A 144,179-nucleotide genomic window follows, 5' to 3' on the forward strand; every position below is an offset into this window, starting at 1 on the left:
TGTTTCATTTTGTGTGTGGCAAAAGGGGGGGGGTTTAGGGGTGGACAATTGGGATGCTGTTCTCTGTTGTATGGGGGGAGAGGTTTGACGTTTCTCCCTGACTGACTTTCATGTTCTATTTTTGTTTCGTGGCTATCTGGAGAAGACAAATTTCAGAGTTGTATATGGATACATGCTTCCATAATAAATGAACTGTTGAACATCATAACATGAACCATGTTGATTAAATTTTGCCCAAGACTCAAGATACTGGCACCCTCCTCCGACAGCATGGGGGCAAGAGATCAAACACAAGCACCTCCCTTTGGGAACAGTGAGCAAGAGTGAGATAGAGACTGGTCAAACGCAGGCAGCCAGCACTGAATGCCCATTTGCCTTCCACTCGTCCTCATTGATTTCAATCTTGCTTGACACTTCAATCTGTGAGATCGGTGAGAAATGGTGAGAAATGAGAAATCAGCACCCCATCTCCAGGCCACACACTACTCAAAGCCTCACCGAAGTCCCTTGGAAACAGCAAAATACCTGATTGGTCAATCAGCCCGAAAACATACTATAAATCTCAGGTTCCAAAGATAGCAGAATCATATTTGAAAGAAGTAGTTTTGTGAACTGTATGAAGGATGTCGCCTTTGGTTGCGTTGTTTGCAGGTGCCATCTTCTTTAAACCTCGTGTTACCCCTGACACCACGAGCTCAGAGAGCCACAGAATAGAAACAGGCCCTTTAGACAACGGTTTCTGTATCAGGCTCAGGTTAACACTGACATACATCAGGAAATGTTATAGGGCACCACAGTGGCATAGTGGTTAGTATGACGCTATTACAGCTCGGTGTAGAAACATAGAAAACCTACAGCACAATACAGGCCCTTCGGCCCACAAAGCTGTGCGGAACATGTCCTTACCTTAGAAATTACATAGGGTTACCCATAGCCCTCTATTTTTCTAAGCTCCATGTACCAATCCAGGAGTCTTTTAAAAGACCCTATCGTGTGTCAGAGGTCAGAGTTCAATTCCGGCATCCTCTGTAAGGAGTTTGTACATACTCTCCATGAGCGCATGGGTTTCCTCCCACAGACGTACCGGTTAGTAAGCTCATTGGTATATTGTCCTGTGATTAGGTGGGTTGCTGGGTGGTGTGGATTGTTGGCCAGAAGGGCCTGCTCTCCACTGTATCTCTAAATGAATAAATGTGTTGTTTTGTTGCAACAGTACAATGGGAGACAACAAATAACTATGTTATGAGCTTGACCCGCCACACTTATCCTATTGTCATCAGTACTCCCAGATGCAATCATTCACTATTACACAGACTGCATTTTAGTGGCCAATTAGGTTCCCAAGCCTTGGAGAAAACCTACACGATCACAGGGAAATCGTGCAAACTCCACTCAGACAACTGAGCTCAGGATTGAACCTGGTCTGCGCACTGTTACGTAACTGGCAACAATGAATATCAATCGAGGTAGGTTATATAAAAACAACCAAACATTTATTAAACACGGATAAACAATAAGGTAAAAAAAAAACAAATGAAAACTTTAACCAGAAGTTAACCGATATGCAGCCGTTCAACACCCCGTCACTCGGCACTGGTTTTTAAAGCGTTAAATGCGAAAACAGTTCTTAAAGCGATAAAGTCAAATATAGTTCTTAAAACGATAACTTCGAAAGTCCAACAGATTTACATGTTCAATTGGGAGAGACTTGCCTGGAGAAGTATTTCTTCACAGATGCAACTTTCGTGCTGGTTCTGTCCACAGGATTCACGATGCCAAAAAATAAACAGTTTAAAACAACTGACCTTAACTTCTTTTACAGAGAGAGCAAACCGTTGCATGAACTCCTTGCTCTTTTTGGCAAGAGTGATCTCTGATGCAGGTAGTTACTCCTCCAATGAAGCCTCAATAAGGTCGATCCTTTATTAAACTGTCAAACGATGCCGACTCCTCTCGATCCTTCGGTCCTGTACTTCAATAAGTTCTTCACTCTCCCTTCTACTGTTGGAATTGGGTAAATCAACACATCTAGCCAAAAACTTCCAGTCCAATAATATGGTATCTTGCAATAGAATGCAAAACAGTTAAATGAAACTGCGTCACAAAAAGAAACACGCAACAGAAATGGAGATACAGCATGTTCTACCTGGAAATCTACAAACTAAAAAACCTACTGCGTCATCTGGGTCGACCCTTATATAGTGATGGTGCATGTCATCACATGACCTCACATCGGCAGGAAAATCACATCAGGTGACCTCCAAGAGACCATTACATCATTCTCGAAAAAAAACCAGATCTCCTTGAGCATGTAACAGCACTATACTACCTCGAGTCTTATATGGTACTGATCTAGTGATACAAGAAAATAAGGCCATTTGGCCCATTGACTCTGCTCTGCCATTTCCCCATATCCTTTCATGCCCTGACCAACCAAAAATCTATCAACCTCCACCTTAAATATACAAACGTTTGTACATAAAGACTTGGCCTGCACAGTGACCCGTGGCAACGAATTCCACAGGTTCACCTCCCTCTGGCGAAAGAAATTCCTCCTCATCTCCGATCTGAATGGACGTCCCTCTGTTCTGAGGCTGTGTCCCTCTGGTCTTAGACTCCCCCACTATAGGAAACAATCTCTGCATCGCGGCATTTCAACATTCGATAGGCTTCTTAATGAATGCCTCAAGATCCAAACATGCATCACGTGTAGCAGCTCTCCTTTATCCACCCTGCTGGTTATAAAAATTAATAAATTTTTCAAGTTTATTTCCTTTCCATAAATCCTTCTGGCTCTGCTCAGTTGTAAATGCCACGCTGCTGCCTCCTTAATAATAGATGCCAGCACCAATAGGCAATTAGTTGAAAGCAAAAGCTGTATTACTTTTCTCTGAAGTCACTTTCACTCCTTGAGGTTTCACACAGTATTTATTATGGCAAATGACAGGCTTCTGACATTGCTTTCTTGAACAAACTGCAAGAGACAAGAGGCTGTTTGTCCTTTCCAATTACTGGAAGCACCAGTTCCACCCACTGCAAAAGATTAGGAATTTTCAAGCAGTCGATTTACACTTGGTGTTATATTTTTAAAAAACATTTTCTTGAGCTATAGTGTGGAGTAGGCCCTTCAATCATGTTGCCCCAGCACTCCACCACAAACCCCATTAACCCCAATCTAATCGTTGTCCAATTTTTACAACCACCTACCCAGTACGTCTTTGGACTATGGGGGTGGGGTGCGGGGGGGGGGAGAGACTGGAATTTCCGGGGAAAACCCACACATTCCATGAGGAGGACGTACAGAGGCTCTCTACAGGATGGCGCCGGAATTGAATCCCAAACTCCGAAATACCCTGAGCTTTAGGAGCATCTCGCTAACCACAGCGCTGTCTGGGCTCCAACGACCATGCATTTGTGGACACTTAAACAACATGTATAGCCTCTGGACATGCAATGTACAATAACAAGACTAAAATCAAAAATAAAATTCATGTACAGCAAATTTTGCTTTAGAGCATTATTGATCCACAACCTAGGCAGGTTAATTCCCATTTATATATCACAGATCTTTTCACTTCTGAAATTTAGATTCGAACTCTGCGGGGTTGGGTCTAAGCTCAGAGAGCTCAACAATAGCTTTTAACCTCGGCCTGGAAAGAGAGAACAGTACCACACCGGAACAGGTCTCTCAACCCATAATGTTGTGCCAAACCAATTAGCAATCAAACTGCTAACTAAATTAATCCCTTCTACCTACACAATTAACATATCCTTCCATTTTCCCCACAGTCATGTGCCTATATAAATGTCTCTTAAAAGTCCCCACTGTATCTGCATCTATCACTCCAGGCATCCACCACTCTTCGCGTAAAAAACTTGCCCCTCACCTCTCTAAAATGAACCCCTTTCATCTTAGATGTGTGCATCAAAAAAAAGATGTTGCCTGTCTACTCTGTCTATGCCTCTCATAATCTTATAAATCTCTATCAGATCGCCCCTCAGCTTCCATCGCTCCAGAGAAAACAACCTAAGTTTGTCCAGCCTTTTGTTTTTGTACATGTTGTCGAATCCAGGCAACATCAAGGTAGACCTCTTGGAAACATTACACAAGATATCTATTGCTATGCTGTAGGCATTTCATTTTAGCAGTTTTCTGCATGAGCAATATTGTCTGCTGGTAGAATGTTTCGGTTTCAGCTAAAGATAAGAAGCCCTGCTGTTCAACTTAGGAAGGTTGTGTCAGCCGATCAGGATGTTGGGATCTGGAGAAAGTTCTAGACAGAGCAGGGCAGAGAGAGATTAATGAGGGATAGTAGTCTGGTTTGGGTTTTTTTTTTGGCGGGAGCTACAGAGCCGAACAGGAGGGAAGATGGCTGAGAACGCTGTGGGACGGAGAGACTGTGGCAAGAAGTGCTTTGTGCAGATGAATGGCTGCAAGGAGGAAGGGCCAGTACTCCTGAGAGAGCCAGTTTGTTTGAGATGGACCTCGAGGGACGTTCGGGCTGTGGAGGGTGCTTTCACGCAGATTGTGGGTTCGGCGTCGAGAGTAACAGCTATACCCAACTTTGGAAGAGATGAGCTCCCATAGTCATGTGCACATTTAGACAGGTTTAACTGTAATGGGCCCTTTACTTCTTTTGATAACTGTTTGACAAAGCTGAAACTAGTAAATATACTTCCTTTATAATTTAGCGGTGTACAATGTTTTTTCTTGCTGACCAATAACTGTGTATGGGCAGTATTTACACAGCATTCGCTCAAATCGAGGCTCCTTTAATCGGAACATCACAATGTTCCCGTTTGGTTGAACCCCAAATCATACCGACCCTCGCCGTAAAATTGTTCATGAAAGGTGGCCTTCTCCCTGCTGAGTTACGTGGCTGTTAGCGGAGTTAGCTAACAAGCCAGTTCTGTATACACGCCTGCTGAGAGGGTCACACATAATAGGGAGGTATTCCATTGTTCAGACACGACTTTCTCATCATACCAAAAATAATTTCAGTCGAAAGCCTTAGCACTAAAAACACCTAACAGCTCTGTGGGTGCACCTACACCTCAGGGACAGCAGTGGTTCAAGAAGGCAGCTCATCACCACCTTCTCAAGGACAACTAGGGATGGGCAATAAATGCTTGCTTAGCTGGTGACGCCCACATCTCCTAAATTAATAAATAATAAAAAAAAATTCAAGAGTTGGTAGTAACACACACACAAATGCTGGTAGAACTCAGCAGCTCAGGCAGCACCTATGGAAATAAAATGAGTCAACGTTTTGGACCGAGACTCTTCATCAGGAAGGGGGAAGAAAGCAGAATAAGAAGGTGGGGTGAAGTGAAAGAGTACGAGCTGGAAGGTATTAGATGAGGCCAGGTGAGGGGAAAGGTAAGTGGATGGGAGGATGAAGTGAGAATCTGGGAGGTGATAGATGGAAGAGGTGAAGGGCTGAAGGAGGAATCTTCTTCAATTCATTTCACATTTCACAATACAGAGACAGAAGAAATGTGATACATGCATTTAAAAAAAGTAGATTAAATGTACTCGCATAGACTCACAGTCACAGCAGTGATAATATACTGATGATCTCCTAGGGAAGCAGTGCTACAATAGATAGGGCATTGATACTGTATTATGATGGACTGCAGCCATTATCTTACAGTAAGGCAGAAAATTCCATCCAAAAATCAGTTACCTATTCAATTACTTATTGGCAGTGTTGTAACTTTGCAAGTAGTGAAAACAACAGAATGCTACAGGGAATATGTACTATTTACACAGCTCCACACCATCAACTCTGGCTGATCACTGACAGTGCGTAAAACTATCCGGTAACTATGCTTACATACATTATGATCAGTTCAAAGCAACGCTGGCATTTTGCAAGAACCAGTGATACTGTAGTGTAGTGTAGAGATTAGCACAATGCTATTACAGTGTCAGTGACCTGGGTTCAATCCTTGCCACTGTCTTTACTAAAGAGTTTGTACGTTCTCCCGGTGACTGTGTGGGTTTCCTCTTGGTGCTCTGGTTTTCTCCCACAGTCCAAAGGCGTACAGGTTAGTAGGTTAACTAGTCACATCGGCGCAATTGGGCGGTACAGGCTTGTTGGGCTGGAAGGGCCTGTTACCCTGTTGTATCTCTAAATAAAACAAACTTTAAAAGTTACGATAACACTAAGATAACCCTCTATAGATTGTAGATTAAAACTTCTGGGTTCTTCTGTATAGACTAACACAAATGAAATGTTCAAAAGCGACAACCCCTGCAGATTCTTGAACACAGCTTTGACAGGAAACTAACGGGCATATTTCAATTGAATGACCTTCCACCCGAAATGTTAACTACTACTTTTTCCGTTAGAAAACAGAACAGTATAGCATGGTACAGGCCCTTTCACCCACCATGTTGCTTCATAAGATCTAGGAAGCCAGATGGCCTATTGAGTCTGCTCTGCTATTCCATCATTGTACAACCCATTACACTGCTGGCATTCAGGGCAGCAAGGAAGATCCTCCATCCCCATTGGCCATCATCTCTAATGTGTCCAGGGTCCTCATTTCTGCTCTTAAGGTATGGCACCAAGTTCCTCCGCATTTCATGGGTCCAGTGAAGTGCTATCTTGATGGAGTTGGCCTCTCTACTCTTCACGTGTCCAATCCATCTTCAACACTTCCTCATGAAGATCGTGGCCATGTCATTCCTTCATGGCTGATTTATCATCCCTCTCAACCCCATTCTACTGCCTTCTCCTCATAACCTTTGTCATCCTAATAAAGAACCTACAAACTTCCGCTTTAATAGAAGACCACAAGACATAGGTGCAGAATTAGGCTGTTCAGCCCAGAGTGTGTCTCTGCCATTTGTTATCCCTCTCAATGGCTGATTTGTTATCCCTCTCAACCCAGTTTTCCTGCCAACACAGCTGTGGAAGCCAAGTCATAGACCTAATGACTTGGCTTCCACAGCCATCTATGACAATGAATTTCACAGATTCATCCTCATCTCTGTTGCAGTTGACAGGGAGAAGATGAAGTCAGATGTATCAGTATTACAAAGGGAACTACAGACATGAGAGAGGAGCCGGCCAAAGTCAATTGGAAGGGGACACTAGCAGGGATGACAGCAAAACAGCATTGGGTGGAGTTTCTCAGGACAACTCAGAAGGCACAGCAGACATATATTGCAAAGATGAAGAAATATTCTGAAGGGAGAATGAGGCAACCATGGCTGACAAGGGAAGTCAAAGGTTGCATAAAGAGAAAAGAGAGGGCATATAATATAGCAAAAATTAATGGGAAGTATGAGGACTGGGAAGCTTTTAAAAACCAACAGAAGGCAACTAAAAAGCCATGAGGAGAGAAAAGATGAAATATGAAGGAAAGCTAGCTAACAAAATAAAAGACACCAACATTTTTTTTCCAGATACAAAAGGAGCAAAAGAAGACGCAAGAGTGGATATCAGACTGTTGGAAAACGACACTGGTGAGGTAGTAATCGGGGGACAAAGAAATGTCAAACAAACAAGTATTTTGCATCAGTCTTCACTAGCAGTGTGTCAGACATCCCAGAGTGTCAGGTGTCAGTGGGTGTAGTTGCTATTACCAAGGAGAAGGTGCTTAGGAAGCTGAAATGTCTGAAGGTAGATAAGTCACCTAGACCAGATGGACTACACCCGAGTTCTGAAGGAGGGGGCTGAAGATATTGCGGAGGCATCAGTGATGATCATTCAAGAATCACTAGATTCTGGAATGCTTCCAGAGGACTGGAAAATTGAAAATGTCACTCTACTCCTTAAGGAAGAGGGGCAGAAGAAAGGAAAAGAAGAAAGAAAGGAAAAGAAGAAAGAAAAGGAGGCCAGTTAGCCTGACTTCAGTGGTTGGGAAGATGTTGAGAGTCCATTATTAAGGATGTGGTTTCGGGATATTTGGAGACACATGATAAAATAGGCCAAAGTCAGCATGGTTTCCTTAAGTGTAATTCTTTGAGAAAATAACAGGCAGGATAGACAAAGGAGAGTCAGTGGATGTGATAACTTGGATTTTCAGAAGTTCTTTGACAAGGTGCCACACGAGGCTGTTTAACAAGAGCTCATGGTATTACAGGAAAAATACTAGAATGGATAGAAGATTGGCTGCCTGGTAGGACGCAGAGAGCGGGAATAAAGGAGGCCTTTTCTGATTAGCTGCTGGTTACTAGTGGTGTTCCACAGGGGTCAGCATTGGGACCACTTCTTTTTATGTTATATGCCGATGATTTGTATGATAGAATTGATGGCTTTGTGGCCAAGTTTGCAGACAACACGAAGATAGGTGGAGGGGCAGGTAGTGTTGAAGAAGCAGGACGTCTGCTGTATGACTTAAACAGATTGGGAGAATGGGCAAATAATTGGTAGTTGGTGGCAAGGAAGGTAAATACAATGTTATCATTCATTTTAACAGGGTGAGAGTACATAAGCAAGAATGTCATACTGAGACTTTAAGACATTGGTTAGACTGCATAGTCAGACTGTACGTGGAGTACTATCAGCAGCTTTGGGCCCCTTATCCAAGAAAATGTGTGCTGGTATTGGAGAAAGTTCAGAGCTGGTTCATGAGAATGATTCCAGGAATGAAAGGGTTCACATATGAGGAGTGTTTGATGATTCTGGTCTTGAAGTTGCTGGAGTTTAGAAGAATTTGGTGGGGGGAGGGGGTTTGATCATACTGAAACCCATCGATGGAGAGGACGTTTCCTATAGTGGGTGAGTCTAGGGCCACAGGGCACAGCCTCAGAACAGAGGAACATCCATTTATAACAGATACAAGGAGCAAACTCTATAGCCAACAGGTACTGAATTTGTGGAATTTATTGCCACAGAAGGCTGTGGAAGCCAAATCATTGACAGGTTTCTGATTAGTCAGGGTGTCAAACATTATAAGCAGAATGATATTAAGAGAGATAATAGATCTGCCATGATAGAATGGCCTATGTCTTATGGTCTACTCTAAGTTGACATCCTTCTATTCCGAGCTGTGCCCTCTGGTCCTAGACTCCCCCGCTATAGGAAACATCGTTTCCACTTCCACCCAAGCCTTTCAATATTCGATAAGTTTCAGTGAGATCCTCCACTTTCCGGCAAGTAGACTGAGACTGAAGTGCCAATCCTTTAACCTCCTTCAAGATGAGTCTAACCCTTCCTTCCCACAGAGCCTTCCATTTTTCTCTCATTCACATTGCCACAGCTTAATCCAGTTCCAACATTTTCTGTTTATATACGTTATAGGAGCCTGTACACATTAAATCATTTTCCTAGTGGGAAAACTTTTTGCATGCATCCATTAATATCAGTTTATTGTAAGGGATGTAATACAAGAGAAAACATCAACAGAATACAGGACAAAGTGCATGTACAACTGCAGATGCTGGAAATCTGGAGTCACAGAACACTGTTGGTACTCAGCAGGTCAGGCAGCATCTATGGAGGGAAATGAACAGCCAGTCTTCCAGGCTGAGGCCCGTCATCAGGATTGTTGAAAGATCCTATTGAAGGCTTTCAACCCAAAACGTTGACTGTTCATTTCCCTTCATAGATGCTGCTTAACCTGCAGTATAGCGTTGGTTAGAGACAGTGCAGTGCAGGTAGATAATAAATTGCAAGGCAATAATGAGGAAGATTGTGAGGGCAAGAGCCCATTGTATTGCACGGGAAACATTCAATAGTCTTATTGTCAGCAAGAAGTGTAGACAAGTCCATGAAAGGGAGGCTTGTTTCCATGAATATGTTGAGCTGTGTCCACAACTCTGCAGTTTCTGGCATTCAAGGGCAGAGCCGTTGCCGTATCAAAGCTGTGATGCATGCAGATCGGATGCCTTCTGTGGGACATGGATAAAATTGGTGAAGGTCAAAGGGGACATGTCAAATTCCTTTGTCCTCCCCAGGAAACGGCACCGACCAACTTTCTTGGCCATGGCATCTCTGTGACTGGACCAGGAGGTGACGTCCATTCTTAGGAACCTGATGCTTTCAACCCTTCCAACCTCAGCACCACTGATTGATTGGGACATCAGTGTGCAGACCAGTTGGGCTGACTGGCCTGTTCTGTACTATAAAGTCTGTGTAATTCTGCACTGGATATTGATACACCAACTCAATGAAAACATACTTCATATGCCAATCTAAAGCTGTATGGAGTCCTAACCAAGTCATGCAGACTGGGGCAACGCTTGTTTGTCATACTTAAGTTTATTTTACTATTTGTCACAGCACTTTTCGCCACTCCAGAGACCTGCACATTTCATTGCCATGCTGGATCACAATACTGCATACATGTTACCTAAAAAAAAAGGGTGGGGGCAGCACAGTAAAATAGCGGTTAGTACAACACTACTACTGCACCAGCGAGCTGGGTTCGATTCTTGCCGCTATCTGTAAATTTATATGTCCCCCCCCCCTCCATGGGTTTCTTCCAAGTGCTCCGGTTTCCTCCCACATTTCATACAAGTTAGTACAGCAACTGGTCACATGGATGTAACTGGGCACCGTGGGCTTGTTGGACCAGAAGGGCCTGTCACTGTGCTGTATCTCTAAATGGAAAACAGCCATTTAAATGAAAATAACTCTCCTCACAATAAGTCTTCACTATCACCTTAATAATGAATGCAAAGCTCTTTAAATGGAGATGTCCAAATGTGCCACTGGCCAACTCTCTAAACAAAAACACAACAGATAAATCCTGCGCATTAAAAATGCAACACAGAACAACTTCTTTTGAAGGACAAAGAACTACCTACGCCAGAAAACCTAGAGGGCAGGACAACTGAAAAATACAGCTTGTACAGCACGTTCAACCACAAGACATAGGAGCAAAATTAGGCCATTCAGCCCATCAAGTCTGTTCCATTATTCCATCACGGCTGTTTTATTATCCCTCAAAACCCCATTCTCCTGCCTACTTCCTGTAACATTTGACACTCTTGCTAATCAAGAACCCATCAACCTCCGCTTTAAATATACACAATGACTTTGCCTCCACAGTAGACTGCAGCAATGAATTCCACAGATTCACCACCCTCTGGCTAAAGAAATTCCTCCTCATCTACAACCAATCCGTCTCAATAAAATGAATTTTAGAACAGTCATATGTTTAATTATGTACATCTATTCAATCAGACAAAATAGTTGTTTCAGTTCCCTGCAAACCGACAGGATTATGTGACAACCAAGGTACTGGATGAACTCCGCAGGTCAGACGGGATCTGTTGAGGGAAATAGACGGTCAACAGTTTGGGGTGATTGTTTTCATCTGCCCAGCTGAGCTCCTTCAGCATCTTGTTTATAGCTCCAGATTCCAGCATCTGCAGTCTCTTGTTAAGATTATGCTATACATCAAGGGCAGGACTGATATACTGAGGCCCCAGGGCAAGGTATCAAGCTGGTATTAACTAGCTGTCTTGGCCATTTTGCTTCATTAGAAGTCCTTGACAACTAGCAGAACACAAGCAGGTACTTAGCATCTCAAGCTTTCACCCATTCAAGTAGAGCGTGACTTGTTCTCTAAAACTTTACCAGCCTTGGTCTTGAATACTCTTGCCTGTCATTTTTACATTATAACTGCTTCCTAAATATTAAAACAAATAATGTACCCTACACCACTACATTAATAAATACACCAAGCAGTTGTTTTGGCCTTCAAAAGTGCCAAACTCAACACTTAAGCTTTAAAAAGTAAACTGCTTTATATATTGCTGGTATTTTCATTCCTGACCAGCATCTTAATATCTTACACACAAAATGCTGGAGAAACTCAGCAAGTCAGGCAGCATCTCTGGAGAGGAATAAACAGTTGACGTTTTGGGCTGAGACAATCATGGCCTGAAATGTCTACTCTTTACTCCCCTCAATTCTAAGTGCATGACCTGCTGAGTTCCTTCAGCACTGTGTTTTGCTCTGGATTTCCAGCATCTGCAGAATCCCTTGTGATCTTAATATTTGCTATGCACCAAATTTGACACATTGAAAGTACTTGGACATCTTTACTAGCAGATTATCCAGGAAGCAGAAATATCTATAAACAATGCAACTGAGGCCAAATTCTGGCAGACTCGCTTAGATACAAGGGTAGTAACATCAAATCTATAAGGTGAACCCCAGGGTTCAATTCAAGTGTCGAATGGCTTCAAGCTTTAAACTTCTCTTTGTATTTGGCAAAAGGATACAAGCTACCTAATTATGACATAGAATAAAGTTTACATGAAGCCTTCCTTGATTGCAATCATGAAGAAGCCACACCAGTGGCTCTACTTCATGAGGAGTTGGAGAGATTTGACGTGTCAATAAAGACCAACAAATTTTTACAGATATTCTGACCTGTTGCATCAAAACCTGGCATGGAGGCTCCAAAGTATAGGATCCCAAGCGGCTGTACACTCAGCCATCATGGGTTCAACCCTTCCCACCACTGAGGACATCTTTAAGAGGCAGCATTTCGAGGTGGCAGCTTCCATCATTAAAGGCCTTCACCATCTGGGACATGCCCTCCGTGTTACTACCTTCAGGGAGGAAGTACAGGTGCCTGAAGACCCATTCAATGGTCTTTAAGAACCGCTTCCTCCCCTCTGCCATCAGATTTCTGAATAGCTCTTGAACACTACCTCGTTGTTCTAGTACACAAACTATTTATTTTACAATAGAGTAATTTTATGTCTTTTTCATTTTTGCATTATCTTGTAACTTGCTAATTTTCTTTAAAGTTTGTTTTGTTTCCTACAGTCACAAAACAACAAATTTCATGACATATGTCAGTGATAATAACACACAAAATGCTGGAGGAACCCAGCAGATCAAGCAGCAACTATGGAGAGAGGAACAATAGTCGTCATTTTGGGCAGAGACCCCTCATTAGGTTTCAGCTTGAAATGTTGATTTCAAATGTTGATAACCATCAATTAACATTGATGCTGCCCAACCTGCTGAGTTCCTCCAGCATTTTGTGTGTGTTGCTCTGATTTTCAGCACTTGCAGAATCTCTGGTGTTTATGTCAGTGATAACAAACGTGATTCTGACTTTATGAACAGATCTGCTGTGTTAATTCCTCACCCGGATCCAAGGCAAAGCTATTGGCTTTTTGGATGAGGGTGAGGTGAGCAAACAAATCCTTTGCATTCTAGACCACGCTTGAAGGATCTAGCTTGTACAAGGTCAAAGCAGATAAACCCCTCACCGTGTTCCCACTTTCAAGTGGGAATAATTAGTCTGCAACTAACTGGAACACTCTCCCAGTGTGGCACTGGACCGGAAATTCGATTATTTGCTCAGGTTTCTAGAGCGGCCCTGAAAACACAACTTTCTGATTCACTGAGCTACTGATAACACCAGAGAAAATAAAGCTGAATACAAACAGGAGAGCAGTGGGAAGATTGAGCACGAAAGAACAAATCAAACAGAAAACACATTTTTGATGCCACAGAAAACCTGCAGTGAGCATTATCAAATAGACGGCTGGACATCATTTTCATCACCGATTTCCATTCTGAAATAGTACTAAAGCAGTCAAATTTATGTTCTTTGTCAATGTTTATTAGAATGTAGAACTAGAATAATTTGTGCAAAAGTGGAAGGGGGACATTGGTGTGCGGTGGGGGGAGATAAATGGCTTTACTGTCCATCCTGTGATTAACTATACTAAGGTAAGAAGGCCTACTTACATAGACACATATTCAGTCTCGTCATCTAGCACAAGTTGACCAGAATTCAACAAGCTCTAGTTCTATAATCCACACAGCCAGCATTTCTACAGCAGTTCTAGAAATGCAGAATTCTGTAAGTGATCCCAAATTAAAATTGTCTTCCATTTTCGCAGGCCAAAAGAAAGTGTATTTAATTGATTATTTGAAGCACCCGGTTTCCACTGGCGCTCATTCTTCACGTCTATTCAGCATTCAGAAAGCTTGTGTAGCTGCATGTTTCCTAATATTCATTATCAGCCTCTTGCTGTACTCCTTATGGTCCACTGGCTTCACATCCATCATTGTCGCTTTGATGCGAGATTCATCCTGCAAATATGAACCAGAAACAATTAAAATCTATATCACAGACTTGCTCTCATTGCCTTATTATCATAGATCACTCCAGTTGTTCAACTTGCATTAAAATCTTCTTAACGCACATAAAAGATAACAAGTGGTGTTTTCTCTCACTCAATCTACTTCTAAATAATGGCTGCTGGTATGAAATGTTCCAGCAAGCTGCTACACTTTAATGAGGTGAACTAAATCACTGCTTACCTTAAAGTGTTATAATTTCAGCATTCTGACTTATTCCATTAAGGCTCTGTTGAATCCAGAAGATACTCACCCGTTAAAAAAAAACACTTGGATCCTTCAAACATTTCTTCCTTTAAGATCAAGTGCCATTAATGTCTTCTGGACAGAGTCTCCAGTGGGCATGGGGACCAAGTCCATCCCTTTACCAGCATTTGCTGTGTCGGCACTTTAACAATACTGTACATATATAATCGCTAAAAACGACATATGATAGGGATTGCGGAAAAAAGCCTAGAACTGAAAGACTATCAAATACCCTCTCTGCTTGACCGTCAACAGCCAATCCTAGTACTCGGCCAGGTGAAACACTTATCAGAAACTGATTCTGATGAAAGTGCTTCAAGTTGATAAACTTTTCTCTCCACATACACTGAGTATTTCAAACAACATTTATTTAGTTACAGTATTTAGTAACAAATTCTAAACCTTCCATAACATTAACAGCAGTTTCTCACTAAACATCAAGGATATTCTTGTCATTGTTTGGCCTGAAAGGCTGGTAAAACCTTGCACAGAGCTGTCCTATAGCCTGTATATGTCTATATAAACTTCCAGGGTACTTATGAATCAGCATACAAAACAAAAAATCAACTCATAACTATTATTGGACATAATGGCATGGGCGACCAGGAAGGGATTTTAAGGTCCGGCTTGAGGACTTTTGGCTCATAGCAATGATTTATTCAGTGGGACCCATCACAGTTAGAAGAGAAAAGGCCAGTCTGACAAGGTTTACCCTAATAATGATACCCTGGAGAAATATTTTAAAAATGTTTTTATTAGTCAAATCCCTAGAAATAACTATACAGCCTGCACTTGTCACTAAGTTCCTCTAAGCACACAAACTATGCAAAGAAATGCATATACAACAGGATAGAAGAGCAGTAATCTGATTTTCTGCAATCTAAATTTTTAGAACTTCTGATTGTTCACCAGGTGATCGTTTCCTGATCCACTCTCCTATCAGATTCTTTCTTCAACCTATTACCTTTTCCACCTATCACCTATCCCCACACACCTGGTCTCACCCATCATCTGCCAGATTGTACGTCTTATTCTCCCATCTTATTCTGGCATCATCCCCCTTCCTTTCCAGTCTTGATGAAGGATCTTGGCCCAAAACGTTGGCTCTTCATTCCTCTTCACCGATGCTGCCTGACCTGCTGACTTCCTAGAGCATTTTTGTGTATTACTCTGGATTTCCAGCATCTGCAGGATCTGTGTTTGCTTTCAATTCAGAGGCCTGCTTCTCAAGCTACCTTTCAACTGACCGGGGGCAGGCCGGGGGGGGGGGGGGAAAGCAGCACAGGTTTCAGTGCTCATTTCAACTTTGTTTTCATTGGAAAATATATGATATTGCATAACATTTAAAAATTTGGAATATTAATAACAGCCAGTGGTCTGGAAAATCTGCCAGACCAGTGGAGATTTCTAGAGCAGGAGTTCCTAACCATCTTGGCCATGAGCCTTACCATTATCTGAGGGGTCCGTGGAGCCCAGGTTGAGAACCTCTGTTCTATATCGATATATAGAATAGTACAGTACAGGCCCTTCGGCCCACAATGTTGTGCCAACCCTCAAACCCTGCCTCCCATATAACCCCCCCACCTTAAATTCCTCCATATACCTGTCTAGTAGTCTCTTAAACTTCGCAAGTGTATCTGCCTCCGCCACTGACTCAGGCAGTTCATTCCACGCACCAACCACTCTCTGAGTAAAAAACCTTCCTCTAATATCCCCCTTGAACTTCCCACCCCTTACCTTAAAGCCATGTCCTCTTGTATTGAGCAGTGGTGCCCTGGGGAAGAGGCGCTGCCTATCCACTCTATCTATTCCTCTTAATATCTTGTACACCTCTATCATGTCTCCTCTCATTCTCCTTCTCTCCAAAGAGTAAAGCCCAAGATCCCTTAATCTCTGATTATAATGCATACTCTCTAAACCAGGCAGCATCCTGGTAAATCTCCTCTGTACCCTTTCCAATCCACATCCTTCCCATAGTGAGGTGACCAGAACTGGACACATTACTCCAAGTGTGACCTAACCAGAGTTTTATAGAGCTGCATCATTACATCGCAACTCTTAAACTCTATCCCTTGACTTATGAAAGCTAACACCCCACAAGCTTTCTTAACTACCCTATCTACCTGTGAGGCAACTTCCAGGGATCTGTGGACATGTACCCCCAGATCCCTCTGCTCCTCCACACTACCAAGTATCCTGCCATTTACTTTGTACTCTGCCTTGGAGTTTGTCCTTCCAAAGTGTACCACCTCACACTTCTCCGGATTGAACTCCATCTGCCACTTCTCAGCCCACTTCTGCAACCTAACAATGTCTCTCTGCAATCTTTGACAATCCTCTACACTATTTACAACACCACCAACCTTTGTGTCATCTGCAAACTTGCCCACCCACCCTTCTACCCGACATCCAGGTCGTTAATAAAAATCACAAAATGTAGAGGTCCCAGAACCGATCCTTGTGGGACACCGCTAGTCACAATCCTCCAATCCGAATGTACTCCCTCCACCATGACCCTCTTGCCTTCTGCAGGCGAGCCAATTCTGAATCCATCTGGCCAAACTGCCTGGATCCCATGCCTTCTGACTTTCTGAATAAGCCTACCGTGTGGAACCTTGTCAAATGCCTTACTAAAATCTATATAGATCACATCCACTGCACTACCCTCATCTATATGTCTGGTCACTTCCTCAATGAACTCTATCAGGCTTGTTAGACACGATCTGCCCTTCACAAAGCCATGCTGACTGTCCCTGATCAGACCATGATTCTCTAAATGCCCATAGATCCTATCTCGAAGAATCTTTTCCAACAGCTTCCCCACCAGACACAAGGCTCACTGGTCTATAATTACCCAGACTAGCCCTACTACCTTTTTTGAACAAGGGGACAACATTCGCCTCCCTCCAATACTCCGGTACCATTCCCGTAGACAACGAGGACTAAAAGATCCTAGCCAGAGAATATTCCGTCAGTCCCCGGGGACTTATCCGTCCTAAAGTATTTTAACAACTCCAACACCTCCTCTCCCTTAATATCAACATGCCCCAGAACATCAACCTCACTCATATTGTCCTCACCATCATCAAGTTCCCTCTCATTGGTGAATACCGAAGAGAAGTATTCATCGAGGACCTTGCTCACTTCCACAGCCTCCAGGCACATCTTCCCACCTTTATCTCTAATTGGTCCTACCTTCACTCCTGTCATCCTTTTTTTTCTTCACATAATTGAAGAATGCCTTGGGGTTTTCCTTTATCCTACTCGCCAAGGCCTTCTCGTGCCCCCTTCTTGCTCTTCTCAAGCTCCTTTCTTGCTACCCTATATTCCTCAATAGACCCATTTGATCCTTGTTTCCTAAACCTCGTGTATGCTGCCTTCTTCCACCTGACTAGATTTTCCACCTCACTTGTCACCCATGGTTTCTTCACTCTACCATTCTTTATCTTCCTCACCAGGACAAATTTATCCCTAACATCCTGCAAGAGATCCCTAAACATCGACCACATGTCCATAGTACATTTCCCTGCAAAAACATCATCCCAATTCACACCTGCAAGTTCTAGCCTTATAGCCTCATAATTTGCCCTTCCCAAATTAAAAATTTTCCTGTCCTCTCTGATTGTATCCTTTTCAATGATAATGCTAAAGGCCAGGGAGCGGTGGTCACTGTCCCTCAGATGCTCACCCACTGAGAGATCTGTGACCTGACCCGGTTCGTTACCTAATACTAGATCTAGTATGGCATTCCCCCTAGTTAGCCTGTCAGCATACTGTGACAGGAATCCGTCCTGGACACACTTAACAAACTCTGCCCCGTCCAAACCCTTGGAACTAATCAGGTGCCAATCAATATTCGGGAAGTTAAAGTCACCCATGTTAACAACCCTGTTAGTTTTGCACCTTTCCAAAACCTGCCTCCCAGTCTGCTCCTTGGTATCTCTGCTGCTACCAGGGGGCCTATAGAGGGTAAACACACACCCAGTGGCCACCTTTAGGTACAGGAGTACAATTCAGTGTGGTTTCTGCTGCTGTAGCCCATCTACTTCAAGGTTGAGCACTGGTGCTTTTCTGCACACAACTGTCATAAAGTGTGGTTAGTTGAGTTACTGTCACCTTCCTGTCAGCTTGAACCAATTTGGCCATTCTCCTCTGCCCTCTCTCATTAACAAGGCACTTTCACTCAGCGAACTGCCACTCACTGTTTTTTGTTTAACGCGCCATTCTCTGTAAACTCTAGGAGACAGCTGTGTGAGAAAATCCCAGGTCAGCAATTTCTGAGATACTCAAACCACCCCGCCTGGCACCAACAATCATTGCACAAAGTCACTTAGATCACATTTCCTCCCCATTCTGATGTTTGGTCTGAACAACAACTGAACCCTTGACCAATGCATGCTTTTATGCATCGAGTTACTGCCACGCGAATGGCTGATTAGATATATGCACCAACAATGATATGCTTAGGTGTACCTAGTAAAGTGACCGCTGGGTATATGTTGATCAATGAAGCATACAGGGAATAAAAACAAATGATCAGAAAAGCTAGCAGAGGCAAAGAACTGGGTAAAAACAGAGTTGAGTTACATTGAGACCCCAGAAGGATTTGCAAGTAAAATAAAAGGATTCTGAAACTGATACATAAATGAATGAGTTGAAATGCAGGACTGCAAGTGAGTAAAGATGTGGACAACATTAGTATTCAGAATGAGTTGTGTTGTATGAAAGGGGAAACAGAGGGACTAGTTAGAATGGCATTACAGAAACAATCTTGGTTTTAAAGCATGGATTACAGTCAAGACTGCAGTGAGGCAAGTAGGGGAAAAGGAGCAAAGGAAAGGAAGAGGGATAGAGGCACAACAGGAAACTTTTTAAAGGATGTAAAAGGACATTGATTAAGCAGACCCAGATAGATAGCCAAACTCCGAATTAAACAACAAAGTCCCAAATTAACGGGCTTAGCCCAAGAGAGGCTTTTGGGATATGGGTGCACTTTAATTGGCACGTGTAGGAAGTGACAGAATAGTGAAAGGAAGGTTTTGATTTACCGACTGCATTTTGACAGCTGAGGGTCAGCCTTTGAATTAAAAGGTCGAAATTAAAGTGGACATCAAGATAAACATGGAGCCCATTTCATGCTAATTGGGCATTATGAACAGTGCATCCTGAAGCTGACAGCCTATGTTTGAAGAGAAGACACAGAATGGAAACTATTTCCTTCATCTATATCTATTGCATTAACACCATTCTAGATGGGATTAAGAAGTGCATAGCATATTGCAAGTTAACTTGATAGATTACCACTAATTTTCAAAATTTGCTTCAATTAGCTGTCTAAAGGAGGGGTTACAGGTTTTAATTTACTCAAGGGGGTGTTTTATAGTTAGCTCCCTGGAAACTTATTCTTACTTTGGCTGATTTAGTGTTAAGTGGAACGATGGGGTAGATTCGATGAGCTGAATGGCTTAAATTTGCCCCTTGTCTTACAGTCAAGTTGGTCAGATAGCATTCATGGATGTATTAAAACTGAAATGAATTGCCACTTTTTCCACAGTTAAGTTGGAGGAAGTTAGATTTTTAATTAGTTATTTAAAATTTTTTACTTATTTGCTTTTTTTGCAATAGTTTAATAAATATATGATAGTTAAAGCTGAAATTATAGTCTACTGTGGTGGTGGTGTCGTCTTTTAGATCACTTGGGGGCATCAAAACAGTAAGGCAAAATTACAGTGGAGGATTCTTTCCTTGACTGCTCACTGTACTATACGCAATCTGGGTATGCATTAATTTAAGAGGAGGAAAAAAAAACTGAATTCTACAACAGAATAAATCAAGAATAGAAGCCTGAATTTGATACAGAGACCAGTGATGGAAACCTGGAGGTGACAGACATATGGTGACAATGCAGGCAGGGGTGCAGAAAGCAGAGGAAGATAAAACAGGTCATTATCAGTACAAGCAAAAACAGAGGCTGGGAAAGGCAGGAGCACCCAGATGCACTGCAGAGAAGAGACACTGTATGAAAACTGAAAGATCAATGCAATTAACTGCACTTGGGGGGGGGGATAAAAGATGTGGAGCATCAGCCATAAACAAGTTTGAGGGTAGAGTGGAAAACAAATTGCAGAATCTCAACTTTTAAATAGGTTACTTTCTCCGAATGGTTCAATATTTGAGGATATATGTGAGAAGTCGATTTCCCACCTTTCTTTTTGACCAAGAAGCTGGCTGCTTTGAGTCTTGTGTACCATTCAATGAGATCAATGCTAATCTTATAAGCTTCTTGCTCTCTTTCCAAATTATTCTGTTCCCCTGCTATCAAAAACTCTTGATACAGTAGCTAGATGAGGCAACACGCTAGTGCAGCAGTCAGTGCAATGCAATTGTAGTTCAGAGTTCAATTTCAACATCGCCTATAAGGAATTTATACAACCTCCCTATGAGCTCGTGGGTTTCCTCCGGTGCTCCAGTTTCCTCCCACGCTCCAAAGATGTACTGGTTAGTAGGTTAAATGGTCACTGTAAATTGTCCTGTGACTCAGTTAAGTGGGCTGGAAAGGCCTGATGCATCTCTAATTAATATATTCATATCTCCTGTCCTGAAGCAGAGAATGCTAAAGAGGGACTACATTTCCCAGTTATGAACAGTTAACCTCTATTTCAAGTCTCCACTAGTACTAGGCTCATATACCTATCCTTTATGTTTCACTGAGATCACTTTGTCCTTTGGCTACCTTCTGTTGAACAATTTCAAGGACAGCTGCTGGAACAAAATATTCAGCAGGATTCTCCAGCAAAACTAATGCAATCCAGCAGAACAGATAGATTTCCAAGCAGGCGGTGGAAACTGCAGTTTAATTAAATACTTGAATGATAATGCAGTTTAATTTTTTAAAGTACCTTCACATTTAATACTTTGCACTAAAAATGGCCTTTTCAAATCACATCATATCAGAGCTCCTTCGTGAACAGGGTGGGGGGGGGGAGATAGTAATTTGTTTAGAAGAATGGAATGCTCACGATTCCTAGGGCTGGACAGAGAAGGTGCTGGGATTCGATTTCTTCTAGCTGGAGAACAAGGGCCACATTGAGGGTAAAATACCATCCATTTAGGACTAGGTGAGTTTTTCATTTTCAGATTTATTCACATGGCAATAGTGCAATGCATCATTTGTTTTAAGAACCGACACACCCAAGGATGTGTTGGGGACCACAAATTCAATGCATGCCCACAATATGTGGCAGAACAACAGAACACAACAAGCAAGAAAACAATAGCAAATCAAGCCCCTTTCCTTCCTCGCAATCTCCCCCACTATCCACAGAGACTTGTGAGCTCTAGGAATTCTCAACCCCACAGATCCATGGATGTCATTTAGAGCATGTTCACACTAAGAGAATTAGGCAAAAGAGGCTGAGAGCCAATCAACTCTCACTTGAACACAGGAACAAACTAGAGCAGTAATGCAGTCTCCATTTGCTTCGAATGCTTTTGTTAAAAGGCGACAAGGTTTTTTCAGGTATGAATAATGATACAACTGCTCAGAGTAACCCTCAATTATTAGGATTGGCAGTGAGGACATTTGATAACCTTTCACTTCTAGGCTTCTTCCCCTATAGCAGCACAGAATATCATTTTTGGAAATAATCCTCATAGGAACAATAGGAAGGCATTAAATCAGAAAAAAACAAGTTGGAATTAATGCAATTAGAATCCTGGATATACTTCTAGCTTGGTTCAGGAGCTACAAAGAAGATCTCAGCAACAGAAATACTGAAGGAATTTGGGAAGTTGATGTATGTCAGACTTTAAAAGGAACTAGCAAAGGAGCTGAGTCTTTACCCTCTATAATTGTAGCACCAGGTGTTGAACAGAAATACAATCTGGATCTGATTCCATTCACAGTCACTCCTTGTAACTTCAAGTGGGAAGTTAAAGCATCACGCTTAAGCATCACAGGGCTCCTTTTGCACTACTTCTTCTAAAAATTACTAACTGTGCTAACCAGTGAAGCAGAATCTTGTCAATATTATTCCAGATTAAGTCACTTACATTGTATGTTTCAAGTTTGACACGGATTCTGCAGGTGAAGGACCGAAAGTTTGCATTCTGGAAAACTTCTTCAAAGGCTTGTTCATTCTATAATGAAAACAAAAATAAAGTACAATGAAAGTAAATCCCATCACCATGAGCTTTAATTTTAGTAACATTCTAAGACTCCATAGCACTGGAAAGAGGGGCGAGGGAAGGGAGAACAGAAAATAGATGGGAACCCAAAAAAATTAAATCATACATCTTGAAAATCCTCTTGATAGAAAAATGAATAGCTAGTTTGGGTGGCCGGGTGAGGATATGACTCTACTAAATGAAATGCAAGGCACTCCTTCACTCTGCCAGCCAGCTGGTCACCCTTGGAAAAGGTGTATCAACTGCTTAGTCCACCCATCCCCCCCCCCAACCAAACATGGTCATGTGAAGCCATGAGGTGGTGGACGGTCATATGAGCAGCTGGTGCAGATCATAAGTGCTGATTCTGTGATCAGTGACACCAGGCAGTCTCTGAAGAATATTGATGACGACTGGGGTCACCCATTTTGTAAAGACACTGCCCAGAAGGCAATGTCAAACCAATTCTGTAGAATAATTTGCCAAAGCTAATCATGGTTACGTAGATCACGATCACCCATGTCATACGACATGACACATAATGATGATGACGATGATGTAAGAGGGAAGGATTAGATCGATCTTAGAGTAGGTTAAAAGGTCGACACAACGTATGGGCTGAAGGACTTGTATAATCTATCAAACATGTGCCTATCTAAGAGTTACAGAAATGCCCCTAATGTACCTGCCTCTAACTGGCTGGGCAGTCCACACACTTACCACTCCGTATTTTTAAGAAATCTTACCGCTGATATCCCCCATATACTTTTCTTGAAACACCTTAAAATTATGCACCCTCTTGTTAGCCATTTCTGCCCTGGGAAAAAGATCTATGCCTCTTACCTTGTACACCTCTATCAGCAGCAGAAGGCTACAAAGGCCAGCTTCCGCTCCTCACAAGACAAGCTGTTTTTATGCACAGTCAGAAAGACTCCAACTGCAGCCCCAAACTAGAGCACTATCACCAAGCAGCTGGATGTGCTTCTCCAGCACCCACTACAATACAATCATATTTCACTCTAATTGTGTTTTATTTATTACCTTGTCATTTCTGCCTCGTTGGTTTTGTATTTATATGAGCATGAGTGCTGAATGCAGAAACTATTATTCAAGATCACACTGACACCCGTTATTCCACACAGTAATGCCACTGAGCTAAAAATAAAATCTAACTATTTTCCTGGACGCCAGAAAACATTACTGAATATTTCTTCCTGATTGTTCAAATAAATGAAGGAAATGCATTATCTAAGTAGAAAACTTTAGCCACATAAATTTCTTTCCTGTTTCTCTCAGCCATAAAAGTAACTCACTAGTTAAACAGGCAATGTGAATTCCTGTCAATGTTCTATCAATAGCCGTTTTCTTATCTGGAATCTTTTCCAACCCATCACATCTTTCTATTCTGGCATTGTTCAAATGCAAAGGCATAGCTGAAAAGACAAGCCCAAGACTTATAATGGGAAAATGTAAAATAGGAAGTTGCCTTAAAAATAACAAGTTGATATTATTGTGGGAGAAAATCACACGAGTCTGAAACTGTTCAAATAATATTCACTCTACAAGATGATCTAAAACAAGAATCTAGTATTGAAAACTTTAAACACTGGCTGGACATCATACAATAACCATAAGACACAAGAGCAGAATTGGGCCTTCTCCCCATTACCTTTGACACCCCCCATGGTAATGTAGTAGTTAGCACAACACTATTATGGCTCGGAGCATCCTGACGTTCAGAATTCAGTTCCAGTGTCATCTGCAAGGTGTTTGTACATTTTCATGAACCACGCGTAGTTTCTTCCCACAGCCCAAAGACACACTGGTAAGTAGGTTAACTGGTCATTATAGATTGTCCCGTGACTAAGCTAATGTTAACCAGGTGGTTTGCTGGACAGTGCAGCTTGTTTGGGTGGAAGAACCTGCTCCACGCAGGTTCTAAACAAATAAACGAATAATAAAGAACTTATCAATCTCTACTTTAAATACATCCAATGACTTGGCCTTCACAGCCATCTGTGGCCAATTAAATCCAGCCCCCCACCCCCCGCCATTCTTCTAAACTCTAGTGAGTATAGGCAGCAAACACTCCTCATTTTAACCCTTTCATTCCTGGAACCATCTCCAATGTCAGCACATCCTTTCTTAGATAAGGGGCCCAAGTGTAGTCTGACCAATGCCTTACAAATCCTCAGCATTGTATCCTTGCTTGTATATCGTAGTCTCGAAATGAACACTAACATTGTATTTGTGAAAGGGAGGGAGAAGTTGACAAAGAACTACATTGAATATGCTCATTCTACAAGTTGTTCATTCATTAGTGCTTCTATTTTCATTTACTATTACAGTTTTTAAGAATTCAGTAGAAGAAATGTTCTCAGAAAGAATTAGGCTAGAGACCTGATAGAATTAGTCCAGGAAAAACTAAGTACCTAGGAAGAATACTATTTCACTGGAGGCATAGCATCTTATACGCATTGCAAGCTTGGCATCAGTTCCTCACTTGTATACCCTGAGCCGTAAAAGGGCTAATTGTAAGGACCAAGCAATATTATTTTATTTGCACTGATTTACAATGTTTGAATTTTGTGGGTTTAGAAGATTAGAGATGGCTGCTCCCAGGAGGTGAAAAGCCTGAAAGAAAGTGGCTAACAGTGTCAGCAATCCAGCTGTTCCAAAAGATATTCACTTTTGCCCATGGCTATTCTTCACTGATAAAGTCTCAATTAGGATGCAAATACCCTTTAACATTAGCACCTTGAAAGTTAATGATAAGTGTAAAAACAATGCCACTGACTTGAAACATTAACTTGTTTCTCTTTGTAGATGCTGAATGCTCTGTTGAGTAACCTCAGTACATATATGGCACCTGATGCTTCATGGAATTCAAGCAATAATCCACAATGACAAAAGTTCAGATGAAAGCAATGAAAAGGTAATAGATTTGTGTTGAGAGATAGCAATATTGTCTTGAGGTTCAGTAATTTAGTGAAGTTCAACTATGATTGGTGCTCAAGAATTAACCTGAAGTCCCAGGTTAATTCTGCTCCCATCTCTTATGGTTAAATTACTGTCTTAAGTAGATGACATATATGGCTCTTAAAGTACAAAAACACAGGTGAATTGCCACATTGCTATAGAATGTTGAGCAACTGTTATTCACTTATTTACAAAATTTTCATGTGCGCTACCTGGACTTCAATAAATTGCAACTTTTGAAACATTTTAAAATGGCAGGGGCAAATCTGGACTAAAATTTGAGATGCTAAAAACAAACTTCTCTAGAGGAATACAAGAAAATGCTGGAGGAACTCAACAGGCCAAGCAGCATCTATGAAATGAATAAACAGATGACGTTTAAGTCAGTTTTATCAAGACTGGAAAGGAATGGGGAAGATGCCAGCAGAAAAAGGTTGGGGGCGGGGATGGAGGTGGGCAAGAGAAGGAGGACAAATGAGGAGATAGGTGAAGCCATGTGTGTGGGAAAGGTAAAGATACACATCTCTAGTTCAATGAAAGTAGGATTTAAAAAGCAAATATTTTAATCCAAGAATCCCAACTTTCCACCATGGACAGTCTCAAACCTGGCTATGAGAGGTGGTGGTTTGGGCATGGGGTTAGCAACCCCATCCTGTAAAAACCCAGTGCTGCAGAAACTCCAAAGACATCATCCCTGGGAGAGGAAGGATCTCTGAAAATGGGCTGCACCTGGCAACGATTTGAAAGACTGGCCCAGGTGGGAGGACAGTGACGAGCTGCTGTCGACAGCCTTTACCCCAGTAAGGGTGATGAATGAAAAACAATGCCAACTTTATTTTCATCACTGGAATTCACTGCCTTGGAGATAGGCAGCTGGTAAAAAACCACAAGCCATCAGTTTCTTCAGAGAGGAATAAAAGATATTGAAAAAGGAAAAATTGATATTCAGCTGATCGAGTCCAGATATTAAAACTGAAATATATTTAAAGAAACGAATAAACACTCACCGAGTCCTTCAGCTCTCCAAGATAATTGGCATTCTGCCCAAGGATTGCCTCACCTGTCTCTTGGAAACACGTTACCCACTGATTTTCTCCAAAGTCTGCCAGATTTACCTGAGAATATAATTGAAGACTGATTTGCACGCAAAAAGTTACCTGATATTTTAAAATCCTTCCAGAGAACAATAGTTTAAATTATTAATAACATTTATCACAAATTCTAAATGACTTAACATTAAGAAAAATAGCCAAAGACGACCTCAGTGACTGTAAAGGTATGAGACGTGAATTAGCTAAGATCGACTGGCAAATGATACTTAATGGGTTGACGGTGGATATGCAATGGCAAGCATTTAAAGATCGCATGGATGAACTACAACAATTGTTCATCCCAGTTTGGCAAAAGAATAAATCAGGGAAGGTAGTGCACCCGTGGGTGACAAGGGAAATTAGGGATAGTATCAATTCCAAAGAAGAGGCATACAAATTAGCCAGAAAAAGCAGCTCACCTGAGGACTGGGAGAAATTCAGAGGCCAGCAGAGGAGGACAAAGGGCTTAATTACGAAAGGGAAAAAAGATTATGAGAGAAAACTGGCAGGGAACATAAAAACTAACTGTAAAAGCTTTTATAGATATGTGAAAAGAAAAAGATTGGTTAAGACAAATGTAGGTCCCCTACAGACAGAAACAGGTGAATTGATTATGGGGAACAAGGACATGGCAGACCAACTGAGTAACTACTTTGGTTCTGTCTTTACTAAGGAGGACATAAATAACCTTCCAGAAATAGTAGGGGACAGAGGGTCTAGTGAGATGGAGGAACTGAGGGAAATACATGTTAGTAGGGAAGTGGTGTTAGGTAAATTGAAGGGATTAAAGGCAGGTAAGTCCCCAGGGCCAGATGGTCTGCATCCCAGAGTGCTTAAGGAAGTAGCCCAAGAAATAGTGGATGCATTAGTGATAATTTTTCAAAACTCTTTAGGTTCTGGACTAGTTCCTGAGGATTGGAGGGTGGCTAACGTAACCCCACTTTTTAAAAAAGGAGGGAGAGAGAAACCGGGGAATTATAGACCGGTTAGCCTAACGTCGGTGGTGGGGAAAATGTTAGAGTCAGTTATCAAAGATGTGATAACAGCACAATTGGAAAGCAGTGAAATCATCGGACAAAGTCAGCATGGATTTGTGAAAGGAAAATCATGCCTGACGAATCTCAGAATTTTTTGAGGATGTAACTAGTAGAGTGGATAGGGGAGAACCAGTGGATGTGGTATATTTGGATTTTCAAGAGGCTTTGACAAGGTCCCACACAGGAGATTAGTGTGCAAACTTAAAGCACACGGTATTGGGGGTAGGGTATTAATGTGGATAGAGAATTGGTTGGCAGACAGGAAGCAAAGAGTGGGAATAAAGGGGACCTTTTCAGAATGGCAGGCAGTGACTAGCAGGGTACCGCAAGGCTCAGTGCTGGGACCCCAGTTGTTTACAAAATATATTAATGACTTAGATGAGGGAATTAAATGCAGCATCTCCAAGTTTGCGGATGACACGAAGCTGGGCGGCAGTGTTAGCTGTGAGGAGGATGCTAAGAGGATGCAGGGTGACTTGGATAGGTTAGGTGAGTGGGCAAATTCATGACAGATGCAATTTAATGTGGATAAATGTGAGGTTATCCACTTTAGTGGCAAAAACAGGAAAACAGATTATTATCTGAATGGTGGCCGATTAGGAAAAGGGGAGGTGCAACGAGACCTGGGTGTCATCATACACCAGTCATTGAAAGTGGGCATGCAGGTACAGCAGGCGGTGAAAAAGGCGAATGGTATGCTAGCATTCATAGCAAGAGGATTCGAGTACAGGAGCAGGGAGGTACTACTGCAGTTGTACAAGGCCTTGGTGGGACCACATCTGGAGTATTGTGTGCACTTTTGGTCCCCTAATCTGAGGAAAGACTAGGCTTATACTCGCTGGAATTTAGAAGATTGAGGGGGGATCTTATTGAAACATATAAAATCCTAAAGGGATTGGACAGGCTAGATGCAGGAAGATTGTTCCCGATGTTGGGGAAGTCCAGAATGAGGGGTCACAGTTTGAGGATAAAGGGGAAGCCTTTTAGGACCGAGATTAGGAAAAACGCCTTCACACAGAGAGTGGTGAATCTGTGGAATTCTCTGCCACAGGAAACAGTTGAGGCCAGTTCATTGGCTATATTTAAGAGGGAGTGAGATATGGCCCTTGTGGCTAAAGGGATCAGGGGGTATGGAGGGAAGGCTGGTACAGGGTTCTGAGTTGGATGATCAGCCATGATCATACTGAATGGTGGTGCAGGCTCGAAGGGCCGAATAGCCTACTCCTGCACCTATTTTCTATGTTTCTAAACACTTACAACTTCCAGTACTGGTTCTATCAAGTCAACAAATTACATGGCAAGTGTTAGTGTGCGCAACAGTCATCTGCAGAGAACACTTCCACCCTGCAGGTCTCAGGTGACAGCACAGTGACAAGAGATTCTACAGACGCTAGAAATCCAGAATAATGCAGACAAAATACTGGAGGAATTCAGCAGGTCAGGTAGTATCCATGGAATCAATATTTGGCTCATGCTATACACCTAGAAAGCAGAAAACTATATTTGTACACGAGTCCTCCTCTTCTCCTCACCCGGCCATCACCTTCCTCTAGTGCCCCTCCTCCTCCCCTTTCTCTCGTGGGCTACTCTCCTCTCCCATCAGATTCCTTCTTCAATTCTTTACCTTTCACCTGTCACTTGCCAGTTTTTCACTTCATCCCTCCTCCTCCACCCACCTCCCCCCCTCACCTGGTCTCACCTATCACCTGTCAGCTTGTATCACCCCACCTTCTTGTTTTGGCATCTTCCCCCTTCCTTTCCAGTCCAAATGAAGGGTCTCAGCCCGAAACATTGACTGTTTATCCCTCTCCAGAGATGCTGCCTGACCTGCTGAGTAAAATCAGTGAGCTTCTTGAACTCTGCTTGATAAAGTTATTCTTTCGGTTCTGTGTACTCATCACCACGGAACATTCTGAAACATAAAATTTGAGTGTTGTGCAAGAAATTATTATTTGTGAAAGAACAGAAACAAAATTTTCAATCGTGCTCTCAGAGCTTACTTACTGACAAGATCATTCGATATTTGAAGTTGGGGAACTCGCGATCACATTTCTCACATCTATAAAGGCCATTCTGTTGATCCACAACCTTCTTATTGCAGTCTGCTGTGGGACACGCCTGGTACATGCAGTTTTCCTTCCTTAGGTACACAATGGTACCTACAGTCGTGTAATAATCAGGCTAAAGAAAAGATTACTTATTTAGAGATACAGTGTGGAACAAACTCCACCAGCCCAAACCACATCACCCAGTAACCCACTGATTTAACACTAGCCTAAATCACAGGACAATATACAATGACCACTTAATCTACCAACCAGTACATCCGTGGACTGCGCAGGAAACTGGCGCACCCGGAGGAAATTCACGTGGTTAAGGGGAGAAGGAACAAACCCCTTACAAATGGTGCCGGAATTAAACTCCAAACACCCCGATATCTAATGGTGCCGTGCTAACCGCTACGCTACTGTGGCACCCTAAATGATTATTAGAGCAGAAATGGTCCACTGGAGATGTTTACCACACTAGAAAATACTTCTGACCGTCAATTTTGGTATCATCAGCATGGACCAATAGGATATACACCCTTTCTAAGGACTATCAAGAAGCAAAGGTTTGAAATAGCAGACAATAGAAATTGTGCACAACAAGACAAACTTGCTCAACAGCACTGGGTCCTAATTCAAGCAGTACTGTATATACTCAGGGGCCTTACTCTTGCAGAGTCTTTTCTTCCACTTCATTACTTTCAAAAAAAAAACCTCATTTCCACTTTCTCCAGGGCAGCTGAGATGAATAAATGCAATTGCCTCATGCAGTTATCATCCATAACTGTGTTGTAAGGTGTGCAGCACGGTTTGGAAAAATTTCCGATTTATCCTTTCCGCAAAGTGCGAGTACAATTAATATCTTCCATGAAATAAACCAACCCAAGTGAAAAAGTTCAATCAGAGTTAGGGGTGCACAGCATTAAAAAAGCAATAACATTACACCTACATGGATTTTCTATCTATAAAACTACTTCCCGCAGCCCCATCACTTAGCCTGCACTTGTATCGACTTCATCCATTATTAATACCAATGTCTACAATTATAGCAGAGAAACAAATAAAGTTGTCTGTCTGCAATTTAACAGACTTCAATAAATCACACTGGGCCAACTCTTTAAGGTTAACATACGAGGAACGTTTGATGGCTCAGGACTGAACTTGCTGGAGCTTAGAAGCATGAAGAAAGATCTCATTGAAACCTACCAAATATTGGAAGGCCTGGAGTGGATGTTTCCTATGGTGGGAGACACAACCTCTGAATAGAAGGACATACCCTTTGAATTTCTTTAGCCAGAGGGTGGTGAATCGGTGGAATCTGCTTTGGAGGTCAGGTTATTTAAAGCAGAGGTCTCTGATTAGTAAGGGTGTCAAAGGTTACAGGGAGAAGGCAGGAGAATGGGGTTAAGAAGGATAATAAATCAGCTATGATTGAATGGCGGAGCTGATGCGATGGGACGAATGGTATGTTTCTGCTCCTGTGTCTTGTGGCCTACTAACATACGCTTAGTTATTTTACAAAGTTAAATACAAGAATATACAGCTGCTGGAATTCTTCAGCAACACGCACTAACTGCTAGAGGAACTCAGTGAGTCACGCAGCATCTACGGAGGGAAATAAACAGTTGAAATTTCAGTCCATGACCCTTGACCAGGACACATTTTTACCAAGTTATCTGGAGGAAAGTTGGATAACAAATTTTAAGCAGCTTATTTGGAGAAGCTTTTCAAAAAAATATTTAAACTTTAATGGAATTAGAGGAGTAGACATCTGTAAAAACTACCAAATATACTTCAGAATGTGCATTAGCCAAGGAAGCACCGATGAGAGCCAGAGGCAAAGTATAACATGCTGCAGTAACAAACAATGGCCCTCCAATTTATTATAAATTAGTTGAATTTTGAAGCAACTGTTAAATCACTTTGGTTTTATGTTGAGAATATGTAAATATCTACTTATCAAAAGCAGACTTATATAACAACTTGCATCATCATGAGCTCATTCTCCCTAAAATAAAAGCTAAACCTTGCATACTAAAAATCTCATCTTGAGTTGATAAATTTACATAGACTAGATTTTCACACAGCTGCCAGATATCAGATTGACAGGAACCAATTATGGCGAACAAAACTCCCTCAGAATATGTGCTGAGAGATGTAGGAACCCTGCATCAGGTGCCGTCGTACAGATAATGTGCCTTAAGTGATTTATCGGGCGACAAGAAATCATGAATCAAATGCCACATTCAATACCAGTTACACAAAATTTCAGGTTCGCTTCCCCACGTCAATAATCTGCTCCATGATACCAATGCTGAAAAACTTGACTATGAACCCTCAAGAGAGTTTACAATTCCACATGCTCCTCTTCTCCTTGACATTGGGTAAGAGGTACAGGACCCTTGGGTCCTGTATCAGCAGGTTCTGGAACAGTCAGTACCCTTCAACCATCAGGCTCCTGAATGAGCATGGATAACTTCCTCATGTTCTCAGTATTATTTACTAATCATTACTTTCATTTGAACTTGCAGTTTTCTTTGCACATTGATTGCTTGCCCTTGTTTGTGTGTAGTTTTTAAAGAGCATAAGATATTGCAGCCAAGTTAGGCCATTTGGTCCATTAAGTCTGCTTTGCCATCATGGCTGATCTATTTTTCCTCAGCCCCAATCTCCAGTCTTCTCTCTGTATCACTTCATGCCCTGACCAATCAACCTCTGCCTTAAACATACATAAAGACTCGGCCTCCACATCTCTGTGGCAACAAATTCCACAGATTCACCACCCTCTGGCTAAAGAAATTCCTCATCTCGGTTCTCCCTCTACTCTGAGGCTGTGCCCTCTGGTCTTGGTGGATGTGGAGAGGATGTTTTCTATGGTGGGAGAGTCTATGAAGGCCTTTCACCATTTGATAGAAGAATGAGGGGTGACCTCATTGAAACCTGAACTCCAGAGAATGCAGGCACAGAACCATCAAACGCTCTTCGTGTGACAAGCTGTTCAATACTGGAATCATTTCTGTGAACTCCTTTGAACCCTTTAATTGATTCTATTGATTTCAGTTGATTCTATAGTGGATATTTGCATCTGCTGTGAATGTCCGTAAGAAAACGAATCTCAGGACAGAATACGGTCTGCTCTCCAGTGCAGTCTAATCACATCATCAATTTAACCAAATACCAACACACCACCTGTCAGTTGGATTAGATTACTTGATATTATGTATCCCAAGTTCTTAAACAAAAAGGGGGAAGAATAATCAAATGGAATGAGATTAAGCATAACAATCCATGTCGCACTTCCCTACAGGATATCCCAATCAATTTATTAGTTGAAAACTAATCTGGAAAAACTTAATTTTGATGCCAGACTGCACAGATATCAGCACCAGGTATTTTTAAAGATGGGTGGATTAAAAAAAAAGCAGATGAAATAAAAGATGATTCAGTAGGACTATAAGGTTCTTCAGAAAAAACATGCAAGACTCCAAACTGCCACCGTCAAGAAAATAATGTACAAGGACATACATAAAAAATGCAGATAAAAAAAAAACACAAGTCTAACATTCAGGAGGGAAGGGCACAAGAAAAGTTGAAGGGAGAGAAAGAAAAAAGAGAGCTGGATGATAGCAGTCTGGCAAAGCAGAAGCCTTGAATATATCACACAACTTACTAGAAGCATTCAACAGAAATGCTAGACAAAATAACATCTGACAATGGAATATTTGGAATACCATTTTGCCAAGTTGGGGCTCATGTCAACCCACGTCTGAACTCACCTTATCTCCATGACCCAAATTTTCATTTTTAACTTCAAGTAGAACTTTCCAGTTCGTGCTCCCCCCCATGGAACCACCCTTCACATCAGAAATAGATGTTCCTTCCATCACCTGGCCTTCAGTATCAAACCTGCATGGCAAACATAACACATGTGAACAGTCACATCTAATACAACGAGTGCCAAATGTAGACATTAACCTTTTAAAGAAAAAACTTGGTGAGAGGGCAGAAAAACAAATTTATGACAATACTTCAAACTAATGGTATTTTAAGTGGAGATGTGCATTACAACAATAGGGTAAGATTTGACTCAACAAGCAATCAGCAGGAAGAATTCAGCAGGCGGAGCAGCTTCTGTTGGGAGGAAATGAATCAATGTTTTGGGTTGAAACCCTACATTAGAGTTGAAAGTGGAGAGGTGATAAAGAGAAGTAGCCAGAAAGGATGAGCAAGTCCTGGCTGTTAACTGCTTCTACAGTCCAAAAGATTTTTCAGAAACTGGTGGACACAAGTATAGCTGCATGTCTTGGACATTTCAAACAGTTGACCATCAGAAACCTCCTAAGCAATAACTGTAGCATTCCATACACCCCGTGGGTTTGACTCACCATTCAGTAAGATTGTGGTATAACCACAAGCTCACATCCTCTTTTGGTGTCAAAGAATCCATCATCTATCTCAGCCCTGCATATGCTAAGCATTCAAACATTCTGAAGGCTTCAGAACTTTAAAATTTTATAACTTTAACACATCACCTACAGTTTTTCAAGTTCCAGCATGTAAAGTAAAAAAACTCTTAATCCAGGAATCAATCTTGAAAGCCCATGCTGGACTGATTACATGGCAAATTTAATCTACACGAGCAATTGACATGAGCAGATGATGTAGAACAACGTGGGGGAAAATAACGCGACTTTGTTAACAATTTGCTTCATTCCCTATGATATCGAGTCTTTAATGCAACACGTTTCCACAGGCACTAGCATCCTACAGCACCTTGCCCAACCAGCATTCATGAGCAAGCCGAGTTATTGAAGATCTACATACTGTCTTCACAATCATGCAATAAATAGGAAAACCTGACCCAGTCGTGCCCAGGGAAATTCTTCAGGGGATAGTGCGAGAGAGAAAGGAAGAAAAGGAATTCAGTGAAACTTAAATATGAAATTTCATGAAAGAACTCCTTTTGCAGATTCAAATACATTCCTCAGCACACACATCCTCAAAAGACTGGTTGTTTTTATTCAATATACTAGACAATGGTAGATAAAAGGCAGCCTTTTATCACTGGGTACCAGCGCATGAAGCCAGCCAAGGTGGCACAATGCTAGTCTCATGGATCATCACCCAAATCCCTGAAATTCACAACATAAAACTGCCCACAAGTCAGCAGGAATCTCTACCTGGTTTGTTGGGTTTCACTGCTGTGGAAAACAAAAGAATAGCTGGCAATGCTCCCTACAAACAGTCAGTCATACTTTTATGGAGTCGAGTCCTCAGCTTAGACTGTGTAACACCAGATCTAGGAGTACATCAAGCAGCAAGTCAGCATGTCAAATATGAAAATCTACCACCACTAACTTGGAAAATGTTCAGTATAAAACTTAAGATAATATAGTTTTAATTCACTTGAATCAATTTAGCTAACATTTGATCTACACATATAATCTGTGCTTCTTTTGAAAACAGATCTTAAAAAAGCCATTCGGAATGGACACAGCTCGATGCCAACAGCATTAATAAAACCACTAGAACCTTTCATAATCACACTCATGTTCAGTAAAGCTGGGTTCACATTAGGGTCATCCAAATTTTGAAACGTCTGGCTCCAAAATATTAATGTACCCTATAAGTGCATTTTCCCAAATAAGACATCATTTGCAGATAGTTGCACATTTGATTTCCACGTTTACATCAATATAATGCATTATACAAATTGAAAACAATTTTCCTACCCCCACTGTTGCATGCAAGCAAGAGGATGAAAAACAGCCAATGTTGTGTGCCTGTAAGATGAATTATTGATAGGAAACTACAGTAAAGACTTTCACTATTGACACCGACTGTTAGTTGGAGGCATTTTTCATAGACCTACTGGCCAAACAAATGGGCCAACTGTAGATCTAATCCAAAAATGTGATTCAGATTATTAAATCAATTCCCTTTACTCATTGTTTAAAGTTGTAAAATTTGATGCAAAATTCAATAACTTGGCCTGTTACTCTGAAATAAGGGAGGCAAATTTCTGTTCTTGGCTTTGTGTTATTCATAAAATTAGCTCCTGTGGGCAACGATAAAAAGCCAGCAAGGCAAGTGCAGGTTCTTGGAATTAAAAGCAGAGTTTTTGAATATTGTTAAGGTAGAGATAGATAGGTTCTTGATAAGGAATTTGGTGAACGTTTAGGTGAGAAAGAACAGGAGGTTACAATTAGATCAGATAACTGACTTACTGAATGGCAAGCAGGCCTGGAGGGCAGAGTGGCCTATACATGCCCCTTTCTCACGAGCACACAGCTTGAAAACTGAATTCCATGTAAACAATTCAGCAAAAGCTGCTTTAGCATCAAATGTACAAGACAATGTGATGGCTGTGGTGTGCCCTGATGAAGGATCTCAGCCCAAAATGTCAGCCATATATTCCCCTCCATAGTTGCTGCCCGACCTGTTGACCTGCTCCAGCATTTTGCATGTGTAACTCTGGATGACTGCGGTACTGCACAGCTACTTCTATAAACTGTTTTCAACAGATGTACAGTATCAAAAGGTTCTACTTTATCTACCAGGCACAACATCTGATTACATTTTCTATTTCACAGTTCCAACAAGTTCTGGACATGTAGCTTATTTTTCTTTCTTCTTTCACTTAGGCAAACATACTTACGTGAAGTAGCTTCAACAGGGCACCTGTACAAGTTAGGTACCATAACCAAAACTATTGAATATTAACTTCTGGCTCCCCTCTTACCCCTTTCTCTTCACCTCACCCGCCTATCACCACCCTCTGGTGGCCCTCCTCCTTTCCTATCTCCTGTGGTCTACTCTCCTCTCCTATTAGATTCCTTCTTCATCTCTTTATCTTTTTCCACTTATTACCGCCAAGCTTCTCGCTTCATTCCCCCCACCACCCTCCTACCTTCCACCTCACCTGGATTCACCCAACAACTGCCAGTGTCTACTCCTTCTTCTCCACCTCCCCATCCCACATCAACTTCTTATTCTGGCTTCTTCACCCCTTCTTTTCCAGTCCTGATGAAGGGTCTCAGCCTAAAACATCAACCGTTCATTCCTCCCCACAGATGTTGCCTGACCTGCTGAGTTCCTCCAGCATTGTGTATGCATCACCAGCGTCTTTACTTCCTGAGAGAACTAAAGAAATTTGGCCTGTCCCCTAAAACCCTCACTAATTTTTATAGATGCACCGTAGAAAGCATTCATCTAGGGTGCATCACAACCTAGTATGGAAGTTGTCCTGTCCAAGACCGAAAGAAGCTGCAGAAGATCGTGAACACGGCGCAGCACATCACATCACACAAACCAACCTTCAGTCCTTGGACTCACTTTACACCGCACGCTGTCGGAGCAGTGCTGCCAGGATAATCAAGGACACGACCCACCCAGCCAACACACTTTTCATCCCTCTTCCCTCCGGGAGAAGGCTCAGGAGCTTGAAGGCTCGTACAGCCAGATTTGGGAACAGCTTCTTTCCAACTGTGATAAGACTGCTGAACGGAGCCTGACCCGGATCTGGGCCGTACCCTCCAAATATCCGGGCCTGCCTCTCAGTTTTTTTGCACTACCTTACTTTCTATTTTTCTATTTTCTATTTATGATTTATAATTTAAATTTTTAATATTTACTAATTTTTACTATTTTTAATATTTAATATTTGTAATCCAGGGAGCAGGAAGTGCAGAATCAAATATCGCTGTGATGATTGTACATTCTAGTATCAATTGTTTGGCGACAATAAAGCATAAAGTATAAAGCATTACTAAACATGAAAAGCAAATCACTCCAGTATCAGGTAGACTTATACTGAGATTCAGTACAAGTTCAAAGAAAATAAATACATTGCAAAGACGTTGTTGATTCATGTAATATAAACATAGAACATTGTAAATATTAACAATACTCAAGGAGAGGGAACAAAATACACACCATGCTCTTAGTTTGAAAGCCTCTGGAATGTCAGGGTTAATTAAGACAGTGCTGGACGACAAAACAGATAGAGATCTGCCACCAAAATCTGAAAGTCTGGCTCCTTTAATGGCCACCACCGGCTGTCCTGATCCATCAAACTTTTCAGCCTAGGGGGAAAAAAAATATAAATTTTTAATTTTCTTTGAAAACTGGAGGCTGTGGAACCAGGCATTTCAATGGAACCATACTCAGAGTAATACAGCACAGAAACAGACCCTTCAGTCAAACTGCTCCAGGTCACCGCAGCATTCTCCCTACTAGACCCAGTTGCCAACATTCAGTCCATCTGAGATGCAGGATAAAATTCCTCCTCACACAATGTAAAAAGAAATAAACATTTTGCTATAAAACATCTGTTTCTCAATGGACACGCAGATGATATGTCTTTAAGTACAGAAAATAGCAATGGAGCCCATCTCCTAGGACTGCAGCCCTCTCCCAGAAAGTAGGGGTTGCTTGTAATCTTAAATCAGGAGCTCACTAATCAGTGGAGATAATACATCAGTATACACTCAGATGCCATTCTATGAAGCACACCTATACGTTAATGCAATCTCATCATGTTGATCACGTGGCAGCAATTCAGTGCACAAAAGCATGCAGACACGGCCAAAAGGTTCAGTTGTTGTTCGGACCAGATATCAGGAGGGGGAAGAAATGTGATCCAAGCGATTTTGACTGTGCAATGATTCTTGGTGCCAGATGGGTGGTTTGAATAGCTCAAACTGCGGATCTCCTGGGATTTTCATGTACAATAGTAGAAAACAATAACAACAAAACAAAACACATCCAGTGAGCAGCAGTTCTGTGGGCACAATGCCTTGTTACTGAGAAGTCAGGGGCGATTGGCCAGATTGGTTCAACCTGACAGGATTGCAACAACAATTCAAATAACTACATGTTACAACAGTGGTGTGCAGAAGAGTACTTCTGAATGCACAACACAAATCTTGAAGACCATAAACATACTCTCAGTGGCCACTTTAATAGGTACAGGATGTACCTCATAAACTGGCCAATGAGTGAATACTGCTTTATAGGCACTCCACAGTACGCTCTATTCCACATCACAAAAGCCTCACCTTCAAATTCTTTCTTTAAACTACAATGTCTCTTCTTGCTGACAAAGGTGAACCCACAGCTGCTTTAAACCCTTTCTTTAATGGAACGTCAAATTCTGCATATAACTATGTTAACGGTTCAATATGATGTTCCTTACATAATTTTCAATCTTTGTGTTGCAGCAAACACACATTCTGTTTTCCAAATTGCTCACTGAGCCAACACCATTGTTCTACAATGCATGTACAATAACATCCACGCTCCCGTGGATACGAACGATTCCTCAACTACTAACATTTTATCTCTCTATTTTTTCCTGCCAGAAAATTAAATCCCATTGGAATTACAATCCATTGGCCATCTTTTTACCCACACAGTCTACTTGAGTCTGTTAGCTCAATCTCACTTTATCCCCCAGATGAAATCTGCTCTATTTGAAAATTAACGTGTTACCCATTGGTATTTCCAAATAAAAATCAGTCCGAATGAAAGGTCTCAGCCTTAAACATCAGCTGTTAATTTCTCTCCAAAGATACCACCTGACTTGCTGAATTACTCAAGCATTGTGTGTGTTTATTTTCAAAGCTTTTTCTCCTATTAATTCTCCCTTTGCCCCCTATCTGTTTATCTCATTTCTGCATCCATTATGCTCCTGTATTGCTTGTCAGAACACACTTGGAACTGTACTATCAATTCTGCTACATATAATCCACAAATGTCCTGATGTTGATATTCTTGCAAGCTAGAATATCAGCATTGATTACAAAAAGGACATGTTACAAATCTGAAATTTTATTCAACAGAACCCACAATAGCATATAAACACGTGGTAATATTAAAGCAATGATTTAGAAAAATCACCAAGTTGCTTCAAGTACCCGGTGTCAATATTTTTGAAGATCTAGCCTCAGCCCAACAGCTATTACCCTTCAACCATCAGGATCTTGAACCAGCATGATTAACTTCACTCACCCCAACACTGAACTGATTCCACAACCTACAGGCCATCATGGGTCCTGCAATTCATGCTCTCAGTATAATTTTTTAAAATATATATTCGCAGTTTGTCTTCTTTGCACACAGGTTGTTTGTCAGCTTTTGTGTAGCTTTTCCATTGATTTTATTGTATTTCTCTGTCCTACCATGAATGCCTGCAAGAAATGAACTCCAGGGTAGTGTATGGTGGCATATACAGTGCCATAAAAAGAACTCACCTCCCCTTGAAGTTTTCATGCTTCATTATTTTACAACATTCAATCAGTGAATTTAATTTGGCATTTTTGACACTAATCAACAAAAGACTTTTGTATCAACGTGAAAACAAATTTCTTCAAATTGGTCTAAATTTATTACAATTATTAAACAAAATAATTGATTGCATACTTACTCACCCCTTCAAGTACTCAGTAGATGCACCTTTGGGAGCAATTACAGCCTTGAGTTTGTGTGGATAGGTCTCTATCATCTTTGCATACCCGGACACTGCAATTTTTCCTCATTCTTTACAAAACTGCTCAAGCTCTGTCAGATTGCATGGGGATCATGAGAGAACAACCCTTTTCAAGTCCTGCCACAAATTCTCAATTGGAATGTAGTCTGGACTCTGACCTGGCCACTCCAGGACATTAACTTTGTGTTTTTAAGCAGGTTTGGCTTCATGCTGGGGGTCACTGTCTTGCTGGAAAAGAAATCTCTCCTCCCAAGTTGCAGTTCTCTTGCAGACTGCATCAGGTTTTCCTCCAGGATTTTCCTGTATTTTGCTACATTCATTTTACCCTCTACCTTCACAAGCCTTCCAGGGCCTGCTGCAGTGAAGCATCCCCACAGCATGATGCAACCATCACAATGCTTCATGATAGGGATGATGTGTGGTGTTTGCCTCACCCAAACATAGCATTTAGTCTGATGGCCAAAAAGCTCAATTTTAGTTTCATCAGACCCTAGAATCTTCTTCCAGCTGACTTCAGAATCTCTTGTATGCCTTCTGGCAAATTCTAGCTGAGATTTCATGAGAGGTTTTTTCAACAGTGGCTTTCTCTTTGCTACTCTCCCATCTCAGCCACTGAAGCTTAGAACTCCTCCTCCAGTTATCGCAGGTCTCTTGGTGGCCTCCCTCATGACATGATGATGGCATCTACCTGTCTCGAAGGACCATAAGACATAGGAGCAGAATTAGGCCATCTGGCCTATCTAGTCTGCTCTGACATTCAATCATGGCTGATCCTCTTCTATCTCCTATCTTTCTACCTCCCCAACCCCAGTTCCTGGCCTTCTGCCTGTTATCTTTGATGCCATGTCCAATCAAGAACCTATCAATCTCTGCCTTAAATACACCCAAAGACCTGGCCTCCAAAGCTGCACGTGGCAACAGTTTCCACAAATTCACCACCCTCTGGCTAAAGAAATTTTTCTACATCTGTTTTGAAAGGGCGCCCTTCTATCCTGAGGCCCTCTTGTCCTAGACTCTCCCACCATGGGAAACATCCTTTCCACATCTACTCTGTCTCGGCCTTTCAACATTCGAAAGCTTTCAATGAGATCACCCCCCCCCCAATCTTTCTGAATTCCAGTGAGTACAGACACAGAGCCATCAAACGTTCCTCGTATGATAACCCTTTCATTCCTGGAATCATCCTTGTAAGCCTCCTCTGGACCCTCTCCAATGCCAGCACATCTTTGCTAGGATGAGGGGCCTAAAACTGTACACAATACTCAAGGTGAGGCCTCACCAGTGCCTTATAAAGCCTCAGCATCACATCCCTGCTCTTGTATTCTAAACCTCTTGAAATGAATGCTAACATTGCATTTGCCTTCCTCACCACCGACTCAACCTGCAAGCCAACCTTTACAGTGTTCTGCACAAGGACTCCCAAGTCCCTCTGCATCTCAGATTCCTGGATTTTCTCCCCGTTTAGAAAATAGTCCGCACATTTATATCTACGACCAAACTGCTGACCACGCATCTTTGGACTGTGGGAGGAAACCAGAGCACCTGGAGGAAACCCACAAGTTCATGGGGTGGGACGTACAAGCATCTTACAGACGGTGCTGGAACTGAGCTCTGCAAGCTCTGAGCTAACCGCTATGCTACACCGGTATCCTTCCTTTTTTACCACCGAAGTGCATGATCATGCATTTTTCAACAATGGAGCACTGGAGTGACCTCTTCAGGGCACAAGCCTGAGTGGAAAGTATGGAGATCCTGGGACCCCCAGTCATCAACATCCACCTCTTGGCCTCACCGGTGTAGTCCAAAGGAAAGTGACGCAATAGGTCTGGTACCAGCTTGGCTGCAAGGGCTGCTGGAAGGATATTCAGTGACACCCAGCCACCTTAGGGGCGCCATTCCAGATCTTTTGTCTGGGTTTACTCCCCCTGCCTGCGTCTCTCCTGAGGCAGCCTTCAAGGCAGTGGGGCAATTTCACAACATATGTCAGTGATAAACTGTATTCTGATCGGTGATTAGTTAACTGACTGTAAAAGCTTTTATAGATATGTAAAAAGGAAAAGACTGGTAAAGACAAATGTAGGTCCCCTACAGACAGAAACAGGTGAATTGATTATGGGGAGCAAGGACATGGCAGACCAATTGAATAATTACTTTGGTTCTGTCTTCACTAAGGAGGACATAAATAATCTTCCAGAAATAGTAGGGGACAGAGGATCCAGTGAGATGGAGGAACTGAGCGAAATACATGTTAGTAGGGAAGTGGTGTTAGGTAAATTCAAGGGATTAAAGGCAGATAAAGCCCCAGGGCCAGATGGTCTGCATCCCAGAGTGCTTAAGGAAGTAGCCCAAGAAATAGTGGATGCATTAGTGATAATTTTTCAAAACTCGTTAGATTCTGGACTAGTTCCTGAGGATTGGAGGGTGGCTAATGTAACTCCACTTTTTAAAAAAGGAGGGAGAGAGAAACCGGGGAATTATAGACCGGTTAGACTAACGTCGGTGGTGGGGAAACTGCTGGAGTTAGTTATCAAAGATGTGATAACAGCACATTTGGAAAGCGGTGAAATCATCGGACAAAGTCAGCACGGATTTCTGAAAGGAAAATCATGTCTGACGAATCTCATAGAATTTTTTGAGGATGTAACTAGTAGAGTGGATAGGGGAGAACCAGTGGATGTGGTATATTTGGATTTTCAAAAGGCTTTTGACAAGGTCCCACACAGGAGATTAGTGTGCAAACTTAAAGCACACGGTATTGGGGGTAAGGTATTGATGTGGATAGAGAATTAGTTAGCAGACAGGAAGCAAAGAGTGGGAATAAACGGGACCTTTTCAGAATGGCAGGCAGTGACTAGTGGGGTGCCGCAAGGCTCAGTGCTGGGACCCCAGTTGTTTACAATATATATTAATGACTTGGATGAGGGAATTAAATGCAGCATCTCCAAGTTTGCGGATGACACGAAGCTGGGCGGCAGTGTTAGCTGTGAGGAGGAAGCTAAGAGGATGCAGGGTGACTTGGATAGGTTGGGTGAGTGGGCAAATTCATGGCAGATGCAATTTAATGTGGATAAATGTGAAGTTATCCACTTTGGTGGCAAAAATAGGAAAACAGATTATTATCTGAATGGTGGCCGATTAGGAAAAGGGGAGGTGCAATGAGACCTGGGTGTCATTATACACCAGTCATTGAAAGTGGGCATGCAGGTACAGCAGGCGGTGAAAAAGGCAAATGGTATGCTGGCATTTATAGCGAGAGGATTCGAGTACAGGAGCAGGGAGGTACTACTGCAGTTGTACAAGGCCTTGGTGAGACCACACCTGGAGTATTGTGTGCAGTTTTGGTCCCCTAATCTGAGGAAAGACATCCTTGCCAAAGAGGGAGTACAAAGAAGGTTTACCAGATTGATTCCTGGGATGGCAGGACTTTCATATGAAGAAAGACTGGATGAACTAGGCTTGTACTGGTTGGAATTTAGAAGATTGAGGGGGGATCTAATTGAAACATATAAAATCCTAAAGGGATTGGACAGGCTAGATGCAGGAAGATTGTTCCCGATGTTGGGGAAGTCCAGAACGAGGGGTCACAGTTTGAGGATAAAGGAGAAGCCTTTTAGGACTGAGATTAGGAAAAACTTCTTCACACAGAGAGTGGTGAATCTGTGGAATTCTCTGCCACAGGAAACAGTTGAGTCCAGTTCATTGGCTATATTTAAGAGGGAGTTAGATATGGCCCTTGTGGCTACAGGGATCAGGGGGTATGGAGGGAAGGCTGGTGCAGGGTTCTGAGTTGGATGATCAGCCATGATCATAATAAATGGCGGTGCAGGCTCAAAGGGCCGAATGGCCTACTCCTGCACCTATTTTCTATGTTTCTATATGCTCTCTTGTATTGTAGAGCAAGACCATCTCCGGTTGAGATTGCTTGAAGTTAACTTCCAATGACTTAATTCTGCTGGAAGACAGAGGCATCAGTGAGAGATGCAAAGGCAAGAAATTCCTTGTTATGCCAACATTGTCCCAACTCTGCCTTGGAAAATTAGTTTAAGGTATAATCAGAAGACTGTTGTCCTCAAAGGCTGTAGCACAAAGAACACACAGAGTTTAGTGAATATAGCTGATTATCATAAATTCAGCTGCAAAAATATTCATATCACAAGTTCTACAGAACTGACGTTCAATTCTGGAAAATAAGGATGCTTACATCTTCACCCCACAGTGTAGTACTGACAACTTTCCCAGACGCGTCCATCAGATAAATATTTCTCTTGGATACCTCACGATTACTTGACCTAACTGTTATCTTAGTGACATCTTCAAACGACTTGCAGATTCCAATTATATCTGAAATGAGATTTTTTTTGGAGAAAAAGGTAAAAATTTTAAATTATATTAAGTACAGCATGCAAATAAAAATTCTAAAAAGACAATGGAAGTTGTCTAAGGAATTAATACTTCACAACATGTATTGAAAACTGTTGATTCAAGTCACAATGGTACTTTTGGTTCTCTGTTTTACCAGATCAAGCTACCAAATTATTTCCCATCAATTTAATCCATATCCTAACTTGCAGATAAAATTGTTTTAACAGAGACTACTGAGCTGGAACGTACAAAGAATTTTTTTTTGTCAACTTGTTTCCAGACAGCACCATCCAGTGACCAGACGCAGAACTTTAGTGATTCATTACAGATTACTGCCCTGCACCAAATATCCCCCAACAGAAAACCCTCACCGAGCATAGTATCCTTGTTCTTGCTTTCAAGCTGATTAATCGGTACAAACTCAAACTGTACTGTAGGCAAGTCATCTCCATCACCACAAGGGATCACAGAGGTTTCATTGTTAAATGTCATCTCATAATCATTCTTCACAGATGTGTACTGCTTGTTGGCAGTCTTCAGAGTTGCTTTTGACACAAAATATACCTGGAATGACAAAATGAGTTCACATTTAAACACAACTGTTTTTGCACTGCTAATAAAGTAGAATCTTACACCTCCAATTCTCATATTTTGAAAGAATAGAAACCTGCACGCAGGTTATAAATAAAGTCTACCTACACTGCACTTTCTCTGTACTGTAACACATTATATTCTGCCCTGTTATTTTACTTCCTACTACTTCAATGCACCATTGTAACCAATTGATTTGTATGGATAGAATCCAAGTTTTTTCCCCCACTGTACTGCTGTATGTGTGACAACAACACGCCAACTTAATAATTTACCAAGTATCTCCACAGCATGAGGTGAAAGTTTGTTCAAGTGAGCATAATTGCTCACATCACCTTATCTCTTGCAATTTTCTTTCCATGGGAAAGCAGGTGGAATGGAAGAGAAAAAAAATGGTCAAGCAGCAAGCCCACAACATAACATCCTCATTATCACTGTAGTGTATTTAAACTTCCTCCATTAGCTCACACAAGCAGAAATTAGTGAACACTGGATAATGATTTCAAGGCCAGATAATTGTATCTGAACATGAAAATATTTTAAAATAAACCCAGACGCCCACAAGAAAACTTTTGGGAAATAATTAAAGAAGCTCCTTTGACAAAACTCATCTTGCACTTGGTATTAAAAACCATTTCTGGGTTTGATAAAGTGAATTTTTATTCAGATGGAAAACTTTCATCTTTGCTTTTTGATTTACAATAGGAAAGGCAAATTAAAGATTAATGACAAATCATTAAAGTAGCATTTGGTCTATTCCATCCATTGCCACACTAGTTTTCTCTAGAAATATACATCCTTTCAGCCTTTTATTTTTCCTTTTCACATATTTAATGAAATTCCTTTAAAGTGATGCATACATAGTCAGTACCCAAATAGTAACTGCTGCTTTAGTAATGGTAGTGATAGATCCAATCCATCTCTGTTTTGACTGCTTCAAACCTTCCGCAATACTAAAAATCTTAGACCTCCTTTACCTTCACTCTGTGAAAAAATACCTCACTATCCTCAAGTCTCTTTTCACATTGTAGCTCATTATTCCAGGAGTTAAACACCCAAAAGGAATCATTTTTCTATTAAATACACAAGATATATATTACAACTCAACTTGGTTGGATGAGCCAAGAACAGAGGATAACTAAACTGAGATGTGTGATTCATTTAAGATTCTGAAGTCACACTGTCTCATTATTGAGCTTCCATTATAAATTCTATGTTTCTAAGTAAAGTCAAATGAAAAACTCTTTAAAACACATTGATTATATTCCAATCTGAATAGTAGCTCCACTGCAGTCAACTGGAGCAAGGCTTCAGAATTCAACTCTCAATTTCAGCTTCAATTCTGTTGCCCAATCATTAAACCCTCCCCCACAACCATTTGTTTTTATGATGAGGCACCGGGGTACAAGACAAAAGTATCCGAAGTCTCCAGCCGCCCCCTTAGACATTTAGCTGTGTACTCCTGACTTTCCAAGGAAGTCCAACAACACAAATGTGATGTGGATAGAGCCAGACCACCCACCCTCCCCCCCCCAGAAATGTCATTTATAAAATTTGAAATAATATTGAAGTTTCCAGTTGCTGACATTTCATTTTGTCAGAAGATTCACACTACTATAGCTTAGAATTTAAGACCATCATTCCTGCAGTCCTGATCGAAAAGCCACGGAACCTAGGACTCCCCTCTGCAAAAAGAAATTCCTACATACCTCAGCTTTAATGAGCAGTCCTTTGCTTGGTTGCTATACCCCTTTTGTTCCAGATTCTCCCACTAGTGAAAACATCCCAACATCTACCATGTTAGGATCTTTCATGTACAAGGTAAGCACCCATTCCTCTAAATTCTAAGGAGCACAGGCCTAAATCTTTGGTAGGATAAGACTCTCCTCTCAGGAATTAATCTGGTTAAACTCCTTCATACTGCTTCCAATGTAACTGTATCTTTCTTCTCCACCCCACGCCCCCTTCCAAAGTTAATTTTATATATGTAGCCCCCCGGCCAACCTCAGGGTCGCTCAGCTCGCTGTCATTTAGGGAAACAGCCCTCAGCTCGCTGTCATTTAGGGAAACAGCCCTTGACCCGGGCAAACTGGGTAATTAGTTTGTGTGGATGCTGTGTGATGTACCCCACCCCGCCCAAATAACAGACAATACACCAGATACGATAAAATGATTTACAGTTTATAGATATTACTGGAACTATATAATTAATAGAGAATAAAATATAAAAGGAAAATAAAAGGCGCCACACTTATCAAAGTTCAGTCTCTTCATGCACAAACAGTTGGAGCTCTGGACCCTTCTTCTTCATCCTACGACCCCTCGGACCGCCTCGACCGGCCACCTGGGATCAACAACGGTGGTCGACCAGACGCTCCACACGAGTCCGTCTCCGTCTTCTCTCCTCGCCGAACGCCCCACTCGGGGTCTGACCCCGTTAATGTACTCACAGCACCTGGTCCATTCTTCTACCTCAAAACCCTGCACATACAAACCTTCCAGATACACCAAAGTCATAACAACTATCCCAATTGGTTCGTAACATCCTCTTATCACCCCCTAACCCACAACAAGCTGCTAGCACAAAACTGTCTCAGCGTTTAACATAACAAAGAAGCATTCCCAAGTATAACATAACAAAGAAGCCATTTTAATTAGCCTACACAGTAACATAAAAGACGAAACCCCCTGACATATATATTTTTAAAAAATATCTTTACCTTATTCACTTCAATGAGCGGGAAAAACTTATCCACCTGGTCAGTGAAAACTGTGGCTCTAATTTCACCCTGCAAAATAAAGTAATTCAAATCAATAGGGACTCTGCATCCACTTAACAAAAACTTCTGGTTTCAATTAATTGCAAAATTAATTAAATTTTATCGTAGCCATTAATAACCACCAGCCGACTCAACGGCATTTCATCTCATTCCTCACCACAGTGCTCCAACTGTGTGTAAAACATAATTCCTCCATCAGGAACTGTCTCAGTTTTAGCCAAGACAAAGAAATCACAGTGCTGAAGTTGTGAGTGTCATCAGCACAGTGAAAATACATTCCATTTGTGCAATAATATACAAACCCAACGTTATTTTTAATACTGTCCACTGAAATCAAAATCAACATTACCAAAGCATAGTAAAATTCCAATATTGTGATTATCTGATTGTTTGGAATGCTGGTCTGGCATCTGGCTTGTTTGATCACCAGTTCACATCTGGGCAACGAGTAGTTCCAGCGTGTGCAGCCAGTTCTGTGGATTCAAAGTGGCTGGTGCTAGGATTCTGAACTGTTGGTTGGGTGAGGGCCAGAGAGCTTTTGTATTTCCTGCTACCGTTAAACTTACCAAGTTTACTGGAAAAGATATTTTTGCCATTGTAAAACATGTTTAAAAAAAAGTGAATAGAAGTGTGCCATTCAATAATGTGAATCAATGGTTGTGAAACTTTCCTAGACCAGCACCAGAGTCCCAAGGGTGCCAGATTATCAGTTTTACTCTAATTAAACAGTGAAGTTTGAAAGAACAGCAATAACCAAAATGACATTGCTGTATTGAGTGTTTAAAAAAAAAACACATAAAATATTCAAAATAAATGCAAGTTTGTTCCCACCTCAAGTTCACTAATACCAGAGGGCATGAATTGAAGGTGAGAAGGGGTAGATTCACAGGGATGTGGGGAGCAAATTTCGTTAATCAGAGAGCCGTGGATACCTGGAATACGCTGCCTGGTATGGTGGTTGAGGCTACATTAAAGGCTTTTAAGAGACATTTGGATAGACACATGGATGCAAGGAAGATGGAGGGATATAGACATTGTGTCCATAAGACTATAAGATATAGGAGCAGAAGTAGGCCATTTGGACCATCGAGTCTGCTCCGCCATTCAATCATGGGCTGATCCAATTCTTCCAGTCATCCCCACTCCCCTGCTTTCACCCCATACCCTTTGATGCCCTGGCTAATCAAGAACCTACCTATCACTGCCTTAAATACACTCAATGACTTGGCCTCCATAGCTGCTTGTGGCAACAAATTCCACAGATTTACCAATGACTGAAGTAATTTCTCTGGATCTCTGTTCTAAATGGATGCCCTTCAATCCTGAAGTCGTGCCCTCTTATTCTAGACTCCCCTACCATGGAAAATAACTTTGCCATATCTAATCTGTTCAGGCCTTTTAACATTCAGAATGTTTCTATGAGATCCCCCCCTCATTCTCCTGAACTCCAGGGAATACAGCCCAAGAGCTGTCAGACATTCCTCATATGGTAACCCTTTCATTCCTGGAATCATTCTCATGAATCTTCTTGGAACCCTCTCCAATGTCAGCATATCCTTTCTAAAATAAGGAGCCCAAAACTGCACACAATACTCCAAGTGTGGTCTCACGAGTGCCTTATAGAGCCTCAAACATCACATCCCTGTTCTTATATTCTATACCTCTAGAAATGAATGCCAACATTGCATCGGCCTTCTTCACAACCAACTCAACCTGAAGGTTAACCTTTAGGGTATCTTGCACAAGGACTCCCAAGTACCTTTGCATCTCGGCATTTTGAATTTTCTCCCCATCCAAATAATAGTTTACCTGTTTATTTCTTCCAAAGTGCATGACCATACACTTTCTAACATCGTATTTCATTTGCCACTTCTTTGCCCATTCCCCTAAACTATCTAAGTCTCTCTGTTTCCTCAACACTACCCGCTCCTCCACCTATCTTTGTATCATCGGCAAATTTAGCCACAAATCCATTAATACCGTAGTCTAAATCATTGACAAACATCGCAAAAAGCAGTGGAACTCCACTGGTAACCGGCAGCCAGCCAGAATAGGATCACTTTATTCCCACTCTGTTTTCTGCCGACCAGCCAATGCTCCACCCACGCTAGTAACTTCCCTGTAATTCTATGGGATTATTCCGTGTGCCGGTAGGAGGGATGAGTATTGGTTGCTTGATTTGCTTGTTTTTTTAGCTGGTTCAGCACAACAGTGTGGGCCAAGTATCCTGTTCTTGTGCTGTACTCTTATGTTCCAATGGATAACATACTTCTCTAGCAAATAATGGAAGAAATTGGGGGAAAAAGAAATAGTTCAAAAGAGCACAAATAACAACCAGAGTTTCCAAAAGCTAAAGTACTGATCCTTGCCATCACCAGTACATAGAAGGACAGTATCCAGACCTGATCACTAAATCTTCCTGTAGGAAACTTCTAACTAAGATGGAGCATGTTCCTAGTAGCAATGGAATATCTCTGGATTATTCAAAGTAACATTTTCCTCTCCCTCACACAGCAGTACCAAAGTGGTTTACAAAAATTAAAAGCAGCATTTGTGAAAAGCAAGAACATTTTAAGAGAAAAAATGAAGTATTGTAACACTGCTAATGTTGCAATCTGCCAGATCCATTATATGAATGAAGCTATATAGATATTAGAGTAGCAGTTATACACCATATTAAAAAGCAACAAATGAAAAACCATTTAAAGCAAATTCTAAAAATAATTAGTGAAAACAGAATGCCAGAAACATTCACCATTCAGCAACATCTGTGCAGAGAAAGAACAGTTCAGGTTGATAGAAGCTAACAATTTTTGGAAGGTTTATGAAGGGCATAGAATCTACTTCTAAAAATTATAATTCAGTTGATAACCGTGTCAAAATGCTTAAATGCCGAACTCAAAACAGCAAGAATAAGTAATACATCAAGGTTCGTCACAGGGAGAGGTGTTAAACTGACTGTGAACACATTTAGAACATTAACATTAAGAATACTTCAAGCCTACTTAAATTTCAGAGGAGTGCACTATAAATGCACTGGATTATTTAGTTTCTCTATTGACTTGTAACTTGCATTATATCAGCTGTCATAGATAAAAGCAAAAAAGAAACCTGTACAAAAGCATCAGAGCAAGTTAGCCACTTAAAGATCAAATTAAAGGATTTAAGAGGAATTCATCAGCAATGATAAGAATTTAGGGAGTTCGGTTAGGAAGATGCTGTTTAAAAACAAGTGTCTTGGCATGGTTTTTTAGTGGAGTGACAGGAACATCTATATGCCAATAGAACTTTCCTTCAGCAGGTAAAACTAAAACATGAACCACTTATTTTATAACATTTGCATTCAACTGCAGGTTGTTCTTGCATAATAGACAGGGTCGGTCTTATAGACGTCCATGAGCTCATTATGTTGACAACTCAGTAAATACACAAAGGTCACTTGACATGGTAACATACTTCCACACTACTGTAATGAATGGCATCAAAAGCACACAAGATTGACAAAAACAATTACTAAAAGCGGAATAACACACACAAAATGCTGGTGGAACGCAGCAGGCCAGGCCGCATCTATAGGAAGAAGTACAGTCGACATTTCGGGCCAAGACCCTTCGTCAGGACCAACTGAAAGAAGAGATAGTAAGAGATTTGAAAGTGGGAGGGGGATGGGGAGATCCGAAATGATAGGAGAAGACAGGAGGGGGAGGGAAAGAGCTGAGAGCTGGAAAGTTGATTGGCAAAAGGGATACGAGGCTGGAGAAGGGAAGAGGATCATGGGACAGGAGGCCTAGGGAGAAAAAAAGGGGGAGGGGAGCACCAGAGGAAGATGGAGAGCAGGCAAGGAGTTATTGTGAGAGGGACAGAGAGAGAAAAGAGGGAAAAATAATAAATAAGGGATGGGGTAAGAAGGGGAGGTGGGGCATTAACGGAAGTTAGAGAAGTCAGTGTTTATGCCATCAGGTTGGAGGCTACCCAGACGGAATATAAGGTGTTGTTCCTCCAACCTAAGTGTGGCTTGATCTTGACAGTACAGGAGGCCATAGATTGACATGTCAGAATGGGAATGGGATGTGGAATTAAAATGTGTGGCCACTGGGAGATCTTGCTTTCTCTGGCGGACAGAGCGTAGGTGTTCAGTGAAATGGTCTCCCAGTCTGCGTCGGGTCTCACCAATATATAGAAGGCCGCACTGGGAGCACCGGACACAGTATATCACGCCAGCCGACTCACAGGTGAAGTGTCGCCTTACCTGGAAGAACTGTCTGGGGCCCTGAATGGTGGTGAGGAAGGAAGTGTAAGGGCATGTGTTGCACTTGTTCCGTTTACAAGGATAAGTGCCAGGAGGAGATCGGTGGGAAGGGATTGGGGGGGGGGGAACAAATGGACAAGGGAGTCGCGTAGGGTGCGATCCCTGCAGAAACCGGGGGTGGGGGAAGAGATGTGCTTGGTGATGGGATCCTGTTGGGGATGGCGGAAATTACACAGATAGCTAGATAGATAGATAGACATACTTTATTGATCCCGAGGGAAATTGGGTTTCGTTACAGCTGCACCAACCAAGAATAGAGCATAAATATAGCAATACAAAACCACAAACAATCAAACAACAATATGCAGACTATGCCAGATGGAAATAAGTCCAGGACCAGCCTATTAGCTCAGGGTGTCTGACCCTCCACGGGAGGAGCTGCAAAGTTCAATGGCCACAGGCAGGAACAACTTCCCGTGACTCCCAGTGTATCTCGGTGGAATATGGCCGGAGTCCAACACCAAAAAGTCCAATATCCAATTACGGAGAATTATATGTTGGACCCGGAGGCTGGTGGGGTGGGAGGCGAGGACAAGAGGAACTAAAAGCAGAGAGAAGGAGCAAACTGCTTGTTATTCACAGAAACAAATTAATAATCAGGAGCTTACTCCTATGTATGGATGCCAATAAATTGGGCATTCTTAACTCAGGGATAGCTTGCACTGACACCTAGTGTCCACCACACCCAAAATGGCACCCTCAGCCTGGACTCAAAAGAACTCAAAACAATCAAGTAGTGTCTACACAAGACACCCTACCGAATCATACAGTGAAATTCCAGTGGTCAGCTGGCCCATCTGTTTCTATGGGGAATGGGTGAAACATTTCAGATATGCGAGAGGTGGCTTGATTTATACACAAGACTAGAAGAGTGCAGCTGGAATTAATAATTACAGTAAGTGGAGTCTTCTGCTGAAGATAAACACCTGCACAGACCAGTTCTGGGATATAAATTCTATGTATGTAACTTTACTTCCAAGCTCTTACCTTGTTGGATTAATCAAAACCCTGCTAATACATTCAGAATCTCATATTGTAGTAAGGATTACCAGACTCAGGTGCTTCCCCAACATGACATTTTCATTCCTCTATCTTGATTGTATTAACATTCAAATTGCTCCAGGAAATACTAACCTCATCTGTAATTTATTAGTTTGTTAAATATGCAATTGGAAGAACCAAAATTAAGACAAATTATTTGTACTTCCTATAGCAACAAAAAAATAGATAACAGGATTCTCATCTAACTATTCAGATTTAAGTTTTCAATCACCATTTGACTAGAAATAGCACAAGAAATCACTGTAAAATTGCAGTTAATGGGAATGGAAATGGTTTGAGCCTTGGACCAAATATGGTGAAGAGGAAGATGACAACAAAGTTTGGAGGTTAATCATCTCAGTATTGGATACTGGAGATATTCAGGTTTGTGTTCTCTCCCTGATCACCTTCAACTGCTTTATCAGTAATGTTCACTTCATCACAGCATTAAACATGAGAATGTTCATTGATGAATAGTATTTGATTAAAACTACAATGTGTATGGGGACAAAATTATAAGGCTGTTGATTGCACTGGGCATGTGTCACATTTATGGCCATCCTAACCCAAAGGGGTTCAAATGACATCTCCCTGATATTCAATGGCTTTATTACACCCAAATTGCACACTCTGGGGCCCTCACCACAGACTAGAAATTTAAATGAGCCAGCCAGGCTGCACATCCACAGATAACGTTTTGCCTTCTGCCTCTCCAAAGCTTTTTCACAAGGCAGATCAGAAGAGGAGTGTTCTTCCACTTGCCTGGCTGTGTAGAGAACTATCAGCACTCAACAAGCTTGACATTCTTTTGAGGAAAAGCTATTCAACCTGATGGCACACCATTCTCCACCCTAAACATGCCTTTTACTGTAGGTTTTTGCAAATAAAACAATGCAAGGAGTTTTATGTTTATGAAAAACCATAATAACTCATTAATTGAACTCCGAGAACTGAACATGAAGAGCAGTTACAGAATACATCACCGTGTCAGATCAGTCTCTTAAAGTAAAACCCCAACTTAATGTCGGTGGTTGTGAAGCGTGTACGCTTCCAGCAGTTACATTTGCAGTTCTAAAGCTTGCCAAGTCTCCTTTAGCAACATCTTCCTGACCGATTCCCACCACCTCCAGAGGACTAGGTCAGCAGGCACATGAGAAAGCAGTTACTTCACCAATCCCCTCCAAATTGCACAATGCCCCGAGGTGGGACAAAGTGCTGCTGGTGCCAACCCAACTTGGGCAGCATCAATTTAAGACACTTCACCACAAAGCAAAGCAATCAGGAACAGGCAATAAATGTTGGCCTCACTAATGATCACAATCTGAATAATTAATGAAAATTACTGGAAGGATCAAGAACAAAATTCATCTCACTAGTTCTTTCAGGGTCTAAGGTCAACTGTTTAGCGGAGACTATGTTCTTTTAACTAAGCACTTCTGCAGTGTATATTGCCTTTAAAAATAATTTAAAATTTCAGAAATTATAACAGATAAAACTTTAATGTCACCGCACCAGGATTCAAGACACAAAAGGAACAGACTTTAGATTAAATTAGAAGACTGGATGAACAAATCCTTAGAGCATCTCATCTAGAGAAACAGGCTGCTCATTCCAAGAAACACACACAAAATGCTGAAAGAACTCAGCAAATCAGGCAGCTTAGATGGAAATGAATAAACAGTAGACGTTCCAGCCTGAGACCCTCCTTCAGGACTGGAAAGGAAGGAGGCAGGCACCAGAATAAAAAGTTGGGAGGAGGGGAAAGAAGGATAGTTAGAAGGTGATAGGTGAAGCCAGGTGGGTGGAAAAGGTGAAGAGCTGGAGATAAAGGACTCTGATTGGAGAGTGGACTAGGAGAAAGGAAAGGAGGGAACAGGCAGGTGAAAAGAGGTATGAGGCCAGAGTGGGGAATAGAAGGGGAAGCTCATTCCAAGTACCACTGTTCCACACAAGCCTCCTCCCATTTTTCCCATTAGCCCCAACAGCCTGCACTCTGTTGTTTTGTCCCTTGTGTATATTTAAGATCCCCAAATTTGTGCTTATGCCACTAGACAGTCAGCTTCTTAATGTTTGCCCTATTAATTAAATCATAAAATTAGCCTTCTCACTTCTTGATAAAAGGATCCCAGCCCCTTTGTAGCAGTTATAACCTCTCGTTGCACAGTTGAACAAGTTATAGGTTACATTTAAGCAGAGTTTGAAAGGTTGTTGATTAATCAGGGTGTCAAAGGTTAGTGGGAGAAGGCAGGAGAATGGTGTTGAGAGGGGTAATAAATCAGCCATGATGTAATGGCAGAGCAGACTTGAAGGGCCGAATGGCCTAATTCTGCTCCTACGTCTTGTGGAATTGGGACTATTGGGAAAGGCATAGATTGTGGTCAGATAATCTGGAATTAGAAAATTTAGCTTGAGTGTGGACAGGATAGGGGTTTGATTCTAGTTCGATCATTTCATACCTTGAGCACCAACTGCACTGGATGGTGAGGATGAAGTTGGAAGAGAAGGAAAAACATCAAACAGGTTGTGCCTCAGAAACAGCTTGAGTAGTGCTTCCTGCCAAGGAAGCAATGTGGAGGCAGATGGCTGTGTTGTTCAAATTGTGGTTTCTCCAGCCAGAAATCCCAATCCAGGACTGGAACAGCAGCAGCACTTTCTGGTCTTCGGGAAGAGCCAGGCATGGCTACATGTCTAGCCATGCCAGCCCATTACCATGGCAATGAGTACAACCATGCAGTCTCATCACCAGCCTTACAAGATGCACATTTTAATTGCAACAGTCATTTTCTTTTTAATCTTTCACTCTCAGGAAAGACTTATTTCAAAAGAAAAATTTCATTCAAGATAAATAATAAATGGGGTATTACGAGTTACTTCCATATTATGATTTCAGGTGAGATAAGCAGAGTTTACTAAGATTTACATTACTGCTCTGCCATGCGTTCTGAACAGATGCCACTTGTCAGTTAAAACACTTTCACTCAATCCACAAGCTGCCTGCAGCTGAAATCAATTTACAAAATCTTCCCCCCCTCCCCAAAAATGGTGTGACAGGCCATTAAAATTACATTACTCAAAACCATTCTGGTATTAGCAGAAGGGTTAAAAGCTCCTCTTGAAAAAAATAGTTGCAGTTAACAACCGATGATTTTTATAGCCGTTAAAATTTTATTCTAAATCATCAGGGATACATTAATGCAGTATGTGTACTAGCATTCAGAAACTGAGCAGGCAGGCAAAGACACTGGATCAGCTAACAAGTATTCGATTTTTTTTTGGTGTTATTTTTAGCATGGCAGTATGAAAATGATATTTGAAAGGCGGTTTGTCAAATCAATTGGAGAGTAGCTCCAAACCCCTCTGTTAACTGCTATAACCAAGATGGCCTGAAACTTAATGTAGGATCAGTGCAGGTTGCGCCAACTACAGAAAAATCAGATCATGGCAAGTATTCATAAAGCCTGGGACAGTCTGGTGCCAGGCTGTGAAATTTCTGGCCTGTGCAGCCCGTGAACATATAAACAAATATTTGAAAATCTATTACAAACAATAATTTTAAACAGAACTTAATTCCACCCCTTCTGAAAAGCTTTAATGATGAATCTAACGTGGCTAATAAAAAATTTTTTAAACAAATCAATATACAATTTTAAAAGTTTAATAACACACAAGTCCATCAACTCAATCAATAGGTTGACTTAGAATGATAAGTACAAACAGACCAAACAAAGATGGATTGGTTTGGTTACCACTTGAGAAAGACCTCCCTCAAGCACCAACTGAAGATCGCCCCCTGCTGCCCATTGCAAGGTTGGCCGGCGCAGATGAAGCTGTTTGGCACAAACACCCCCTATTGGTGAGTGAACAAAGCAGAAAACCAATTGAACAGAAATATTCATGCTGGGAAGGATTCTTACACTCTCATCCAGTAACTCCATAGAAAATAGCTTTCCTTCTCCACGGGAGTTGCTCCACGTTCTAATCTGACTTTTATTGGTAACGCGAGCCCGGATTGTCCATCTGGGGGAAAAAAATTTAATACAGATTTGTTATTTTGCAACTTAAGCCAATTCAACAGAATAGACTCTGCAGATTATACACAACAATCTTGTTAATACGTTGGCACGGCAAATGAAAATCAATTTGTAAACCATTCTAGACTGTTTAGCTACTTGTGAAACATTGGAAGGAATTGATGCAACAAACTCAAAGGCAGCATCACTTTTCCTCCAAGGAACACACTCAACATTTTAGGAATAGCTTCATGCTTTTTGCCATCAGATTTCCGAGTGGACTATGGGCCCAACCCCATTTTTGTTCTCTTTTTGCCCAGTCCATCACAGGTAAAGCCCCCAACCATTGAGCACAGGTACATGAAACACTGTGGTAAGAAAGCAGCGTCCATCATCAGGAATCCACACCACCCAGGATATGGCCCTCTTCTTGCTGCTGCCATCAAGATGAAAGTACAGGAACTTCAGGAATCACACCACCAGGTTCAGGAATAGTTATTAGCCCTCAAACATCAGCTTCTTGAACCAGAAGGGATAACTTCATCTGCCCTATCATTGAAATGTGCCCATAACATTTCATTTTCTGAATTTTATTTTTACTACTTTCTTTTTACATTTGCAGTTTATTGTCTTCTGCACTTTGGCTGAACGCCCAAGTTGGATGGTTTCATTGATTGTTATGGTTATTATCCTAGAGCTTTGAGTATGCCCTCAAGAAAATGAATCTCAGGGTTGTATATAGTGAAATATACATAGTTAATAAATTTACTTTGAACTTCGTACATTTTTATACATTTCTTATTGTAATTTGAGTATTTCTTTATGTATCACACTGTATTGCTGCTGCAAAACAACAGATTTTACAACATATGTCAGTGATATTAAAGCTGACTGATTCTTTTGTGCATTGCACACTGAAAACATTAAGAGCTCCCAATAACAAAAACTCAACTTGCATTTTAAAATGCCTGAGCTGGTTGTATTACAATTACAATCAATCCATCTGGTTAGCCAATGCTTATACTTCTACTATTTTTACCTACTTCAGGAAGAATTTCAATAGACAGATATTGTTCTCCCTGAGTATGCAACACATTTGAAAGACATTTGTTCGTCTCAATGTTACCAAGGCCAGGTCAAATTTGAATTATAGGACTCAGTAAAACTGCACTGAAACGAGAAAAATAGACATTTTGCATAGTATCTTAGTGCATATTGGTAGCCTGCAATCGTTTCATTCTCTTCTCAGGCTTCCAGCTGGGTACAAGTATTGATTATAACTGACGTTTCAATGACAAATTCTGGCATCTTCTTCCCTTAAGGGAAGGATTTTTAATTTTTCTTCATAAAGTCAGTCCAGTCTTTGGCTCCAGACTGGTCCCATGGCAGCCAAGTTTAAACTGCCTTTGAAATGGCCTACAAAACCAAGGCAATTAGCTCCGAGCAGTCAGAGACTGGTCTGCAAAGAATGCCCTTCGGATTCCGAGGAGGCAACAATGGAAGCTTTTGGCAAAAAGTCTCATCATCAGATCTCTCAAACAAGCTAGCGGGAAGAAGTTTCCTCCATGACAAGTCCAGGATCTCAATCCGAGTAAAGGCTGTTTGAAATGACTGCAGTAGGGTTCCATTTTCACCATGGATGTCCACTTCTATCCTCCAACAGGAAGGCCTTAAAGCTCTCCACTTCTTTCTTGACAAAAGACCCAACCAGTTCCCCTCTCCACCATGCCCTCCTGTCCGGTGGAACTGATCTCTGCACTCAATTTCTCTTTCAGCTCTTCCCACTTTCCTCCAAGCCCAAAGTGTAGCCACGGACACCTACATGGGCCCCAACTATGCCTGCCTTTTCACTGTCCATATCCAAGCCTTTTCTACAATGCTCCCCAATTGCCTCGTGCACCAATGAAGAACGTAGTAATTCCCACACTGTTCTTAAATTCACTTGGTTCATTTTTGACACCACTCTCCCGTTCTCAATTTCTGTCTCCATCTTTTGGAGAGAAACTGTCTTACTGACATTTTATAAACCTACTTGCCCTCACAGCCATCCTAACCATACTTCTTCCCATGTTGTCACCTGTAAAAATGCCATTCACCTTTTTTTCAGTTCCTTCAGCTGTTGCATCTGTTCCCAGAATGAGGCTTTCCTTTCCTGGACATCATCGGCTCTTCTTCTTCAAAGAATAAAGATTCCCTTCAACAACTGTTGATGCTGCCCTCACTCACATCTCCACTTCCTGGACATCAGCCCTCATCTCATCTTCCCGCTGCCCTAACAGAGATAGTTGGTCTTGTCTTTATCCACCATCCCATGAGCCTCAGCACCCAGCACATCATTACATTGTCTGCAACTTACACCACAGCAATGGGATTCTACCACCAAACACACCTTTAACGACCATCTCCACCCCACCCCCCCCACCAGCCTCTCTGCTTTCAGCATGGATCACTCTCTCTGCAATTCCCTTGTCTGTTCATCCCTCCCCTGCCACTTATCCCTGCAAGCAGTTGGATTCCCAACTCCAATTCTGACATGTCCGTTCTTGGCCTTTACTACCATGATGAGACTGTAGGTTTTAGCAAATAAAAATGCTGGAGGAGTTTATGTTTAAGAAAAATGTAACAACTTACTTATTGAATTCCAAACACTGAACACAAAGTGCGGTAAAAGTACTTTACATAAATACATCAGATCAGCCTCTTAAAGCAGACTCCAATTCAACGTCAGTGGTTGTGAATTATTTATGTTTCGACCAATTACATTACCTTACAAGGCCACTTAAGTTGGAGGAGCAACCTGATGGCATGAACATCAATTTTTCTAACGGTAATCTTTCTCATTCCCCTATGGCTCCATTTTACCTCTACTCACCTTTCCCGGTACCTTTCCTCCTTCCCCTTCTCCCGTGGCCCACTCTTCTCTCCCAACAGATTCCTTCTTCAGCCCTTCAACCTTTTTCACCAATCACCTCCCAGCTGCTCTCTTCAAACCCCTCCCTCACCCACTTGATTTCACCCATCTTCTAGCTTGTACTCCTACCTGCCCCCATAATCTTATTTGAGCTTCTTCAATCTTCCTTTCCAGTGTTGAAAAGTCTCAATCTAAAGTCAATTGCTTTAATAATCATGCTTTACAACAGTGCTATTCAGAAAATAATCTCTGAATGCACAATGTGCCAAACTTTGAAGTGGATAGGCTACAGCAGACCACTCTGGGTTCCACTCCTGTACCTAATAAAGCTGCCACAGAGTCTGTGGCCAAAAGAAAAAGACTGACACATTTTCCCTTTGGTGTGTGGTTCATCAATATTTTAATCTCTTCCTATATAATTTTTTTCCATGTTTCTTTGCATCATTATGCACCACTCCAGGAAGAGCTGCAATGAAATATATACAGTACCATGCAAAAGACAGATCTAGGGTGCCCAAGACTTTTGCACAATACTGTAGCAATTTTATGAATTGTATTCTACTGCTGCCGTTAAAAAAAATTAATTACATGACATGCAAGTTGACCAGCCTGATTCTGATATGAGTCTTTTTTGTGGACTGAAGAGTGGGAAGGGGGCAGGAAGAGCAAAATTATGGTTGGGAGAGGGAAGCACCAGAGTGACATTCTGTAATGATCAGAATCAGGTTTATTATCACCAGCAGGTGTCCTTAAATTTGTTGACTTAGTAGCAGCAGTTCAATGCAATACATAATAAAGAAAATAAATAAATTACAGTAAATGTATATTGGAGATTAAAAATCAAGCAGAAACTATATATATTGAAAAAGTGAGGTAGTGTTCATGGATTTAGTGAACATTTAGGAATCGGATGGCAGAGGGGAAGAAGCTGTTCCTCAACAAATCAAATGACCTTGCCTGGTGTTTCAAGGCTGGGTATGTCTGCAACTACGCCACCCACCCATGACACTCCCTCGCTGCCATCTGTCCCACACCCATACTGCAGCACTCCCCCCTCACCATCCCCAAAATCCTTTGTTCCTGTTAGATTTACAAAAGCGCCCCCCACTCCACTTTGACAAATACAGTACTATACAAAAGTCCCTAGCTATATACATGTGCCAAAGTACTGTATATGGCAAAGTAACCAATGTAACATTTTCAGTAGCTTTGAAAAAGTGGTCTTTAGAATTGCAAAGGCACAAGGATGTATAACAGAGAGGTTACAGGTTTAAGGGAGGGGGAAAGATTTTCCACACAGAGATGCTGATATACAGAACATGCTGCCAGAAGTGAAGACAGATACAATCTTGACACTTGAAAAGGCAAGGTATAGAATGATATAGAATTAATAGGGAGAAAATGCAATTAGAAAAGAGGCACAAGGGTTAGTATGGGTGTAGCCCATTCTGTGGTGTATAAATGGTAATTGATGCTGAGGAGACAAAGTATAACAGTCCTAGCTTTCTTAGTAATCTTCAATGTTCACTAACATTGTGCCAACGTTTCTAGCCCATTACGCTTACCTGCCACTTCCAACAGAACCGTCAAGTGACCTATAACACCCCACTTCTCCAATCCTTTATACTTTATTGTCACCAAACAATTGCTACTAGAACGTACAATCATCATAGCGATATTTGATTCTGCACTTTCCGCTCCCTGGATTACAAATCGATAGTAAATATTAAACATTTAAATTATAAATCATAAATAGAAAATAGAAAAATGGAAAGTAAGGTAGTGCAAACAAAAACCGAGAGGCAGGTCCAGATATTTGGAGGGTACGGCCCAGATCCGGGTCAGGATCCGTTCAGCAGTCTTATCACAGTTGGAAAGAAGCTGTTCCCAAATCTGGTTGTACAAAAATCATGTATTTTCCTCCAAGTTCTCTACCTTTGACTCTCATTGCCTTTGCTCCTCCATTGATGTCAACTCTTTAGCTGCTTAGACACCATACATGCTCCCGCTCCCCCGCCACCTCAGGTGGTTTTTAAAATTTGCCTCCTCAACCATTTTGGTCACCTGTATTAATAACTCCTTCTGTTGTTTTATCATTTTTTTAAATCTGGTCATGCATTTGTGAAGTACCTATTTTTTCTTTAGGAGCTACATAAATAAAGTTAATGTCACAAATGGATAAATAAGAATTTAATATGGTGAGCTCAGCAAAAGGAAAAACTCAAAACCATGAATCAGCATTACTTAAAATTGAGACCCAGCTAAGAAGCAGGTCATTATTTGATGAAGTCTCTTGGCTCAGTAGCAGCACTTCTGCATCAGAGTCTGAGAGCTCTGAGCCCAAGTCCCTTTGCAGAATAAGCATAATAACCTGCGTTGTACCAATATGCTTAATTGGAGATGGGAGTCTTTTGGATGACCCACTTATTTACATCTTTGTGAAACTATTCCCAGAATAACAGCTTTGAATGGATTCTCCCTGGTGCTCTGGCCAATATTTATTATATTTCTGTTAAGCAATATGTTATTATCTCATTAGTGTTTTTAACTGCAAATTAATTCTTAATTTGCTCACGTTATTACTGTACTTGGCCTGAATTTCAAAAAGTACACAATGAAGTGTTAAACAGTTATTCATGGATAAAGATAAAACAAAAGAGAAACATTAGCTTCATCATGTTGAAAGATACAGTGAAATGCATCGTTTTGGATCCAGTCAGATCAGCCAAGATTGTGCTGGACCGCCCACAAGTATGGCCAACCTTCCATGGCAACACAGCATGCTCACAGCACACTAACACCTAACCTTTACCTCTTTGGAATGTGGGAGGAAATCAGAGCTCCCGGAAGAAACCCAGGTTGTCACGGTGAGAACGTACAAACTGTTTACAGACAGCAGCAGGTATCAAACTTGCAGCTGTTTTACTGTAAAGCATTGTGCTAACCAATTGCAAATGCTATTCTTTTTTAAAAATTACTACTACTTCTACTACTAAACTGCATGTGATTGGAGTCTGTAATTTATATTTTGATAATGTATTTTGGGCCATCTGAGCGATCTGGTACTTTAGCTGTCTCCAGGGAAATCTGGCAAGGTTTGAGAGCGGAGTTTGCAGCCTAAAGGTGGCGTGCAAACCCATGATCAGCTCCATTACTCCTCCCTGATTAAAGCGTCGAGCAAGATTGAAATTGATGAGGGCAAAAGGCGGCAAGCAGATATTCAGCGCCATCTGCGTTTGACTAGTCTCCCTCTCCCTTTCTGCTGCTGGAAGGCGCAGGAATCTTCCTCACACTGTAAGGCTTGATTGGCATGGCTTGTGGCTCTGGACTTATTGTTGGATGACTCTGCAGTTTGAGTTTCTGGTTACCCCTTCTTTTTTGCCATTTTGTGCAATTCGATCAGAGTGCTTTGGGTCTGTGGCCTGCAGTCCATGAATGAGAATGCTAAACTGAACTGAACTAAATTGAACTCTTCTAAACCATTTCAAGGATTTTGTGATTTGCTGTTTAATATTCCGCATGTTATTCTCTCATTTTGGCCGCCTGCAAGATTTTTTTTATTATTTGCAGAGTGGGTGTTTGATTTTTTTCTTTGAACAGTACCATGGTGCTTCTTTATTTCATGGCTGCCTGCAGGAAGACAAAGCTCAGTGTTGTACACTGTGTATGTACCTTGATAACAAATGTACTTTGAATCTTTGATATGTAAAGAATTTTTTTTTTGAAAAACAAGTTTGAAAAGATTTTTTAAAAAATACCAATGGAAAAGTTTCAGGCAGAAGTGAGGAAAGGGCAGATTTAAATAATGAGGAATAAACTTCTGGAGAATACTGTTACATTAAAACAGCAGCGATATTAATGAACCACAAACATGACTATGAAACAATAGAGTCATCCACAGAATGAGTAAAAGCAGCTGCGTGGTCACCTTTTTAAGTATTAATAGGTAACCACACATCTTTCCAAAAGGACACATTCTCAGAGAAATGTGGGCATCTTAAACAATTAAAACAAAATAACCATGCTTTCAGTGCAGTGCTGCTGTAATTTACCTATTAGGATTAGGTACAAAATCTTTAAATCAGAGCTTAAAATTACTGAAACTTTTTCCTCGCAACTAAATTGCCAGATAACCATAGAAACAGAATTGCAAAGGGTATTGGATAATCTCTACAAGACTCAGATTTACCTTGGAATCAGCTAGATGAATTGCAAACTAGCTTAATTATACAATTCAGAAGGCAACAAATCTTTATTTGCATTTTAAAAAAAAAATATCAATATATTAAATAGGAGGACCAATTAATTTGGTGTTTTCCTTTAGCTTCAACGATGTTTATTTGGGGTCTTTGAAATAATTTGATGATGAGCAAAGGAACCACTATCTCTACTAAGAGTGGAGAACAAAAAGTGGAGTAGTGTCAACAGTAGAAAGGTTGGTGTAATGTGGTTGGCTAACATGCTTGTTTTTGTGCCGTACAACTCCACAGCTCCAAAGGAACCCAAGCCCAAAAGTAGAGTTCAGGTATTTTGCAAAGTTCAAATTTATTATCAGAGTACACATATGTCACTATAGACAACCCTGAGATTCATTTTCTTGACGTCATACTCAATCAATCCCAGAACCATTATAGAATCAATGAAAGACCACACCCACAGTGCAATCAACTGGTGTGCAAAAGACAGACTGTGCAAATATAATACTGAGAATAATGAATTGTACTGTCCTTGAAAATGAGTCCATGGATTGTGCAAACAGTTCAGTGTTCTGAAGAATGAAGTTATCCACACCGGTTCAGGAACCTGATGAAAGGTAATAACTGTCCCTGAATATGGTGGTGTGGGACCTAAGGATCCTGTACCTCCTTCCTGATGGCAGAAGCGAGAAGAGGACATGACCTGGATGCTGGGGGCGGGGTCCAGGACGATGGATGCTGCTTTCTTAATGCTTCCATTCCAGGCTAAACCAGTCAGTATACCCTCCACTGTGCATCTATTAAAGTTTGTTAAAAGTTTAAGATGATGTGCCGATTCTGCGTAATCTAAGTGGAGGCACTGCTGTGCCTTCTTTGTAATAGCACTTATGTGCTATTCCCAGAACAGATCCTTTGAAATGATAATGCCAAGGAACTTAACAGTCACTGACCCTCTCCAAACTCAGGTATTTAGCAGTAGGCAGGAAGCACTTTTGCACAGATAAAGTGCTGTGGAAATTTGGAATTCTCATACTTAAAAGCCACAGATAGAAGTTCAATATAGGAGACTATCAAAATATAATTACTGATACTACATGAATGGTTCAATTGTAAGCCACATTCTCTCCAAAAATTACACCAATGTATGAGAGGTGGCTCAGGAAAGTAACAAGAATTTATGAATCAAGAAACAGAGAATGACAAATACATTCCATCATAGGGGAAATGCTGAGTACTGTCGGTGGGGAGGTTTGAAAAAGGCCTTCAGATTGACGGCAAAGATGATGTAGCTGCAATTACATTTATTTGGTGATATAGATGTTAAATTTAAATTAGCAGTTTTCCCTTGGTGCTGTCTACACCACTTTATAAATGACAGTTGCACTGTGTCATGTTCCACATTATATAACAAAGGATATGTATGTCTTGATCACCTTTTCCCCAGCAGCATTAAAAGGCCTGCCTTGAGCAAAGCTGCATCTGCTGCTAAGATGTTTAACTCCATTCCAACCCTTTAGGGTCCATGAATTACCTCACTAATTTTGCATTACTTGTTTTGTTTAATATTTTATTTATTTTTTTAAAAAGATAGTGCATTCTATTGCTGCCACAAAACAAAAGGATTTTATGACTTATGTCAGCGATGATGAACCTGATGTTGAAATTTTCTTTGCTCTTTGGGGTAAAGTCTGCCTATTCAGGTCAACAGAAACCAGCATAACTTATCTGCATAATTCAGGTGTGGCCAAATATCAAGAGCAGCACTCCAGTGCTAGAAAACATAGAAATGAAAATAACTTAATTAGAGGGCACTAGAAGATAAATTACACAAAAATTACCTTCTAGCGAAAACCAAATGCCAAATTTGATTAAGTGGATAAGTATTTGCTAACGACAGTTAAGGTTACAGGGCCAAGTACAGACAAAGGTGATCAAATATGCCATATTGCTGTACTGCTGCAATCATGAAAATGTCATCTGCAAATGATACAATGCCATATTTATTTCCGACAGTTCTGTAAGAATACGCTTGGGGAGTTGGTCATTAGCCAGGCACATTGATTTTTCTAATTTTTTTAACCTGTTCTTTATATCCCTTGTGAGAATAAGCTTCATACAATCCATGAAAGAGCAAATGATATCTGGTTCTGTGAAAGATGAAGCTGATGAGGCCAATAGTCTCTTTTTGCCTCTTACATTTTTCACTTATGATATAGATTTTGCAACTATTACAATACATGTTTCAAAGTAAATTGTTATTTATTACATACACAGCCATATACATCCCTGAGATTCATTTTCCTGTGGGCAAACTCAGCAAATCTATAGAATAGTAACTATAACAGGATCAATGAAAGATCAACCAGAGTGCAGAAGACAAACTGTGCAAATGCAAATATAAATAAATAGCAATAAATAATGAGAACATGAAACAACAAGATGGAGTCCTTGAAGTGTGATCATTGGTTGTGGGAACATCTCAATGGATAAGCAAGTGTAGTTATCTCCTTTTGTTCAAGAGCCTGATTGCTGAGGGGTAATAACTGTTCTTGAACTTGGTGGTGTGAGCCCTGAGGCACTTGTCATAGTCATACTTTATTGATCCTGGGGTAAATTGGTTTTTGTTACAGATGCACCATAAATAATTAACTAGTAATAAAACCATAAATAGTTAAATAGTAATATGTAAATTATGCCAGGAAATAAGTCCAGAACCAGCCTATTGCCTCAGGGTGTCTGACCCTCCAAGGGAGGAGTTGTAAAGTTTGATGGCCATAGGCAGGAATGACTTCCTATGACGCTCTGTGTTGCATCTCGGTGGAATGAGCCTCTGGCTGAATGTACTCCTGTGCCCAACCAGTACATTATGTAGTGGATGGGAGACATTGTCCAAGATGGCATGCAACTTGGACAGCATCCTCTTTTCAGACACCACCATCAGAGAGTCCAGTTCCATCCCCACTTTCTACCAGTGCTTTCTACCTGATGGCAGCAGCAAGAAAAAGGCATGGCCTGGGTGGGAAAGATCTCTGATGATGGATGCCATTTTCCTATGACGGCGTTTCACATTTGAGAATATAGCATTCATTACAAATTACACTAAAAACTTAAATATTTCAAAGTAGAACAATGTGGACAATTAGATAAATAGATTAGAAGTTTAATGTAGGGAAACACAAAGGTGGATTTAATTGTGCATCTGCATTAATTTATTTATTTGCATTTAAGACAGGGCAGACATCAACAATCATTGGATAGCTTAGAGACATGCTTATACAATAAAGCATCAAAATGAAGATCAAACCAAATGGTTTACCAAATATACCTATAAGCAGAAACATGGTACAAACTCAATCATTCAACTAACAAAGCACTTGAACAAGCTGAATTTACTCACTTAGACTGGTAGGGATTCAGGCAGGCGATGGGCACTACTTTTGTCTGTGATGTTCCAATGCTGTTTGGTGGTCCCCTCATGCCACCAGATTTACTTGGCAGTTTGCTCTCAAATTTTGCTGGAAAACTGTGAACTACAAACGTTTTGTGTGTTAACTTTTTCTTATTACAGGAACTATTACATTCCACTACACTGAAGGGGGCAGCTGTGAATCTAATCAGATTAGCTTTATTTGTCACGTACATTGAAATATAGTGAAATGCATCTTTTGCATCAAATCAAATCAGCAAGAATTGTGCTGGACAGCGCACAAGTATCACCATGTTTCCGGCACCAACACGGCATGCCAACACTCTCTCTCCAAGAGTTGTTCACTTGCTTTTATTCCTTCATCTTTCAATTTTTTTTTTAGAAAACATGGAATTCATGTTAGTTAGGGTAAAGATGCAAAATCTTCACTAGCATGGTTTTTAAAAGAAGCTCCAGCATTTGCATCATTAAAATCAAAGGAGAAGAGCACATTTTAAAGTTGTACTGCACCCAAGAGGCATTTGCAAAGAACAAGACATAACAGCCTCTTACCTGAAGCAGCATCGGATGGAGTGTCATTTTGCGCAGGTTGTTTGATTGTTGTTGAGTTGGCAACAGCAGCTGACTGCTGTGTCTGACCTGTGCAAACCAAACAGTGAATGTTTTGGATCAAAATCAATCAGGAATCAAAAGCACACAACATTTTTCCACAGGCTTAGATTACAATTAGATCATATAACAATAATTCTGAAATTGTGGATACAGCACATAAAAACAGAATGTGCCACGGATGCGTAACAGTTAGTGTGATGCTACTACAGCTTGGGGCGGTGTTCAGAGTTCTATTCCAGCATCCTCTATTAGAAAGTTTGTACGTTCTTCCCGTGTGCACTTGGGTTTCCTCCCATGGTCCAAAGACGTACCAATTGGCAGGTTATTTGGTCATTGTAAATTGTCCTGTGATTAGGCTAGGGTTAAATTGATACTTTGCTTGTGGCACAGCTCTGTGGGCTTGTTGGGCCTGCTTAGCACTGTATCTCTAAAAACGACACCAATAGCTTGTTTTCAAGTGTTCACACCCAAAATACAAACTGTACCATAAAGAAAAATGTGATTAGGCATCACTTGCCTTCACTGATTGGCACTGGATTACCAATCTTTCCATTCACTTGATCGGCCGTTCTAACAACTTTCAACTCAACAATCACCACTGCACGTCTGGAAAGTAAACAAATAGAGCACATTAAAAGCCTCTCGTTAACCTGTTACATTTCTAATGTATTAATTATATGAATAGTCACACTTCATCTAATTTTGTCAAATCCAAGCAAGTAGAGAGTCTCATCAAAAGATCAAAATCCTTTGATAAGACGAGCCTACTTACAAATTGTAACTACTTGAGCAGAACATGAATTTTTAAAATTAGGCTTGACACCAAGGGAGTAAATTTCTTACAGAAAATTATGACAGCAAAGTAATGGAATAGGATCAACATACTGGAGAAAGGCCATTTCAGAAAATCAAATGTGCGCGATATTAGCAGCAACATTATGTTCAAGTTGAATTTCCTGTGGCACTGTCCAGAGAAAATGATAATACTCTTTGATAAGTGCTTCCTCCTACTTTCACACTGTTGTGCCAATTCACACAAGCTTTTTGACTTTTGTGCAGAGGAATTCTACTTTACAACTGCAGTATTTAGTTTCATATGTTATTAATATTTAAAATCCTGGACCCTTGCACTTAAACTTAGAGGGCAAAGGAGTGTGAGAGCAAAAGAAAGGGGGCAAGTGAAAGAAAATGTGAGAAAAATGACAGAAATAAAGGAAAATTAATATTGTCTTGTTATACATTACCCTATGACATTTGAGAACCTCTCTTGGGAGATCAATACAAAGCAAAGACCCACAATTTGATCACCAGCAAAAACAGAAATATAAAAAATGACAACACATTACAAGCCCTTTGGCCCACAATGTTATGCTAACCCTTTAACCCTCTAAGATCAATCTAACACTTTCCTCCTTTTCTATCATCCATGTACCTATGGGCTGTATCTGCATCAGTTAACATCAACTAAGATCAGATAAGTTTGTCACACAAGCCAGGGCATGGCTGCTCATCCAGACCACTGCTACTTGAAGAGAAAGCAGCTCATCCAATCTCTTATTGGAATTGATTTATTGTTGGCGGCACTTCGTTCTGTGATTCAAACCGAGTGCAAAAAGACATTCATGAACACAAGAAATTCTGCAGGTGCTAGAAATCCAAAGCAGCACACACAAAATACTGGAGGAACTCAGCAGCTCAGGGAGCATCTACAGATGGGAATAAACCATCAATGTTTCAGGCCAAGACCCTTCATCAGGACTGGATAGGGGAAGAAGCCAGAAATATAAGGGTGGGGAGGAGGGGATAGGTAAAGGACTGGAGAAGAAGGGATCCGATAGGAGAGTGGACCATGGATGAAAGGGAAGGAGGAGGGCCACTGGGGGAAGTGATAGGCAGCTGAGAGGAGGTAACAAGCCACAGTAGGGAATAAAAGAGGGAAGGGCGAGGGCAAATTTTTTTTAGATTAGATTATGAGGACACTCAGTCCTCGTTTATTGTCATTTAGAAATGGCATGCATGAATTAAGAAATGATACAATGTTCCTCCAGAGTGATATCACAAAAAAAACAAGACAAACCAAAGACTAACATTGACAAGACCACATAATTATAACATATAGTTACAGCAGTGCAAAGCAATACCATAATTTGATAAAGAGCAGACCACGGAAATGGTAAAAAAAAAGTTTCAAAGTTCCGATCGACTCCCGATAGTCCCCGATAGCAGGCGGCAGAAGGGAGAAACTCCTTCCGCCATAAACCTCCAGGCACCAACAACTGTCGATGCATTGGAAGCACCCGACCACAGCTGACTCTCAGTCCATCCGAAAACTTCGATCCTTCGAAACCGAGCACCATCTCTGCCGAGCGCTTCGACCCCATCCCAGCCACCAAGCAACAAGCAAAGCCGAGGATTCGGGGCCTTCCCCTCCGGAGATTCTGGACCACACAGTAACAGCAGCAGCGAAAAAGGCATTTCAGAAGTTTCTCCAGATGTTCCTCCGTTCTCTCACATCTGTCTCCATCAAACCAGGATTGTGCACGGCACCCTACTTGACAGATTACAGATATCATTCACCGGAGTGGCCGCACAAGCTGTGTCAAGCTACCATCTTCTCCTCCTCCCAATGAGATCATATTTCTTCTCCTCCACCCAGACGAAATAGGTGGTGATGCTCCTCCATCCTGAAGGTAGCCTCATCATTACAAGAGAGGATGACATGGATTGACATGTCAGAACAGGAATGGGAATAGGAATTAAAATGGTTGGCCAGCAGGAAGTTCTGCTTTCGGTGGATGAAGCGGAGGTGCCTGACAAAGTTGCCCCACAATTTACGATGGGACAGATGGCAAACGGACAGCTGTAGAACTTTGGCCACTTACAGGTGTGACAGGTGTTATCAGAAGATTGATACCGATAAGAGAGATAAGAGAGACAAATGGGGGAAACATTCAAAATGCTAATAAGAGAGAGACGAGAGAGATTAACGAAAAGAGACAGTTTCGAGTATTGTCAGACCGGTTGCTTTGAACCTGAACTGTTTGAAGTTTGATGGACAGGCGATACCCCAGCAGGGGGAAAAAAGAAACAGGTTCGCTAAGGCAAGCAACACACCACGAGATAACGAGACCCTGGAAGTGCGGTGCACCCCCCACAAGTTGGTGGGAGTTTTGGAGGTCTGGTCGCGGGACCGACCATAGACGCACAGGGTGGAAAGGTATGATCGGCAGGAACCTGGTGTGTGTGTCCGCCCTTGCCTGGGTGCCGGGTTCACCGCAGAAGAACGATCGTATCCGGAACGGAGGGGTCACAGTCGGTGACCTCAGAAGACATTACAAAGGGCTCGCCTGAAAGCTAACTGCGAGGAATATCAAAGGTCTGTTTGAATCCAATTTGAATATCATCATTGGCTCTCTCTCTCTCTCTCCCAACGGCACAACAGCAATTACTGCGAACTATACTAAACTGAACTGAACTCTGCGTCACTTGAGACTGAACAATTTACCCCTAGACTGCAATAGAGCTTGATTGATTCCTATTATCCTAGTTCTGTGTACATGTGTGTTTTACCATTGCTAACCTGTTGCATTTATATCCTTACTATTAGAGTACTGTGTTACTTACTTCTTTAATAAAACTTTCTTAGTTCCAGTAATCCAGACTCCAACTAAGTGGTCCATTTCTGCTGGTTTGGCAACCCAGTTACGGGGTACATAACACAGGCATAGTGCTAGAAGGGAGATTAATGGAGAGCAATGAATGGACAAGGGAATCATGGTGGGAGCAATACCTGCAGAAAGCAGAGAGTGGGAGGGGAGGAAGGTAAAGATGTGTTTGGTGGTAGAATCCCTTTGGAATTGGCAGAAGTTGCAGAGAACGTGTTGGCTGCAGAGGGTCATGTGGCGATTGGTGAGGACAAGAGGAACTCTATCCTGCAAGGACGGTGGGAAGGTAGCTTGAGGACCGCATCAGTGGTGGAGGAAACCTCATTCTCTGAAGGAGAACATGTAATGTCAGGGAAAAGTAAGCCTCATCCTGGGAACGGATACAGCATAGATGAAGAAACTGGAAAAAAAACAACTGGCATTTTTACAGGACATGGTTAGAAGGTGGGGTGGGTGGGGGGGGGGGAGGAGAGAGAGAGAAGATAGACGTGAGAATCAATAGGTTTATAAAAGATGTTGGTTAACAGTTTGTCTCAAGCAACGATAAAGGGGTGGAATCCTGGAGCCATGTTTCTGTTAGAACGACTACACAGCTGTTTTCACCTCAAGTCGATTCAGACACAGACACAGGTAATTTAGTTTATTTTCTAGCAATCAAGTGTTTGAAAGCAGAATTGCCAGGAGAACCGGCCTGAAGGGTGTCACCTTAAGTATTGCATGACTACCAGCATGATTTTGTTTCCTTGTGCTTGCGCTTCCAACGGCATCGCCCCTGGGTGGCTGTAGCAGATAACAACACAGAATGCCACAAGCCCCATGCTGCAGAGTTCACCTGCTATCTAACAACTTGCTAGTGAGGTAGACTTGCAATACTTCTTGTTCTTAATACCCAGCAGTGTCTTGTGATCATAAGAAAGGTGTAAAGGACGAGCAATTGCAACATTAGTTGAAACTGAAGTGGCTGCCGCAACTGGACGTGCCACTATCTTCAACAATTCAAATGAAGTGAAATTTGACGTCTTTGCAGTGTGTTGCTGCTGCAAGCAAAACTTCACTGTAAATTACAAAAATGAATAAATAGTGCACAAAGTGTGCATGGATCATTCAGAAATCTTACAGAGGGGAAGAAGCTGTTTCTGAATCATTGAGTGTGGGTCTTCAGGCTTCTGTACCTCCTCTCCGATGGAGTAAATAAGAATAATCAATAGTAAATATATGAACAGGGATCGAACAGCAAGAACCAAGGCAACAGCTCACTCTCGAGCATGGCATGTTGTGGGGCAGTCTTACAATTAACATTTGGCATGTCATTCACCTGTGGAGTGCTCTTCCTTACAAAATCTTAGAACAAATCTAAATAAAGATTTCTGAATTAAAAAGGCAATATGCAGCAAATTAAAACTCAACCAAGCCAAAAAAAAGTCTTGTCTGGTGTATTTACCCATATTCAGTGGTACTCAACAAGTGCTGTGTTGATTGTCTGCTGCAATCTGCCTCACCTTTCATTGAACTGGCATCAAACAAATCCAAACTCCACTCTAGCAACACAAGAGAATTTCAAATTCATGTGCTCAACTATCTCTCTGCCTTTGCTACACAGCTCATCTCAGAAAATATTCACAAAATACATGAAGCTGATGATTGCAGGTGGTTGCCCATATTTAAAGACCATATAACCCAAGCCATTAGAACACAGGAGATTTAGCATAGAAAACCATTTCCTTAATACAGTTGAAGTCAGAAGTTTACATACAACTTAGCCAAATACATTTAAACTCAGTTTTTTAATAATTCCTGACATTTAATCCTAGAAAACATTCCCTGTCTTAGGTCAGTTAGGATCACTACTTTATTTTAAGAATGTGAAATGTCAGAATAATAGTAGAGAGAATGATTTATTTCAGTTTTTATTTCTTTCATCACTTTCCCAGTGGGTCAGAAGTTTACATACACTTTGTTAGTATTTGGTAGCATTGCCTTTAAATTGTTTAACTTGGGTCAAGTGTTTTGAGTAGCTTTCCACAAGCTTTTCACAGTAAGTTGCTGGAATTTTGTTCCAGACAGAACTGGTGTAACTGAGTCAGGTTTGTAGGTCTCCTTGTTCGCACACGCTTTTTCAGTTCTGCCCACAAATTTTCTATTGGATTAAGGTCAGAAAATGATGTCAAATCTGGTTCATCCTGGGGAGCAATTTTCAAACACCTGAAGGTACCACATTCATCTGTACAAACAGTACACAAGTATAAACACCATGGGACCACACAGCCGTCATACCCCTCAGGAAGGAGATGCATTCTGTCTCCTAGGGATGAACGTACTTTGGCGCGAAAAGTGCAGATCAATCCCAGAACAACAGCAAAGGACCTTGTGAAGAAGCTGGAGGAAACAGGTAGGCAAGTATCTATATCTACAGTAAAACAAAGTCCTATATTGACATAACCTGAAAGGTTGCTCAGCAAGGAAGAAGCCACTGCTCCAAAACCGCCATAAAAAAGCCAGGCTACGGTTTGCAAGTGCACATGGGGACAAAGATCTTACTTTCTGGAGAAATATCCTCTGGCCTGATGAAACAAAAATTGAACTGTTTGGCCATAATGACCATCCTTATGTTTGGAGGAAAAAGGGTGAGGCTTGCAAGTCGAAGAATACCATCCCAACCGTGAAGCATGGGGGTGGCAGCATCATGTTGTGGGGGTGCTTTGCTGCAGGAGGGACTGGTGCATTTCACAAAATAGATGGCATCATGAGAAAGGAAAATTATGTGGATATATTGAAGCAACATCTCAAGACATCAGCCAGGAAGTTAAAGCTCAGTCGCAAATGGGTCTTCCAAATGGACTTTGTTCCCAAGCATACCTCCAAAGTTGTGGCAAAATTGCTTAAGGACAACAAAGTCAAGGTATTGGAGTGGCCATCACAAAGCCCTGACCTCAATTCGATAGAAAATTTGTGGGCAGAACTGAAAAAGCGTGTGCGAGCAAGGAGACCTATAAACCTGATTCAGTTACACCAGTTCTGTCTGGAGGAGTGGAACAAAATTCCAGCAACTTACTGTGAGAAGCTTGTGGAAGGCTATCCAAAATGTTTTGGCCCAAGTTAAACAATTTAAAGGCAATGCTAACAAATACTAACAAAGTGTACGTAAACTTTTGACCCACTGAGAAAGTGATGAAAGAAATAAAAGCTGAAATAAATTACTCTCTCTACTATTATTCTGACATTTCACATTCTTAAAATAAAATAGTGATCTTAACTGACCTAAGACAGGGAATGTTTTCTAGGATTAAATGTCAGCAATTGTGAAAAACTGAGTTAAGTGTATTTGGCTACAGTGTATGTAAACTTCTGACTTCAACTGTATGATCAAACTGATAAAGCAATTTGCAGAGAGGACACCATTGACATTTTGGTTTCCAGATTTAAAATAAATTATCCAGTTTATTCAATGACTTGAATAACTATAATTGATCTACTTTTCTTTAAATACTTATTTATTAGACAAGAATATCCTAGGCAAAGCTACTATTTAAAATCATCCTTCAGAAAACAGTGGTGATGCAAGCTCTTGTGCTAACTGTTGAAACTGGGGGATACTCAGCATTTGAAACCACTTTTTTCATTAAATATTATTAATCCACTTAATCAGTCGGTCGACAATAACTTTCATTACCCTCGGATGTTAATGATTGGGTACTTAGTGATAAGAGTACAATTACCTCCACTTCATTTAACAATATCTCCACACAGAGCGCAATTCCCTGACACTTCAGCAGCAAGTAAAGTCTGCACCACACATCAGCTTTTGGCTCAGTGCTTCCCAACCACAATATGATATGAATAGAATTTGAATACAGGCTTAATGAGAGGCAAATTATGTTTGTGCATACAAATGCACTTCTATCTCGCCATAAAACATTATTCCACTACATAATTTTTGACAACAAACAAACTAACCTTTGAAGTTACACTTGGGAAGTTCTTCCAAGGCTGAGCAGTGGAAGTAACAGTGACATGATGCGTTTCCATTACCCAGAATTTGAACAATTGTGTTATTTTATAGATCAGGTCAAGAGCCTCAATTAAATTTGGCTAACTGTATTAGTACAAAGCTTTTTGAAGTAATTTGGACAAGTGCCCACCGAACAGTGTTAACATGGTAGACCAAATGGCCCATTTCAATGCTACATGACTCTTCTAGAACTTAATACATAATACAGGCCGACGTTTCAATGCAATATTGAAACATCAGTGCTCAGTGACAAAGTACCAGTTAGAAGATATTAAACCAAATTGTTTACTAGTGCAATAATATCATAAAACCAGAGTTCTTGTATTTACTAACAAAGGCTGCCAGAGTGACCTTTTCTTTGTGGAATTTAAGCAGGTACAAATCACCTACCTTCCTTATTTGCTTTGTAATTTATGCTACTTTCCTCAGTAAAGTAGCCAAAACAAGTTTGCACAAATACAAAGACCCCACGAACACCAGCCATTCTTTCTCCCCTCTCTCATTAGGAAGATGCAATAGCCCGACAGCATGCGTCACCAGGCTCAAGGACAGCTTTTATATCACTGTTGTAATTATTGAAAAGCCTTTTACATGGTAAAATGGACTCGACCCCACAATCTATCGTGTCACAGCCCTGCAATGCCGACGTTGTATTTTCAGTTGTTAACACCACATTCTGTCTTCTGTTATTGTTTTCCCTCAGTGCACTATTATTGATGAACTGATTGGTATGAATGACATGCAAAAGTTTTCCACTGTACCTCAGTACATGTGACAATAATAAATCAATTTACAAGTGCCTTTCATAATCTTAAAGCCTTCCAGCTTACATTATCGATAATTAAGTACTTGAAGTGATGTGGGGAAATGCAACCACTTTGGACACAGCTAGTTCTCAGCCAGAAATGAGAATTACATGACGAATTGTTTTACTGAAAGGGTTCAAGGACAAATTTCATGCCATGATATAATGGAGAATGTGTTTTTTTTTAAAACTAGTGTTAATTTGATCTCTTAAATCCACTCAAAGCAGCTGGCATGACTTTTGCCTAATGCCTCCAACAAAACTTCCCACGTAGACCATTCCCTCAGTACCGCATTGAGCCTAGATTATGCACTTGTTCCAGGTACTGAATTTAGAACCACAACACCTGATTAAGATGCGAAACTGCTACCATAAAGCTTTGAGACCGAGAACTTGAAAGAGGCTGCAAGTGGGCAAAATTATGCTCCACTTGTCCATGCTAGATTTTCTTTGAAGTTTTTGAATCAGGCATTGGGAAGTACATTAACTTTATTGTTATTCAACTGAATACAAGTATACTGCCAAACGAAACAATGTTCCTCTGGAGCAAGGTGTACAACTCAGTATATATAACTCACACAGCACAAAGTAAAATCACAACAAAATATACTGTAAATTCCGGTATATAAGCCGAGAATTTGGCCCTAAATTTTGGTCCTAAAATTAGGGGGTCGGCTTATACAGAGGGTGCCAACTTTGGAAAAATGAATATATGGAAGACAGGTCGTATTTATTGGCTGTTTTTGAGTCAAATACAAAAAATACAAACGCTTATGAAATCTACACAAAACACATTCTGTTTCTCAATTTACTTGTACACACTATTGCTGTTACATCTAGCTGCTGGAGCATGGACGTCAAACCACTGGGGACGACTGCAATGTCCGTATTTTCAGCTTTCAGTGCTGCTTTTGTCTCAGCTGACAAGTGTGCTTTGAACATGTCTGAGACAAGTAGCGACTTTTCCTTCCTGAAACCTTCGGGACGTCGACGCCACACCTCTTTAACCCACTTCAAGCAACCCACTTCGTCCATCCAGCCGTGTCATGGAACATAAACAACACCCCGTGGGAATATTTCTTTCTTTGGGAATGTTTTCCTCTTAAAAATCACCATCGGTGATAGTTTGGTCCCATCAGCCATACACATTAACACGACAGTAAAATTTTGCTTCTCATGTCCAGTTGTTTTGACAAGGACCGTTTTCTCCCCCTTCTGATTGACAGTGTGTTGCCAGCAAAATCAAAGAGCATTGGTGTCTCTCCCATGTTACCAATCAGTGAGAGCGGGTAGGAATATGCCTTTCGATTCTTGATTACAAACAATTGGAAGGCCATAATCTTATTCTCAAGGTCGCTCGGCATCTTCTGAGCAACCTTTGTTTTTTGTCTCAACACAAGATCACGTCTATTTATAAATCGGGTCCACGAACTTCGCGTAGCTTTGAAATTTTCGCTGACCTCACGGTGTTTTTTGGCCCATTTCAACGCTTGAACTCAAATAATTTCTCTGGTAACAATGTATTCAGACGATCGCTGCTGATTCACCCACTAAAACTTTTTCTTCCAGTTCTGGCCACTGGCATGTTTTCCTGCGGTTTGCACATTTCGTCTTTGGCATTTCCCTCAGCATGTCCTCTGCCTTTCTCCACTCTCTCACTTGTTTCTCGTTTACACTAAACTTCTGAGCAGCTGCAGAATTACTTGTTCCTTTAGCAAAATCAACAACCTTCAGCTTGAAGCCAGCATCATATCGCATTCATTTTAATCTTTTGCACATGGTGATCGCAAACTCAATACTGAGTACATGTACTGATCCCGCCACCCCGTGTTATGTTTTTACGAAATTACGATGGGTGCTAAATGGTTTCACGTGGGTTAAATTTCAGAGGATCCTTTACCATTGGGAACCTAATCCAAAACTTCCCTCCCTGATATATTTATTTATTAGGAATTCGCTTATAACATTCTATAATGTATAGGCCTATTTTCTTAGCAGGTACTGGTTCACAAAATTTCCAGGTTCCAGATCCAGCAAAGCTGAGCACCGGCATGTTAGATCTTGTGATCTTTTCGGGTTAAATCAAAAACCTCTACAAAAGGGGTCAGCTTATACAAAGGTAACATGAAAAAGCCATTTTTTTAACACTGAAAACAAGGGGTCGGCTTATACTCTGGGTCAGCTTATACACTGGAATTTACGCTATTCCAGAAGATTGACATTTACCCTAAGGTACATTAATGACAGAAGTCAAAAAGTAAACACTATAATGAAATTCGTACTTCATAAGTGAAGAGACCTGGGTGGTGACAGGCCTGGGGGAAGAAGTTACCATCTCCCCATACTATTCAGCATCAATTTATCACCTCTCCGCTTAGTTTGAGAAAAGGAAAAGTCTTTATCATTTTAGTATTTCTGAAGTTTTTCATTGCTTACAAACACTAGAAAATCTAAGCTTTGTACCTTCCATCCTTCATTGTGTTACAGATGAACCTGTTGATTTGGCAGACGCAGTTTACTGCAATAAGGCCCTCATCTCCCATGTAGTTCAGCTGAGTTGCAAGGAGGAAAGCTGAAAGAAAATAGTTTTAAATTTACACTAATATTTCAAAATGTAATGTTATCTTATCCTGCAAATCTATCACCTCACTTTTAGGATACTATAGACAACTCAATTCCTCTAATGTTGATTAACTTTTCAAAAATGCTCAGCAAATATGTTAGCAAATGTGTTTTCTATGGTAGTTACAAAACTGAATTTTGTTTAGAATTGTTAAAAATCTAAATTGCACACTGGCAGACAAACACACGTGCAACTAATTAAAACGCAAACAACAGGAATTCTGCAGATGCTGGAAATTTGATGTGTGGTGCAACTAATTAGTTAGTTTTCAAGCAATGCACATAAATGTCTACGGCGATTCCAACAAAACATTTTAATGATCACCCCATCTTTCTTCAGGATTTTATGAAACATCAACTCTTTAAATTTTGCTCACCTTCATAAGCACTTACTCAGATACTTCATAATCACACAAAGTCAAACCCTTGATTAAAGAATTGGATTTTAAACCAAGAATTTAAATTTCAATTTAGAGGCATGGTGTATTTAAAACAGAAAGCAACAAATTTTGGACTGAAACTTGTTATATTTGCATGCACAAATGTGTTATATTTGAATGCACGTAGCATAAGAAATAAAATGGACGATCTTGAACTTCAGCTACAGATTAGCAAGTATGATGTTGTGGCCATCTCTGAAACTTGGCTAAAGGATGGCTGCCATTGGGAGCTGAACATCCAAGGATATATGGTGTATCGGAAAGATAGGTTAGTAGGCAGAGGGGGTGGTGTGGCCCTGCGTATAAGAAATATTAAATCATTAGAAAGGGATGACATAGGATTGGAAGGTGCAGAGTCTATGGGTTGAGTTAAGAAATAGCAAGGGTAAAAAAGACCCTAATGGCATTTGTACACAGGCCTCCGAACAGCAGCTGGGATGTTGATTACAAATTACAGCAGGAGATAGAAAAGGCGTGTCAGAAGGGCAATGTCTTGATAATCATTGGGGGATTTTAACATGAAAGTGGATTGGGAAAACCAGGCCAATACTTGACCTCAAGAGAGAATTTGTAGAACACCTAAGGGATGGCTTTTTAGAACAGCTTGTTGTTGAGCCCTTGAGGGTATTGGCTGTGCTGGATTGGGTGTTGTGCAATGAACCAGGGATGATAAGAGAGCTTAAGGTTAAGGAACCCCTAGGAAACAGTGATCACAATATGATCAAGTTCACTTTGAAATTTGAGGAGAAACTAAATTCCAATGTGTTGGTATTTCAGTGGAATAAAGGAAATTACAATGGCATGAGAGGGGAATTGGTCAAGGTTGACTGGAAAGGGACACTAGCAGGAAGGACAGCAGAGCAGCAATGGCTGGAGTTCCTGCCAAAAAATGAGGGAAGTGCAAAGATATATTCTAAATAAGAAGAAATCTTTGAATGGAAGAAGGGCACTACAGTGGTTGACAAGTGAAGTCAGAGCCAAAGTAAAAGAAAACAGAGGGCATACAAGGAAGCCAAAGCTAGCGGGAAGATAGAGGATTGGGAACCTTTTAAAAACTTGCAGAAGGAAACTAAGAAGGTCAATAGGAAGGAAAAGATGAATTATGAAAGGAAGCTGGTGACCAATATCAAAGAAGATACTAAATGCTTTTTTTTTTAAAAAGTATATAAAAGGGTAAAAGAGAGTTGAGGGTAGATGTAGAACCAATAGAAAATGACGCTGGAGATATTATAATGAGGGACGCAGAGATGGCAGAGGAACTGAATGCGTATTTTGCATCAGTCTTCACAGTGGAAGACATCTGCAGTATACCGTACATTCAGGAGTGTTAGGGAAGTGAAGTATGTGCAGTGAAAATTACGACTAAGGTGGTGCTCAGGAAGCTTAATGGTCTGAGGGTGTACAAATCTCCTGAACCTGATGGAATGCACCTTCTGGTTCGAAGGAAGTAGCTGGAGAGATTGTGGAGGCATTAACAATTATCTTTCAAGAATCGATAAATTCTGGCATTGTACCAAATGACCGGAAAATTGCAAATGTTACTCCGCTATTTAAGAAGGGTGGGAAGCAGCAGAAAGGAAACTATAGACCTGTTAGCCTGTCATCAGTGGTTGGGAAGTTGTTGGAATCAATTGTTAGGGATGAGATTACGGAGTACCTGGAGGCACATGACAAAATAAACCAAAGTCCTAGTTTCCTGAAAGGAAAATCCTGCCTGACTAACCTACTGTAATTTTTTAAGGAGATTACAACAAAAGTGGACAAAGGAGATGCAGTAGACGTGGTGTACTTGGATTTTCAGGAGGCCTTTGACAAGTGCCACACGAGGCTGCTTAGCAAGATAAGAGCCCATGGAATTACAGGGAAGTTACTACCCAGGGTGGAGCATTGGCTGATCAGCAGGAAACAGAGTGGGAATAAAGGGATCCTATTCTGGCTGGCTGCCAGTTACCAGCGGCGTTCCACAGGGGCCAGTGTTGGGACCACTGCTTTTTACGATGTATGTCAATGATTTGGACTATAGGATTAATGGATTTATGGCTAAATTTGCCAATGATACAAAGATAGGTGGAGGAATGGGTAGTGTTGAGGAAACAGAGAGACTTAAGATAGTTTAGGGGAATGGGCAAAGTGGCAAATGAAATACAATGTTGGAAAGTGTATGGTCATGCACTTTGGTGGAAGAAATACACGGGCAGACTATTATTTAGATGGGGAGAGAATTCAAAATGCAGAGATGCAAAGGGACTTGGGAGTCCTTGTCCAGGATACCCTAAAAGTTAACCTCCAGGTTAAGTCTGTGAAGCAAGTGAATGCAATGTTGGCATTCATTTCTAGAGATACAGAATATAAGAGCAGGGATGTGATGTTGAGGCTCTGTAAGGCACTCGTAAGACCACACTTGGAATATTATGTGCAGCTTTGGGCTCCTTATTTTAGAAAGGATATATTGACATTGGAGAGGGTTTAGAGAAGATTCACGAGAATGAATCCAGGAATGAAAGGGTTACTGTATGAGGAACATCTGGCAGCTCTTGGGCTGTATTCCCTGGAGTTCAGGAGAATGGGGGGTGGAAGGTCTCATAGAAACATTCCAAATGTTAAAAGGCCTGAACAGATTAGATATGGCAAAGTTATTTCCTATGGTAGGGGAGTCTAGGACAAGAGGGCACGACTTCAGGATTGAAGGACGTCCACTTAGAACAGATGTGGAGAAATTACTTGTCAGAGAGTGGTAAATCTGTGGAAATTGTTGTCACAAGTGGCTGTGGAGGCCAAGTCATTGGGTGCATTTAAGGCAGAGATAGACAGGTTCTTGATTAGTCAGGGCAGCAAAGGGTATGGGGAGAAAGCAGAGGAGTGGGGGTGACTGGAAGAATTGGATCAGCCCATGATTGAATGGTGAAGCAGACTCTATGGGCCGAATGGCCTACTTCTGCTCCTGTATCTTATGGTCTAATTCAGAGAGAAGGTAAAATAATAATTAGAGTGCAAGACTGGGAACAGGCGTTCAGCACACATTAGGAAGAGTGGCAGAATAGAAAGCGCTTTAAGCACAAGGATGATACTTTGCAATTTGAGCTACATGTAAAATTAATGACCAACACAAACAGGAAAAACTAACAATAGTGAATTGGACTGTTCAGGAAAAAACATTAATGTGGACAACGTTAAAGAGATAGAAGTAAATGTTTTTGCGACAATACACTGTGACAGAAATTCAATTCTCAGTCAAGTAGAACAAGCAGCAAATTATCTTATTGAGTCTCAGACAGCGAGGAAAGGGATAGATTCCACTGTGAGCACAGAGGCTGCAAGCAGGAAGGAAAATAAAGCATTCAGCCTTCAAGGTGTGAGTTGTCAATATGGACAACAATCACTGCTGGATATCATTTACTATACCAACAGATGGGATGCAGATTGATCCCATCAGTACTGTGAATGTGATGTTCCTTTCCATGTCTACAGACTCAGTTTACAGTACAAAAGGCCTCCATTCTAGGGCAAGCTACCTAGTCCCGATGAAGGGCTACTCAACCTAACTAGTCATATTTTTCCCCATGCACTCCCCCTAGAGAATTACCTCTTCAATCACAGAAAGATGTCTCACCTGCCTCCCAGTATAATTGAGCCAGTCAAACTATTCTGAACTGGCTCTAGTTGCCATATGCTTTGCAGATCTAACAACCATCAATAATCAGAAATGAATAATAGTGAGAGACCAAGATAACCCCAGGAGCCTCTCATGCTACCCACATGCTCCATCTCATGGCCACCATTTATTCTTGCTCTACTTACACCCCAGAGCAGTGCAGTGACCATCTCCCGAAAGATGTTATCTACTAACGAGGCAGTTAGTGTGACACTATTACAGTGGCAGTGGCCCAGGTGCATTTCCTCCACTCTCTATAAGGAGTTAACATGTTCTCTCCACGACCACGTAGATTTCCTCCTGTTTTCTCCCACATTCCAAAGACACAATATCCTTGCAGGCAAGTTTGCTAGAGCTGCTGGGAGTGGTTTAAGCTAATATGGCAGGGGAAGACAACCAGTACAATAGAGCTGAGTTTGAGCCAGCAGGTTTACAAATAGTGATGTAATATGAATGTAAGGAAGGACAAGCCAATGATTGGGTACAACTGAAGACAGAGCAGAGTAAAGTTGTACCACAGGGGCAAAAGTCATAAGGGCAAAGAATGCAGGACCGAAGGTGCTGTATTTAAATGCATGTGGTGCAATAAGAGATTGGTCGGTACGACGGTGTAGGCATCACTGAGTCATGGCTGAAAGGCGGCCAGAGTTGGGAGCTTAACATCAAAGCATATACTTTGTATCAAAAGGACAGGCAGAAAGGCATAGACAGTGGTGTGGTACTATTGGCAAGAGATGGAATTACATCTTTAGAAAGAGGTGTCACTGGGTCAGAGAATGTTGATTTTTTTTTGTGGGTGCAATTAACAAGCTGCAAGGGTTAACAAAACCATTATGGGAATCATATATAGGCCTCCAAATAGTAGTCAAGATCTGGGGTTGAGATTGCAAAAGGAGCTGGAAAGAGCATGTAATAAGAGTAATGCCACAATTGTAATGGGGGACTTCAATATGCAAGAGGATTGGGAAAATCAGTTTAATGTCAGATCACAAGAGAGAATTTGTAGAATGCCTCCAAGATGGCTTTTTAGAGCAGCTTGTGCTCGAGCCCACTAGGAAAAGGCCATCTTAGATTGGGTGTTGCGAAATAACCACGATTTTATTAGTCAGCTGAACTTAATAAGTAAAGGAACCCTTGAGGTGGCAGTGATTATAATATGATGGAATTCATAATACAATTTGAGAGGGAAAAGCACAAATCACATGCATCAGTATTGCAATGGAATCAAGGGAATTACAGAGGCACTTGCCTAAGTGGATTGGAGGGGTATACTGGCGGGGATGACGGCAGAACAGACTGGCTGAAGTTTCTGGGAATCGTTCACAAGGCAGATAGATAGACATGTCCCACAGAAGTTGTTCTCAAATGGCAGCATGGTTGACAAGGGAAGTTACTGACCGCATAAAAGCCAAGGAAAGGGCATACAAGGTAGCAAAGGTAAGTTGGATGATTAGGAAGCTTTTAAAAATCCAACTAAAGGTAAAGGGAAAAGATTAACTACAAGGCAAACTAGCCAATATAAAGCAGGACACTAAAAGTTTTTTTCCAGTTATACAAAGAATAAAAGGGAGGTGAGATTTGATATTGGACCACTGGAAATAGACACTGTTGAGGTAGGAATGGGGACAAAGAAATGGCAGATGAACTTAATAAGTACTCTTCACTATGAAAGACACTAGCTATATGCCAGAGGTCTGTGAGCAGGAGTGAGTGCCATTGCTATAACAAAGGAAAAAGTGCTAGGCGCACTCAAAAGGTGAGGTTGATAAGTCACCTGGACCAGATGGACTACATCCCAGAATCCTGAGAGAGATTACTGAAGAGATTATGGATCTTTCAAGAATCATCTGATTCTGGCATGCTACCAGAAGACTGCAAAACTGCAAATATCACCCCACTCGTTAAAGAAGGGAGGATGACAAAAGAGGAAATTATAGGTTAGTTAGCCTAACGTCAGTAGTTGGGAAAGTGTTGGAGTCTATTATTAAGGAAGAGGTTTCAAGGTACTTGGAGACTAATGATAAAATAAATCACAGTCAGCATGGTTTCTGTAAAAGGAAACAATGCCTGACATCTGTTAGAATTCTTCAAGGAAGTAACAACAGGCAGTGGATGTCATTTAGATAATTTTCAGAAGGCATTTGATAAGGTGCCTCACATGAGGCTGCTTAACAAGATAAAATACTATGGTGTTCCAAGAAATATACTGGCATGGAATGGCTGACAGGCAGGAGGCAGCGAGTAGGAATAAAGGGGGCCTTTTCTGGTTGGCTGCCAGTAATTGGTGGTGTTCCTCAGGGGTCAGTATTGGGACTGCTACTTTTCACACTGTTTGTCAATGATTTAGATAGTCGAATTGATGGCTTTGGGGCAACGCTTGCGAATGTTACAAAGATAGGTGGAGGGGCAGGTGGTGCTGAGGAAGCAATGTGATTGCAATAGGACTGAGACAAATTGGAAGAATGGTCAAAAAAGTGGCAGATGGAATACAGTGTTGGGAAATGTATGATAATGCATTTTGGTAAAAGAACAATGGTGCAAACTATCTAAATGAGGAGAAAATTCAAATCAGAGGTGCAAAGGGACTTAAGAATCCTCATGCAAGACTCACAGAAGGTTAATTCACAGGTTGAGTCTATGGTAAAGAAGGAAAATGCAATGTTGGCATTTATTTCAAGGGGAATAGAATATAAAAACAAGGGGATAGTGCTGAAACTTTATAAGACACTAATCAGGCCGCACTTGGGAGTACTGTCAACAGTTTTGGATCCTTTATCTCAGAAAGGATGTGTCGTCATTGGAGAGAGTCCAGAGGTTCACAAGGATAATTCCAGGAGTGAAGTGGTTAACACACAAGGAGCGTTTGGCACCTTTGGGCCTGTACTCACCGGAATTTAGAAGAATGCTTGGGGAATCTCATTAAAACCTACCAAATGCTGAAAGGACTAGATAAGGTGGATGTGGAGAAGATGTTTCCTCTGGTGGGGGCATCCAGAACTAGAATTAAGGGATGACCTTTTAGAACAGAAGGAGAATTTTTTTTAGCCAGGGTACTGAATCCCTGGAATGCTATGCCACAGTCTGCAGTGGAGGTCAAGTCCATCATCATATTCAAAGCTGAAGTTGACAAGATTCCTAATTGGATGGGGCATCAAGGGATACAGTGAGAGGGTAGGTGTGTGGGGTTGAATGGGATCCGAGATCAGCCATGATGAAATGGCAGAGCAGACTCAATGAGCCGAATGGCCTACATCTCCTCCTGTGTTAGCAGGCTAATTGGTCACATGGGTATAATCGGGTGGCATGGGATTGTCGGGTTAGGCGGCCTGTTACCAGGCCTCATCTCTAAATAAAATGCCAACATCACAAAGGTACCTTAGCAACATCAGTTACTGCACATTCCACAGGACCAAGAGCCTAAGCTGATGCCACTTCCTGCACCAGGAAGAGGTATTCAATAGTTCTGAAAAACTCTGCTGTTCCTCCATTTTTACATAGACTTGCTTAAGCATAGGAAGGAAATAATATTCTAATTGACCGAAAACATTTAATTTTCACAAATGATCAGACCAACCTCTGGGAAAGTGTGATTACCCAAAACCAATGCTACAGTTTCAAAACTTCTGTTTAAAAACAAAACAAACCCTTCTATATTTTCAAGCAACACACACAAAATACTGGAGGAACTCAGCAGGCCAGGCAGCATCTATGGAAGAGTACAGTTGACATTTCGGGCTGAGACCCTATATTTTCCCCATTCCATCCAAAATCTTTCTATCCTTTAGGTTTAGGCATCTGTACATCTCTTCTCCCATTTCCAATGTAAACCTGCCGATCACTGTTCTGAACTCATGCTTTGTAGAAGGGGAAAAGAAATTCCACATAGCCCTCCATTTAAAAGGCCTCTCAATACCCATATCTTTCACTTATCCTTAATCCCTGTGCAACTGTGAAATAACTTCTCATTACATTAAGAGCATCATACAAGTGGCTGTAGTTCCAGTTTAAAATTGGAATATATCCATAATCCATAATTAGTATGCTAATACCTTGCATAAAATTCCATAAATTGGTTGAACAATTAAATCTTTTTTTTTATTTAGCTAATGCAAGCAACTAAATTCTTTCTTCAATACTTACATGACAGTGTATGGATTCCATCACTCATTAGTACGCGATACCTTGGAGGCCCATTTGTAATTTTTCGAATACTCTATGAACAAAATGAATTGCTTACAGTGGAGAGGCAGTATTGTCCATTAATAACTATTACAATAAATGCAACGGCACACAAAAGGGACCCTTTCCAGTGTAGTCACCCAAATGGACTGTGATCATTAAAACTTAAGCAATTCATTGTTGCAGTCACAACAGGTATGTTGCACCTCCATATAGTGCTTACAGTGAAATATAACAGGACAGATTACATATTAATTCTGTCACAATTCACCTTGATTTACCATAACGACACCGTAGATTCTTAAGTGCAAATTGAATTTCTACAATCTTATGTGCTAGTTTATAATGCGTTTGGCTCAAAGGCCGCACCACCCACAAATGTGGCACACTCTTGAGAGGAATTAATCACCATAGCGAATTCCTGCTAATTGTGTTTGCTGTTTGTTTGTGGGTCTTTGAAGCAGCTTTAAAAAAAATTAAGCTGCCTCTTTTTGGCACAAAGACATGGGCATGGGAAGATAGGTTTTAAAAACAATCTAATTTGAAAAGAAAATGACAACTGGACTCCAATCGAACTGGCAAATGAATGTACATTTTAAAAAGTACTATTTTCAACAATACAAAATTAAGTTTCATACAGTCTATTTTCAGTTGTATTAATCAAAGCGCAATTAACCACAAAAAGTATCAAGGACATTTAAAAAAATATTTTACTGCATTGGATCATAAGTTTTGCATGTATCAACCTGCAAGTAGGTCTGAATGGAAAGTGAGATTTTAAAAAAAGTACTTTAAGACTAGTGTAAATTTCTGTGAAATTTGCAACTTGATTCCGTTGAGATGCTCATGAAGGAATGCTGCCAACTGGCACATTCATTCCAGGCTGCAAGAGTACGTGTTGAGGGACAAACTGAGGCTTGTTGCAGCCATGGCAATGGCTTGGTGGGGAAGGACCAGTATGGTGGTGTTCTACTGGAAATGTTGGGCCCAGGTTAAGCAGCCTCATGTGAGGCCCCTCAAGCATTGTAAAGTTCAAACTTCAAAGTAAAACTATCAAAGAACATGTTATTCACCATATACAACCCCGAGATTCATTTTCTTGCGGGCATACTCAAAAATCCAAGAATCATAATGGAATAAATGAAAGACTGCACCCAACAGGGTGGACAAACAATGTGCAAAAGACAAAAGAAAAAAAATAATAAATAAGCAATATCTAGAACATGAGATGAAGAGTCTTTGAAAGCGAGTCCATAGGTTGTGGAAATAGCTCAGTGACGGGGCAAGTGATGTTGAGTGAAGTTATCACCACTGGTTCAATAGCCCATAGGTTGAGGAACAATAGCCGTTCCTGAACCTGGTGGTGTGAGCCCTGAGGCTCCTGTACCTTCATCCTGTGGCAGCAATGGGACGAGAGTGTGAGCTGGGTGGTGGGGGAAAATCACTGATGATAGATGTTGTTTTCCTGAAACAGTGCTCCACATAGATGTATCAATGAAGGACTGGGCTGTATCCACTACTTTTCGTAGAATATTCTGTTCAAATGCATTGGTGTTTGTATACCAGGCTGTGATGTAGTCAGTCAATATAATATCCAGTACACAAACACAGAAGTTTGTTGAGGATGATGGTATTGAATGCCAAGCTATAGTCAATAAAGAACATCCTTAAGTCTACACCTTTGCTGTTCAGATGTTCCAGGGCTCAGTGAGAAACCAATGAAATGACATCTGCTGATCTGTGGTGCTAGTAGGCAAATTGAAGCAGATCCAAGTCACTTCTTAGACAAGAGCTGATGTGTTTCATCAGAGGTAGGAAGATTTGGATAGGGAATTTTATCCAAGTTTTGGCAGGAGAGTGCACAACTGTAATGTGGACTGAAGTGAGTAATAGGTTGTAAGTACAAGAAACCACCCAGATGTCCAAAACTCCCACTACCACTCGCTCCAAGAGTAGGGCTCTTCCACCACTGGAGAGGGAGGGGCCTGGCCAGATGAGGAAGCCCCTCAAATACTGTAGTAGTACACCACCCCAGAGGGCCACATGAGCAGCAGTGCTATTGATGTGTTTGAAGGTAACAAAACAGTACTGAAAGCCTTAACTATGAATGTAAAGGATTAAAAGGCATTGCACTGTTGATTCTTACAAATACTTTAAAGATCTTGAATAAAGTTTATTTTGATTTAAAAAAACTTGATTGTGGAAAGAAACCCGCACCCCACTGACTGGATACATTTAGTGCCCCTCCAAACCACCAATGCTACTAATAGCACAAAATATCAATGCTTAAAAAAAAAACTAAGGCAAGTGCAAGAATGCACCAACCGTGAACTTCTGATTGAGCCTATTAAATCCATTATGTCTACTGTACTCCCTTGCAGGGTCCCCAGTAGTACTGCTGAGAAATCTGGCTGCTGAGCCCATGCCATTTTGTCATGGTGTAGGTTTCACACCACCATTTATTTCAATGGAGAGGAATGGGTGCAAAAGATGTAGCTTTAAGGCAATTTATGTTGTTTTCTGAACTGAATAAATTAATTTCTTTCCAAATAGCTTGATTTTCAAAATTCTTTGAATTTTAAAAATTTCATTAGTTTAATTTTATATTCAAATGCAGCTGAAAAATTATTCTTTCAGCTTCTTTAATGTAACACGGCTCCACCAGCTGTCATGACAAAATGTTTTTTTTAAAAAAATCAAAAGGTTATCAAAAGGTCAGAGAGCCTTACAAAACAAGTCGCTGATCCCAACTCAAGAGGTTATTTTGTGTAATTATGGAAGAAAGTTTCCCCACAGGAAAGACAAAGGCAACTTTCACACTCCACTTCAGTGACTTGTAAGGTACATAAAAACAGATTTGTGTTCGTATGCTGCAGAAATATGTTCCTATATTACTGACATTCTACAAATATGCAAAACAAGATTTGTGAAAACAAACAACAGGAATTCTGCAGATGCTGGAAATTCAAGCAACATACATCAAAGTTGCTGGTGAACGCAGCAGGCCAGGCAGCATCTCTAGGAAGAGGTGCAGTCGACGTTTCAGGCCGAGACCCTTCGTCAGGACTAACTGAAGGAAGAGTGAGTAAGGGATTTGAAAGCTGGAGGGGGAGGGGGAGATGCAAAATGATAGAAGACAGGAGGGGGAGGGATGGAGCCAAGAGCTGGACAGGTGATAGGCAAAAGGGGATACGAGAGGATCATGGGACAGGAGGTCTGGGAAGAAAGACAAGGGGGGGGGGGTGACCCAGAGGATGGGCAAGAGGTATATTCAGAGGGACAGAGGGAGAAAAAGGAGAGTGAGAGAAAGAATGTGTGCATAAAAATGAGTAACAGATGGGGTACGAGGGGGAGGTGGGGCCTTAGCGGAAGTTATATATTGGTGAGACCCGACGCAGACTGGGAGACCGCTTTGCTGAACATCTATGCTCTGTCCGCCAGAGAAAGCAGGATCTCCCAGTGGCCACACATTTTAATTCCACATCCCATTCCCATTCTGACATGTCTATCCATGGCCTCCTCTACTGGAAAGATGAAGCCACACTCAGGTTGGAGGAACAACACCTTATATTCCGTCTGGGTAGCCTCCAACCTGATGGCATGAACATCGACTTCTCTAACTTCCGCTAAGGCCCCACCTCCCCCTCGTACCCCATCTGTTACTCATTTTTATGCACACATTCTTTCTCTCACTCTCCTTTTTCTCCCTCTGTCCCTCTGAATATACCTCTTGCCCATCCTCTGGGTCACCCTCCCCCTTGTCTTTCTCCCCGGACCTCCTGTCCCAGGATCCTCTCGTATCCCCTTTTGCCTATCACCTGTCCAGCTCTCGGCTCTATCCCTCCCCCTCCTGTCTTCTCCTATCATTTTGCATCTCCCCCTCCCCCTCCAGCTTTCAAATCCCTTACTCACTCTTCCTTCAGTTAGTCCTGACGAAGGGTCTCGGCCTGAAACGTCGACTGCACCTCTTCCTACAGATGCTGCCTGGCCTGCTGCGTTCACCAGCAACTTTGATGGATGTTGTTTGTGAAAACAAATATAGTTCCCTTCTAATCTAAAACTGGAGAATTTATAATGGAGAACAAAGTAGTAGAGTAATTACACCAAAAGGGCAGAAGTTCTGGGAAATTTATGGAATGAAGGTTCTAAGGCAAAGAAATTTTTTTTAAAACTTAGAATCAATTAATAAGTAACACTAGAAAAATGAATGGCATGGAAAGCTAATGCATCTTCAGGGTCTGATGATCTACAGCCAAGTACTAAAAAAAAGCCATAGAAATAATGGATGCATTGGGGTCATCTTCTAAAGTCCTATTGATAATGAAAGTATTCCCACAGAATGGAGGACAGAAAAATGTAAACATACTTTAAAAAAATAAGAAAAGAGGGAATTAACAGACGTTAGCTTAACATCAATAGCAAGGAAAATGCTACATTCTATTATAAAGGGTGTAATATCAGAACACTTGGAAAACATCAACAGGATGAGATAAAACCCAAATAGATTTAAGAAGGATATGGTGTTGACTGTAACTGGTACAGAGACTAGGGATGAACCAGTGGATTTGGTCTATTTGGATCTTCAGGATGCCTTTGTTGAACGTTAGAGGAAAGGGCACAAAATTAACATATAGAATTACGGGTATATACTGGTATGCAATGAAAATAGCTTGACAGACAAAATAGAGTAGGAAGATTTTTTTTGTAGCGGCAGATGGTGACTAGCAGGGTACGGTAAAAATCTCTGCTTGGGCTCCAGCTATGCAGACATACATACATCTGCAATTTGACAAAGTCACTGAATGCAACATTCAAGTTTGCCAACGACACAAAGCTGGGTGGTTTGGAGATGTGAGATTGACACAAACAGACCAAGGCGATTAGGTGGCAAAAGTAGACTAAAGCATGGCAGATGCAGTATAACATGGATAAACATGAAATCACCCATCAAGTTTAAAAAGAGATCTAAGTAGCGATAGATTGGGAAATATTGGTGTACAAATGGATCACAACATCCTTGTGCATTAGTCAGTGAAAACAAACAGGTTCAATAAATAGTTACAGTAGCAAAAAGTATGTTGATCATTGCTCAAGAGTAAATACAGGAAAAATGATGTCCTGCTAAAATTGCACAAGATCTTGACAAGACCACAGAGAAATAGAGAGCAGTTTTGCTTTCCATGCTGAAGGATATACTTGGTCTAGAAAGAATACAATGCAGGCTCACCAGATTCCTGGGATGCAAAGACTTGAATGAAAAGAAATATAATTGAAATTTCAAAAAACTGACAGATGTTTGGAGATGTTTTCTGGCTGAGGCTCTAGATTCAATGAAATATCCTACAAAAGGTCGTGGATTCTGTCTAGTACATCACGAGTAAAGTCCTCCCAACCATTGAGCACATCCACATGAAATGCTGTTGCAGGAAAGCAGCATCCATCAGGGATTTCCACCACCCAGGACATGCTCCCTTCTCGCTGCTGCAATCAGGTAGAAGGTACAAGAGCTTCAGGACTCGAACCACCAGCTTCAAGAATAGTTATTACCCTACACCCATCAGGCTTTGGAATAGAAGGAGATAACAATGCTCACTTGCCCCATCATTGAAATATTCCAACGACCAATGATCTTACTTTAAGTTCTCTTTATCTCATCTTGTGTTCTTGTTATTTATTGCTATTTATTTATATTTGCACTTGCAGTTTGTCTTCAGCACTGTAGTTGATCTTGTTCTAGTTAATATTCTAAAGATTTACCGAGTATGCCTATAGGAAAACTAATCTCAGGGTTGTATATGGTGACATATGTATTTTGATAATTAAAATTTACATTTTGAATTCAAGGAATCCCTACTGTCACTCAAGGAATAGTTAAACTGAAATTCTCTAGCACAAAAAGGCACTTAGGGGGCATGAACAGACAGCAAGAATATGACATTTGAGAGAGTAGCCAACTCATTTTTCCACATTTCTATCACTGCAAAACATTCAAAGTGTCAAAATCAAAGTAGTATCACACTTTATTAAAACATACAGTATTGAATGTTTTATTATTAAATCCGTCATGTTCACTTTACATTGACTTTAAGGGGATTGCATATCATTATTAACATAGCACATTTCAAAGATATCAAAGGTTTATTTTTAAAAAAGGACATCTCATAAGTATACCAAGCTCCTCAAAATGCTCAGTAAATGTATTAAGAGCAATATTTTCTTCCCTCTTCCCTCCCTTCAAAATAAATCATATAATAAAATTATTACAGTAAAACTCCAATACTCTAGCACACTTGTGGTGCTATAGTGGCAGATTTCACTATCAGATGTTACTGATATATATGCAATAAAGCACTTACTTTCAATAGAGGATGCAATAGCTGTCATTCTATGGAATTCTATTATTTGAAGACTATATTTGCTTTCATTAAAATATACTATTGTGGCAACCAACACCACCGCAAAAGGAAAACAAATACAGTCCTGTCATCCTGATGTAGTTAACAAAATTGCCAGATCTATTAAGTGCTCAGAGGGCATCATAACTAAATAATACAACAGAGGAGAGTCATGTGGATTTATCAAAGGGAAATTAAGTTTGACAAATCTATGCACTTTCAATAAGGCTGGGAATTTGATGCATTGGAAGTCCAAAAAGCCTATACAAGAGATTATTAGTGAAATGAGAGCACACAGGTTTGGAGGTAACAAGCAACAAATAGAGTATGAATAAGTAGTCACTTTTCAAGTCAGAAAACTATAACTGCTAGTGTTTCATGGGGATCTGTACTAAAGGCCAATATTTGGTGAGCAAGTTCATGTGTAAAAGATTAATGTTCTGATATACAAAAGTTCAGTAGGTTTCTGAAAAGTCAGAGGTTTCAAGAGAACAGGCCAAATGAAAAATATTAAGTCATTCAGTAGTAGTTTAAGAAAAAAAAAAGTACTTTTTAACATGATTTGGAAACATTCTCCTGCAGATCTCACATGGTTAGTGACAGAAAAATGTTAACCATCAGAGGGACGCAGGCCCCTTTGTGCATGATTTACTGGCAGATTACTTGTTGTCATGGCATGTAATGAGGAAATCAAACCGTTACTGATGCAGTTAATGTGGAAACTCCACTCTGAAAGAGGCAGAACAAGGGCAAATGTGGTCACTGGGATAGGTAGAAATGCAAAGTAATGCATTATTGTGGGGCTCCTAAAGAGACTCAGTGGCTCTCGATTCCTTCACAAATGCTCCTTCTCCATTCTATGCAGTACAGGGCAAAGATCCCCATGAGTCAGTGGGTATGTCAATGCTTCCTTTAGGCAGCTTTCAGAATTTCATTGATTTAATTTCTTTGCCCTCCCTCTGGCAATACCTTGCCAAGACAGACCATGGAATGCCTGCTTCAGCAGTCTGGTGTCTGGCATGCACAAAATATGTATGTGCTGCCCATTGGACTGGACCAAATACACTAAGCCTGATCCACCAGGCAGAGAACTTTGATATTGCGTCTCATATCCCGACACTGGGTTGACCAATGCATTCGGCGTTTGAAGCGCCTGGTAGTTTTCCTTATTTCAGAAGGCAAGAGATCACTGCTACCAGAGGAAAAGTAAATTCAGCCATGTTCAAGTGGCAGAGCATACACCTGTGTTGGGTTTGATATCTTGATCTTCTAATATCTTCCTTTGTTGAGGGGTAGTTCCAAAGATATGAATAGCCCACAATTTTCAGGATTTCATTGTGCAGTGGGAAAGAGCAATACAGACTCTTTTGGACTTGCTATAAACATCCACATTCTTGAATATCCTTCACTAAAAAAGTCAATGACCAAATAGCAGCATGCACACACATTATCTGCATACCAATTTGATGACGATATTTGCACTGGAAATATCACAGGTTGAATAGTTCCCCATACACCCTGTAGTTTAGCTCCATTGTATTGGCAAGCTTGTTGGAGGTGAGCTACAATGTTATGGAAAGACTGAGAAAATATTGGGACGATGAGCAGCCTTATTTGACACCACTCTGTGAAGCTACATTCTATTGCAATCTCTTTGGGTAAAATCAGCTTGTAGGTGTAGAGGTAAGGGCAGCAAATTCAAATGGAATAAAAAAAACTTGGTCAAAAACAACTACATACAGTGGCTAACGTCACAGTCTGCATTTCTTGTGGAATTGTTACATAGAGAAAGTAACATGCTTTGTGTCTCCAGAATCCATAATGAGTTAGGGAGCAACTGTTCAGTCACTGAAAAGAAGCATTCCCAGAAGATACTAAGTCGCCACAAGCCCTGGTCTTTTACACCACAAGATATAGGAGCAGAATCAGGACATTTGGCCTATTGAGTCTGCTCCACCATTTGATCTTCACTGATTTATTGTCACTCTTCATTGTAAAATCCCTTCACTGGTAAAACAGCGAAGAGTCTCTTCACAAGTACTAAACCATGGTGGACATTAGGGTAGATTAAGCAATGGAGACAATCCACCAAAGAGGCTTAGATAAATTTTACAGGACCATATCCAGAATAGCTTTCTGGTCTTTCTGCATATGCAATAGGGTTAGTGTTATTAAGACTCGCCAGATAATGGAATGCTGAGTATTCATCTTTATCCTACAAAAGATTAAACATATTGGACCCATGTCTGGTTGATTCTGGCATGGTCCTAGAGGACTGGAAAACTGCAAATGTCACCCTACTCTTAAAGAAGGGAGGAAGACAAAACAGGAGATTTTTCGGCCAATTAGCCTAACTTCAGCGGTTGGGAAAGTGTTGGAGTCCATTAAGGACGAGGCTTTGGGGTACTCAAGAGACCAATCATAAAATAAGTGAAAGTCAGCATGGTTTCTGTAAAGGGAATTCTTCAAGGAAGTAACAAGCAGGGTAGACAAAGGAGGGGCAGTGGATGTCATCTACTTGGATTTTCAGAAGGCATTTGATAAGATGCCTCACATGAGGCTGCTTAACAAGGCAAAATCCAATGGTGTTACAGGAAGTATCCTGATATGGATAGAAGTACGGCTGACAGGCAGGAGGAAGCGAGTGACAATAATGGGGGCCTTTTCTGGTTGGCTGCCAGTGACTAGTGGTGTTCCTCAGGGGTCAGTATTGGGACCGCTACTTTTCACACTGTTTGGCAATGATTTAGATAGTGAAATTGATGGCTTTGTGCCAAAGTTTGCAGATGATACAAAGATAGGTGGATGGGTAGGTCTTGCTGAGGAAGCAACTCGATTGCAGTAGGACTGAGACAAATTGGAAGAATGGTCAAAAAAGTGGCAGATGGAATACAGTGTTGGGAAATGTATGATAATGCATTTTGGTAAAAGGAACAATAATAGACTATTATCTAAATAGGGAGAAAATTCAAACATCAAAGGTGAAAAGGGACTTAGGAATCCTCGTGCAAGACTCCCAGAAGGTTAATTCACAGGCTGAGTCTGTGGTAAAGGCAGCAAATGCAATGTTGGCATTTGTTTCAAGGGGAATAGAATATAAAAACAAGGAGATAATGCTGAAACTTTATAAGCCACTAGTCAGGCCGCACTTGGGAGTATTGTCAACAGTTTTGGGCCCCTCATCTCAGAAAGCATATACTGTCATTGGAGAGAGTCCAGATGAGTTTCACGAGGGTAATTCCAGGAGTGAAGGGATTAACACACGGGGAGTGTTTGGCAGCTTTGGGCCTGCACTCACTGGAATTTAGTAGAATGCTTGGGGATCTCATTGACACCTACCGAATGCTGAAAGGACTAGATAACGTGGATGTGGGGATGTGGAGAGGATGCTTTCTCTGGTGGAGGCGACCTTTTAGAACATAAGGAAGGTGGAATTTTTTTTAACCAAAGAGCAATGAATCTGTGGAATTCTCTGCCATGGACTGTGGTGGAAGCCTAGTCTGTGGTTATATTCAAAGCAGAAGTTGACAGATTCCTGTTTGGCCAGCGGCATTGAGGAATATGGTAAGAGGGCAGGTGTATGGGGTTGAATGGGATCTGGGATCAGCCATGATGAAATGGCAGAATGGATTTGATGGGCTAAGTAGCCTAATTCTGCTCCTATACCTTATGGTCTAATACGAGAATGGGAAGGTGATCTCATTGAAACATGCAAAATTTTTATAGCACTTTTTAGCTTAGTTGCAGGCGTGATGTTTATCCTAGTTGAGGTCAGAGATAGACAATTCAGGACAGAAATGAGAAGAAACTTTCACCATTTAAGAACAGTGAATCACAAGAATTCTCCAGCCAAGAGCAGTGGAGGATCAGTTGTGAATACATATTAACTATTAAAGATTAAAGTCTGTCATGAGCCTTGTGGCCCATCAGGCCGGCGCTTACACCGGTTTCCGTGGTGTGAAGTGACTGAGAGTATGAGACTCCCCCCTCCAGATGGGACGCCAGTCTATCGGGAGGTTAATCCCAGCATTTTTGCCAGTACCCATTCTCAGCTGGGTAGGCTGGAGGATTGTGTGGTTAAGTGCTTTGCTCAGCCACATATATTGCCCTGGCCGAGGCTCGAACCCATGACCTTCAGATCGCTAGTCCAACGCTCTAACCACTTGGCCACACGCCACACGTTAACTATAGATTTTGGATATTAAAGGAATTAATGGATATGCAATCTATACAGGAAAGTGGTACTGATGTCATAGATCAGCCTATTATCTTACCTATTGCAGAAAGGTTCCAAGGAGCCAAAAAGTATTTTCATATTATTTCTTAAATAAAAATTTTACTGTAAAAAAAAATTAAGAACAAAAGTCCCTTGCAACAAAGGTGGATCAAGTTAACAAAGGAAGGATTGGGCAATAGATTTGCTGTGACAGTTACTGCTATGGGAATTATTTTTATGGAAAAATACATAGTGTGGAAATCATATTGTACAAGATATTTAACTTCTGTAAAGGCTAATCAGTGGACCCAACTACCAGTCATGAACTGTAAAAAAAGTTACTTACAATTACTTGTAAAAGTGGCTGTGAAGGAGTTCCCCCTTGAACTATTGACTGCAAAATACAAGTGAAAGAGTTATTATTAAAGAGAAATGCATTAGGAACACTTGTGGAAAAACCAATCCAAGACCTTCGATATGCTACAAAGATGAACATTTGGATACCCAAGTATTGTTGTTGTTCCTTCTCACACCTTGCGGCGCACTGGCAGAGGGCGGGGCAACTTTGCTGCTGCTTTAGCATCTGTTTTTTTGAGGCCAAGTTGTTAGCTCAACATTCAACCCAGCACAGATGGAAAGCTTGCAAGAAGCCAGCTGGATTCAAAACTGGGTCCACTCACCTTACAGAATGGTGCGGATGCCACTACACCATCAGCCAGCTTCAAGTACTCTGTACTTAAATTCAAAGAGATTGTGCAAGAGAAGATCATCCACAACATTACACTTCACTGCTAGAGCTGTTGCAGCATTTCTTTATACTGATAGAAGATTGTTCTATTTAGCAGCTCCCCAACAAACATTTTGAATTCAGATTGCAGATAAAAAACAAAGTCAATGTGACTGTACCCTTTCCATTTAAAGATAGTCATATTGTGATTACGTTACTGGATTGGATTAATATCCAAAAGCCTGGACAATTGATCCACAGACACGTTCAAATCATGATACAAATTGAAATTCAAGGAAATAAATTGATCTAGAATTGAAATAATGGAAGTACTGGACTGTTATTGAAAACCAATCCAGCTCATCAACTTCCTTCAAGGAAATTGACAGCAAGGGTGCAGAAATGTGCCTTTTTCAACCACTAATTCTGCCAAGCTCAATCTTGGTTTCACTTTTGGATAACCTATCCCTGAATTTTCCTCAGTTTACTTCATTAATGTCTCTACCACCATCTCAGAGGATAGTTCTGCATCCAATACCCATTACTACCTCAGTCTCTCACAGTTATATTTAACCACATGCTTCCTCTAATGATCCGTTCATTCTCATTCTTCTGGCTATCTATTCTAATGATTGCAGTTTCCACAGTCTGAGAAACCAGTCTTTTTTTAAAAAAAAATACATAAACTAAATACCTTTCCAAGTTGATTGAAATATTACCCACGCCTGGTCCAATGGCTAGGCTTTCTCATCCACTTTCCTCTCTCCGTTATCAAAGACACAATATTATAATCTTTACTTTCCACTAATCCGGCCTCATTAACCATCACCATAATGTACTCAAAGACATTTTCAATCTCTCATCGCTACAGTCAGAAGTTCCCACCTGCTTCAAAAGGCAACAATTATACCAGTGTCCAAAAAGAGCAGTGAACTGCCTGAACAACTATTGCCCAGTAGCACTCACATCTACAGTGATGAAATGCTTTGAAAGATTGGTTATGGCTAGAGTCAGTTCCTGCCTCAGCAAGGACCTGGAGCCACTGCAATTTACCTATCGCCACAATAGGTCTACGGCGGACATCACAGCCTTGGGTCACCTGGACAATACAAATACCTATGCCAGGGTGCCGTTTATTGACTACAGCTCAGCGTTTAACACCATCATTCCTACAGATCTGATTGAAAAGCTACAGAACCTGGGCCTCTATACCTCCCTCTGTAACTGGATCCTTCACTTCTTAACCCGAAGTCTACAATCTGCGTGGATTGGAAATAACATCTCCACCACGTTGACAATCAACGCTGGCGTACCACAGGGATGTATGCTTAGCCCACTACTCTACACCAATGACTGTGAGACTAGGCATAGTTCAAATGCCATGTATAGATTTGCTGATGATATAACCATTGTTGACAGAATCTCAGATGGTGACGAGATGGCATATAGGAGAAAGACCAGCTAGCTGAATGGCATTATAGCAACAACCTTGCACTCAGCATTAGCGAGACCAACAAGCTGATTGTGGAGTTCAGAAAGGGAACACAAACCAATCCTCAGGAGGGATCAGAAGTGAAGTGAGCAATTTCAAGTTCCTGGGTGTCAATATCTGAGGACCTAACCTGGTTGCAACATATCGATGCAGCCATGAAGGCGGTAAGATTGCAGCTATATTTCATTAGAAGTTTGGGGAAATTTGGTTTGTCACCTAAAACACTCAAATTTCTACAGGTGTACCATGGAGAGCATTTTGAGTGGCTGCATCACCATCTGGTATGGGGCAGGGGTAGTAGAAGGGGCTACCTCACAAGATCAAAATAAGTTGCAGAAACTTGCAAAATTAGTCAGCTCTATCATGGGTCTAGCTTCCGTAGTATCAAAGACATCTTCAAGGAGGGTCTCAGGAAGGTGGCGTCCATTATTAAGGATCCCCACAACCCAAGACATGCCCTCTTCTCAATGCTACCATGAAGCAAGCCTGAATGCACACTCAGCGATTCAGGAACAGCTTCTTTCCCTCTGCCATCCAATTTCTAAATGGACACTCAATCTGCGAAAACTACCTCAATCTTTTTATTTGTTTTTGCACTACTTAATTTAATATACATATCTTACCGTAATTCAGATTTTAAAAATACATTTATCATGTATTGCATTGTACCTATTGAAACCTATACCGCTGCTGCAAAGTTAACAAATTTCACAACATATGCTGGTGATATCAAACCCAATTCTGATTCTGCTACCTTGAGACATTTTCTCCTGGTGTTTCAGTAGCCTAAGATCATTTTCTCCACAACTCTCTGGTTCACATTTCTGTTCCCATGAACCTCCAACTCCTTTCTCTCAGCACATTTTCATACAACCAGATGTGGTGCAAAAAGAGCAGAGAGAGCCAAAAAAGTAGTGAGATCGTGTGCATGGATTCATTGCCCATTTAGAAATCTGATGGAGGGGAAGAAGCTGTTCCTGAAATGTTGAGTGTGTCTTCTGTGCCAATGAGAAGAGAGCATGTCCTGGTGATGGGGGTCCTTAAAAATGGATGCCACGTTTTTGAGGCATCACCTTTTGAAAGTGCCCTTGATGTTGTGGAGGCTAGTGCCCACGTTGGAGTGGGTCAAGACCACACTTTCTCCAGCTTTTTCCTCAATCCTGTGCAGTGGCCATTCCATATCGGATGGTAATGCTACGGTGTACCTCTAGAAATTTGAGTCTTTGGTGACATACCAAGTTGCCTCACACACAAAATGAAATATAGCTGCTGCCCTGCGTTTTCTGTAGTTTCATCAATATGTTGGGTCCAGGATCGATCTTGAGAAGTTGACACCCAGTAACTTGAAACTGCTCACTGTTCCCACTTCTGATCCCTTGATGAGGCCTGGTGTGGGTTCTCTCAACTTCCCCTTCCTGAAGTAAACAATCAATTCCATGGTCTCACTGACTCTGAGTGCAAGGTTATTGGTGCAACACTCAACCAGCTGATCTATCTTGCTTCTGTATGCCTCCTCATCATCATCTGAAACAGAATAGTTGTGTCATTAGCAAATCTACATATGCCATTTGAGTTGTGCCTAGCCATACAGTCATGGGTGTAGCAGTCATGAGTATAGTGGGCCAAGCATGCATCCTTCAGGTACGCCAATGATGATTGTCAGCATGGAGAGGTTATTTCTAATCTGCACAGATTGTGGTCTCTCAGTGAGGAATTCAAGGATCCAGTTGCAGAGAGAAGCACAGAGCCAAAGTTTTGGAGCTTGTTGATTAGAAGTGAGGGGATGCTTGTGGCCAACATGAAAACTGCGTACTCCTTTGCAGATGGGGGGAGTGAGTGGGTAATTATGATGTGGTCTATCTCTTTATGCAGAGACTCTATGCTACTGATACATTGCCTCCATATCATTAGAAATACTCCCTCTCTACTTTGAGCAGTTAAGAACCAGAAATGCCCAGGAGTTAATGGGAACATTGCAATTCCAAAGGGCTTTGTGAACAGTTTCCTTCATTTGCCTGGAATCTCTAGTCATGAACAGGCTTGTAATAGAGAGGGCCAGCTACAACATACGTCTCAAGGTAATGTAAAAATTGCATCAATACCAATTCTGCAAAAGTTTGCCAAATTCCATAAGATGTCCTACATCAACACCCAACTTGACAACCCCAGTACTGAGACACTCAGTTGGTGATATTGAGTGACATGCCCAACAACAGACTCCCAGAACAGACTGAAAGTCTCACAATTATGTCTCCTCTACACCAGAAGCCAAATGTAGATTTGGTGATCATTCTGCAGATCACCATCTAGACCACAAAAGGAGATCCTGGGCTTGCATTTTAATTCTCTTCTCCATCACATTCCCACTCTTGACTTCGGTCTTCTATGCTATGTGAATAAAGCTCAACTCTGTTTCAGAGAACAGCACCTTAGATATTGACATAGTACTTAAACGTTATAACCAGCTTTACTAATTCTGATGAAGGGTGCCATTGTAACATTAACTGTGTTTCTCCACATAGGCCTCTTGATCTGCAATGTATTTCCAACATTTTTATTTGTTTCCATTAAGGAAATTTTCCAACCTTTCCTGGTCTGCTGTTTATAGCACTAGACCCACCAATGCTTTGTCAATTTAGGAGCAATTACGGATGAAGAATAAATGCCAGCCTTCCCAGAGACGAGGGACAACCACATCCAATGTGAATCTTCCCCATTAATAGGTAGCAAGAAATGCGGTAAAAACATTTTCCCCGCAGTAGAATGTGTCAGAATATTTGAATTAAAATTCAAAATTACATGTATAGTTTTCTTTACAGTTGTATTCCCTATTGCATTATTGTTATTTTTCTACTGAAATGTCAGGCATGTACATATTTTTTTTTACAACTGACGTACTACAGAGCAAATAACTGCTCCCTAGGCATACATCAAATGTTTCATAAATCAGTGTACTTCTATCTACAATGTCTAAACAAAAGTAACAAGACATTTTGATCAGAGAATTCTTTTTATTGCATAGCATCTCACTTAAATATTGAATATTCCACTGAGCATCTTCAAAAGACAAATTTGTTTTTTCAAATCAAGTGTTGGCACCATAAGCATAATGCCCATTTAATAAAAACACAGAACTATGTCCCTTTAGTTGCCTAGTTATAGAGTATTATAGATCAGAAACAGGCCTTTCAGCCCATTTAGCTTGAGCCAAACTCTAGTCCCACTGACCCAAACCCAGACCATAGCCTTCCATATCCCTCCCATGTACAATGGAGCTAGAAAGTTTGTGAACCCTTTAGAATTTTCTCTATTTCTGCAATAAATATGACCTAAAATGCGATCAGATCTTTACACAAGTCCTAAAACTAGATAGAGAACCCAATTAAATAACACAGAAAACATTACACGTTCGCTTATCTGTTGAAAAAAATAATCCAATATTACATGTATTTGTTGGAAAAAGTATGTGAACCTCTAGGAATGTCAGTTCATTTAAAGAGGAAATTAGAGTCAGGTGTTTCAATCAATGGAATGACAATCAGGTGTGAGTATAGGATCTCTGCCCTACTTAAAGAACATAAATCTGGGTCTTCACTATCAAAGTCTGATCATCACCACACAGATTTTTGGAAGTGTGCCATGCCTCGATCAAAGAAAATTGTTGATGCTTGCCGTGATGGAAAAGGATACATAACTAATCCTAAAGAGATTGGGCTCCACCAATCCACAGATGGTGTACAAATGGAGGAAATTCAACACCATTGTTACTCTCCCCAGGAGCGGTCAACTGACAAAAATCACTACATGAGCAAGGCGGGTAATATTCCAGAAAGTCACAAAGAACCCCAGGGTAACATCTAAGGAGCTACAGGCCTCTCTTGCATTGGCTAATGTCAGTGTTCATGAGTCTACCATCAGGCAAACCTTGAACAACAATGGTGTGCGTGGCAGGATTGCAAGGAGAAAGCCACTACTCTCCAAGAAGAGCATTGCTGCCTGTCTAAACTTTGTTAAAGAACACACGGATAAACGGAAGGCCATTGGAAGAATGTTCTGTGGACGGATGAGTCCAAAATAGAACTTTTTGACTTAAAGGAGAAGTGTTATGTTTTTCGAAAGCAACCAATGCATTCCAGCACAAGAACCTCAAGCCATCTGTGAAATATGGCAGTGGCAGTGGCACGGTTAGAGCCTGCTTTGCTGCCTCAGGACCAGGACAACTTGCCATCATTGATGGAGCTATGAATTCTAAACTGTACCAGCAAATTCTACAGGAAAATCAGGGTATCCATCCAGGACATGAAGTTCAAGAGAAAGTGGGTCATACAGCAAGACAATGACCATAAACACACAAGCAGGTCTATCAAGAATGATAGAAGCAGAAAAAAAAAATCACATTTTGGAATGGTTATGTCAAAGTCCTGACCTTAATCCTACAGAAATGTTGTGGAAGGACCTGAAGCAAGCAGACATGCAAGGAAGCCCACCAACATCCCAGAGTTGAAGCAGTTTTGTTACAGAGGAATGGCCTAAATTCCTCCAAGCCGATGTGCAGGATTGATCAATTAACTGAAAACATCTGGTTGAAGTTATTGCTGTACAAGGTGGTCACATCAGTTACTGAAAGCAAAGGTTCACATACTTACCGCAACAAATACATGTTATCATTTTTCTCAATAAATAAAGGGTATAATGTTTCTGTTTTATTTATTTAATTTGGTTCTCTACCTAGTTTTAGAACTTGCGTGGAGATCTGATCACATTTTTGGTCATATTTATGCAGAAATAGAGAAAATTCTAAAGGGTTCACAAACTTTCCAGCTCCACTATACTTACCCAAATGTTGCAATCAAACCTGCATCCACCACTTGCACCAACAGTTTGTTCCACTCTCGCGTCACTGAGTGAAGTAGTTTCCCCATATTCCCTTTACACATTTCATCTTTCACCCTTAATCTATGACCTTTAGTTTTCATCTAATCCAACCTCATGGGAAAAGCCTGCTTGCATCTACCTTATCTCTACCTCTCATAATTTTGACCCTTCTAGCAAATCACCCCTTCTCCTCTTATGCTAGAGGGAAAAAAGTACTGATCTATTCAACCTTCCAGTGTACAAGGGGTGATTGATAAGTTTGTGGCCTAAGGTAGAAGAGTCAATTTTAGAAAATCTAGCACATTTATTTTTCAATATAGTCCCCTCCTACATTTCCACACTTAGTCCAACTGTCGTGGAGCATACAGATCTTGGACCTCCAGAAAGTGTCCACAGACGGGTGATTGATAAGTTCGTGGCCTAGGTAGGAGGAGATGTGTTCTACAGCTCTCATTACATGCACATGCAGTTCAACTCTGAGCGATTATGCAGAAAGTTTGAAGTTAATAACTCATCTCCTTCTACCTTAGGCCACGAACTTATCGAATCACCCCACATAATTCAGTTCTTCAAGTCCTAGCAACATCTTTGTAAATTTTCCCTGCACTCTTTCAATCTTATCAATAGCTTACCTGTATGTAGGTAGATGACTAGTATCTAGACCGGGGTAGGCAACCTTAAGCACAAATGATTTTCTAGCATGTGTTATTCATTAATTTGAGGCAAAACATAACAAGATGGATTTAAATGGATAATTCCCATATTTCAAGTTTTTTTTATGGCATTTATCTGGCCCACCGTCCGCTCATTAATACGCGATCTGGCCCACAGAGGCAAAAAGGTTGCCAACCCCTGATCTAGACTTTGGAATTTACTCCCAAGTTTACCCTTCTTGCTCCCTTAGACCACTCAAATCTTCCTCTGAGGAATTTTCTGGTCAACTACTCAATATCAAATTTAGCTCGATCATAGGAGGGATCCAGTGTTCAGCGAAAATTAAGGAAACAAGGTCCTATAAGTTCAGTACATCCAGGAAATTTTAGATCCAAGAATATCATCCCACACACCTTCAATTATGAATAGGTATGAAGGGGAAACCTTTAGTTAAAACTTTGCAAAATTTCACAGGTTCTGAAAAAGTCCCAGGGGTTTGGAAAATCACAAGCTAGGAGACATAACGCAAGAAAACTATAGACCAGGCTGAATGAGGACCTGAATTATAGTGAAAGGTTCAATATGAGGAGCAACACCTTACATTCCATCTGGGTAGCCTCCAACCTGATGGCATGAATATCAATTCCTCCTTCCGCTAAAATCAAAATTTTCTCCCCCCCCTTCTTCTATTCCCCACTCTAGCCTTTTACCTTTCTAACCTGTCTATCACTTCTCCTAGCTCTACTACTCCTTCCCTTTCTCCTATTATCCACTCTCATCTTTCCCCGATGTTGGGGAAGTCCAGAACGAGGGGTCACAGTTTGAGGATACAGAGGAAGCCTTTTAGGACCGAGATGAGGAAAAACTTCTTCACACAGAGAGTGGTGAATCTGTGGAATTCTCTGCCACAGGAAACAGTTGAGGCCAGTTCATTGGCTATATTTAAGAGGGAGTTAGATATGGCCCTTGTGGCCAAAGGGATCAGGAGGTATGGAGAGAAGGCAGGTTCAGGGTTCTGAGTTGGATGATCAGCCATGATCATACTGAATGGCGGTGCAGGTTCGAGGGGCCAAATGGGCTACTCCTGCACCTATTTTCTATGTTTCTATCTCCTATCAGATTCCTTCCTGTCCAGGCTTTACCTTTTCTACTGACTTGGCTTCTATCACCTTCTAGCTATCCTGCTCCCCACCCCCTCCCACCTTTTTATTCTGGTGTCTTCCCCCTTCGTTTCCAGTCCTGAAGGAGGGTCTCAGCCTGAAACATAGGTACTACCTGAACTGCTGAGTTCCTCCAGCATTCTGGATTTGCAGCACCTGCTTTCGCCTGTCTCATGTGTGTTATTGAGGATATGCTGGAATCATAAAAGATATAATAGGACATCTAGAAAATTAGAAATGACAGTAATCCTGCATTCACTGTCACACCATTTGAGATATTGTATGAACCTTCAGCAACCAACCAGTCCAGTCAAGAAGCTGCAGAGAAGCAGCTGTAGCTCAGGGAAACTGCAAGTTGCACAGAAAACATTGCACACCAGGTTTTGGAGCACAAAGTTTTGTAATCAAAGATCAAGACAATTCAAATGATCTTGGATTTTCCCCCAAAAAGACCCCTGCTCCTTCACAGCGGAAATCTGCCACTAGAGTAGATCAAGCCTTGTACCACAGTCAATGGCAAGTATGGTCTCATGTATGTTTGGGCAAGCTGAAACAAAGATACTAACCGTGATGCAGTTTTATACTGCATACTTCAATCACTAAACATGGCTTTGAAGATTGCAGCCATCAGTTAGTGCAGTGCCAAAAGCATTCTGCAATGTGTTGCAACTTCAGGTAATGTCACCAAGATGCAGTGCGTGTGAATCGTTTTTGCTGGTGTGGCTTACCCCACTTCAGTATCTGTTGACAGTAGTCATACATCATTCTGGTCGGGGGCAACAAAGGTTGCTTCGACCTGGGTGCTCTACTGAGCGGAAAGATCTTTATCACTGAAGACAGTCGACTATCATCTCTACTGTCCAGCAGCTCCCATTGGTCCCAACACCACCAGGCCAGTTGTCTGGGCAGTGATTTAACTGCAGAGACATCAGAAAACTCCAAATCAGGTCCAAACCGCTGCAGATAGAAAGGTCTCAAAAGTCCTGGTTTACCTCCAGGGGAAAGAAAAACTTTCTTTATATTGCAAGCTGGCATCAGCTTGCTCAGCCTAGAATGAATTCTCTGTGATACAAAGTTTTCATTAGTCCTATACTATTTCCTACTCACTCTTTCCCTCCCCCCCCCCACCCAACTATCTCTAAACTATATGCATTGTGTATACTTTCAGGTAAGCCTTCTGCAGTGTCAAGCTTCAGCACCTATGTGCTACGTGAGCTGTGTGCAATTCTGCCCTTACCTTATACATAGAAATGGCAAGGGCTCTTCTGGAGTTTCATAACACTATTGATAGGTGAGTAGTCACACACAAGTTCCATTGTTCACTTTACCCTACAGCCCCACAATCAAAAAGCCAGGCAGAAAAGCATTGCATAACCTCTTGTACTTTGGAGGTTTTAAATGGAGAATCTGCTAATACTATTAACCCTGGATGAACTGACAATGTCAGTGCATTCCAACAAGGCATGCAAGGCCCTTAACATTTCAGTGATCCCTCCCATCAGTTCAACAGTCACTTTGACACCTCCACCCCGCCCCCCCCCCAAGTGAACACTGGGAGCATGCCACAGACCACCTCCGGCACTCCAGTGGAGTACCCAACTACAACACCAACACTCCCCCCTCAGCGGCGGCTGCAAACAGGCTACTTAATGCTTAATCCTTGCTAAGACTGGAGCCATTGAGCTCCCCTGTCATTCTCCAATAAACCAATGAATTAGACTTGCAGCATCCCACACCAAAGTCCAACAGGGCTTTGCAATCACAAGAAAAGCAACTAGGACGATCATTCGTTGTCAAGACTGCACACCTCCTTTACATAATCATGCCTCTCTGTCGCAGTGCACAAAGTCCAGCTCCTTCAGTTTCTCCACCAATGAACAATTTCGCTGATGGGGTAGATCTGCAGTGCTTCAAGTTCTTAATGTCCAGCAGAATCTTGTGATTGTAAAAAAATAAGTTTAAAAAATAGACACCACCACCTTTGGTTGACCCTACTGCATCTGAGCACACCGCACACCTTACCAGGCAAATATACTGTGTTGTGCACCTTGTACAGAGGAAAATTGTTTCATTTGGTAGTATACATGTGTATGGCTGAATGGCAATAAACTTGAACTTGAAAATTACAGCTTGCCAGTTGGGATGTATTTGGCTGCAAGAAATGGAAACATAGAACTATGCTCTAACTGGTGGCACTTCAGAAACTTTAGAAGGGAATTATCATTCTCTGCTGCTAGTACAAGGGTCAAGAGGAAGATGTTTTGCCGTCTTCTGATCAAAGCAGATCACTAATTCTATCCAAGATCTTGCCAATCAAATCAAATCTAGTCTGGGTCCATTAATTAACCCAGCTTAGCCAAACCATACTTATCAGGAAGAGCTCCAATAACCTTTCACTACAGAAGGACACAATTACCTGCACACAGGACAAAGGAGGTAGACTTGCCTCATATTCTCCTCTTTATTCGCATTAACAAGTGCTACCAGAGCTCTACAGGTCAAAATCTACTCACGCAATAGAGACCAAATCACAAACAAGAGATAATCTGCAGATGCTGTAAATCCAAGCAACACACACAAAATGCTGGAGGAACTCAGTAAGTCAGGCATCTATGGAAAAGAGTAAACAGTCAACCATTCTTCAGGACCTGTACAGATCAACCTTGCAGGTTGTTAATGTTCTCACTGCAGTTTATGGGATCTTGCCATGCAAACAGGTCGCCAACTGGTTTCCCACAGCGCAGAAGTTAATATACTTCAGGAGTGGAATCTTTACCACAAAGCACTCCCAATTAGATAAAAGACACTACAGAAATAAACATTTTCTGGGGGGGGAGGAGTAGGCGTTATGCAAATTCTCCTTTCTAAACAGAACATTAACCTGAAAAGTTTCTCTCTTAACAGAAACTGTTGTTCATGTTCTATTTATTCTGTGTGAAGAAGCACGGCAACTCCAGGCTTCCATTGCGTTTTATTTCCGTGAGTTGAGTCTGGGGCCCAGTGTGCGTAGGTGTGATACCTTTCCATTCCTTACAACAACATGCAGGGAATATCACTCCAATGTCCATTCTAAAGGCTGCTTTACATTTCACTTCTCTCTTTTTACCCCCACACTACCCTTAAAGAACGGCAGTAAAACACGAACTACTGAAAAAGCAACTACGCACGCTGATGCTGACAGGTTATACAAGAGGCAACGGAGGCACGCTTCCGTGAGGTTAGTTTAGGAAGGTGCATACGTACCGCAATGGCCCCCTCGGACAATCTGATCGCCATTCCCCCGACTTTGAAGCAGATTTAATATTCCAGCAGCCGCTAGCACTTTACAGCGTGGCGCCAAAAGTACCTCCGCAATTCGCGCGCTCTCGCTCTCCGGCCCCACGACGTCAACGACGCCGGTACCGCTTAAAGCGCAAGCGCACTGCCATTACTACCAAAGCGGCGTGGCTTCATTCTCTTCCCTGCGCATGTGCGCCGCCCTCGCCCGTGGGCTGCGTGATGACGTTCGGGTCTCGGGCGACGGCGCTCCGGGAGAGCGGTCATGACGCCGGCCGGTGAACGCTCCGTGCTATCCGACTAACAGCAAGCTGGCACCTCTCCCGTTGGTTTCCTGCTGATTACACTATGATAAATAAGAAACAATGAACTACGATAAACGCTCTCGCTCCTTTAAATAACCCGTTCGGATGTTGTACTTGCCACCTGAAGGAGCCTGGTTTGATCAATCCCAATGGAAAGAAGCACCTGCGGCAGTGCGGCACGCTCGCTGTACTGGACATGGAACTGGGTACTTAGTGTTATGCATTTTGGAAGCTCACAAGTAGACTGAATTCGGGGCATAAACAGGTTGACATCAATTTAGGGCTCATAGTTCCAACTGCTTTGTATGGACTTTTGCTGTATAGTCCTCAAAAGTATCCTCTCACTTGGAGTCGGTCCGTTATGGTCACAAGTACCAAGAGGCAGTGAAAAGCTCATCTTGTATACTGTTAGTACCGATCAAATCATTGCACAGTGCACTGAGATCGAGCAAAGCCAAACAAGAACAGCGGTTTGGGGTGCCAGGCTAGTGTAATGCAATGCCACTACACAGGAGTTCAATTCTGGAGCCATCTGTAAAGAGTTTGTATGTCTTCCCCGTGACTGCATGGGTTTTCTCTGGTTTCCTCCACAGTCCAGAGACATACTGGTTAGTAGGTTAATCGTAAATGGTCCTGTGATTAGGCTCGGGTTAAATTCAACGTTCCCAACTTTTATTATGCCATGGACCAACACCATTAAGCAAGGGGTCTATGGACCCCAGGTTGGGTACTCCTGGTTAAATAGGTGAGTTGCCAGGTGTTGTTGCTCATTGGGCCAGTTCTGCGCTGTTTCTCTAAATCAGTAAATAAATAATGCAGATTAAAGTGTAACAGCTACAGAGACAGTGCAGTGCAGGTAGGCAGTGAGGTGCATATTCGTAACAAGCTAGATTGTGAGGTCAAGAGTCTAACTTTCATACTAACAAACCACTTAATAGTCTGTAACAGCAGGGTAGAAGCTGTCCGTGAGTTCAGTAATATGTGCTTTTGTACCTTTAGCTCAATGGAAGAGAAAATATCTGGAGTGGGTGGGGTCTTTGTGCTGGCTGCTTTATTGGCTCCTTTCCTGTTTACCCTGTATATCTCGGACTTCAGATTGTACGCTGAGTCACGTCATCTGCAGAAATTCTCTGATGACTCAGCAATAGTCGGGTGTATAAAAGGAGGATGGGAGATGAGTACAGGACACTGGTGGAGGATTTTGTCAAATGGTGCAAGTTGAGTCATCTGCAGCTTAACATCAGTAAGACAAAGGAGATAATGATGGAATTTAGGAAGACTAGGCCTGTATTGCTCCCTGTTACTATTGATGATGAGGATGTGAATGTGGTGAGGACCTACATGTACCTGGAGACGCACCTGGATGACAGACTGAGTGGGGCACCAACACAGAGGCTGTGTACTAATAGGGCCAGCGTCGCCTCTGCTTATTGAGGAGACTGAGGTTCTTTGGAGTACACAGGCCTCTCCTTCACATTTTCTACCTGTTTGTTGTTGCCAGTACAATCTTCTATGCGGTGGTGTGCTGGGGCAATGGCATCAACACGGGTGATGTCAACAGGCTCAATAAACTGATTAGAAAGTCTGGCACTGTTATAGGAGTCAAACTGGACACACTGAAGCCTGTGGTAGAAGAAAGGACCCTCTGGAAAATCCTGGCAATTCTGGACAATGCTTCTCACCCACTTCATTTCACCTTGGCTGAACAGAGGAGCACCTTTAGTAATAGACTAAGACAACTGCGCTGCTCCAAAGAGCGCTATGTGAAGTCATTCTTACCGTCGGCCATTAAGCTCTATAATGAGTCAACCTATAGCCAGGGAAGTGACCCCATCCTGTTAGACTGTTTGTGGTAACTTATTTTTTATTTTTATTTTTTTTATTCCTTCCACTTCTAATATTTGTATAGAAAAAAAAAGGATCGAAAAGTAATCCGGGAAATTATAGGCCGGTGAGTTTAACGTCAGTAGTAGATAAGTTATTGGAGGGAGTACTAAGAGACAGAATCTACAAGCATTTGGATAGACAGGGGCTTATTAGGGAGAGTCAACATGGCTTTGTGCGTGGTAGGTCATGTTTGACCAATCTGTTGGAGTTTTTCGAGGAGGTTACCAGGAAAGTGGATGAAGGGAAGGTAGTGGATATTGTCTACATGGACTTCAGTAAGGCCTTTGACAAGGTCCCGCATGGGAGGTTAGTTAGGAAAATTCAGTCGCTAGGTATACACGGAGAGGTGGTAAATTGGAGTAGACATTAGCTCGATGGAAGAAGCCAGAGAGTGGTGGTAGAGAATTGCTTCTCTGTGTGGGGGCCTGTGACTAGTGGTGTGCCATAGGGATCAGTGCTGGGTCCATTGTTATTTGTCATCTATATCAATGATCTGGATGATAATGTGGTAAATTGGATCAGCAAGTTTGCTGATGATACAAAGATTGGAGGTGTAGTAGACAGTGAGGAAGGTTTTCAGAGCCTGCAGAGGGACTTGGATCAGCTGGAAAAATGGGCTGAAAAATGGCAGATGGAGTTTAATACTGACAAGTGTGAAGTATTGCACGTTGGAAGGACAAACCAACGTAGAACATACAGGGTTAATGGTAAGGCACTGAGGAGTGCAGTGGAACAGAGGGATCTGGGAATACAGATACAAAATTCCCTAAAAGTGTTGTCACAGGTAGATAGGGTCGTAAAGAGAGCTTTTGGTACATTGGCCTTTATTAATCGAAGTATTGAGTATAAGAGCTGGAATGTTATGATGAGGTTGTATAAGGCATTGGTGAGGCCGAATCTGGAGTATTGTGTTCAGTTTTGGTCACCAAATTACAGGAAGGATATAAATAAGGTTGAAAGAGTGCAGAGAAGGTTTACAAGGATGTTGCCGGGACTTGAGAAACTCAGTTACAGAGAAAAGTTGAATAGGTTAGGACTTTATTCCCTGGAGCGTAGAAGAATGAGGGGAGATTTGATAGAGGTATATAAAATTATGATGGGTATAGATAGGGTGAATGCAAGAAGGCTTTTTCCACTGAGGCAAGGGGAGAAAAAAACCAGAGGACATGGGTTTTAGGGTGAGGGGGGAAAAGTTTAAAGGGAACATTGGGGGGGCTTCTTCACACAGAGAGTGGTGGGAGTATGGAATGAGCTGCCAGACGAGGTGGTAAATGCGGGTTCTTTTTTAACATTTAAGAATAAATTGGACAGATACATGGATGGGAGGTGTATGGAGGGATATGGTCCGTGTGCAGGTCAGTGGGACTAGGCAGAAAATGGTTCGGCACAGCCAAGAAGGACCAAAGGGCCTGTTTCTGTGCTGTAGTTTCTATGGTATGGTTCTGTGCACTTGTAATGCCACTGTGACACTGTAATTTCCTTTGGGATCAATAAAGTGTCTGTCTATCTATGTATCTATCTTTACCAAGGCAGTGAGAAATATAAACAAGATTCCGTGGAGGGGAAGCTAGTTCCTGTGATGTGGTCAGTTGTGTCTACAACTTTTTGTAGATTCTTGCAGACACATGAGGAGCAATTAGGCATCCAGATAGGAAGCTTTCTATGATACGTCATTAAAAATTGGTAAGGGTCAATCGTACATGACAAATTTCTTTAACCTTGTGAGGAAATAAAGGCGTTGGTGAGCTTTCTTTGCCATGGCATCTACATGGTTGGAACAAGACCTGATATACTTTCATAAGCCTTTTCAACATATCTTTATTTACCGATTTTGTGGAGTTGTATCAGGATTCTAGCAGAAAATGCTTCAAATTTCCGGATAATTTACAGTTACTGTTCCCTAGATTTGCTAGCTATGCCTACAGAAGAGGAATCTCAGGGTTATATGTAGTGACATGTATGTACTCTGATAAATTTTACTTAAACTTTTGAACTTTGAAGTCCTGATCCCATCATTGTAAATCTGTGATCGCCAGAATCAGAATTAGGTTTAATTTAATTGGCATATGTCATGAAATTTGATAACATACGTGCACCAGTAACAATACAATACATGATAATAGAAAAAAATGGAATTTTATATATATATATCAGTTGAATTAAATAAGTAGTGCAAATTAAAAAAGTAGTGAAGTTGTGTTCATGGGTTCAATGTCCATTCAAAAATCAGATAGCAGAGGGAAAGAAGCTATTCCTGATTGTTGAGTGCCTTCAGGCATGTCCTAGGTGATGGTGATCCTTAATGATGGATACCACCTTTTTGAGGCATCACTCCTTGGAGGTGTCCTGTATACTGTGGGGGCTAGTGCCCACAATGGAGCTAATTAGTTTACAACTCTCTGCAGCTTACTTCGATCCTGTGCAGTAGCACCCACAGTCCCCCCCCCCCAACCGCCATACCAGACAGCTTGATCAAAACAGAGCAAAATACTCTGAATGTGGTATATTCAGATACCAGGCTTAGTATCACCTACACATGAGGTGACATTTGCTGTTTTATGCCAGCAGTAAGTAAAAGTCGCTCTAAGTTGCACAGTAAATAGTACAACAGACTCCTCCTCCTGCATTCTCAATTCCAGAGTAGATTCTATTTTTTTTTGTATAATGTTAGAACACTTGATTTTCTGCTACCTTTGTCTTGCATGATGCATTGCTCAATCAAAAACCTGCCCAACCTGTTCTACATTCCTTCAATGATCTGATTTGCAAATATCATTGGGTCTTTTTAGAGATTTCAACAGCTAACTTTCTGCCTCGAGTCATTCTCACCTGTCAAGCAAATTGCTTACCCAAATCTAATTATTTCTGCAAGTAAAGTGTAAACATAACGAAAGAAAAAAAATCACAGCACTGTGATTTTATTTTCTCACAATCAAACAATATACATGAAATTAGTATTGAACACCTGAAGAGGGCAAGACTTAATTTTCAATGTTACCTTTAAGTCTTCCATGTCCATCATCTGTCCAACTGGGATATATTTTTGTCTTAGGTATGATTCCAGCCAGTGAAGATATTTTCCTTGATTCTTACCGACTTGAGTTTTGGTTACGCTCACTGATGCCACATATTGAGCAGCATAGGAGCCCAATGCACCCTCCTCTACAATGGTGAGACCCACCACAAATTGATGGACCACTTCTTCACGCATCTCTACATCATCCAGCACAAGCCGGACTGACTGGTGACCACACATTTTAATTCTGATTTGTATTCCCGTTCCTATGTGTCAGTCCATGGCCTTCCCTTGTGCCAAGATGAGGCCACCCTCAGGGTGGAGGAGCAACACCTTATATTCTATCTGGGTAGCCTCCAACCTGATGGCATGAATATCGATTTCTCCTTCTAGTAAACAAATTCCCTACTCTGACCTTTTACTTCTTCTTACCCGCTGATTACTTCCCCCTGGGTCCCCTCCTCCTCCCCTTTCTCCTATGGTTCACTCTCCTCTCCTAACAGATTCCTTCTTCACCAGCTCTTGACCTTTCTCACCTATTTGGCTTTAGCTATCACCTTCCAGCTATCCTCCTTCCCCTCCCTCCACTTTTTTATTCTGGCACCTTCCCCCTTCCTTCTCAGTCCTGAAGAAGAGTCTCAGCCTGAAATGTTGACCATCTATTCATTTCCATGGATGCTGCCTGACCTGCTGAGTTACTCTAGCATCTTGTGTGTGTTGCTTTGAAGCAGCATATGGTCAAATACTGCTGAATTTGGTCACTTCTATGGGATGATTTCACAGAGGGCTGGTGGCGTAGTGGCATCAGTGCCAGACTTCAGGATGAAAGGTCCCAAGTTCAAATCCAGCCAGCTCCCCTGCATGCTTTCCATCCATGTTGGGTTATGAACTGGTGATCTCTTTGGCAGAAGGCAATGGCAAACCACTGCTGTAACTTGCCTCGTATGCGGTTCCCCAGTCCGTCAGAGAGGGAAATCATCCGTTAACCGGAGAAACTCCAGATGCAATGTACCTTTCCTTTCCTTTACTGACAATGAAGATCAGGAGTGCAGTTAACAGAAACAGACAACATACAAACAGGCTCTTCCACCCATGATGTCTGTGCTGACCAAGATGCCAAATTAATCTCAACCTGTCTTGGTTGAACATGATCTATATCCCTCCCTAGAAACTAAATTGTAAACAAAAAGAGTCTGCAGAAGCTAAAAATCCAGAATAACACATGCAAAATGCTAGGGGAACTCAGCAGGCTCAGCATCATCTATGAAAAGGAACAAACAGTTGACAATTCAAACTGAGACCCTTCATCAGGTTGTGAAGGATCTCAGCCTGATATGTCAAATCTTTATTCCTTTCCCTGACTTGCTGAGTTCCTCCAGCATTTTGTGTAGAATCTAAGTTGTTTGAATTTTTTTTTGCCTGACACTTCTATCTCACAACCATTACTTTGCAAAGTAGTCTCAGTCTTGCTGCATACAGGCATGAAATACTTCATTTTCCACAAAGTTATGAATACTTTTGGGCTGGCTTTGCAACGTCAGCAAGGTCTGGAGCCAAATAATCTTAGTAAAACCCGAAATGAACACCAATTTTTAAAGAGCAAAAAGGCTGCTGGTGAAATAAAAATGGGAAATACTGGAATTACTTAACAGGTCAGGTGGTATCTGTGGAGAAAGAAAAAGAATGAACATTTCATCAATAAGATCAATAATTTAAGGTGATTGATCTGAACAGGTGACTTTTGTTCTCCAGTGATGTTGCCCAACCTGCTGAGTATTTCTAGCATATTTTATTTTTATTTCTCATTGTCAGTAAGTAGATGTTAATGAGTAGGAGCCACTGCAAGCATTGCCAATGACACCTTCTGTCACTTTGCTGATGATTTGTGAGAAGATGGATTGGCCGTACAAATATTTTTAAAATGCTGATATAATACTAAAGATCTGAAATAAAAACAGAAAATGCAGGAAAACTCAGCAGCTCAGGCAATATCTGAGGAAAGACCGGCAGTTAACTTTTCAAGACCCCACATGAGAATTGTGAGGATGGTGAAACGGTGCAGATTGAAATGTCCTGCTTTCTCATGAACAACAGAAACTAGGACAAATTTGTACATTGCAGACATAGTGTTGGTGTTATAGCTGTACCAAAATATGCATGTCTAGAGATCCAGTTGGTGCTGGAATACATCTTCATTATTGCAGCCAGAATGTTGTCAAAACTATATCCATCGTTACATGCAGCACATACAGCTGTTTTGATATAATAATTTAGTGAAAGAAATTACCTCTAACACTGGCTTCTGAACCTATGGGGCCTGAGAAGGAAGGGGATAATTTTTTTATTCAGTACTTTTGAATTGACAATAGTTGCAAGCACTGTTTTATTGGAACAAAGGTGAGGGGCACTCTATATGTTCGAATTCTTGACGTGAAATTGATCATTAGTTTCCTTATCTAGTTGGTCTTTGGATTTCTGTAAATTCCCTAGACCCATAATTTAAGATAATTTAAAGATGATCTGTCAAGTTGTGCTATTTGTTCAATGTAAGACACAAAATAAGAAAACCCCAATGGTTCTACACAGATTGCTCTTTCTCTATTATTACCCATACCCTATCTAATTAGAGGGGAACCTTCTGCTAAATTCAATTACTGTGACCACAACGTCCGTCCTGCATTATCTGTTCTCAGTTGATTGTCTTTTATGAGATGACATTTACATAGAACACTTAGCAAACTCAGAATACTGGGCTTCTTATAGTTCTTTAAAGCCTTCCTTAACCTTTTTCAAATTAAGTGGCACAACATTAGCTGGGATTTCCAATTCACTGTATTTGCCAATTAGCTAGAGAGGACATGCTCTCCTCTCATTATTACCATCTGGGAGGAAGTACGGGAGCCCGAGGATGCACACACAACGTTTGAGGAACAGCGTCTTTCCCTCCACCATTAGATTCTTGAATACTACCTCACTATTTTGCTTTCGTTTGCACTATTAATTTATTTTTTATATATTTCTTATTGGTACAGAGTAATCTGATGTATTGGATTGTACTGTTGCCGCAAAACAACAAATTTCACAACGTGTTAGTGATAATAAACCTACTTCTTTCTGATTCTGCACCGTCCTACTTTCTCATCAGCACATCTTCTGGCATCTATTAATGTTCATGTTCATTGTTTCCCCTTTAGATTTTCTCACATCTCTTGCTCTGTGTCATAATGACTGGGTTTGGCTATGCTCTCTTCTCGCTGCTGCCATGGGGAAGGAGGTACAGGAGCCTTAGGTCCCACGCCACCAATTTCAAGGTACAAAGTATTCAAAGTACATTTATTATTATCAAAGAGTGTATAAATTATACAACCTTGAGATTTATTTGCTTACAGGCGGCCACAAAGCAAGAAACCTGAAAGAACCCAATTAAAGAAAAAAGAACAAAAGACTAACACCCGATGCGCAAGAAGAAGGGAAAAAAAATACAAGTCATGCAAACAATTGAAGTGAACAACATTCCAAACCAAAACTGAGTCCTCAGATCCCAACCCTGGAGCAGCCTGGATTAGGCCCAAAACCTCTCTTATAGAACATAGAATAGTACAGCACATTACAGGCCCTTCGGCCCACAATGTTGTGCCGACCCTCCAACCCTGCCTCCCATATAACCCCCCACCTTAAATTCCTCCATATACCTGTCTAGTAGTCTCTTAAACTTCACTAGTGTATCTGCCTCCACCACTGACTCAGGCAGTGCATTCCACGCACCAACCACTCTCTGAGTATAAAACCTTCCTCTAATATCCCCCTTGAACTTCCCATCTCTTACCTTAAAGCCATGTCCTCTTGTATTGAGCAGTGGTGCCCTGGGGAAGAGGCGCTGGCTATCCACTCTATCTATTCCTCTTATTATCTTATACACTTCTATCATGTCTCTTCTCATCCTCCTTCCCTCCAAAGAGTAAAGCCCTAGCTCCCTTAATTTTTGATCATAATGCATACTCTCTAAACCAGGCAGCATCCTGGTAAATCTCCTCTGTACCCTTTCCAATGCTTCCACATCCTTCCTATAGTGAGGCGACCAGAACTGGACACAGTACTCCAAGTGTGGCCTAACCAGAGTTTTATAGAGCTGCATCATTACCTCGCGACTCTTACACTCTATCCCTCAATTTATGAAAGCTAACACCCCATAAGCTTTCTTATTCATTATATTAGCAACACGGAGCACTGCAGCTGGGACAGTTTTCTTAGCCTCAGCGCCATGGAGAGAGGAGTGCAGACATCCCACCTCTCCCGGAAGTTCCGGGAGTCTCCCGCATATCGATAGTGGCTCCCTGAAGCCCGGAAATTATATACAATATCCCGGAAATAGATTTTTTTGAGAGGGAGAGTGAGCATCCTGATTGGTCTCTCTTCGTGCTAAGAGTGGTCCCCAACCACCAGGCCGTGAGGAAACAATATGATTTGGTGATTTAGTTAGTTAGTTAGTTAGTTAGTTAGTATTTGCACAGTTGGCCTTCTTCTTCTCATTGGTTATTTACCAGTCTTTGTTGGTGTATAGTTTTTCATTGATTATGTTGTATTTCTTTGTTCTACTGTGATTGTCTGCAAGAAAATGAATCTCAGGATAGAATATATGTTTTTTGCTAATAAGTTTACTTTGAACTTCAAAATCTGTCCATTGTTGTGAAGTAGCGAATGTCATGGGTGGGGCAACAGAGGCAGTTCCTTTGGTTTAGCAATGAATTTGCTACTGCTTGGTCATTTGATCGCTGGTCGGATCGCACTGCTACTGGACAGGGGAGACTGCCTTTTGATCGCTGGTGGGATCGCTCTGCTACCGGAGATGGGAGACTGCGTTTTGATCACTGGTGGGATCGCTCTGCTACCAGAGAGGGGAGAGGTCACCCCTGTGCCTGGAGAATGTTACCCAGGTTTTCTGCGTTTTGGATATGAATATTTGAATATGGACCTGGACTTGGACAATGGATATGGACTTTTTTCAGTCTTATAGTTTTTTTTTTGTTTTTTTGTGTGCAGAGGAGAGGGATTTGGGGGGGGGGGCGTGATGTGCTTGTTCATTTTTTTGCGTGGGGAGAGGGGATTTGGGGGTTCATGATCGTGCTACCTTTCTCTTCTTTCTTGGTTTTGTGGCTATCTGGAGAAGAAGAATTTCAGAATTGTATGCTTTGATAACAAATGAACCTTTGATGGTATAAAGAGGCTTTCAGAAATGTGAAAATATCCAACTTTCTGAATGCCAATGAAGAATGTTCTACCTTTTTTAAGTATTGTTGAGTTACATGAACTGAGCACTTCTGAAATAAACAAAAACACACCTGAAGTTGTCCAGTAGTACCATACAACAAACCATCCCACCTATCATACCTATGTCAGTTCCTTGAGCAGGCTACTCCTGATTAAAATGCTTAAATCTGCAACTTCCGTTATCAAATGCAAGGGAACACCACCAGCTGCAGACACACCATCCAGCTGGGTGGGGGAAGTTGGCTTTTCTTCATTATTGCATGGTCTAAATCCTGGAACTCACTGATCAAAAAAGACTTGCTGGTTTACCTCACCAGAAGGTCTGCACACCAGTGAGTTGATCATAAGACCATAAGACACAGAAGTAGAGTTAGGCCATCCAATTCATCGAGTCTGCTCACGGCTGATCCCGGATCCCACTCAACCCCATACACCTACCTTCTCACCATATCCTTTGACCAATCAGGAAACGATCAACTTCCGCCTTAAATATACACACGGCTTGGCCTCCACCACAATCGGTAGCAGAGCATCCCACAGATTCCCTACTCTCTGGCTAAACAAATCATTGCGATCCCAATTCCTCCACTGCTCCAAACCTCTCTTTTCCACAAGTTTCCCATTAGCAGTTTATCTGTTTCCCTTTGTATGTTTTGCAGTGCCTTTAAGCATACAAAGAGAATGATTCACTTATGGGCTATTCAGAGGTGGTAAATCTATGCCACATGCCAAAAAATTTGTCGGCACACAGCTTGCAGTGCCTCCCTGAGGTTATTTAAACCCCACCCAGAATAAGAAGTTATTATCTTTACTGCCAAGTGAAGCAGCGAATGATCTTTTTTTTACAACCCAAGAGCAGTGACATGTTTTCACAAGCAACGTCTCAGGCCAGCTAGGTGGTTGCAAGAATGTGTGACGTGGGATGATACAGTCAGAAATCCTCTCAGTTCTGGAGTATGGATCAGTATTTGGATAGCGGGAGTAGCTTTACTGATGGAACTAGAGTTACGTGCATAACTCTCAAAACAATCAGCTCCCCAAATTTAAAAGTTTCTGGTGAGCGCAGCAGACCAGGCAGCATCTCTAGGAAGAGGTACAGTTGACATCTCGGCCCGAAACATCGACTGTACCTCTTCCTGCTGCGTTCACCAGAAACTTTTATGTGTGTTGCTTGAAATTCCAGCATCTGCAGATTTCCTTGTGTTTAAGCTCCCCAAATTACTGTGCTGTATCTCTAAATAAAAATTTTAGAAAATACAAGCCAGATTTAAATTATTTGTCATTGTTAGTGCAACAACAGAAGTCTCAATGAGAGTAAAGTATATTTATTTTACTTTCCTTGACCTTTTATGAATGTGCACCAAAGCTTATAATTTCACATTCAAATTTCTTAGGTTATGTATGAGGTATAATAATGATACTATTTAGAAGTGATGTTATTTTCAACTCTTTTTAAAAGATTAATACTAATAATTTTGAACAGGTTTTCTAAAATGCTTCTTTATTTCAATTTATCTCCATTATAGACAATCTGTTATATTTTTATTAATAGCAAAACAACGAATACACATAAATAAGAAACAAAGGACTCATCTTTTGCAGGACATAGAGCATTACAGCACAGTACAGGCCCTTGGCCCACAGTGTTATGCTGACCTTTAACCAACTTTAACATAGGTCTAACCCTTCCTTCCCACAGAACCCTTCATTTTTCTTCATTCCATGTACCTGTCTAAGAATCCCTTAAATGTCACCAACGTGTCTTCCTCTGCCACCAAAGCAGTGAGTTCCATGCACCCACCATTCTCTACGCAAAAATTTATTAGATTATGAGGACACGCAGTCCTCTTTTATTGTCATTTAGTAATGCATGCATTAAGAAATGATACAATGTTCCTCCGGTGTGATATCGCAAAACACAGGACAGACCAAGACTGAAAAACTAACAAAAACCACATAATTATAACATATAGTTACAACGGTGCAACAATGCCGTAACTTGTTGAAGAACAGACCATCAGCACGGTAAAAAGTTCAAAGTCTCTCAAAAGTCCCAAGTCTCACGCAGACGGGAGAAGGAAGAAAACTCTCCCTGCCATGCCCGACCACAGTCCGACTCTGAGTCATCCGAAAACTTCGAGCTCCGATCAACCCTCCGACACTGAGTACCGAGCACCATCTCTGCTGAATGCTTCGACCTCAGCCTCAGTCGCCAGCAGCAGGCAAAGCCGGGTATTTTGGGGTCTTCCCTCAGGAGATTCTCGATCGCACATGAGCAGCAGCAGCGAACCGGGCATTTCAGAAGTTTTCTCCAGATGTTCCTCTGTGCTTCGCACGTCTGTCTCCATCAAATCAGAATTGTCTACGGCATCCTACTTACAAATACGATACCATTTCACCGGAGAGCTGCGCGCACTGCGTCGTGCTGCCATCTTCTCTGTCATCTTCCTTATATATTCCTCCAATCATCTTAAAATTATGTCTGTTTGTGTTAGCCATTTCTGCCCTGGGAAGAAGTGTTTGGCTGTCCATTCTACTTACGCATTTTATCATCTTGGACACCTATATCAAGCCAACTTTCATCCTCCCTCACTCGAAAAATAAAGGCCCCAGCTCATTCAACCTATCTTCATAAGGTACGCTCTCTAATCCAGGCAGCATTCTGGTAAGTCTCCTCTGCACCCTCACTCGTTTCTTAAGAAGTCCATAATTATTGTTACTAATTCATTAATCAATAATAATCTCTGCTCAAAATTACCATGCACACAAGAAATTTTTTCTTCAGAAGATTGCCATCAATTTGGGCACACGGTCTCAAAAAAAAGTTCATCTCACCTGGGTTTTGTCACAGCCTCACCTCTCCCTAGGTGGAAATCAAATCAAGTTGTGGACAGGAATATAGGCCCTGGAAGTGACCTGGTATGTGGCTTTGCACCCAAAGAGGAATATGGAATAGTAGGGTCACATATTTTCATATGCGTGTGTATTTGGTATCTAGCATATGTTTTTCGCATGATAGATTTAAAAGTCTAGATTGTGTCTAATCAGTCTGGTGCAGTATGCAAATTAGAAAATATTGTACATTTTTTTCATTTGTCAAATGATTATAATATTTCACCAACCTGGAAGTGTGTCCCGGGAGAAGACCACAACTAAAAAGCACAGCATTGTGCGATTTGAAAAGGAGGAAATAAATGCAAGATAATTAAACCATCTGCTCCACAATTTGGGACTATTGGATAGTAGACTTTTAATTTGCAAAATAGCAATTTCTACTGTATCATTTTTACAAATTAAAAAAAAATGAAAATGGCAAAAATCTAAAAAAAATAACAACCAGGTCTTCCTCTGTGTTGAATTTCACTGAATTATTCTTAACGATAGTATGAAGTTTGATTTGGAAGTTGACCAATGATGCGTTAAATATTTGTAAGTGTAGCATAGCGGTTAGCTTAGGGCTTGCGGAGTTCAGTTCCAGCACCGTCTGTAAGATGCTTGTACTGTACGTCCCACCCCCATGAACTTGTGGGTCTCCTCCAGGTGCTCCGGTTTCCTCCCATAGTCCAAAGATGTCCAAAGATGCGTGGTCATGCACTTTGGTAGTAGAAATAGATGTGCGGACTGTTTTCTAAATGGGGAGAAAATGCAGGAATCTGGGATGCAGAGAGACTTGGGAGTCCTTGTGCAGGACACCCTAAAGTTTAGCTTGCAGGTTGAGTCAGTGGTGGGGAAGGCAAATGTGATGTTAGCATTCATTTCAAGAGTTCTAGAATACAAGAGCAAGGATGTGATGCTGAGGCTTTATAAGGCACTGGTGAGGCCTCACCCTGAGTATTGTGACCAGTTTTGGACCCCTCATCTTAGAAAAGATGTGCTGGCATTGGAGAGGGTCTAGAGGGGGTTCACAAGGATGATTCCAGGAATGAAAGGGTTATCATTCGAGGAACATTCAATGGCTCTGTGTCTGTACTCGCTGGAATTCAGAAAGATGAGGGGGGGACTTCATTGAAATTTTTCAAATGTTGAAAGGCCTAGGCGGAGTAGATGTGGTAAGGATGTTTCCCATGATGGGAGAGTCTAGGTCAAGAGGGCACAGCCTCAGGATAGCAGGGCGTCCTTTCAAAACAGAGATGTGGAGAAATTTCTTTAGCCAGAGGGTGGTGAATTTGTGGAATTTCTTGCCTCATGGAGCTGTGGAGGCCAGGTCGTTGGGTGTATTTAAGGCAGAGATTGATAGGTTCTTGATTGGACATAGCAGCAAAGGTTATGGGGAGAAGGCCAGGAACTGGAGTTGAGGAGGAGATTTTAAAAAAAGGATCGGCCATGATTGAATGGTGGAGCAGACTCAATGGGCCAGATGGCCTAATTCTGCTCCTATGTCTTATGGTCTTATGTACCGGTTAGTACAGGGGTTCCAAACCTTTTTTATTCCATGGACCCCTCCCATTAACCAAGGGTTCCATAGATCCCTGGTTGGCTTCCCCTGGGTTAGTAGATTAATTGGTCATTGTAAATTGTCCTGTGATTAGGCTAGTACTATATTAAATAGGTGGGTTGCTGAACAATGAGGTCCATTGGGCCAGAAGGGCCTGTATGCCTAAATAAATAAAAGAAAAAGTGAAGTCATTAGTGCTTTTGAAACTTGTCAGTGGTTTCCCCCAGGATCAATAAAGTATGACTATGATGACTATGAGTGAGCACATTCAGTCGATGTGACTAAATGCTAAAGTAGCTGATTATGCTTTAACCACTAGGTGGCATTTTCATTTGCATCATCAGGAATTAGGAAAGTGAATGAAATGTTGCTCTTTATTGCAAGGGTATCTGAATATAAGTGGGTAGGTGCCTTTCTCCAATTACAAGGACCATAGTAGAAAATTGTGTAAAGGTCTGGCTCCCTCTGAGGAAGCATATTATAGTAGAGGAAATCCAGTAAAGGTTCACCGGATTGATCCCTGCAATAGAGACATAAGAAACTGCAGATGCTGGAATCCAGAATAAAACAAGAACAGTATTCTTCCTATCCTCAGCCTTCACCCCATAATCTCCACTTTCAATAAACTATACTCTACATTTTCCACCAATTTCAATGAAATTCCACCACCAAACACAATTTCACTTCTTATCCCTTTCAGCATTTCAAATCAAAACAAGTTTAACTATCATTCAAAGCATACATGGCACAGTCGAACGAGACAGTGTTCCTCTGCGGCCAAGGTGCATAACATACATTCAAAGTAATGAGAGGGAAACAAAAAAACACACACGGTTGTGCAAGAAAACACATGTACAGACCAAGACCCTGAGCAACCTGCCAATTGATGGTACTACTTCCAGCAATCCAGCCTGTCATCCCAGTGGTGGAACACTGGAGGGCAGCACCAAGGGGAGACGCCAGCTCCCAACCAAGCACAGATGCCACGCTACAAGGATGAAATTCTTGTGCTTTTATTCTTGATGTGTAATTCAACCTTGCTTTGTAGGTTTCATCCAGTTGCTATCCTTGTCTCAGATTCAAAGTTTAAGAATGTCAATACTTTCTACTCTATATCTGTGAAAACTATAACAGTGTCAGGCTTCTAATCTTCTAATTGATGCGGGTTGTCCAGAATGTGTCTACCGTTCACAGATACCTGGAAAGAGATGTTCCGCACCATAAACACCAGCTTAAATAGTGAACCTCTGGAAGCAATCTTTTCATACTTCTCACCCTGAAATCCCCAGCCATCAGGTCTGCGAGAATTAAAGATAATTTTTTCAAGTTCCTCTTTAAAACGGGGATTGAAATGGAATAAAATGACAGCACCAGGATGCTCGCCCCTCTGAAAATTAACATCGAATCTCAGAGGGTCATCAGTCAACTTTCCTTCAATAGCAACTATTGATTCTTCACTTAATTCTTCATCAAATGTTGCAGTACAAGGAACAATCGGGCGGTAGAGCTTGAGGATGTTCATTGTGCGGGAGGTCGAGGTGGCTCCAGACGCGACGGGAATGGACAGACGGACGGACACGACTGGTTAACGGACATTGCCCACACAACTGTTTGCCCTGGATGCAAGCGGACCTGGACTGTGCTGGTTGTTGATGCAAACAACACACTTCACTGTATGTTGCAATGTACATGTGACAAATTAAGACAATCTTTAAAAAATCTAGTGTACTACACTCAGGCACACAACAGTAGTGAGGGAAAACTTAGATCGGTGACCATTTTTCGAACACCTCTGTTCAGTCGATAAAGTGCTCCCAATTTCCTATAACTTTAATTCACTCCCTATACCAAACACCCCCCCCAGCTATCCTTTCTGTCTTTGACCTTGTAATGGTCCAATGAAACCTTGAGGAAGAGCACCCATCCTCTTTCTGAATACAGAATTGACTAACGTATGTAGTTAACTGCCAATTTCTTTTTCATAACTCTCCTGCACGTTTTACCTATTTTGTATCACAATTAAAGCAAGCTGTTGTTAGATAATATGCGTCTATGCGGATACTAAAACAAAATAATGTGCATTTTCTAAAATAAGGAAGACAGGTAGAAATTGCTAAAATAATCTGACCAGGCGGCACCTGCGAGAAAGAAACAATGATAATGTTTTATGACTTTTTAATCAGACATGGGGAAAAAAAACTCAGTTTCAAACATGTACTATTTTGGCATGGCCAAAATAGTAAGAGAAAAGAATATGTTCAAGTTCTGTTCTGATGAAGGGGCTTGGCCTGAAATATTGGCTCTTTATTCCTCTCCATAGATGCTGCCTAACCTGCTGAGCTCTTCCAGCATTTTGTATGTGTTACTCCAACATCTGCAGAATCTCTTGAGTTTAAGTTCAAGTTTATTTTTCCATCGGCATACTTACCCAGGATATAAATGACACAAAAATTAGATGTTTGCAGCAGCAAAATTACATTAAATTACATTACAATGCGAGGATAAACAGAAGTTAACGTAAACTTATCTAAATTATATGTAACTTACACGTGTGCAAAATAAGCATCAAAACACTAGTGCAACACAAGCAAAATGTTGGAGGAACTGAGCAGGTCAGGCAGCACCTATGGAGGGGTATAAACAGTTGAAGTTTCAGGACAAGACCCTTCATCAGGACTTCTGGACTAATGCGGTTAGTAATAACGTCTTCACCTCGCTGACGTTCAACACTGGTGCACCTCAGGGGTGTGAGCTTAGCCTGCTGTTTTACTCTCTCTTTACGCATGACTGTGCGGCTAGGCACAGCTCAAATGCCTTCTCTAAATTTGCTGATGATACAACCATTGTTGGAGGAATCTCAGATGGAGACAAGAGAGCATACAGGAGCAGGATATACCAGCTAGTTGAGTGGTGTCGCAGCAACAACCTCGCACTAAATGTCAGCAAGACCAAAGAGTTGATTGTGGACTTCAGAAAGAGTAAAACAAGTGAACACAAACCAATCCTCAGAGAGGGCTCAAAAGTGGAGAGAGTGAGCAATTTCAACTTCCTGGTGTCAATACCTGGTCCCAGCCTATCGATACAGCTATAAAGAAGCCATTTTACAGTGGCTATATTTCATTAGGAATTTGAGGAGGTTTGGTTTATCAGCTGAAGCACTTGAAATCTTCTACAGATGTACTGCGGAGAGCATTCTGACTGGCTGCATCACCTTCTGGTATGGGGATGGGGTTGACTGCACACAATTGAAGTAAGCTGCAGAGAGTGGTAAAATTAGTCTGCTCCATCATGGATGCTAACCTGCTCAGTATCCAAGACATCTTCAAGGAGCAGTATCTCTAAAATCCATCATCAAGGACCGCCACTATCCAGTACGTGCCCTCTTCTCATTGTAACCATCAGGAAGGAGGTACAGAAGGCGGAAGGCACGTTCAGTGATTCAGGCACAGCTTCTTCCCCTCTGACATCCAATTCCTGAATGGACACTGAATCCATGAACACTACCTCACTACATTTTATTAGCTCTGTTTTTGCACTACTTATTTTAACTATTTAATATACATATATATACTGTAATTCAGTTTTTTTCTATATTTATCATGTATTGCACTGCACTGCTGTGCAGAGTTAACAAATTTCATGCTTTATGCCAGTGATATTAAACCAGATTCTGATTCTGAAAGCAAGGAGTAGAAGCCAGGTTAAGAAGGTAGGGGGAGAGGTAAGGAGCACAAGCAGTCAGGTGAGGGGGGAAGATGGGTGGGTAGGGGAAGGGGGATGAAGTGGAAAGCTGGGAGGTGATAGATGGAAAACGTAAAGGGCTGAAGAAGAGGAATCTGATAGGAGAGGAGAGTGGACCATGGTTGAAAGTGAAGGAGGATGGGGCACCAGAGGAAGATGATGGGCAGGTGAGAAGGTGGTAACGCAGCAGTTCAGGCGGCATCTATGAAAAGGAATAAACAGTTGAAGTGTTGGGCCGAGACTCTTCATGATCTGATGAAGGGGCTCCTCTCGAAACATCAACTGTTTGTTCCCCTCCATAGATGCTGCCTAACACGCTGTTCCTCCAGCATGTTGTGTGTGTTGCATAATTATTTTAGATCTAACAAAGTATTGCAGAGGTGTCAAGTTTTTTTCTTAAATTATGCAAAGTCACAAGTCACATTTGGCCTCCAGATGTCAAAGGTGAAAGTAAATTTACTATCGAAGTGCGTTTATGCCACGATATACTACCCTGAGATTCATTTGCTTGCAGGCATTCACTGTAGAACAAAGAAATACAATAGAAGCAATCAGAAATTACGCAGAAACAAAGACTGATGAACAACCAATGTGCGAAAATAGAAAATCTGTGCAAATACAAAAAACAGAAATGATGTTAATAATAAATAATAAATAATACTGAGAACATGATGGTAAAGTCCTTGAAAGTGAGCCCATGGGTTGTGGAATCAGTTCAGTGGTGAGTGAAGTTATCCACACTGGTTCAGGAGCCTGATGGCTGTAGGGTAATAACAGTTCCTCAGCCTGGAGTCTGTTTCTAAACATTTGGATTACCATTTTCCTAGTTGTGAATTCATCCTGTTTACCTCACAGATAGTTTCACACAGGAAAGGTGAAGGAGGAGGGAGTGGGAGTGGTGTGCATTTTTGGGTGTTAATATGATTGTACAGAAAAAAGGAAATGGTTATAGCCGTGGCTGTCATGGAACCAGAAATATTTCAGCTGTCCTGTCAGTGTCTGACCCAAAGTGGAACGTTTTAAAAAATCATGACTCTTTTTCCTGTAGTTCAAGTTCAAAGTAAATACATTATCAAAGTCACCAATTACTACCTTAAGATTCATGTTCCTGCAGCTATTTCCGGGAAAATAAAGAGATACAATAGAATTTATGGAAAACTATGCAGAAAACAAAACCTGACAGGCAACCAATGTCCAAGGGAAGACAATTTGTGCAAAAAAAGTAAATAAACAAACAAATAAATAATACTGAATAAACAAATCACTTTCCAGATTCCCTCCTTAACATTGTGATTAAGAGAACTTCTGTAGCATTAAAATTATGACAGAGGGTTATGTTTCAACTGACTCTGAAGTTGTGTCCCATCAGCATCCACAGTGATGGGAATCTCTTAGCTCAGCTCATGAGTGATGATTGAAGGATGAAGGACACTCATTAAAGCTGCAGATTCCAACACTGATAGAATCGATGAATTTTTATTTTGTTGACTCGGTTCCCATTCCTCCTTTAAACGGGGTGCAGTCAAAGTACTGTTGGCAACGTTGCAGTTTACCAGCTTCCTCGTTCGTCATGTTCCCATTTTCTATCTCTGGAAGCTCAATGTCATTTTAAGTAAAGTTGTCAGTTCATCGTTGAGTTATTGCCGGCTTTGTACTCTGACCCATATCCTTTGGGAAATGAACGGAGACTGGCCCAAACTAATTTCACAAGCCAAAGCCTCTTGGAGCCACCAAGGAGAGACACTTGTTGAACTTTGATCACACAGCTGAAAAGCCACATTATACCAACTAGCTCCACTTCTTAATATAAAGTAAAGAACTATGTGGGACTTGTGTAGGGTAATGCTCAGTATTGATAAAGAGTGAAAATTTCTAACATGTGAATCTAGAATAAAAAATAAATACTAAACATGTCAGTTATATGACACACATCAGTTCTCTGATTGCATTAACGTGCAGACATGGTTTATTCTGTTAATTAAGCATATATTATTACTAATTTTTCATAACCTCATACATAAATACATTTTCATGTTTTATTACTGATCTGTAAAATGAAGATTGCATTTTGTTAGAAAAACATTTCTGCAGAAATTATGTATAAATGTTAATTTATTTTTTTTCTTGTGGTTAACCAATGTACTGTATCAGTAACAGCTCTTTGCAATTAGAATACTTTATGAATTTTAACGTGAATGCAGTTGTTTAATTATGGCTGAGGGTTTAATTGATCTCATCAGTATCAGCATTGATTTCATGCAGAGTTGCTAAAGAGTTGTCTCGATCAGCACTCATCTCCAACTTATAAATTCTGTTTCCTATTTTCAACCGATTTATCTTTATCCTTCTCTCCACCCACCTTCCTTTTACTATCTTTAGGTACATGAGCTAACTTAATTTCATCATATCTGCACACTGTTGTCTGCTCATCTAAGATTTATGCAACGATTCCAGCATGAAATTATTTTCTAAGCATTTCTTATGCTACCAAATCTATTTTGTAAGCATCTTTATGATACCAATCATTCTTTGCAGTTATTTACTCCTTTCATTTAAAATAGAACCTTGATATATTACTAATTGAAAAAACTGTTTTAGGTATCATTATATTTTCAGGGAAATTCAAGCCCTTAAATTGAAAATACTAATATTATTGGGATATCATATGGTATAACGTAAAGCAAAGATAGCTATTACAGCTAAATTGGTTCAACTTGATTTTGTCAAATGGTTCAACTGGTTCCATTTATTGTCAGAGAACGTATACAGTATACAACCTGAAATTCTTGCTTTTCACAGACATCCATGAAAAACAGAACACCAAAAGAATGAATAACAGAAAAACGTTCGAACCCCAAAGTCCCCACCCACCAACAAGTAGAAGCAAAGTATCAAACTCCCTCCGCCCACCCATTTCAGCAGAAAGTGTCAGCTCTCACCACCCAACAAGTAACAGCAAAGCCCCCAAAGAGAGACCATGTTCTGCAGTCAATAAAACTATTGTTTACCTAACAGGTCAACATCCCACAGGCTCTCCCTCATTCATAAAAGCTTCACATCAGCACCTTTCAGCAGAACCAGGCTGGCTTATGACTAGTTTTTTGACCTATTTTTGTCCCAACTTCTTTTTCTTTCATGGTTATTCTATTATAAGGTTTATTTTAAATAAATTATCAGTTCCATGGTGGTTGCATGCTATCAAATTATAGTGCACAGTATTTGACCAGTCTATTTTGTGATGAAAGGACTCAGTAATAATAGTTCTAAGACCTGTCGGTTCCTGGTTTCTGGAAAGAAAAGTTCCTAATTGGCTCACGCCTCAGGCTAATTGCTACTGAAATACTCAAATAGATTCTTATTACTCCAAATGCAAACTTTTCAAACCTGCCTGTCCAACCTCTCAGCTTACAGCCTGCATAAGTTCTAGCTCAATCCAACACACCGCTGAACATTCTCGAACTTATCTTCAATCTTGCTTAATTTTCCAAAGCTTGGGAAAATATTTCATGCATCAATATGTCACTTAACACCACAATAATCCAAGTCATAATCACTCACCCATTGCTTTGGTACAACAGTTGTTAGTAGTATTATAGCCTTGATATTCTCATAGTCATAGTCATAGTCATATTTTATTAATCCCGGGGGAAATTGGTTTTCGTTACAGTTGCTCCATAAATAATAAATAGTAATAAAACCATAAATAGTTAAACAGTAATATGTAAATTATACCAGTAAATTATGAAATAAGTCCAGGACCAGCCTATTGGCTCAGGGTGTCTGACCCTCCAAGGGAGGAGTTGTAAAGTTTGATGGCCACAGGCAGGAATGACTTCCTACGACGCTCAGTGCTGCATCTCGGTGGAATGAGTCTCTGGCTGAATGTACTCCTGTGCCCACCCAGTACATTATGTAGTGGATGAGAGACATTGACCAAGATGGCATGAAACTTAGACAGCATCCTCTTTTCAGACACCACCGTGAGAGAGTCCAGTTCCATCCCCACAACATCACTGGCCTTACGAATGAGTTTGTTGATTCTGTTGGTGTCTGCCACCCTCAGCCTGCTTCCCCAGCACACAACAGCAAACATGATAGCACTGGCCACCACAGACTCGTAGAACATCCTCAGGATCGTCCGGCAGATGTTAAAGGACCTCAGTCTCCTCAGGAAATAGGGACGGCTCTGATCCTTCTTGTAGACAGCCTCAGTGTTCTTTAACCAGTCCAGTTTATTGTCAACTCGTATCCCTAGGTATTTGTAATCCTCCACCATGTCCACACTGACCCCCTGGGTGGAAACAAGGGTCGCTGGTACCTTAGCTCTCCTCAGGTCTACCACCAGCTCCTTAGCCTTTTTCACATTAAGCTGCAGATAATTCTGCTCACACCATGTGACAAAGTTTCCTACCGTAGCCCTGTACTCAACCTCATCTCCCTTGCTGATGCATCCAACTATGGCAGAGTCTCTCCAGAGCAACTCTCCAGAGCTATTATATCTTATCACTCACTGACACTTTTGTTATGTTCTGTCAGTTCTTCTGTCACTTAGTCTTTCCTGCCTAAGTGAGTAACTAGTGTTTGTGGAAGATTTTGGTGGCTGGTGGAGCAACGCCTCATACTGTGTCTGGGTGGCCTCCAGCCTGGCATGACTATAGATTTCTCTAACTTCTGGTAATATCTCCCTCCTTCCACAATAATGAGAGGCATTGGTCAAGTGGAGAGTCAGAGGCTTTTTCCCAGGGCTGAAATGGCTAGCACGAGGGGGCATAGTTTTAAGATGCTTGGAAGTAGGTACAGAGGAGATGTCAGGGGTAAGTTTTTTACGCAGAGAGTGGTGAGTGCATAGCATGGGCTGGAGTGCGTGGTGGAGGTGGATACGATAGGGTCTCTTAAGAGACTTTTGGATAGATATATGGAGCTTCGAAAAATAGAGGGCTCTGGGTAACCCTAGTAGTTTCTAAGGTAGGGACATGTTCGGCACAGCTTTGTGGGCCAAAGGGCCTGTATTGTGCTGTATGTTTTCTATGTTTCTATGTTTCTTCCCCTTCTCTCTTTGTTTTCCATTCCCCATTCTGGCTCCCCTCTTACCCCTTCTCTTCTCCATGGCAATGCGGTGTCTCAGAATGGCAGCGTCCATTATTAAGGACCCCCGGCACCCAGGACAAGCTCTTTTCTCATTGTTACCATCAGGTAGGAGGTACAGAAGCCTGATCAACTTCTTCTCATCTGCCATCTGATTCATAAATGGACATTGAACCCTTAAAATTTTGGAAATCAATGTTCAAAGTAAATGTATTATCAAAGTACATATATGTCACCAGATACAATCCTGGGATTCATTTTCTTGTGGGCATTCACAGTACATACAAGAAATGTGATAGAATCAATCAAAGACTGCACCCCCTCCCCATCCAGCAGGACGGGCAAACAATCAAAATGCAAAAGACAACAAGCTGTGCAAATACAAAAAGAAAGAAAAATGTGAATAATAGTACTTATATAAGCAAAAAATATCGAGAACATGAGATGAGGAGTCCTTAAAAGTGAGTCCATAGGTTGTGGGTACCTTTCAATGATAGGGTGAGTGAAGCTGAGTGAAGTTATCCCCTTTTGTTCAAGAGCTCGATGGCTGAGGGTTAATAACTGTTCCTGAACCTGGTGGTGTGAGTCCTGAGGCTCCTGAGGCAAGAAGAGAGCATGACCTGGCTGGTACTGAGCAATACCCTGCACAAATCCCACATAGTTTTGATTTTAATATTCTTTATTTTATATCAAGAAGTGGAGCTAGTTGGTATAATGTGACTTTTCAGCTGTGTGATCAAAGTTCAACAAGTGTCTCTCCTTGGTGGCTCCAAGAGGCCTTGGCTTGTGAAATTAGTTTGGGCCAGTCTCCGTTCATTTCCCAAAGGATATGGGTCAGAGTACAAAGCCAGCAATAACTCAACGATGAACTGACAACTTTACTTAAAATGACATTGAGCTTCCAGAGATAGAAAATGGGAACATGACGAACGAGGAAGCTGGTAAACTGCAACGTTGCCAACAGTACTTTGATTGCACCCCGTTTAAAGGAGGAATAGGAACCGAGTCAACAAAATAAAAATTCATCGATTCCATCAGCGTTGGAATCTGCAGCTTTAATGAGCGTCCTTCATCCTTCAATCATCACTCATGAGCTGAGCTAAGAGATTCCCATCACTGTGGATGCTGATGGGACACAACTTCAGAGTCAGTTGAAACATAACCCTCTGTCATAATTTTAACACTACAGAAGTTTTCTTAATCACAACATTAAGGAGAGAATCTGGAAAGTGATTTATTTATTCAGTATTATTTATCTGTTTATTTGTTTACTATTTGCACAAATTATCTTCCCTTGCACATTGGTTGCTTGTCAGTGTTTGTTTATGCATAGTTTTTCATAATTTAGTTATTTATAGTTAATTAAATGTTGAAAGGTTGCAGCATGCTGCTGTGCAGAGGAAATTGGGAGGGCTTGTGCGTGAATCACAAAAGGTTGGTTTGCAGGTGCAGCAGGCTATCAGGAAGGCAAATGGAATGTTGGCTTTCCTTGCTAGAGGGTTGAATTTAAGAGCAGGGAGGTTATGCTGCAACTGTACAGGGTACTGGTGAGGCCGCACCTAGATTATTGCATGCAGTTCTGCTCTCCTTACTTGAGGAAGGGTATACTGGCTTTGAAGTTGGTGCAGAGGAGGTTCATCAGGTTGATTCCAGAGATGAAGGGGTTAGACTATGAGGAGAGATTGAGTTGCCTGGGACTGTACTCACTGGAATTCAGAAGAATGAGAGGAGATCTAATAGAAACATATAAAATTTTGAAAGGGATAGATAAGATAGAAGTAGGAAAGTTGTTTCCATTGGTAGGTGAGACTATATCTAGGGAACATTGCCTCAAGATTCAGGGGAGTAAATTTAGGTTGGAGATGATGCGAAACTGCTTTTCCCAGAGAGTGGTGAATCTGTAGAATTCTCTGCCCAATGAAGCAATGGAGGCTACCTCAGCAAATATATTTAAGACAAGGTCGGATAGATTTTTGCATAGTAGGGGAATTAAGGGTTATGGGGAAAGGGCAGGTCGGTGGAGATGAGTCCATGGCCAGATCAGCCATGATCTTATTGAATGGTGGAGCAGGCTCGATGGGCCAGATGGCCAACTCCTGCTCCTATTCTTTATGTTCTTATATTCTTATAAATTCTATTGTATCTCTTTACTTTCCTGGAAATAGCTGCAGGAAGATGAATCTTAAGGTAGTAATGGTGACTTTGATAATGTATTTACTTTGAACTTGACTTTGAAATTCTGCAGGAAAAAGAGTCACGATTTTTTAAAATGTTCCACTTTGGGTCAGACACTGGGACAGGACAGCGGAAATATTTCTGATTCTATGACAGTCACGGCTATAACCATTTCCTTTTTTCTGTACAATCATATTAACACCCAAAAATGCACACCACTCCCACTCCCTCCTCCTTCACCTTTCCTGTGTGAAGCTATCTGTGAGGTAAACAGGTTGGATCCACAACTAGGAAATGGTAATCCAAATGTTTAGAAACAGACTCCAGGCTGAGGAACTGTTATTACCCTACAGCCATCAGGCTCCCGAACCAGTGTGGATAACTTCACTCACCTCAACACTGAACTGATTCCACAACTTTTCAAGGACTCTACAACGCATGTTCTCAGTATTATTTATTATTTATCTATTATTATTATTATTACCATTTGAGGTTCTTTTTGTATTTGCACAGATTGTCTACTTTTGCACATTGGTTGTTTGTCAGTCTTTGTTCTGTGCAAGTTTTCATTGATTCTGTTGACCTAGGAGCTGATTGTAGACCTCAGGAGAGGGAAACCGGAGGTCCATGAGCCAGTAATCATCGGAGGAACAGAGGTGGAAAGGGTCAGTAACTTTCAATTACTGGGTGTCACTACCTCAGAGGACCTGTTCTATACCCATCTTAGAAACATAATTGTAAAGAAAGCATGACAACACCTCTACTTCCTCAGGAGTCTGCAGAAGTTCGGCATTTGATTGGAAACCTTGGCAAACTTCTATGTATGTGTGGTGGAAAGTGTGCTGACTAAACGTAACTGATAGCACAATCCAGAAAAATGAAGGAATTATCACTACAGAAGACAAAGTTAACCTATGGAAGAGCATGACACTCCATGGAAGACATCCCCATGATCTGAGCAGACTAGATTCTGGCAAGGAAGTGTCAAACAGCTGGCTCAGAGTTGCAGACCCTTCCCCAGAAGCAGGAGGGTTTCTTGTGGCAATACAAGACCAGTGCAGCCTGGTGTGGGAACACTAATGCCTTTGAGCAGAAAATCCTACAAAAGGTAGTGGATTCAGCCCAGTACATCACAGGTAAAAACCTCCCAACCATTGAGCACATCTACATGAAATGTTGCCGTAGAAAAGCAGCATCCATCATCAGAGATCCCCACCTCCCAGGCCATGCTCTTTTCTCATTGCTACCATCAAGCAGAAGGTACAAGAGCTTTTGGATTCACACCAGGTTCACGAACAGTTACTACCCCTCAACCATCAGGCTCTTGCACAAAAGGGGATAACTACAGTCATTTAAGGACTCTATTATATTGTTATTTCATGCTTGTTATTTTTTGCTATTTATTTATATTGGCATTCACACCACCTGTTTACAGTTTACAGTTACTGTTCTATAGATTGGCTAAGAATGCCCACAAGAAAAAAGAATCTCAGGGGTGTATGTGGTGACATGTATATACTCTGATAATAAATTTCACTTTGAACTTTGAACTTTTTTGTTCTACTGTAAATACGTACAAAAGTACGTAGGAGACAGTGATCATAACATGATTGAGTTCACTGTGAAATTAGGAAAAGAGAAGCCGAAATCTGATGTGTCAGTATTTCAGTGGAGTAAAGGAAATTACAGTGGCATGAGAGAGGAACTGGCCAAAGTTGACTGGAAAGAGACACTGGCGGGAAAGACAGCAGAGCAGCAGTGGCTGGAGTTTATGCGAGAAATGAGGAATGTGCAAGACAGGTATATTCCAAAAAAGAAGAAATTTTCGAGTGGAAAAAGGATGCAACCGTGGTTGACAAGAGAAGTCAAAGCCAAAGTTAAAGCAAAAGAGAGGGCATACAAGGAAGCAAAAATTAGTGGGAAGAGAGAGGATTGGGAAGTTTTTAAAACCTTACAAAAGGAAACCAAGAAGGTCATTAAGAGAGAAAAGATTAACTATGAAAGGAAGCTAGCAAATAATATCGAAGAGGATACTAAAAGCTTTTTCAAGTATATAGAGAGTAAAAGACAGGTGAGAGTAGATATAGGACCAATAGAAAATGATGCTGGAGAAATTGTAATAGGAGATGAGAAGATGGCAGAGGAACTGAACAAGTATTTTGCATCAGTCTTCACTGAGGAAGACAGCAGTATACCGGACACTCAAGAGTGGCAGGGAAGAGAAGTATGCGCAGTCACAATTACGACAGAGAAAGTACTCAGGAAGCTGAATAGGCTAAAGGTAGATAAATCTCCTGGACCAGATGGAATGCACCCTCGTGTTCTGAAGGAAGTAGCTGTGGAGATTGCGGAGGCATTAGCGATGATCTTTCAAAAGTCGATAGATTCTGGCATGGTTCAGGAGGACTGGAAGATTGCAAATGTCACTCCGCTATTTAAGAAGGGGGCAAGCAAGCAAAAAGGAAATTATAGACCTGTTAGCTTGACATCCGTGGTTGGGAAGTTGTTGGAGTCGATTGTCAAGGATGAGGTTACAGAGTACCTGGAGGCATATGACAAGATAGGCAGAACTCAGCATGGATTCCTTAAAGGAAAATCCTGCCTGACAAACCTATTACAATTTTTTGAGGAAATTACCAGTAGGCTAGACAAGGGAGATGCAGTGGATGTTGTATATTTGGATTTTCAGAAGGCCTTTGACAAGGTGCCACACATGAGGCTACTTAACAAGATAGGAGCCCATGGAATTACGGGAAAGTTACATATGTGGATAGAGCGTTGGCTGATTGGCAGGAAACAGAGAGTGGGAATAAAGGGATCCTATTCTGGTTGGCTGCCGGTTACCAGTGGTGTTCCGCAGGGATCAGTGTTGGGGCCGCTTCTTTTTACATTGTACATCAACGATTTAGGTTATGGAATAGATGGCTTTGTGGCTAAGTTTGCTGACGATACGAAGATAGGTGGAGGGGCCGGTAGTGCTGAGGAAACGGAGAGTCTGCAGAGAGACTTGGATAGATTGGAAGAATGGGCAGAGAAGTGGCAAATGAAGTAAAATGTTGGAAAGTGTATGGTTATGCACTTTGGCAGAAAAAATAAACGGGCAGACTATTATTTAAATGGGGAAAGAATTCAAAGTTCTGAGATGCAACAGGACTTGGGAGTCCTCGTACAGGATACCCTTAAAGTTAACCTCCAGGTTGAGTCAGTAGTGAAGAAGGCGAATGCAATGTTGGCATTCATTTCTAGAGGAATAGAGTATAGGAGCAGGGATGTGATGTTGAGGCTCTATAAGGCGCTGGTGAGACCTCAGTTGGAGTACTGTGGGCAGTTTTGGTCTCCTTATTTAAGAAAGGATGTGCTGACATTGGAGAGGGTACAGGGAAGATTCACTAGAATGATTCTGGAAATGAGAGGGTTAACATATGAGGAACGTTTGTCCACTCTTGGACTGTATTCCTTGGAGTTTAGAAGAATGAGGGGAGACCTCATAGAAACATTTCGAATGTTAAAAGGCATGGACAGAGTGGATGTGGCAAAGTTGTTTCCCATGATGGGGGGAGTATAGTACGAGAGGGCATGACTTAAGGATTGAAGGGCGCCCTTTCAGAACAGAAATGCGAAGAAATTTTTTTAGTCAGAGGGTGGTGAATCTATGGAATTTGTTGCCACGGGCAGCAGTGGAGGCCAAGTCATTGGGTGTATTTAAGGCAGCGATTGATAGGTATCTGAGTAGCCAGGGCATCAAAGGTTATGGTGAGAAGGCAGGGGAGTGGGACTAAATGGGAGAAAATGGATCAGCTCATGATAAAATGGCGAAGCAGACTCGATGGGCCGAATGGCCTACTTCTGCTCCTTTGTCTTATGGTAGTATATGGTGACATAGAAGTACCTCGATAATAAATTTACTTTGAACTTTGATGTCTGAAAGCTGAACGCGACTTGTAACTTTGGATAGTTTAAGAAAGAAAGACATCTCTGCTGTACTTCGGAAAATCTAAAAAAGTTATACAACACATGCACAACGCTGGAGGAACTCAGCAGGTCAGGCAACACCTATGGAGGGGAATAAACAATCGCTGTTTCAAGCTGAGACCCTTCTTCAGAAAAAATACGCTCCTCTTTGTCAGAGTCCATTTGTAGTCATTCCTGAGAGTTGTAAGCTTCCATAAAACACCATTGACCAAGTTTTCAGGCAGGAAGAAATTTTATGTAAAGACTTACTTTATTGTCAGTTTCAAATCTTAAAAACTGCTTTGCATATTTACAAAGAGACTGTAATATTTAGTCGCAAGTCTATGTGGAGGCAACAAATTATCCATATTTTCTCCCTGATTCCTCATTTTTGTGGATTCAGTTTCAGATTTGTTTATCACATGTACCTTGAAATGCATTCCTTTTTCCCAGTTTCTTCGCCTCCGCCACATCTGTTCCCAGAACGCATCTCCCCAATCCAGGACATCAGGGAGCTGGGTTTCCGTCCCTCCACCATTGATGCTGCCCTCACCCTCATTTCCACCATTTCCCATACATCCACACTCACCCCACCTTCCTGCTGCCATAACAGCGATAGAGTTATAGGAGCAATACCTTATAATCCATTTGTTCAGCCTCCAACCTGATGGCATGAAAACGTTCTGGTAAAAAAAATCCCCCTCCCTTCCCCTCATTCTCTATTTCCCACTCTGAAATTTTACCTCTTCTAACCTGCTAATTACTTACCCTCGGGTCCCCTCCTCCTTCCCTTTCTCCTATGACCCACCCTCCTATCAGATTCCTTCTTCTTTAGCTGTCGTGTCCCGTGTTCTGCTGAGCATAATGAGCATACTACGTTAGACCGCAATGTGTCACCACTCTTGCGGGCTGCCTCGGCACATCCCCGGGTGTGTTGGTCGTTAATGCAGATGATGCATTTCACAGCAACAGGCACAGAATTCTGGAGGAGCTCAGCAGGTCAGCCAGCATCTATAGAAATAAATAACCAGTTGATGTTTCAGGCCGAGCCTCTTCTGCAGGACTGAGAAGGAAGGGGGTAGATACCAGAATAAAAAAGAAAGGGGAGGGAAAGGTGATAGGTGAAGCCAGATGGGTAGGAAAGCAGAAGTGAGAGAGTGAGGACCCCATCGGATATTGTGTCCTACCTGTCTAGGTACGCAAGCCCGGGCGGTACGATGTGGAGAGCAAGCTGTTGTCCATGTAACAAGCTCCCCCTCTCTACGCATCTGATAAACCCAAAGGAACGGCAGAGACCAATACAGTTTGGCACCAGCACTGTCACAGAAGTTGCCAGTCAGCGTTAAACTCAACATAGGACTACCTTAGGGATTCCTGCACCAGATTTTTCCCTTGGGGTTTACTCCTGAAGCCTTCCCCATGTATGGGTATAGCTTCAAGGCAGCAGAGATTTGAAGTCAGAGTTTTCCTTCGCCTAGATGAACTGCCAACCACGACTGATGAGCCCCAGTTGCCCAAAGCGACTGCTTTTAAGGCGCCAGTAACCCGTCCTTACCTCTTCTCCTGTCAGTAGAAACGATGCCGCCGGGCTTGGTAGCTAAGCCACACGTGTAGACCAAGAACTGGACTTGGTTGTCAGAGGCTATTTGAGGTGCACGCCATTGGGAACATTTAATAGGTAGTGGGAGCTTGTCCCCATAATCACCCTGACTGTAACAGCCTTAAGACTGAGTGCTACAGTGAAATGTGTCGTTTGTGGTAACAACCAACACAGCCAGGGATGTGCGGAGGCCACACACTTCGGTCTAACATAGCACGCTCACTATTCTCAGCAGAACAACACGGGACACAACAAAACAGAAGCGACATAGCAACAAAGGTAAATGTAAGCCCTGCTCCTCCCTCCTACCCCTGTGTCCTTCAGGAGGGTGAACGCACGGAAAGCATCCCTCTCTGATGGGGTACGTGGCCAAGGGCTAAAGACTTGCGCTGATCACTGTGCTGGAGAATCCACTGAGATCTTTAACCTCTCACCTTAGCAGTCTAGGGTACCCACCTGCTTCAGGCAGACTTCAGCTACACCGGAGCCTAAGAAGAACAAGGTAACCTGGCACGATGACTATTGTCCAGTACTACTTACATCCACAGTTATGAAGTGTTTTCAGAGGTTGGTGATGAAAATTATCAAGTCCTGCCTGAGAAGCGACTTGGATGCAGTCCAATTTGCCTTCCAGCAAAACAGGTCCACAGCAAATGCCATCTCCATGGCTCTTCATTCAACCCTGGAACATCTGCACAGCAACGACACGTACATCAGGATCCTCGTCATCGACTGCAGCTCAGCATCCGATACTATCATCCCCTCAAAACTGATCAATAAGCTTCAAGACCTTGGCTTCAGTACCTGATCGAGCCTCTATACCTGAGCTTCTGGTCAAACTTCAGGCTCGATATGGTCTTTCAATTAACCTCTGATTTTTGATGTTTCCATTCCAACAAAAGCGTAAAATGGGAGAATACTTAATTTCCTGAAAAAGATAAACAAGCAATGTTTCCAAAGAGCAGCAGAAAGCTAAAAATCACGTTTTTATTAATTCACTGCTTCTTTATTTTTCCACGTCTCCTTAGTATGTTAATTTGTACACTGGGGCCCATTAGCGGAGGAGAGAATATCGGACTGTACTTTGCCTCAGCGGTCAGCCTTAATATTCAAGCCTATGCCTCTGAGCCAGAAGATTGCAGGCTGGCGTCCCACTTCAGAAACCTGGAGGTACGATTGATCCTGGCAGACGCTCCCAATACAATACAAGCATGTGAAAATCCATCGGAAGTAGTAAATTAAACTCAGCCCTTGTCTGCCCTCTCGGCTGGATTGGAAGGTCCCAAAGCTCAGCTTTGAAGAAGAGCTAATGACCTTTTCCTCTATGTCTTTATTCTTTAATGATGTTGTTGATGTGTATGAAGCAGCTGCTAATTTTCCTCCATTACACAACGACAATAGTTGAAAGGTATTTACGGTAGTGTAACGCTTTACAGCGCCTGAGGTCGCAGTTCAATCCCTGCTGCTGTCTGTAAGGAGTTCGTACTTTCTCCACGTGTGTTTCCTCCAGACACTCCCGTTTCCTCCCACATTCAGGTTAGGGTTTGTACACCGTGGACATGATGTGTCGATATGGCACTCAGCAACACTCCAGCAGAATCCTTGGACTGTGTTCATCGTCAACGCAAAGTATTTCACTGTATGTTTTGATGTTCCTGTGGAAAATAAAGCTAATCTTTATGACAATTTTCATGACATATTCCGGTGATGTTAAAACCTGATTCTGTTAATTGCTTTCTGACTTCCTGAAATTGTGGATGGTCCTATATTAATACGGTTAATTTGAGTCACGCAGCATCAACAACTCAAACAGTAATAATTAAGCAAATAAGGTTAGCCCTGTTATTTAGGGGCCAACAGTCAGGAAGGCATCCAGCAAGACTCATTTTGTGAGAAGCAGATTATTCACCGAGTATGGCGTTAGGAGGTGATTACAAGCAGCAAGCAGATTAATTTACCGTTACTAAATCTCACTCACATCTCCAACATTTTCCAGTTCTCTAACCTAAAACATTAACTGTCACTTTTCTTCTAAGAGCAGTCATCTTAAAGGCTCCTTTCTCTGTCCCGCTTTATATTTCAATTTATTATCCTCACTTTAGTACTTCCTCTATACCTTATTTTCATGAGGTAGCAACTAAAATTCACCCACATAAGAAATAGGGACAGCAGTAGGAAT

At 41.4% G+C, this 144,179-nt stretch overlaps 1 protein-coding gene and 1 long non-coding RNA gene across 2 annotated transcripts; one reads left to right on the plus strand and one right to left on the minus strand.

Moving 5' to 3' along the window:
- Window positions 1–12,830: 12,830 nt before the first annotated feature.
- On the minus strand, window positions 12,831–110,665 carry rpa1 (replication protein A1). Its single transcript, XM_063030988.1, has 17 exons — window positions 110,505–110,665; window positions 98,700–98,747; window positions 87,704–87,776; window positions 79,313–79,421; window positions 68,888–68,976; window positions 68,311–68,397; window positions 67,729–67,861; window positions 57,129–57,231; window positions 47,805–47,873; window positions 44,865–45,057; window positions 44,333–44,472; window positions 37,578–37,726; window positions 33,419–33,548; window positions 29,599–29,775; window positions 26,474–26,581; window positions 22,374–22,460; window positions 12,831–14,027 (listed from the first exon to the last, which is right to left on the minus strand). Exons 1-17 carry the CDS (start codon window positions 110,535–110,537, stop codon window positions 13,914–13,916), a joined length of 1,842 nt encoding a protein of 613 aa, XP_062887058.1. The 5' UTR covers window positions 110,538–110,665; the 3' UTR covers window positions 12,831–13,913.
- A 135-nt stretch (window positions 110,666–110,800) lies between these two features.
- On the plus strand, window positions 110,801–120,728 carry LOC134336805 (uncharacterized). The gene is made up of 3 exons (XR_010015890.1): window positions 110,801–111,048; window positions 118,940–119,056; window positions 119,135–120,728. It is a non-coding gene; the product is annotated as an uncharacterized LOC134336805 (long non-coding RNA).
- Window positions 120,729–144,179: the final 23,451 nt, after the last annotated feature.

The sequence above is a fragment of the Mobula hypostoma genome, chromosome 23, assembly GCF_963921235.1.
Source record: "Mobula hypostoma chromosome 23, sMobHyp1.1, whole genome shotgun sequence".
NCBI classification, from domain to species: domain Eukaryota; kingdom Metazoa; phylum Chordata; class Chondrichthyes; order Myliobatiformes; family Myliobatidae; genus Mobula; species Mobula hypostoma.

Coding starts and splice junctions, on each gene's coding strand:
- rpa1 (XM_063030988.1), bottom strand. CDS start 110,537: ATGGCGATCAGATTGTCCGAGGGGGCCATTGCG. Junction 45,058..47,804: donor CGCTCATTGAAGTGAATAAG/GTAAAGATATTT, acceptor TTGTCATTCCAG/GTATATTTTGTGTCAAAAGC. Junction 33,549..37,577: donor GCTTTCAAACTAAGAGCATG/GTGTGTATTTTG, acceptor TTTGCCATGCAG/GTTTGATACTGAAGGCCAGG.